Raw genomic sequence first — 144,179 nt, forward strand, 5'->3', positions numbered from 1 at the left:
GATCCACTAACCCCTTTTTTATTTATAATTGTGGTTAAGGGTTTTGCAGGTTTTTTGACCAAAGCAATTGAAGTCGGCCTATTGTAGGGGTACAAAATTCATCATAATTTGTCGGTCACATGACTTCAATCCGCTGTTGGTACCATTGTGATTTGCGATGACACCTACCATAATACACGGGGTCCTAAAGCAATTTGTGAAGCCCCGATACTTCAAAATGGATGACGTATCGTATCCCCTGCGTATCCTGCACTGAAGATTAAATTTTATTTTTCTAAAAATTAATTATCTAATACTTCCTGATACGTATCAGGAGAGTATCCGATAATTATCCTACACTTATACCTGCCCCAATACTTTCCCATTAATGTTAACTAAAATAACTTAACTATTGAGTATAGTGCTTCTTGCTTCTTTTTTGGATGGATATAATATAGCACTAACAATGTTCCTTTTGATATATAGTATAGCACTTATGGTGCTCTTTTTGGGATATATTGTGTATGTAATTGACTAATCGTCACTTTCTTAATCGTCAATATTATTTATATTTATGTTGATGTGCTACGAGCCTATGACTAGTTTCTTTTGTTTGTTAATATATTTGCATATTAAAAAAATGGTTATAATTATATTGTACATTTAATTATATAATTTTTTTTATTAACGTATCTCAGCCGTATCGTATCTTGATTTTTGAAATTTTTCTGTATCGGTGTAGTATCGTATCTTGTATCCGGGCTTCCCAACTTAGGGGTTTTGAAATGGTATCTGATATGAAGGTGAATTTTTCAGAGAGTAATTTTATTAGCTTGAATGTGTCCGAGAGTTACAACCAGGAATTATCTACCTTTTTGTGCTTCAACATTGATTATTTCCTTTGAAGTTAATAGAGAAAGTGAGTACTTGAATGATTTTGCCTTTCAAAGTGCATGAAAAGTGAAAATTGGGAAGAAATCATTTGGCCATTGATGCTCATATTGTTAGAGCCAAGGTGGTTGAGATAAAACATATTGATATTTTGATGATGAAAAATTAAAAGAATAATTTATCTACTAATTGTGTGGTTTAAGTGCGCAGGTAAATCAAAGAAGAAGTCAGAAGTATATTAATGATTATCTTGTTAAAGTATATTGAAGTAACAATAAATTAGGAATGATAATCTAAGTATTGTTTGGGTGTTAACCAAGGTCCTGGGTTCGAATCCAGCCTTGGGGATGCAGCAGCGTTAAAACTTTTAGGGAGAGTCTGCCGCCCATTTGCATCCCACAATGCTCGAGGGATTAGTCTCCGCAGTTGCGCGCGGAGGATACCCGGTTTACACCCAAAAAGTATTGTTTGGGTGAATAATTTCACATGATTATTATGAACTAATGAACAGTTAAATCAAGTCTATAGATAGTGTGTCTTAATATATGAACGAGATCTTAAGAGCTAGTTTTGATTCTTTCTCTTCAATGCAGTGTGGTGACAAAGGAAAGCCAAAAAAAACGGAATTGACAAACCAGATCCATTAATTTATCCACTAATTTAACGATGTGTTTTATTTATTTCTTTTGTTTAGTTAATTTGAATCATGCGATAAACTAAATTTAACAATTTTAATTTAGTGCAAGTCTTTTGACTTATATTTGGTATCAATAGATCCTAATATAAGTAAAAATATGACTTAATTGAGTCAGTTCTTGAAAACATTATTAAGTCAAATGTGAAAGAAATTATCTAGACATAAATCACTTAAAAAATATGAACTAGGAAACTTTATGTTAATCATATCATAACTTATATTATTTGGTAACAAGAAAGAAGTTTAAGAAACTAGTAAGAAATCGCTATGTATGTTTTGGTCAAAGACCACCAAAGCAAGACCTTTCCCGAATAATGAGAACTTTCATTTGAAATAGAAAAAATTTTAAGAGCGAAGAAGATTCCCCAAACTTAGATGGAGTTTTTGATATGCCAATTTTTTGTGTTAACCCCCTATTTTTTAGGGAAAAGAGTCTTTAGTAATTTGGCAATTTAGTAAGTTAAATTAGCCATCAAATCTGTTTTTTATTGTTCAATTTAATCATAAAATAAAATTAATAAGAAAAGAGACGCTTTGATATATTCAGATACTATATTGATAGCGTATCACAAAGTCACACACTAAAATGATTGTTTGTTCATTAATTTTTTGATAGTACATAATATTTATTATTTTCAAAAAAAAAAAAATTGGACCACATTCAACAAATAATAAGTATAAAAAATAAGTATTAAACAATAAGCAGGAGATGTTAAACAACATGTGGTTGATATTTGATGATTGTAGTCTCTCCATAAGGGAATTTTTCTTCATGGAAGTATGATACGAATAGGGTCTACTCATTTAGTTAGAGGTACACAGTTATATCGTCTTCTTCGAGATGGAGAGAGGGCGACATGAGAAAGAGATCCATAATATGACATCAAGTTTTGATGGATATTTTCTTGCTTTCAGTTTTACTCTTCGTTAGATGGAGTTCAGTTTTTTAAAACATGGCTAAATCTATAGGTTGAAATATATTTGAGATTTTTTTCTTTATATGAAAATATTTGAGATTTTAAATTTTTTAAAGAATAACATGGTAAATAATCATATATTACATTTCAACCACACTTATTTTCTTTTTAGAAATATTGTCAAAAAAAAATAATTTATATCTTCCTTAATCTAAAAAATAAGTCATCCCATTCTCTAAAACCCTCAATCCAAATATACCCTTGAAATATTTTATTTATAAGAGATTGATAAAAAGCGAAATTGACTCTCATATGTCGTGAATGGCATCCGAATTCCCTACTCTGATAGAATCACGTATTTACACGTAGTAGACAATTTCATACATTAATTTAAGATTGAGTGTCTAGTATTACATGTTTTACAAAATTATTTTTTAACATTGTCATTATTTAGATTCGACAGTCAAAAATCAACAATTATGTGATGCAATTACCGTAGAGAAACTATTTATGCGGTGAATGATAGAAGCTGCCAAGAACTCAAACCTTTTAACACATTGACACCATGACCTACTTAATTAATCAAATGTTTATTCACACGACCCATACCTCTTTTGCAATTTATTTATTAGTCTCTTTCCATTCACAACATATCAATATCAACACCACACCTAATCTCTATCACTCATTGGTTTGAGGCTTCTGTCACACAATCTGTCCATTCCAATTGACCGACCCTAAAAAGACACAGACAAATCTCTCAACATCTAAGCCATTGTGTCCTTCATATGTGGGGACTAAGATATAGACATGAGGAAAAAAAACTCCAAAGGTTTGTTGTATTTTGCCTTTTTAGTTTTATTGCAATTTATTATTGCAATGTATGTTATCACCTAATTTTTCTTTGTTTTTTTCTTTTCTATGGATACCATCGTACCAAGAGTTATCACGGGTATATATTATCCAACTTTAACAATAATATTGATCAAGTAACACTAAGCTTGTAAAATAGGAATATTTTAACATATTGGTCAAGTAAAACTAAGCATGTAAAATAGGAATATTTTAACTGTTTTTGGAGGATTTTATAAGGTGTTTATGCCGTTCGAATTTTATAATCCGAACAATATAAGGCAGGCGAGAAACTCAATAGGGTGAGAAAAGAGTGTGCGTTTCGGGATAGTGTTTTTATGTGTTTTGGGCGGAGTACACTTTGTTTTGTTTGTCAAATGGTGGTTATAGTACTCCTTGTACTTTATCTATCTCATGCATATCGTTCAAAAAGAAGGATTGTGGTTCGATCCTTGTAAAACACACTCTTGGAAGAGTGACTAAGAGTTCAAAATTGCGACCTCGGACATAAATTTCAGAGCTAATCCAAAAGACCAAAAGTTGTGAATATACTCTACGACATCATAAGGAGGGAAAAAAAACCTTGAAAACGCCGCACCCTTAGGAGCGTGTTATTATTCGCGTGGTTTTATCTCAACTCAAACATTGTGATACACAATTAACACCTAAAAAAGTCATTACATTATATGATTCGAATAGTAAATCGGACTACATATATAAAAGAATTAACAAATGAATAACTTCATATGTAACTCGTAGTAACTGAAGAAGCAACAATTAAACCCCCAATACATTTGTAAATGGAAAACAGAAAACAAAAAAAAAACAAAAAAAAAAAATATTTCCTTTAATTCTTTTAGATATACATATAATAATTATGAGCCTCAAATTTACAGTTACCACTGGAGCATTCAACAAAACTAGCAGATAGCAACAACGATGTCGCTACCACAAGAGGTTTCATGTCCACAAATATGCTCCATGAAACCTCTTGAAATGTTTTCCAAAAAACTGAAATCCAAAAAACTAACTGTATATTATATAGTTATAGCTGAGTATGTTCTCCTCTATACACTATATATGGCTTTTTAAGGGGTTTTGCTTCCATACCACAAGTGATTTGAGAAATTCCATAACCTGCAGATACAATATTAAGGTAAATATGACAATTTATGAACAAAAGTAGTAGCAACATGCACAACAAGATCAAATTATCTATTATAATCAACAATACTCGATATAAAATGGTTACAGAAATTTGTTGGTCTGTATAAAACAAATAAGGGTTTTGGTCTCATAAATTTTTGATCATGTTTGTCACAAAATTCTCAAATTACTTTCTTTGCAATCGGAAATCAATGTTTTAATTGCTAATAAAGATGGGGCAGATATATACGATTTATTTTAGGGCTTGATTGCAAAATTTCAGAAAATCATATGCTAACATCTCAAAATAGACAAGGGTGCCACATAGAATTGCCATATTACATTCTGATGGATGTCATGTCATGTAACAATAAGGACCCAGGGTCTTAAATAGAGGTCCGCAGCCACGATCCGGACAGCAATATAACGGTTTTTTATGTTACCGAAAATGCAATGCCTTTGCAGTTGTGGCACATTAGGCAATTTGACTGTGATTCCCTCAATATCAAAGATAGTGCCGCAACTGCAACCGTTACCACGACCGCTATTTAAAACCCTGTAAGGACCATATATGGTACCAAACCCAAATTTCATCCATTTTACCTAGATGAAAAATATATTCAACCCAAAATATAATGTATAAACTCAGTTGTAAATTGGGAAATACCTCAGATGGATCACGAAGAGAGTAACTTGCGTTGCTTTCCTTTGGTGCTGAAGACACTAAAATCCCATAACCTTTATTTCCTTCTCTCAAAACCTGTTACATTTCATCTCATATCGGTAAGTTTAAAATACAAGCAAACAAGTGGAAGCCACAACATCCTCACTGCAAGCTAGATATTACCTTAAATGCATCTTCGTCCGTGCGATCATCGCCGATATATATAGGAAGCACATCATCGCAATTATTAAGTCCTAAAAACAATATTTTCTGATGTTATTACTGGACAGAACAAAGAACTCTGGTCTTTAAGAAAAAAAGGAACCATATATTAAAGAAACAGCAAAAGAACTCACCAAGTGACTCGAGTAAAAAAGTGACCGCTTTTCCCTTATCCCAGTTAATCACAGGTCGGACCTCTAAAACCTACAAAAGAGGAAACAAACTTTAAATGCACTGCAACAGTTAATCCTCATAACAAAGCGAGTAAAAAAGTTGGCTCTTAAAATAGTACCTTGCGACCATGAGTTAACCGCAAACGTGGAAAGCCCTTGAGAACATCATTAACTCGATGCCCCACCAAATCCCAGCTCTGTATAATAAATCATAAAAGAAAAATGTGAACACAACTTATATATGTCGATGAAAAGGGTAATAATCAATGTAGCAGAAAATTTATTGAATTAAATATACGAACAGAAGCCTATACCTTCTCATCGACATTGCGGTAATGTACAGATACACAAAATTTATTGTTCTCAATTTTTGCTCCTTTGATATCTCTTGTACACTCAATGAGAGAGTTAAGTACCTGCACAAACATGAGTAAATCAGGATATAACATCACAATAAAGAAAGAAAACTGAACAATGATTCATGGTTGTATTTCTCAAATATCCACCTCATTAATCATTGGCAGGAATTCAGCAGCAGGTTGGAATAAATTAACCTTCTTCCCCTGTAATTTTAAGGATCATAAGAGAGACAGTAATTTATTAAGATACTCAAAGAGATATTCATAATAGGATGAGAGGTAGAAACTTTGACCACAGTACCTGCTTGTCTGTAGACTTAATGACGCAATTAGGGTGATTATGTGATACAGATTGAGATTGTCTAACAGGACCAATGATGTCCATTCCGTGGCTACCAGCGTAATAGAGTTCTGTTAGTCCTACAAATTCATGCACCTGAACCAATAGGGAAGTTAGTTAGAATCAAAACCAACAACGAGCGAGGAAGCTTGTTGTTTGCAGGTAGTGAGAAATTGCATTTTAATAGCAGTTGTGTTATTTGAACAACTAAAATTTGACAGCTTTGGTGATAACAATCAAAGTGATTAAGGCAGTTGAACTATGTGGTTAAGTACGTTCAATAGATGGTTAATGGATGTAACAGTTGTTAACAACTCATTAACCACCAACGTAACTTCATAATTTGAATGTGATTAAATACTATTTTAAGGTGTTCGATTCTACATGTAGTTGAACGCCTGAAAGTTATAGTTAACCACATCACAATTCGTGGTAAACAAACTGCGTTAACCACTTAAAAAAATTGTCGCAAATAAACTTTAACCACATCAAATTAGATACCTTGTCGCGACTTCTTCCACTAATTATTGCTGTTGGGAAGTACTCTGCCACCTTTTTAACAGCAGCACGCATCTGCAGAGCTTACCAGATCAGAATCAGAGTAGGAAGAATAGAAATTAGACGGCAAAATGGAGGAGAATATCACACATACATTGTCCGACATGAAAGCACAGTCAGGATTATCCACAATTGGTGAAAGAGTTCCATCGTAGTCCAAAAATAATGCAATTCTTTTGCCTTTTGCGAAGTTTGTTATTTGATCAAAAGATGCAAGTGCTGATGGATATTTTAGCTGCAAAATTAACAAAAATGAAAAAGGAAATAACATAAATAACACCATCATAAAAACTGCAGAACTCGGATACTAATTGAAATAAGGGAGTACGTAGTACCAGCCAGTTAAAGTAAGGATCAGATTCAGACGATGCAAAACCATGATTAACATCCTTTGTCATATTCTTCGGTGGAGGTGAAGATGATTTCATGGCATCCAACCAACCACAAGAAAAAACATCTTCAAGAATTCCGGTCTTCTTCCTTGGGATATTCAACAGCATACCGTGTGAAAAGGTTGCACCAGTATGGGAATAAGGCAACAAATTGGAATGCAGCCTTGAATTTGTTATCGGAGCACTGTCCGTGAGAACAGGAGTATGATTTGAATTCATGTCCATAGGATCCAGGTTTTGTAAGCCAACTCAGACGCAATAACAATTTAATAAGAAACTAATATTTTTATCAGATTTTCACTTCACCCTACTCTCTTGTCGATAAAAAACCACCTCTTCAATGTTTTCTTGTCACTACTCTTGGGGTAGCAGTCCATCAACCGTTGAGCTCCTGAAAATATTGACAATATAATTGATTTTAGATTAAAGCAGTGTTGCCAGTCGTGAATCACAGAAAATAGCAGTTTGTTCAAATTCTGATACGCTACAGTGCTATAGCATTGTAATACCCTCTATATGACAACACTTTATACTAAATAGCGTGTCGGAGAACAATAACGATTGGTTCAAACTCCGCTACTAAATAGCTGCTATTTGACAACATTAGATTGAAGTCACTGCGTATCAAGCAACAGAATAATTGAAACAAATCCAAATCAAGTTTGAGTTCACCATTTCATCTTCTTAACAACTAAGAAAACGAAAAATGAGTCGCAGACATGAATCAGCAAGCATATGACTTTTTAAAATAAATGTTTTTGAGTTCTAAATGGAAATGGAAAAACAGCTTGCATGTCTGATGGACGCGAGAACAAACAGTGCAACGAAAATGACTTGGTCAACGTAAATGCAATAAAATCAAAGATGCTATAAATATTACACTGTTAAACACATGAAGCAACCTGAAGCGAAATCAGGGAGCATGGAGGGAGAAGTAAGGGAGACAGCACTAAGAACTTCCGAAATCAAATGCATAACAAAGTATGAATTTTTATTAGCCATTTATAAAACAATAAAGCAAAATAAATTTTAAAAAATAAAAATGAAAGGATGTGCAATAGGATTCTTCCCATTAATGATTGGTCTAAAAATTCGATTTGCTACAATCCAAATAAAGAGTCTTATCCTACTTGGAGTGACCTAAAGATATGAAACATACAAAGTACAAGTTGGCGTTAATTGACAACTAAGCATTATTGAGGCTGGCTTGTGTTATAATTGAGCAATTTACTAGTCGCGGAATCACATAAATTCAGGTACTGAAAGTTGGTGTTAAAATGAAAATCCAATTTACCAAAACATAAAATACACTTCAAAGCTTGAATACTAAAAGATTCGGACGGATTTTTATTCGAAAGAAACAAACTATTCATACATACATACATACATACATACATACATACAAATTAAAAAGTTGCAATGAATTCACTATTACAAAGATATCATAATAACCTTAATCATTAACAAACTCACTCAGTGAATCAGATATATAGCCTGATACAGAATAAATATTTTGTTTTGAACAAAGATACAAAATAAATATTAAAACACGTCAAACTAGACAAAGAATCACGAATAAAAACAAACGACAGAGGTAACAGCTGCAATTAGTTATCGAAAACAATTAAGCAAATGTTAATTTCATGCATAATGTAAAGTAGTACTACCCCACCAAGTGGACACAGAATAGAAAAACAGTACCATATACAACCATACAAAAAGGGCCTACAAAGCATGGAAGTTAATAATAGATATGGACCCTTAACAAATTAAATAAAGATTCTTTAATGAAATAGACAAAATGACAATAGAATAACAATAAAACATTGATATATGAAATAAAAAAGTTGTCTGTCTAAACTTTGAATAGCATCAATCCTTCAAAATTCAATTATAGAGTATCTGAAAAAAACACTCACAAAGAACAATTGCAAACTGGTAAATCGAACAATCAATGATGCAGACTTCATAATTTGACTTTATACTCATTTTTCTTTCTATCATATACTTGCATTAAAATGACTCAAAAAAGTTTACATTATGTGATTGAGACAACTAACATAACAGTTAGACTCAAAAAAATCAAAGTGTGAAAACAAATAACATCACAATCAGCTTAATCAAAAACAGTTCCTATGCAGAAACAAATCAGAATCAAGAAGAATTCACCAATTTCAGAAAAACAGAAAAAACTGAATTAACCAATCACAGAACCATTAGTCAAAGTATATAATTGTATACAATATAAAAAAAAGGGAAAAAATATCAAAAAAATTCAATCAAATTAATTTTTTTTTTATAATCAAACATAGATTCTAACCTTTCTGTAACCAAAAAAAAAAGATTCCAACCTTTCTTAAAAACCTTTTAATATGAAATTGACTAATCATTAAAAAAGCAAAGATAACACGAAACATTCATAAGTCAAAAGTCAAAACAATCACCGACCTTTTAATGTTGAAGAAATTAACCAATCAACACCAAACACTTCATTACAAAAACACCAAATATAAAAACAACATTATAAACATTATTCAAAAAAAAACATTATAAACATGAATCAAAATAACATAATCTTCTCATAAGAAACAAAACAATACAAAAGGGTATGAAATAACACGTTGCAATTTCAAAACCAACATGAATCCAACATAAAATTAACATGAATCCAACATTAAATTACATAACCTTTTCATAAGAAACAAAACAAAAGGGTTTTAAACATACCCTTTTGAATTAAGAGAAAAAGGGTAAATAAAAAGAGAGAGAAAGAACAAAATTTTACCTAAAAAATGAGCTCAAACCAAGGAAAGAAGGAAATGAGATTGGTCATAAATCTTGACAATGCAGATTCTGTTCGGTTAATCTAATAAAAGGGTCACCGAAAAATGTAACTTTTTTTAATTTGGTTGAGAAAAAATAGAAAAGCTAGAAAAGACAAAAATGCGTTTTAGGGGTGAAATTATTAGCAGCCAAACAAGCGCAGAGAGAGAAACGGTGCGGCGAGAGAAGAGGAAAAGAAAGAAAGAAATGTGGGAATTAGGGAAATGGGTATTTATAGGGTTTTTGGAAGTTGTAAAACGTGCTTTACAAGGAAACCTTCATCGGTTGTTGAATTGGGAAACACTACCAATGAAAATTTATTACTCCTTCAAAAAAAAAATTATTACTATAATATTATCAATTTGATGCATATTCTCATTCAAGCGCGTCCAGTATACTCTCCATTTCTATTATAAGTTCATAACAAAATATTGATGGGAACAAAATAATCGATTGATTGAGTTTAAATGATTGGAGTAATGATATTTGAACAACCATTTGCTAACAACTTTTATGACAACCTCCTCTCTCTCTTTTCACTGGTCAAAAACAATGTAGAGAGAAAAATGAAGAGAGAGTAAGAATATAATGTGAGTATGAGAGAGAAAGTCGTCTAAAAGTTGTTAAAAAAATGTTGTACAAATATCATTTCTCAAATGATTAATGAACGACTAAGGTTGTTTAGATAAAAGAAAGGAAAAAATGTGTTTTTTGTTTCTTAAAAAGATAAATTTAAAGCTTTCAAAATTAAAAATACACAATTTCCAAGATTTAATTTTTACTTTTTGTTTCTTATCTTGTGCTCTTTGGACACAAGTTAGTGTCCTTTCGTTCCAATTTAAGTGAGTCTTTTGCTCATTTCACACTTATTAATAAAAGGGTCTTGTTAACCGGTGCCCTTGGGGCATTGGTTAAGGAACCCAAAAAAAGAAAGTTTAAAATTAAAAGTAATACTTTTTAAACATTTAATGAGTTGATTGCACAAGTTTCAACGCGATGTTACTATATTTGTTTCCTTAACCAGTGCCCCAGGGGCACCGGTTAACATTTCCCTTAAGAAAAATATATTAGTATAAGAGAGAGAGAAATGCAAAGTATGATATATTGAATTGTGAGTGGTAAAAATAATATTATTTAGACTTATAATTGAAAATAAAGTAATTAATATTTCATTGAAAAGTGAAATGAGTCAGTTATTTTAGGACAATATTTTTTTACAAAGGTTCATTTCTTAAGGGACGGAGGAAATATTTCCCTAAAAAAAATTACTCTTTCTCACCTATATATAATGTAAGTATATAATCAAGAGTCAGATTAAGGTAGTGTTTGGCCTGACTTAATTTTAACTTCTCTTCTTCTTTAAAGAAGAAGCTGGGCCAAACACATTTCATTGTAAGCTTCTAATAAAAAGAAGTGACTTAATATTAAAGAAGAAAAACGTAAAAAGGAGAAGTCTGCAAATTGAACTTTGGACAAACTTATGCGGCTTGCCATTTCCCACTCCTGTTTCGATTCCTGCTGGCAACATTTTTTTCTTCTTCTTTTGCTATTTGTTTGATATTCAAAGCTTCTTTATATTTTTTTAGACTCGTAAAAGTTGTTACAGATATTTTTTTTTGACAGTTTCAATTCGTCAACTTTATTTTTATAAGATAGGCAACATAATTATCAATTTGTTTTTTTTCTAATTGAGGAGTTGTAGTGATTACGACATCTCAAATAATAAATATTTTAATTTAAATCTATAATTTTGGCATGATATTTGTTTATATATCATAAAAGAATTTATTATCTGAAATAAAAATTTAATGCATGGATATAAATTATCATAAATATAATGTTTCTATCACAAATCAATTTCTTGAAATTTTTTTTAATATATCATTTTGTAAAAAAAAAATAAAATAGGAGTACATAATTTTAGTTTAAAAAACTAAAGTTTCCAAACAACTTTTACTTCATTTTTAAAGTTCTTATTATTACCTTTGATTTTAAAGTTGCTTCTAACCATAAAAAAAGCTGGGCCAAACACACTCTAATTCTAATGTTTTTTAAAGGATGATGCATAAGTTATAATGTCATAACTCATCATAACTAACACATATGTTCCCCAACATACAGATACAATTCATTGCCAAAATAGTTCTTCTTATCTTTAAAAGGTGGTGTTTAAAATAATTCCCAAAATAAATGTACTATGAGGAAAGTTAGCAACACTTATTTTTTAACACTCTTTGTAGCATTCATTCTTTTATTGGATGAAATCAATATACATCCCACCATTTTGTGTGAGTTCAATTTTCAAAGTGTAGATCCACAATTTAAACTAATAAAAGAATGAATATTAGAGAGGATGTTAAAAAGAGAGTGCTAATAGAATCCCTAAATTTGATCAATTACACAACCACTAAAAAAGTCTTCAAGGGTATGAAACCCATAACCCAGCGCCAAAACAAATTGCATCAGTTGTCTTTCATTGATCAAGGTTGGCGTTCAACCCAAACAAAAATGCACGCATAGGTCACCAATTAAAAACAAAATATATGTATAGCCACACCATTCCATAAACCATATATGAAAATAACATATACTCTCTCCGTTTCAAAATGAGTGTCGCTTTAGCAAAAATAATTTGTTTCAGAGAAATGTTAACTTGTGCCCTTGGGGCATAAGTTAAGGAACCAAAAGTAGAAGTATTTTCTTGAAAATTGTGCATTCAATGTCTTGAAAGTTTCAAAAGCTATCTTTTCAACATATAATTTATTACTTAATTCTATTTTAAGTTCCTTAACTTGTGCCCTTAGGGCACAAGTTAACATGACCATTTGTTTCAAAATAAATGTCATTCTCACTTTTCAATGTACTATTAATTACTTTTTTTCAATAGTACCCTTAATTATTATTATCCACGCAACTTTCAAAGTATCATTTTGTACTTTAATTTATAATGATGACAAATGCATCAATAACCAGCGAGACTATTTTAGTAAAAGTATCATATTGTTGGACAACATTATTCTATTCCTTAATCTGTGTGCAATTGGCTAAAGCGACACTCATTTTGAAACGGGTGGAGTATATTACATCCTTAAAAACATATGGACATTGAAAACACTAATCCAAGATACATTTGAATTTCCCAACCCACGTCAATACCCTAACTATCCAATTCAATACACCACATACCCTAATTTATTTGATGATTCTAGAATAACATCATTTATCTTGTGGGGATTTGTCCACCCTCTAACATAGTTCACCTTAGAACTATGATATCCACCTTAGAATATAGTCCACATATCAATGCATTTTACCAAACTTTTTATAGCACTCTAATTTTTGGTTTTAACTGAATGGTTTCCTTAATACTTCATGTGATCCTTTTACTTGTTGCATTTGCAGGGGAAAATTGGTCATATTTACTTGCCGTTTTTAATAGAATTTTAGAGATTTTTTTTGAACAAGCCAAAATGTAGAATTTTAGAGATTAAATTTTGTGAAATTTAATTTTGAATGATTTAATAGAGTTTTAGAGATTAAGTTTTGTGAAATGGAGGAAATGATATGTTGTCTCTGCTATATAATAATGTAACGGTGTAACGGTGGTTAACTCACGCTGGGTTTCAAGCGTGAGTTAATAATTTTAGAAGTTTTGGGTGTGAATGAAAAAAACCAAAGGGAGAGTGTAAAATTCCTATAGCATGGAGACTAGTGACAAAGGATTCAACGAAATTTATATCTATGGATTGGGAATCAAAGTCCCCAATACTTTCATCTACCCAAGCATAATCGTACAAGTTCCTTCCCTTGATTGGTTTGAACAACTCAACACATGGACTAAACCCTAAGTCATACACATGGATTAAACCCTTTGAGGAGCTGATGTTAGGGGTTTCGGCATTTTGAGGGTGTTGGTGGTTTTTCTTTGAGGATTTTTGATATTTTTATTTTCTCTTTTTGATATTTTTATTTTCTCTTTTCACATTTATATATATAATATATTTTGCCATTAAAAAAAATACACATTTACAAACGAAGACGATGGAATCTTTTTTCAATCCTAAAAAATACAAGTCTACTATTTGAAAAAAATTCACCAAAAACAAAAATTTATCGTATTCATATTCATGTATCTGAATTATATCACACCTACCCTACATATCTTAAGCTTGATAGATGGATGCAAGTCTAAGTAAGGGTGTTCACGATACGATTTAGTTCAGTTTTAAGGATAAAAGTCATTCAAATCATAAGATAAAAAACATATGGTTTGAGTTAGATCGTCTGATGCGATTTTTTTGAGAAAATACAATTTTTTGTTTTTAACATTAAAATTAAGTTAAAAAGCTAAAACATGACATATATTCAATAATGTTTCAGACAATGTTTTAAATTTCATCAAACATTAAAATTTTATTTTCATCTAACAATGTTCCTAACAACATGAACCAAATTAAAAACTTAGGCAAAAAAGTAATCATATTATGTAAGAAATGCATAATACTAAAATTTTATCATCCTCAAAAAGTTCAAGTAACAGATCAATATATTTTTGAAATATAAAGCAAAAAACAAAGTTAACAAGAAAAATATGTCATTTAATAAAGCTTTTTGATTGAGTTTTTGTAAATGTTGGTCTAAATGTCATATGTTTATATTGCAATTTGATTTGATTTGGTTCGGTTGATAAAATAAAAATCGTAAATCGAACCAAACCACGTTGTTGTGTAAGAAGATAATTTGAATACATCCGAATAAATATGATTTTTTATGATTTCCGTTTAAATTAATTTGATTTGTAGTTTTGTTTATTGAGTTGGTTCATTTTTGAATAATTTTAAGGCGAATGTTAACCAGTGTCATCGGTGCATTTATTGATGATACCAAGCCAAAGAGAAAAGTCAATAAATAGGAATATATGAAAATTGTATTAATCTGAGATATTAGAAGTATATGTTTCTGTACATATAGAGAGGAATAACATCTTCTCTTTATATAGCCTAACTATAGAGCAACGGTAACAAGACAGACCAGCTAATGACTATAACTAAACTAATTATATATTAAACTAGTTTGACCAAGTAACAATCAATTACATCAATTAGAATTAATTATACATTTGGTCAAGTAATATCAGTAGGTAATACTCCCCCACAAGCTGGATTGTGAATGTCATGAAGGCGAAGCTTGGATATGAAAGTAAGAAATGAGGGACTACGTAAAGGTTTTGTAATCAATTAGAATTAATTATACATTTGGTCAAGTAATATCAGTAGGTAATAGCATTGGTTAAGCAGTTAAAAGAGGTAAGATTTTATTAAAAAGTGTTGTGATAATTAATTAGTTAAAATAACAGTTTATATTTTCAAGACAATTTTTTCCCTCAACAAAAAAATTTCAAAACAATTTTTCTACTTTTGAATTCCTTAATCAGTGCCTTTCGAGCACCGGTTAACAAGACCCTAATTTCAATTAATTAAAATCCAATCTAAATATTGAGATGGTAAGTCAAGTAAGAAGTACCCAAAACCAAGATTTGATTTGGTTTCATAGATTCCCGAAACCTTTTTCTTTGACTAAACAACTAAACTAAGCAACGTAAAACATGAACTAAAAAAAGGTTTCATTTCCTTAGTGGGTCCCATGTAGGATCTGGAGACACGTATGAAACAGAAAGCGCGTGACCACGTGTAAATGAAACGGTTGGACGTGGCCACGTTTAGGAGTGGGACCCATAGCTTACGTGGGGACAACGTGTGAGAGAGTGTTGGTGCTTTCATAGAACGAGTGGTAGTCATCAGTGACGGTGTGTGTTGTCTTGAATGGCCAGTAAGATGGTCCCACGTCAAATGTGGGGTCCACTTTGGAGGAAACAATGTTGATGTGTTGAAGTGGCATGGGTCATGGAGCTTCATGCAAATATCAATGTTTTTAGCCCCCATCAAACATGACACGTGTATTTCAAAATAATATATTTGTCACATTAACTTATAAAATAAAAATATTTCATTTAAAAATATATTAATTAATGATTTGGTCCCTTAAGTTATTTGTTGGTTACATTTTGGTCCCATAAGTTATTAACGTTACAATTTGGTCCCTTAAGTTATTTGTTGGTTACATTTTGGTCCCATAAGTTATTAACGTTACAATTTGGTCCATTAACTTACTTTTTGGTTTCGTTTTGGTCCCTCAACTTATTTTTTGGTTTCATTTTGATCCCTTAACTCTAATAACATAAAGGACCAGAGTGGTTGACGGAGGAAGAGTTAAGGTATCAAAACGAAACCAAAAAATAAGTTAAGGGACCAAATTGTAACGTTAATAACTTATGAGACCAAAATGTAACCAACAAATAACTTAAGGGACCAAATTGTAACGTTAATAACTTATGGGACCAAAATGTAACCAACAAATAACTTAAGAGATCAAATCATTAATTAAGCCAATATTAAATTAGTCCACCTTAATTGCCATCAAAAGGAAATGAACTTGAGACTTTGAGGAGGAGCACATTTTCATGTCCCAAACTTATACCACCAGACCAGTTCAAGTGGGTTAAAATAAAATATTTCGTGTATTCTAAAAATATAAAATATATATTTCATGAACCATACGCTTAGCTCAGTTGATAAAATATTATATATAGAAAGGAATAATTTGAACTCTATACATCTCACTCATTCATTTTTAAAAAATAAATATTTTATCCACAAATCTACTTGACCCATAAATATTAAAGATGGATTTAGTTACACCAAATAAAATTGTCGAAAAATAGTCTTAAAACTTGGTTTTTATGTTATTTTTTATTAATAAAAATGATGAGTTTTTTTTCTTTCTTATATTAGAGATAAGTTTGTTAAGGGTTGATTCTGATCATGCGATCAATGTATTATGGGACAATTTTTACAAACTTATTTCTAATATGGTATATATCATCCTTAATTTTACTTGTGGAACTATTTTTGTACAATTTTTTTTGTCAAGATTTTTATACAATTTTATTTGGTGGAAATCCATCCATAATATCTAATTGAGTTTATTTGGAAATATACTCCTAATTTTATATAAGGTAGTATAGGTTTGCAATTTTCAACGCCCTCAAATTAGGCCTTGTCAATGGTCACACTTTACAGTTCACAATGACTGGTTTAGAGCAGGCATTCACAATGACTGGTTTAGAGCAGGCACACAAGATACTCGAAGCAAAATGGTTTTAGTAAGTCATTGAACTCTAGAAGAAACCCCAAAGAGAGCCCTTCTAGAAGCCACCTACCTTTCAAATTCAATGGCAACAAATAAAGGGAGTTGACTGAATTTAGATTAAGGCTCTGTTTGGTAAAAATAGCGGATAGCTGATAAGCTAGCTGATAGCTTTTAGCTGATAAGCTAGCTGATAGCTTTTAGCTGATAAGCTAGCTGATGACTGATGACTGATAAGCTAGTTGAAGTGTTTGGTAAAATTAGCGGTTGAACTAGCTGATAAATGTAAAATTACATAAAAGGACATTATTAATTCATATAAAATTTATACTAAGATATTTGATAATTTAAATATTTTAAATTTAATAAATGTTTGTATTTTATTAAATTATTGTTTTTCGGTAAAAATTTATTTTCAATTTATTTCGATTCATTTTCCAGTTATTATACATTAATAAAAAAAACTAAAGTTTACGAATTTATTTTAAGAATAAAATAAAAAATAATCAATTCATAAGATTAAAAAAATTGTTAAAAAAACGAAGGATAAAAAAAAACATATGTTACCAAAAAATGGAAACTGAATCATGGGTTTTAGATAAATTCGTAAGCTCCTGGAAACGAAGGATAAAACCCTTCAGTTCATTTTAATCTTATGAATAAAGTGAATCATGGGTTTTATTCAATTCATACGAAGGATAAAACGAAGGATAAAACAATTTAGATAAAACATACGTAAACATACGTTACCAAAAAATGAAAAATGGAAATTCATACTCTAATTCCTTCGTTTTTATCCTTAATAAAACCCTTGTTAAAAAAAACGAAGGATAAAGTGGAAACTGAAGGGTTTTATTCATGTTAAAAAAAAATGGAAATTGAATACGTTACCAAAAAATAAAAACTTGGATAAAGTGTAAATTCATATAAAATTTACACGTTACCAAAAAAAAACATACCCAGCAGCAAGCTATACATACATGGGTTTTAGATAAAGTGGTAAGGGTAAAAATGGAAAAAAAAATGAGAAGCTAAAAGCTATAAGCTCAAACGCTACTTGAAGTAGCTTCTGAAAAATAGCTTATAAGCTCCTGAAATAAGCTATAAGCTCGTTGCAAAAAAGCGTTACCAAACAGAGCTTTTTTTGTCAAACGAGCTTATAAGCTAAAAGCTAAAAGCTATAAGCTCATTTTAATGGCTTACCAAACAGACCCTTAGTACTTTTTTTTGCATGAAACTTACTTTGTCAATGCCAAAACAATGGGAGTGGCTGACCGTTCCAAATCTTAAAGCGCAAGGAAAAGGTTTTTTTGTTTTGGTCAAGAGGAAAAGGTTTTACTTCTAGGACTTGTCATAATTTATTTTTAAATTAATATTTTGACAGATTTTATTGTTTCTTTTAATAAAAAAATTATATTAAAACTCTAACTAAACACACGGTGTGCTGTGCAGGAAAAAAAACACTTGAAATTTGGCTCTAGAATGCGTTTAACTTCAAATGAAGGCCACAAAATTAAACAGCATGATTAAACTGTTCAGTTGATAAAACACAAGAAATTTGCAGCCAACTTAAAATAGCGCTTTAAATGCTTTCAAAGAACACACACTCAAAATAAATAAATAAATAAATAAATAAAAGGTAATAGTAGTTATTTTGGTCATTGTATATGTAACACGTAGTCACAATAATTCTCAATATATCGAAATTTCAAAATAGTCTTTGATTGTGTACAATATTAGTCAAAAAAAGTTTTTTACGTTAAAATGTTTCGTTAATATTTGTCAAATTAGTTCCTCAATATACTTACTTATTATCATATTAGTCCTTATAAATACTTAATTATTGTCTTATTAATCCCTGTATGAATAGAGTTAATGTCAGCATTGAACATGCAGTGGCGGAGGTACCGGGGGCCATGGTCCCCCCCCCCACATTTTCAATAATTTTTTTTTATACACTACATTTATAGTATTTTAAAATGTTTCAACAAGGATAATTAGGTTATGCCCCCCCCCCCCCCCCCCCCCCCCCCAATTAATCTAATTAAAATGTATATTTTTTCTATCAAAAAATGTTACCATGTTACTAGATTAATTGCCAACTAATATCATTAATTTTATGCTTCATATTATTTTAAATTATCTCATATTTCGTAAAATATATCGATGCAGTCATTTCGACAACACATTTTAAATAAAATTAACCACAATGATATATCTCATTTATTTTTATTGTGTTAACGCTCCAGTTCTCATGGTAAATGGGTCATGGTAATATAGTGTCCGATCAGGAGGTAAGTAACTGGACAAGATTTATTCCACTCAAGAATCAAAACTCAGGTCCTCCTGAACAATTTATCCTTTGGTGGAACTCGTTAACCACTTGAGCTTTTTTTTTTTTTTTTGACAAAACCACTTGAGCTTATTTGCTTGGTTAGTTGATTGTCTTTTTTGTGTGTCCATAGAAATACACTTTTCATTTCCAAGTTCTCCTTTTGAAATAAATTTCAAAGTTACATACAAAATATATGTTTAAATATGTTTTTGGTTTTTACAAAATTATGAGCTTTTAAGTTTATTCCCTGTTAAATTTTAAGTATAAGTTTAATCCTCCGTCATATTGCATTCTATAAGAATAGTCAAACGAATTATATTAACTCCTCAAAATAGTCCATATAAATGCAAATAAGGACTTAAATTGAACAAAATTTTTTTAGGGACTAAACTTGAAAATGAATAATTTTGTAGGGACTAACAACATATTTAACTCTAGAACATATGCACTACTATTTTATTTTTATTTTTTTGTATGTAAGATATATTTACTGATTAATGTATTCGGTCCCCCTGACTTTAAATTCCTGGCTCCGCCCATGCCATTGTGACTAACGAAGTGCAAAACAATGAACTATTTTAAAATATTGATACATTAAAGAATTATTGTGACTACTCACTACACATTAAGGGACCAAAATAACTATTATCTAAAAATAATTTCTGCATAGTCTCCACATTCCACAACCGCTAACACACATCTTAGAATTATTTTTTGAGGACTTTACACCTCATCAAATTATCTTTATCTTTATCTTTATCTTCCATGACCTATCTCTTTAGGCAAAAACACATAAAGAAACTTTGAGAGGATTTTTTTGCTCTAAAACAAACATTACTTCAGCATCATTTTCAAGTTTTCCGGTTGTATTATGCTTACCGAAAGGCTTAATGATGTCTTTCATCCCTGCAATTAGGGGCCATTTAAAATTTGGTCCCTGTAATCATTAATCCTGGCAAACTGCCCCTGCAAAGTTTAATCATTTAAAATTTCGTCCTTTGACCAACTTAATCACTGCCACGTCATCAAATTAACAAAATGGCATGCGAATTGACCAAAATACCCCTGGCTTATTTTTTTTTTTTGTTTTTTTTTTCCTTCAAAAAAAAAATTCATTTTTTTCCCGAATTTTTTTTACGATTTTTTCCCGAAAATTTTTCAGTTTTAATTTTAACAGTTTTTTTCCGAATTTTTTTTTGAATTTTAATTATTTTTTCAGATTTTTTTAATTTAAAAAAGAATTTTCAAAATTTTGTAAAAAAAAAATTTTGAAGGAAAAAAAAAATTAGCCCAGGGGTATTTTGGTCAATTCCCATGCCATTTTGTTAATTTGATGACGTGGCAGTGATTAAGTTGGTCAAAGGACGAAATTTTAAATGATTAAACTTTGCAGGGGCAATTTGCCAGGATTAACGATTACAGGGACCAAATTTTAAATGGCCCCTAATTGCAGGGGTGAAACACACCATTAACCCTTACCGAAATGGATGTTTTGAGCCTTTTTATTTTTGCATTATTCCCAGATAACTTTACTCTTTTTTCCGGTTCGTTTTATAGAATGCTACATATCACAATATGTTAACCCCATGTAAAGTTGTTGACAGATCAGAATCAATGCAAAGAAATTTAATAATCATCAAATCTAATAGAAGCAAAACTGCAAAATATATGATAGACCAAAGTTGGATGGTGGTATTTGAGTTTTATTTTATTTAACTTGCATCTTCAATTTTATTTAACTTGCTTTGACAAACCTATGGCGCGTTTCTCATATTGCTTTCTCTATCGGAATTCAAAATGCATATCCTTTTCGGTGTTTAATCTTTACTGGAAAACACAATCCTTTCGTGCAGATTTGTTGTTCGGAAAAGTCATAACCTAATATGTTTTTCGGTTCAGATCTTTAGGCACGGCACCGGAAAGATTTACCACAAGATTTGATTCTTTAGACCGATTACGAAACTAATCTCCACTCAAATTTTTGATTCGAGATCGGGAGTCAACTCTTTGGCTCAAATTGGTTTTTGGGCATTTGTTTTATGCTCTTTCGGTGGATTGTAGGTCGAGAGGTTGTGGAAGATCCTTATTCATTCTGTTAGAAGCTTTTCGAATGTGGGAGTTTTATTTTGAGGGGTGTTCGGGTGGTTGTGGATACTGTGTTTACAATGTTTGTTTTTGTTAAGGTGTCCGTCTTAGGTGGTGATGTATTTTGGTGGGTTTATCCTTAGGGGCTTTGTTTGGTGGTCATGTTGCACCGTATATATGCGGCACCATTTGTATCTTGTTCGTCCATACCTCGCATCTTACGGGGATGGCGTTTAATAATATTTGTTGATTAAAAAAAAAAATGCTTAGATAGTAGCTTCAAACTCATACCCATGGGATTCCTCATTCCAGCATAATGAATTTTGCTAAGACTTGCATAGTTGCTTTGAATGTTATATTGAACGATGATGATTGGATTTATAATTTCACATCGTCAATTATTGGTTATCCAAATTTAAAACCCCAACAAAAATGTCATCTCTATTTGTTCATGAAAAATGTTATCATCATTCAATACAGTACAATATTCGAAGCAACTATCCAAAGAATTGTTACAAGACCTACAAATATAGATTCTCTCCTTGTTTCTTCTTTCCTTATTTTACCAACAAAAATGTCATCTCTATTGTTCAAGAAAAGAAATATAGAGAGATTATAGTACAAATCATCTTTCCAATATAGATTCAACCTTCCCTCCATCTCCAACCTCAGATGCACAAATCATAAACAATTGCAGTGTCACAAACAGCTTTACAGTTGATGCAACTTCGACAATTGGTCTCCAGATAGAAGAGGAGCACAAGATGGAGGGAATAGTAATGGCACAATTTGACGAAAGTAGGGTTTCCAGTTTAGTGATTTGGACATATGTGCATGTATCAGAAATTTGCATCCCTGTTGTTAGTCTAAAATTTAAAGTCTGAACACATCACAAACATCATATATTTAACTTTCATATGCAATGTTTACTACTAAATAATGGTTACACACATGCAACCTACCTTAACTTAGATTAAAACCATGGCACGAAGCCCATTTTTTTCATTCATCAAAGTTCCAAACATTAAGCAAAAGACAAAGCCATTAGATGAAATATGAAAGCCTAACATATAAAAGTACTCAAATCTTAGACTAAGATCCGGCTAGCAACAAACTAAAACAGCGGATGGAATGCGGTGGAAAGCAATAAATACACAGATAAATATTGCTTCCTTAATCTCACTGGGATACTTCCTAAGTACTCTCGGCTTCATCAAGCATTTGCACAACTTGTGCAACACCTTGTTCGATTTCCTTCCGGATGACTCCATCAGGCATATCAAAGGTCCTCCTTTTGAAGGACAGTGATCTTCCAGCAGGTTGGGGATCTACGACATCAAGCATTGCTTCCAGCTCATCCACCATTGATTTCTTTGCAGATCTAACCATCAGATCAACTCCCTACACAACAGGAAATGAACAAACCTGTTAGATAAACCGATGAATGGTAATATTCTGTTTGTTTAGCACCCAATATTGAACAATATTCTAATATTTCATCGGCTATTATTCAATTCCTATATTTCCTTTTTTGGCTACCACACTATGATAATGCAGCAAAATTCTGAATGTCACGTGGTTTACATTCAAATTTCAAACCGATTGGTCTTGCAACAACAAAGTCTTTTTGGTTATATAATTAATACACTAGTACTCAAGAAATCGAACTCTGTGGTGACTAATGTCATCAGAATCAAGTATAAATTTCTAGAAATAAAGAATGTTCACTCCTAATTCTTGAAGCAAATGCAGACATATGTAGCTGGAAAGCAGTAACAAGGTCGATTTTGCAACTGTTAAACAACACAGTAAAGATGAATCTTCAAACTTGTTCATATGATACAAGCTCTCATTTCAAACTTGCTCATATGATACAAGCTCTCATCAAGGTCGCCACAAAAATTGCACTACAGTTTTACTATTTAATTAAATTCACATGATCACATTTCATCTCATGTAAAACAATTCAAAAGTTTGGAGAAATGGGAGGTACTACCTCAATGGCATCAACAGTGAGGAGCAAGACAATAATTTTCTCAGAAAACCTCTGGTGTTCCACTCCATCACTAGCTATGCGGCGTCTGAAGGAAAAATTATTGAACTGAGCTCTTATTTCCTTTAACTTGGATTTTGCAATAGCCAGCTCTCTAAGGGCACGAAGAGCCTTTGACCTACGGATCAAATACGCTCTAAAGGTTGTCTGAATCAAATACGCAGCATCTTGAGGAGATAATTCCTTCTTTTTGCCTCTCTGATTTTGAACTGCTCCAAACCTCTTTGCAAATGCCTTCATCATCAAGCAAGTTAGTTAGATAAAAATAAAAACAGAAGAGCTCAGCTTGCTTAAATGTTTAAATTTGTAAATAAAGCAGCATTATTTGTATTTGTAATCCTCTATAGATATACAACGACAACAACTTTAAAAATTTATCTCACTATGTGAGGTCAGCTACATGAATCAAACGATGTTATAATGTTCTAACATAAATCATGTTGATAGCCAAACCATTGGCATCTAAATCTTAATAGTTTCGTCTATAGTTTTTCTTTGATTCCAAATTTGAATTGTAAGGATCTACAGTCAACTAAAAGTATACATTCATGATAACAGTGACATAAATCATATCCCATGTAGAACTGTAACACGGCCGAATTTGGGGAGAAATGAGCCCAAAAGGAAAAGTAATGCACACAATGACACATATTAAAATGTGCAGAACTATACATTTGCATGTTATTTTCAATTCTCATAGAACATATGCAAGTTCATAGAATTGAATATTTGAATTATAATTCTTCAAAAAAAAAAAATGCAAAAATTATGCACACAAAAGAATACAATTAAACAGATGCAAGTTAGTGTACTTCAAAGTAATCCACCTTTCAAAACCTTATATACCTACTCATTCTGACTTATTAAAGATTTAATTAAATTATGAGTCACAAGTTGGTAACAAACATTGTTGATTTATCCACATCAAGTCACAACAAAAAACATTTTATGCCTATTTTGCCATACCACCAGGGATAGGAGACAAATATTTAACTCCAAATTCAATTCATCATATTTTACAACTAAGTAATTACTATTAACTATTTTCTTTTATCCTATCTTTTTTTGTTTCCAACTTCCAAGATCATAAATCCTCATAATTAACAAATGGAAGAGTAACCTGAATATAGCCATATCATTAGTGAGACAATTCACAAAAGCACAAAACCCTGTCCTAGCTAGGGTTTTAAAAATCTTGATCCTAATATATGAAACACCAACACATTGCATGATACTAGCATTGACAACAACGGTAATAATTTGAAAACAGCTGTTATTTGGACATAAAAAAAACCACCGTATAAGACACCAATTTATTTATGTTGAAACGTCATTTATCTTTTGAAAAATGGAAATGATTCATTCTAACTTGTAATTTTATGTTTGGTTCCACTTTTGGAGGAGCCAAAATTGATTTTAGAAGAGTAGAATTGATTTTGACATGTTTGGTTGTTGTTGAGTAGAATTGATTTTGCCTCAAAAATTGATTCTAAGTTTCTAACTGAAGCTAACATTTGCATCTAATCACTTTTACATGAATATAGCAAATCGCAAATCATTTTACCTTTGACTCACTTTTAGACGTTTGGTTCTATGACAAGATTTGGTCTTGAGTAAATTGATTCCGACTAAAAGTGAGTTGAAGGTAAAATGCTTTGTGTTTGAATATATTCATGTAAAAGTGAGTTTAACTACAAATTTGTGTGTAAAAATTGAATAAATTTTTACTTAAAAACTACAAGTTGAATAAATTCTAAAGGCAAAATCAATTCTACTTAAAAACTACAAGTTGAATAAATTCTAAAGGCAAAATTAATTTAATTTTTTAAAATAAATAAAGTAAATTTGATTCAACAAGTACAAGATGAAAAAGATCACATTTAAAAAAGTAGCGAACCTGTCTTAAAACAACAACTTTATGATCATCATCAGGTTCTTCAATCTCCACAATACGCAATCTTCTTTCTTTCTTCTTCTCCTTCACACTCTCTTTCTCTTTCTCTTTCACCTTCTCTTTTTCATTCACATTCTTTTTCTTCTTCTTTTCATCATCACTTCCACTTTCAACAGCAAATGTATACTTCCTATCATTCCCACTATCTTCCCCCTTTCCTTTAATCTCAGCCGTCCATTTCACATTCTTCAATACAGCACTTTTCTTCTTCTCTTTCTTCTTCTCTTCTTCAACCAATTCAGCTATCCATTTATACTTTCTATCAAACCCATTCTTCTCTCCATCTTTAATCTCAGCTGTCCACGTGTACTTCCGACCACCGCCGCCGCCGTCATTCTTCTTCTTCTTCTTCTCGTTCTTCTTCCCCTTTCCTCCGCCGACGAAGATCTGCTCGAAACGTGACTCTAACTCGGTGACTCGGTCACTCAGGGTTTGTAAACCGAGTTGTTGTTGCTTCACAGCTCGCGTGTGATTCACGCGCAGTAGATCTACGTGGAAAGGAGATGGAAGAAGACATAGATCGAGATCGAGATCGAAGGGTGGAGATTGTTCGAGGAAGGAAGGGAATAATGGAAGGGTTTCGGTAATGAAGAAATGTGAAGAGGAAGATGAAGAGAACAAGGGTAATGGCTCTTCTTCGATGATTTCGTATCTTCTGAATCGGGACATGGTTGAGTGAGTGAGTGAGTGAAATCGGTGTTAAGGAGTTTTTGGAAGAAAAGCACTTATCAGTGTAGTTGTGATTTGATTTGGTTTTGAAATGAAATTGATAATGATGGTGATGTTGAAAGGGAATGGTGTGGTGGGGTTTAAGGTGTGATGGAGATGGAGAAGACGACAAAGTGTTGAATGGAACGAGGAGGAATGCAAGAAAGAAATTTTCGTGAGGGTATAGTTGGAAATTTAACACTTTTTAGATTCATTGAATAACTAATGTATTTGGTCTATAAATGTGACTAAATACATTAATTATTCTATGAACCTAAAAAATTATTTTTTGCTTATAAATGTGACCGGAGAGTGTACTAGAGTAACATTAATCAACTTGAATGATTGAAGTATAAGTATTTAATATGTAATGATTGAAGTATTTAATATGTATTGATTATTCAAAATACATGTTCAATTTTTACAATGTGCACTATTCACTTGACCTACTTTGATCATACTTTTTTACTAATGTATAAATACAAATATTAGAATGTAAAATGTTGTTTGATTTGTCTAGACAAATATTTTCAAAATATTAAATTTTTATAATTTTTTACTTTAGATAATTAAAGATATTAACGATCAAAATTGCGCATTGGCGTATGTGAAGTGGTTAACTTGGACATGTCTTTTTGAAACGGATGGAGTATTTATTATAGGGAATATAGAACAAAGTGTTGGTGTTTAAGTATGTGGTAAGACCAAGAAACTAGCTTATAATTTAATAGCAGATAATTATCAATAATTTTCAAGTTTGTCTAATAAAAAAAGTCTCGTTTGGTAACGGATTTCTCACCACAAGCTTATAACTTATTTTACTCCATCCGTTCTATTTATAAGAAAAAATTAACTTTTTAGATATATTGAATAATTTATGTATCTAGTCAAGAATCTGAACCACATACATAAATTATTTAATTTATCTAAAAAGTCAATTGTTTCTTGTAAATAAGATTGGATAAAGTATTAGTTTTTAGCTTATTTTTCAGACGCTATTTCAAATAGCGTTTGAGCTTATAACTTATCAATATTTCTTCCACTTCTACCCTTATTATTTTTATCAAAACCCACTTTTACCCTTTTGTTGTTTCCCATGTTGAGTTTAAAAGTTACTCCATCAATAATGTTTGTACTAGAAAATGGTTCTAAAACAAGGACAAAATTGAAAAAGTGTAATTTTTTTTTATCATGATTTAACGTAATCAATCCACTTTTTTAACAGGTGTTTTTTTTCTATTTCTTACATTCAAGACCTGAGTAAGCTGATAACAAATTAATATATTTAATTTTTAATATTACTTCAAAATTCTAAAGATCAATAACGTAAAGAACTAAATTAATTACATCGAGTCTCCGTGAACTTAACACATCTGGTATGCTTAAAATATGCAAGGTTCAGAGGTCAAACCCCGGACGGCGGACACCAAAAAAAATTAATTGCGTCAAAGAATGTTTGTGACGACTGGATAGGGGTTAGGTAGGAAGCTTTGTAAACTTTAGGCGCCGCATATTGAATTGACAAAAGTGGGGTTAGTTGTTTGGATTAAATTACGAGGATTCTCCAAAATATAATGCTTTAGTTATTAGACACGATTCTGCTTTGGCTCGTGCGATGGACTTTTGTGTTTGTGTGGTGCTTCCCATGTGAGCTTTTATCATTTTTTCATATAAAGTTTTTCTCTTTTTTGATCAATCTAATATCTATACCCCCACTTTATTATCGAGTAGGCATGCATTATTTGACTCAATTTTTCAATTGCTGAAATTGCATAATCAATGGGTTGTAAAACACTTGTCAACAACAAAAAGTTAAGGGGTTTTTTTAGTGACAAATCTTAATTGTCATGTTAATTTTTTTTTCTTCACATTTGAATATGTTGAACTTTGAGATTCCTCTAATCCTATGTGTTGGTATTCCTAAACTTCAATTAGTCAACATGTAGGATAACTTTTTTAACAATTTGTCGATCAAAGTCTCGTAATTATGTCTCGTTATGGATCCTTGATTTAAAAAACAATTAATCAACCATGTTATTATTGTTTTAAATTTTGCTCATTTCATTTTAAAATTGCTCTTTTAACACCTCGAAAATACATTATAAAAGTATTGATTCATTTTTCCCTAAAAAAAAAAACAATGATTCATATTTTAACAAAAAGGAATGAGTAAATTACATTGACCTCTCTTGAGTTTTGCCCAAATGTCACTCAAACCTCCTCTATTTTGCAAAGTGACACTCACCTCCCTTATTTTCTTTTACATGCATTCAAGGTTAACACTATTAGACCATGTGATAAAAACAAAACAAGAAATTGTGATTATGCTCCTCCATACTCGACCATCTAGGCCTTTTTTGCTCACTTTCATTGAGTTTCCCCTTCCATCACTTTTACTAAAAACGTAAATGATAATGTTGGGAACATATGCAGATAAGAGTCTGTTTGTTATAGTTTTTTTTAAGAAAAAATCACTTTTTTTAAATAAATAATCACTTTTAAGAGTTTTGCATCTGTTTGTTACAGATTTTTTAAAAAAATCAGAATTTAAAAAAAAATCTAAAAACAGCTTCAAATGAGAAGCTTCTCAAAAAATAGATTTTTTTAGAGGAGAGAGAAAATATGATTTAAAAGATTAAGGTCCCGTTTGTTACGGATTAAAATAAAAATGATTTTGACATAAAATAATTTAGAGATTATATTTTAGAGATTTTATGAAAAATCAAAATCTATTTTGCGGTTGTTTACCGTAATAAAAATCATTTTTTTTAAACAAATAATCTAGTTTGTATGGATACAACTATATAAAAGTGATTTTTTGTTACAAAATTAGCTCAATCTTTTAAACAATATTTTCTCTCTCCTCTAAAAAAATCTATTTTTTGAGAAGCTGCTCTTAACAGCTTCTCATTTGAAGCTGTTTTTAGATTTTTTTTTAGATTTTGATTTTTTTAAAAAGCTGTAACAAACGGATGCAAAACTCTTAAAAGTGATTATTTTTTTAAAATAAGTAATTTTTTCTTAAAAAAGCTATAACAAACGGGCTCTAAATTAATTTTGTAACAAAAAATCCCTTTTATATAGTTGTATCCATACAAACTAGATTATTTGTTTAAAAAAAGTGATTTTTGTTACGGTAAACAAACGCAAAATACAAAATCTCTAAAATATAATCTCTAAATTATTTTATGTTAAAATCACTTTTATTTTAATTTGTAACAAACAGACTCATTATCCTAATTATTATTTGGGGTTTTGAAAAAAGTTTATTCAAATTCCAAACACATGTTCAACCTCAATGTTACATGTACTCCCTCTGTTTCAAAATATAAGCAAAATTCACTTTTCATGTTCATTCATTTAATGATGTATGTGACCCATATTATGAACCACATACATCATTAAATGGATGAACATGAAAAGTGAATTTTGCTTATATTTTGAAACGGAAGGAGTATGTTGTTAGATATCTTCTATTGATTTAGGAACCATTGGTCTGTTCTTTTCTAAGAGAGATAAAGTCAACCAAATTTAATTGAGCGATAAACCAAAAGAAATGTATGTTGGATATACTTTAGAAGGCATGTGTTTGGCTGTTTTTGGAAGAATAACCGCAAGTTACAATTGCTGCTTTTTTATGCCATGGACTTGCTTATGAATTGGAATATTCTTAGTTAGAATAATGTAAAGTTTTTTCCCAGGCCATGAGTTATTATTCAAGTATAAAAAACTAGTCAAACAACCATGTACGAGTAACCTTGATTGTGAGATTTCACAGAAATCTAACGTCGTTAACCTTCGAAGAAGATATGTGTCACTTTCAAAATAAAATAAGGGAGGTCAATGTCGCCTTGCAAAATAAAGAGGTTGTGAGTGACATTTTGGTAAAACTTAGGGGAAGTTAGTGTAATTTACTCAAAAGCAATTGATTTAGTGAAACGATAATGTCATTAATTTACATACGATAATGTCATAAAAAAAAGCGAACGAAATCAAAATGATTCAATTATTTACAACCAAAATACAAAAAAAAAAAAACAAGTAAACCTGAAACTAAAGTCTCCTCAAGTGTTGTTTATTCCTTCGGAATATCAGATATGTGGTGGTCGAATGTATATCATCTTGTATCCTCCTTAAGAGATCCTGGAAGTATTCCACTGAGTCACCATTATGCAGCCCCTCATCCTCCATGTTGTAGAGGGTCCGTATGCTAGGAAGATCTTTGGCATGATCCTCCTCGATAATGACCTCATCACGCGGCCTAGGATGTGGTACCTGAACAATCTCTACAGATGGGATCAATTGCATATGAGACACATTGTAGAACCATGTTATATACCTTGGTACACACTGCCACAAATCCGTTACTACCAGACCTCGTTGATCTTGTGGTATGATGTGAATCACGAAGTACCGGAAGGCTTGTAGCATATGGGCTGAACGAAGGACATGAGGCATAGATGATGAATGTCTGGGAATGTATTGTACATGTGTTAGCCAATATATTTTACTAGCTGTAATAAATGTGGTCAAAGTATAGTTGACCTAGATTTAAAGAAGATTCGAACAGAGTGTTGTGTTGAAAGCAAATATGGGTTCGAAGATGCTAGAAGACTTCGATAAAGCAGTTTTCGAAGGTGGTTATCAACAGTTATTCTTTAAGTCAGTTTTTATTTTAAGTTTGTTTTCAAATAAGTAAAAATGTCGACTTGTGGCAGTTGTAGTTTGAATTTCAAAGAAGTGTAGTTATTTCTAGACTTAGTATAAATAGTAGTTTTTCATAGGAAAAACAGGTCACAATTCCGTCATACAAACTTATACTCAAAGTATCCGTATGGAAGCGAGAAACGAGTCACAAGTTGCAATGTATGAATCTGTGTACCAACCTTTGTTTAATCAATGCAATTTACCCTTTGTTCTTTAAGTGTTCTTGCACTTTACTTTATTAAGTTCGATTGAGTTCAAGTGGATTGAATTCGATTGTTTTTATCATATTTCTTATATTTTTGACATCAAAAACGCAGAATTTCTAACAACAAGAACAAACACAATATGTCCTAAGATTTACTGGTTGATCTTGCAAGTTACCATTTGTAAACCAGCGGTTGTTTACGAAAATCCAACGTAAACAAATTGGCACGCCCAGTGGGACCGTTTGTGTTTTTGTTTATAATTTTTGTTAGAGTTTCTTTTAATTCTGGTTTGTTTTGTTGTGTATGCAATTAAGAAACAAGAAATTGCTTCTTAATATGACACGCGCTAACAACCAAAAGAAAACAAATCCAACATCTTCAAATGAAGATGTGGATCAAGTGACGGTTGAAGATGATGTTTCATCCCCAGGGAATGTTAGAACATCCCAGGCTATTCCAACTAGTAATACAGTCATTCAAACATCGTCTCAGGTCATGCCTTCGATGGCCACAGTAATTTCTCAAGCCATGCCTTCGATGGTTACCCAAACTTCACATGATTATCCAAATAATACTTCTATTCAAGGAGTTTGGGATCATAGATCAATGCCATATGGTATGCCATCATCATTAATGCAAGGCTTACAAACTAGTGGTAATATGTTTTCAGAGAATTTAAATGTTTCATTACCACAACTTTTTGGTCCTGGGGTATCTACAACATATAGAAGTCCCCAACAAAATTTAACCAACGCTTCTATGGCTGCTATTAGGCAAACTATGGAAGAAACTAATCATGATATGATTAATATGATGACCCAACAAATTGGTACTGTCATAAATCCTTTAATTCGAGACACCAACACTAGTTATCAACGGTTGTCTGATCAAATGGAAAGAATTGCCAATTTCTTTGGCGCTCCACCAATCCAAAATACCCAATTGCCTCAAAATCGAAATGTGAGGGCAATTGAAATAATTGCTGATGAACCAATGGTTCGAAATCATGAAAATATTGTCCAACCACAAGTAGTACGACCACAAGTTCAGGCAGAACCTGAAAGGCAACCCATTTTGGTTAATAGAAACCAGGATGCCGATCAAGTGGTTTTACAAGCCCGTCGGAACAATTTCGATGGTCAGAATAATATAGCGGGTATTGTCGAGGCCTTGTTAGCCCAAAGTGGTTTTAATATGGGTTTACGTCGACCAAATTTTGTGTCTCCTTTGTCTGAGTATGTTTTAGATGCTGAATTGCCTAGAAATTGGAAAATTCCAAAGTTTACCAAATTTGCTGGAGAAACTGATGAATCTACTGTCGAACACATTGCTAGGTTTCTCATGGAAGCAGGAAATATTGCAGAAAATGAAAATTTGAGAATGAAATATTTCCCAAGTTCTTTGACAAAAAATGCTTTTACTTGGTTTACAACTTTACCTCCTCATTCAATTTATAGTTGGAACCAATTAGAAAAAGCTTTTCATGAACAATTTTACATGGGTCAATCTAAGATTAGTTTGAAAGAATTGGTCAGTGTTCGACGTAAAAGTCATGAGTCAATAGATGATTATCTCAATAGGTTTCGTCTCCTTAAGGCTAGATGTTTTACTTCTGTTCCAGAATATGAATTAGTCGAAATGGCTGCTGGTGGCCTCGATTATTCTGTTCGAAAGAAATTAGATACCCAGTACTTAAGAGACATGGCCCAATTGGCAGACAGAGTTCGACAAGTTGAAAGACTTAAAGCTGAAAAAACTAGAACTCATAACAAATTTTCTAAAAAAGAAAAAATTGCCTATATAGAAACAGGAGATAGTGAAACCGAATTCGATTGGGGTTTAGATATCGTTGAAGACAATGATATAAACCTGGCAGAATTAAAAGACGGACCTCCATATGCTTGTAAAATGTTGAGGCCATCCAATGGAAAAAATCCTGAAGATCCCAAGAGTGACAAATATCCTTCTAAAACTTATACTTTTGATATTACTAAAAGTGAAGAAATTTTTGATCTATTAGTTAATGATGGCATAATATTGGTGCCACCTAATATGAAGTTACCTCCTTTGGAACAAAGGAAGAAAAGAGGATTTTGTAAATTCCATGGTTTTTTAGGTCATAACCTATCTCGATGTACTCGTTTCAGGGATTCTGTACAAAAAGCTCTTGATGAAGGGAGGCTAAAATTCGGAGAAAAACCAAAACAACAAGTGGATGGAGATCCCATGAAAAAGGCAGAGTCCATGTTTGCTGATATTTCTATCAATATGGTGGAAATTTCAGATAATATTGATGTAGAAATGGTTACTGAGGACCATCGAATTGAAGAGCCAGTGGTTACTGATGATCAATTGGCCAAGGAAATGGAGAAAGCATATCCAAAGGCTGAAGAAGATTTGGTTGATTTTTTAAACCGATGTAAAATATCTAACACCCATGCTATGCTTTGTCCTCGATGTAGTGCAGTGTTCGATAAAGAAGCTGCGAAATCAGTTGAAGGATATCAACCTCAAACAAAACGTAAAGGAGGGTGGTTCGAGAACCGTTCTAAGTTTGGCTTTAACAAAAGAGGTGTTCCTTACAAGATGAAAACTTCAGAGAAGTATCAAATGAAGAACCATAAGAAGACGTTCGTTCCTTCATCGAAGTCTCCTATTGATACTTGGGTTTTCTCTGGAGGCAAGAAAACTGGTCATTCTGCGCCTCCAGCACCACCAACAAAATGGGTAAAAAGAGCTGTCAAAGTTCCAGACCAACCAGAGAGTTCTAATCCTAACAAGTATGCTTACAAAAATAACTATAAAGGTAAGAATCCTATGACTAGAACTCAATGGCGCCGTTTTCAACGCCAGAAAAAGGAAGGAGTTTTAAAAGATGTCACTAATGGTGACAAAAGTAAGGGAAAACAACCAATAGTTTTCGAAATGGTTAAAAAACCAGCTACTGAAAGAATTTTCCCTCCATTATCTTCTGCTTTAAACATCCCTAAAGGGGATGATGATATTCTAACTTCTACTTTTTCAGATTCTGAACCAAGTCTTGACATTATATGTGTGGTTTCTGTACTACCAATTGAATATGCACATGATGTATCTTCGAAGGCCAATCATGATGATGAATGTGATTTCACTGAGGAAATGGCTCGTCATAGACCTCTATGTTATTATGTTATGAATAATGGCTGCATCGAAGATCAACATGCAGTGTTCGAGAAACCTGATGATAGCATGAAGCTTCATTTAAAGCCTTTGTTTATTCAAGCTAAATTAAATGGTGTTGGAATTAACAAAGTGTTGGTAGATGGTGGTGCTACTGTTAATCTCTTACCACAATCTTTTCTAAGGAAACTTGGTATTTCTGAATGTGATTTGAAACCACATAATGTAGTGCTCACTAATTATGAGGGATCTACTGGACAATCTCTTGGTGCTATCGAACTAGAATTGGTAGTAGGAAGCATAACCAGAGCAACTGTGTTTTTGGTAGTTCCTTCTAAAGCCAATTTCAATGCATTATTAGGAAGGGAATGGATCCATGCTGTAGGTGCAGTTCCTTCTACAATGCATCAAAGGATTGTGATTTGGAGGAAAGATGGTTTGGTAGAGAATATTGAGGCTGATCAGAGTTATTATTTTAAAGCTGAAGTTGATAATCAAGATATCAACAAAAAGAACTTTGACAAACAGCTTCAATTTATTGCACCATTCATGGAAAATGATGCATCAAGTTCTATGACTAAAGAAGAAAAATTCTTTGTAAAACTTGCACCAGAATGGGGTTTTCGTTGGAAAACTGCATTCGACGATGACTTCGTAGTGGTGAACAACGAAGATTGCCATGAGAAGATACCTGTAAAGGAAAAAGATTTGCTGAAGACAAGAAGTACTTCGTACAAGAGGGTCACTGATGACCAAGGATGTTCAGCAAATGGAATCTCACCAACTAGGTGGGATATCAATAAGTGATCAATGGTTGAGCCCAGCATATGGGAAAAGATTACGGCTTATGTAGCCGAGAAAAACTTCGATTTGGCTGAAACAGCCAAAGAAGAAGAGGTCTTCGATGCTTCAGTGGAAAATAATTCTGATGACCTCATTGATGATAAAAAATTAGATTGTATTTATGATGATGAACCTTTGGGTTTTGAAGAAGATCCAATGGGATCTACAATAAAAATGAAGGCCCAAGATCCTCTTGAAGAAGTGGATATAGGAGATGGTTCTGTAAAAAGACCAACATACATAAGTTCAAAGATTCCTAAGAGCTTCAAAGATCGAATTGTGGCGCTTTTGAAAAATTACAAGGATTGCTTTGCTTGGGATTATCATGAGATGCCTGGTTTGAGTAGAAAGGTAGTAGAGTTGCAATTGCCAATCAGGACAGACAAGAAACCAGTGAAGCAAATTCCAAGAAGGTTTGCACCAGAGATTCTACCAAAAATAAAAGAAGAAATCGAAAGACTCCTCAAATGTGGCTTCATCAGGCCTGCAAGGTATGTTGATTGGTTAGCTAATGTAGTTCCTGTTAAAAAGAAAAATGGTAGTATAAGAGTTTGTATTGATTTTAGAGATTTAAATCTCGCTACTCCCAAAGATGAATATCCTATGCCAGTAGCAGAAATGTTGGTAGATTCTGCAGCAGGTTTCGAATATTTGAGTATGCTTGATGGTTATTCAGGTTATAATCAAATATTTATTGCTGAAGAAGATGTTTCTAAAACAGCATTTCGATGCCCAGGGGCATTAGGATGTTATGAGTGGATAGTAATGCCATTTGGTCTTAAAAATGCTGGTGCTATATATCAAAGAGCAATGAATTCAATGTTTCATGATTTTATTGAAGATTTTATGCAAATTTACATTGATGATATTGTTGTGAAATCATCTTCTGAAAACAAACACTTAGAACATTTACGGTTATCATTCGAAAGGATGAGACAATATGGATTAAAAATGAATCCATTAAAATGTGCGTTTGGTGTTTGTGCAGGTGATTTTTTAGGATTTGTTGTCCATAAAAAGGGCATCGAAATCAATCAAAATAAGACTAAAGCTATAATGGAGGCTAAAGCACCCTCTACCAAAAAAGAGTTGCAGTCTTTATTAGGCAAAATAAATTTCCTCAGAAGATTTATCTCTAATCTCAGTGGCAGAGCGCAAGCATTCTCGTCATTACTTCGATTAAAGAAAGAGGAAACTTTTAGATGGGAGCCTGAACATCAAAAGGCATTTGAAGACATAAAGTCATATTTATCTAATCCTCCTATTCTTTCACCTTTGTTGAAAAACAAAAAGATGAAGTTATATATAGCATCATCTGAAAGAACTATAGGGAGTATGTTAGCACAGGAGGATGAAAATGGTATAGAAATAGCCATTTATTATCTTAGTAGAGTTTTAAGTGATGTTGAAACAAGATATCATCCTAGTGAGAAACTATGTCTTTGTTTATATTTCTCATGTATGAAACTTAAACATTATATAAAGCCTTTTGATGTTTATGTTTATTCCCATTTCGATATTATTAAGCACATGTTATCTAAACCTATTCTGCATAGTAGAGTTGGTAAATGGGCTTTGGCACTCACAGAATATTCTTTAACTTATCAATCTTTGAAAACTGTGAAAGGCCAAATAGTGGCTGATTTTATTGCTGATCATTCCATTGAAGAACCTGTGACTGGGAGCATCGAAACATTTCCATGGACATTGTATTTCGATGGGTCTAGTCATAAAAATGGTTCTGGAATAGGTATAGTTATTGTTTCACCAACAAATGAGGTAACCAAATATAAATTTCGAATTAGCCAATATTGTTCGAATAATGAGGCAGAATATGAAGCCTTAATAAATGGTTTAGAGATTTTGCTCGGACTGGGGGCAAAATGTTTAATTATTAGAGGTGATTCTGAATTAGTAATAAAGCAAATAACAAAAGAATATAAATGCCTCAAAGAAACTTTGATAATGTATTACACTATAGTTAATGCATTACTTAAACATTTTGTTCAAATTGAAGTTCAACATGTTCCTAGAGCAGAAAATCAAGAAGCTAATGATTTAGCTCAATTGGCTTCTGGGTACAAACTTTCGAAGGAACAAGAGCAAGAGGTTATTGAAATTAAAACAAAGCGTAATTCGATGGACATTGTGCCTAACAAATTGTTAAGACCAAAACTTGGGGGCATGGAAACATCTCAAGGATACCTTCAGAGTGCAAAATTTTCTGAAATTTTGGTCATTAACAATTTGGATGATGATGATTGGCGAAAACCCATAGTCAATTTTTTGGAAAATCCAGATGGCACAACTTGTAGAAAAGTCAAATATAGAGCCTTGAGTTATGTGATAATAGGCAATGAATTATTTAAAAAGACTCCAGAAGGAGTTTTACTTAAATGCCTTAGTGAAGCAGAAGCATATTTGGCTGTATCGAATACTCATAGTGGTGCTTGTGGTACACATCAAGCAGGCCATAAAATAAAATGGCTTTTGTTTCGACAAGGTGTTTATTGGCCAACCATATTAAAAGATTGCATAAACTTTGCTAAAGGTTGTAAAGAATGTCAAGAACATGCTGGAATTCAAAAAGTACCAGCTAGTGAATTACATTCAATAGTAAAACCTTGGCCATTCAGAGGATGGGCCTTAGATGTAATTGGGGAAATCAAACCTAAGTCATCCAAAGGCTACAAATATATTTTGGTTGGAATAGATTATTTCACTAAATGGATAGAAGCTGTTCCACTAAAAGATGTTACTCAAGATGAAGTTATAAACTTCATTCAAAAATTTATTGTTTATAGATTTGGCATACCAGAAACTATTACTACAGATCAAGGATCTGTATTCACTGGTCGAAAGATGGTAAAATTTGCTGAAGAAATGGGATATAAATTGTTGACTTCAACACCATATTATGCTCAGGCAAATGGTCAGGTAGAAGCAGCAAATAAGAATTTGATTACTATAATCAAAAGAAAAGCTAGCCAAAAGAAAAAACCCAAAGAATGGCATGAGTTTCTTTATGAAGCTTTATGGGCAGTTCGAACTTCTCCTAAAGAATCTATAAATACTACTCCTTTTCGATTAACATATGGCCATGATGCTGTATTGCCAACAGAAATCTTACTTCAATCTACTCGAATTCAAAGACAAATCGAAATTCCAACAAATCAATATTTGGATATGATGTTGGATGAATTAGTAGATATTGATGAAGAAAGATTGATGGCTTTAGAAGTGCTTACAAAGCAAAAAGAAAGAATAGCAAAAGCCTATAACAAAAGAGTTAAATCGAAATTATTCCTGCAAGGAGACTTAGTTTGGAAAGTTATTTTGCCTATGGATAAAAAGGATCGATGTTTAGGAAAATGGTCTCCTAGTTGGGAAGGACCATGGAAAATTCTAAGAGTTTTTTCGAATAATGCGTATGAGATCGAGGAACTACAAGAAGATCAGAGAATTCTACGCATAAACGGTAAATATTTGAAAAAATATAAACCGATGTTACAAGAAATTAAAATTACACAAGAGTAATTTGATTCGAAATAAAAACTTGGCATTAATTTAAAAATGCCAACTGATGGGCAGGTTACATTGAAATGCTTAAAATGGAAAAACCATTACAAAAGAAAACACAAAGTACTTAAAGTCTAGAAAGCATTTAGAAATGGTTTTCACCATTCAGTTACAATCCCAAAACGATCGAGAAACCAGCGAATTTCTGTATCGAGACGACACCTGAAGCAAGCATTGACCAAGTAGTAGTCATGATCTGGCCCAGGTAGAAGTGAATACCAGCCTCCAATTCTCCCATCTCCTGCACAGTTGTGGTAGTTGTTGCAAAAACGACGCCTAGTAAGCCAAATAGGCATGGGCCTATTCCACCAAGGACAGCGAAATCGATAAGTTGAAGTTCCTCCCAAAATGTCGCTTCGAAATTCTGCCAATCGATGTGTCCATGCAAGATCTTTGAAGTCTTCGAGGATGTTTTCTGGCATAGGCATGGAGAGCGCATTGATGAGAAGAAGGTAGTACCTTGCACTCAGAGAGCCAGTGGCATTGATAGCAGTAGTAAGGAGGCGTTTCATTTCTTCAATGTTTGGATTAGCATCCAACATGTGTTGAGTGCTTCGAAGAATACAGAACATGGCGTTGCCATGATTCCAGAGTCTAAGTTTAAAAGCAAACTTAGAATGAGCCACCATAGCATTGTTGTACCATTCATTGGGGTCGTAGAGGAAGTAGATGACATCATTTCCAAAAGCCCTAGAAACTTCAGAATCTTCACTGACGCGCCAATGCCTGCTATTGGTATGGCGAAAGGCGAAAAGATCTTTCCTGCTTTGAGCAGCAATCTTTGCAGCAATCTTGACTAAAAGATCATCACTCAGATTATCAATGGTGGTCATGATGATTTAAGAAAGAAAAGCTTTGAGTAAGAAAGATTTTTCAGACGAAGACGAAACAAAGAAAAGAGTGATTTTTATAAAAGGGAAAATCATATTTATAATGGAGGGAAGTTGAAAGAAGTGGCTCAATCAAACGGTTCTTCTTGCTTTGAAGATGATGACACGTGGGAACAGTTATTCCGATGGCCAATGGTTACTTAACTTCGTAATCTGAGGGAAGTTTTAAAGGTTTTATTTTAAAAAGGATTAATTTGTGTTAAAAAGTTATTTATTTGTTTTATTTCTTTTCAACTTCCTAGGCAAGTTTAACTTGTTGGGTTAAACAAAAAGTTACTTTTTTGTTTCCTCATCATTAAAATGTCTTGGAAATTGTTCCAATCTTATTTGGATTTAAATAAAATTTAAATTCGATACAAGAAAATAAGAAAGGAATTTCGATGATTGAAAAGAAATTGTCGTTCGAAATAGAAAATGGTCCACAAATTGTTATAAAAACATTATAGACCAAGATATTCGATAAGGCTGAAATAAAATAAAAGTCTTAGAGAATAAAATGGAAACAGAACTAAATCTCAAATGATGAGATGAGTTTCTCAATGTGGCTTTTGTATTCAGCCAATTGGGTATCGAGAGCATGGTTGTCATTTGCAAGTTGAGCAATGGTAGACTCTAGTTCCTTGGAGAGCTTGAATTTGTTAACAGCTTCATTGGCTTCTCGATTTCTGGCTTCATCCTTAGCCAAAATTTCAGCTTTCTGAGCTTCCAGTTCTTTAATCTTGGCATCGATGTCAACCACTTGCTGCTTCGCATTGTTTCTTTCTTGTTGAAGAATTCTAAATTTCTCTTGGAAGGATGACAGTTCGATCACAATTTGATCATGATGCGCTTTCTTCTCTGCCATTTGAGCTTGACCAGTTTTCCTCTTCTGGAAATTTTGATTAGCACTCTCCAACATTGGTTCAAGATAATTAAACAGGTTTCGAAACTTCCAACCAGTTGGGAGAGCACCAAGTTTTTCAAATAAACTCTTGATTTCAGCAAGAGCTCCAGCATCTTTTTCAATCAACTCTAGCAAGTCGGCTTCGATGATCTTCTTTTGAAATTCTGCTAGCAGGTTGTTCTTTGAAGTCTCAGAGGGATTTCCCTTGGATGAATCAGAAGTTTGGCCAGTGCTAGTTGAGAAAAGAGTAATACTCTTAGCTATCAAGGCAAAGGCATTGAAAGGATCATCTTTGGCCAATCGATCGATTTCTTCCAGATCGATCATAGGGGCATCTTGTTGAGCAATCATCTCTGCATCACCAGGAGCATCTTGTTGAGTAGTTATGTTTGTATCTTCAGTAGCAAAGTTCGATACATTATCTCCAAGGGTGGGTGCAGAATGAGATTGGTCATTGTTAAGTGATTCATCATTTACCAAGTCATCAGTGGGTGTTTCTGCCTGTTGTTGTTGAGGAGGATCCACTTTAAGACCTTCTGGACTGCTAGCATCATCATGCTCATCCTCTTTGTCTTCAGCAATTGGTGAAGTGGTCTTCGAAGAAGGAAGAACTTGCCCATGTTGTGATGGATTAGTTTGTTCTTGTTCGATACCCTAAAAAGAATAAGATAGATGCTTAAAAAACAAGACATTTAGAGATATTTCGTATAAAATATGGTTTCGATAAAATACCTTCGAACCATTATCACCAACATGTGAATGAGCACTAGAATGAGAAGTCTTTCGACGACGTTTGAATGGTTTAGATGGTGAGATGGGGGGAGAACTTTCAGAAGCTTCCACTTCGACTTCCTTTTCTTGGACAAGTGATATTTGTTCTTGTTTTCTTTTCCTTCTTCCTTCAGTATGGACTTTGGGAAGTGTTACTTTGGAAGCTTCGATCTGTTCTTTAGTTATCTCCACCTCACTATCATCATCAGAGAGATCGACAGTTGCTTGTTCTTTCTTGCTCTTCGATCTAGAATGTCCTTTTGATGAAGTTGTTTTCACTTTGGGTTCCTTTGATTTAGGAGGTTCCTTCGATGCAGCCTCAGATTTCTTCGATTCAACTTCTTTAGTTTGGGAAGCTTTCTTTTTCTTCTTGTCAGATTTGCTTTTCGAAGTGTTCTGGGTGCTGGCATCATCGAGCTTTGCTTCTCCTGGAGTTAAAGGCAAAGCTGAAATATGTGATTATACAGATAAGTACTATTTCTTTTAACAATAGTATTAATGTGTTTTAGCGAAAGAAAAAATCATACCCATGATACTGGGAGTTTCGATTCGAACTTGGGATAATTCATAGCCAAGTTCACCATTATATTGGTATAAATTGCATTTAGCATAGGTTACTAAATTATTTTGTGGGAATTTGAAATTATAAAGTAACCATTTTGGGTATGGTGGCCTGAAGGCCAAAGCAAGATTACAAGATGGAAGTCTTGCTAGTCTCATTTTCTTTTCTAAAACATAAAGATATTTATTGGGTGTTCCAGGGGGAAAAATTGTTTCTGAAATTTTCTCTCGAACTTTATCTCTCAGAGTTTGAGCAGCATAATATACTGTCCTCTTTGGATGTAAAGGGTCATATGTTGTTTGATAATATCTTTGAAATTGCTGAATTTCTTTAATGTGCGTACCTCTAGTCTTCTTGTCTTTGTTCTGCAAAGTGTGAAAAGTACTGGTCAGTTGAGGCAGCAATTCATCGGGATTCCCTCGATTGGATTGGCGTATGTAATAATTTCGCCACCATCGAAAGAATGCTTCAGAGCATGCAAATGATGTTGAGAAATATGTAGGCTCGAACACAGTTGTTCTCTTGGCTTGAATTATGGATTTCCACACAGGTTCGATCAGAGGAATTTTCCATTCACTTATACTTTTGAACAAGGAGCTGGGTTTTGATTGAACCATACCAAACTGTCTAGCTACATGGTTAGGTTGATAACCATATACTCCATAAGGGCTACCAGGTGTAAGTCTGCTAGATAGATAGGTAGGGGTCAAATAAGCTTCCCATATAGCATTGATTTCTGTTTTATTGGCTTTTTTCGAAGTAGTAGGAAAGTCCTCTTTGAACCAGTTAGGTCCATATTTCCTAGTGGTAAATGGTGCCATCATAGGGGTGAAAATGGAACAATCAAGCAGGGTTGTATAAGCATTTTCAAAAAGTTGTTGTGAAGACTTGTTCCCATCGGGGTGAAACATAGCTAAGCCTATACCTTCAGTGGTCTTGTCTGAGTATGCTGATGTGTAAGAGGAAGGTAGGATCGAAGCAAGTTTTGATCCAAAAGTGGCTAAAAGCCATAGTTGAAACAACCATATGGGTCCTGATACAACTAAATTTCCACCAGTTTGGGGATAATCTCTAAGATTATTAGTTGTTTGGTTAAGGGTTTCATATAAAGAACCTAGAATCAGTTTGCTTAAACAGATATCTGTTCCTTCATGCAATTGACTAGCTAGACACATGAATTTCTTAGGGACTTGTACTGACCTTGAGCAAAAAACATGCATAGATAACCAGTAGGTCAAAAAAAGCTACATGTTCATCTGCAGATACTTCAGCACATTCGGTATCATGGTTGTTAGCTATAAATAAACCATAGGCAGGGCTATCGAAATTTACTGAGTATTGAGAAGTGGTAACATCTGGATTAAAGGTGTATCCAGTTGGTTTTAAGCTAGTAAGGCCAGCCACATCTAAAAGGGTAGGAGTGAGCATTCCACATTTCAAGTGAAGGCTGTTGTTCGATGGGTTCCAAAAATGTAAAGCAGCAAATATCAATTCATTATGGTATTTTGGACCATATCGAGATATTTGGATGAGATCAAAAATCCCTTTCTCTTTCCAAAATTGGCCCTTTTGTTTTTGAACTTTGTCTAACCAAGCAATGTATTCTGGATAAGTTTTCGGTTCAGTCCTAATTTTGGATTTTACAAAACTTAGGTCAAAAGGACCTTTTGTGAAAATTAAAGGAGGTTGAGTTTCAATGCATGGGAAAAGAGAGTTAATCTCTGGAGTTTCAGGTTCTAGAGAAATGGGGCCTAAAAATGCATATGGAGTATCAGTACAAGGGATGATTACCTGGGTTTTCCAGATAGCTTTTTCAGCTTCATTGATCTCTGGTTCGTTCATAAAAGCAGGAGCAGCATTAGCGATTTCTTTAGTAAAATCAATGGGTTCTTCGCGATACACATGAGAGGTTCCTGCTGCGTTCGTCATTGTTTAAGTGTTTTTGTGAGAATTTGATGAATAGTTCGTGTTTAAAGATAGGAGTTGCAGAAAGTTCAAAGTTTTTTTTCTTCGAGAGAACTTTTTTGGCGGAGAAGAGGAACAGTGAAAGTGAAAATGAAATGGTGAAAAGTGAAAAGAGTAAAGGTGAGTTTGCTTCTTTATGGACCTTTGATCATGACACATGTCAAGATCTTATTTTAACAGTTTTACCATTAAAGTGTTGTCTTTTCCAATGATAGAGAACGTGGCCCACTAACTAAGATTGTGGGGTCAGTATTTAAAGGAAATTTGAATTAGTTTTGAATTAAATACTGACATCATTCATTTCGATGGAGAATGTTAGTTTTTTTTTCAAAAACGTCTTTTTCTCCTTCGGTGAAATCGAAAATGGCGTTTCTGGGGGGCAATTTGTTAGCCAATATATTTTACTAGCTGTAATAAATGTGGTCAAAGTATAGTTGACCTAGATTTAAAGAAGATTCGAACAGAGTGTTGTGTTGAAAGCAAATATGGGTTCGAAGATGCTAGAAGACTTCGATAAAGCAGTTTTCGAAGGTGGTTATCAACAGTTATTCTTTAAGTCAGTTTTTATTTTAAGTTTGTTTTCAAATAAGTAAAACTGTCGACTTGTGGCAGTTGTAGTTTGAATTTCAAAGAAGTGTAGTTATTTCTAGACTTAGTATAAATAGTAGTTTTTCATAGGGAAAACAGGTCACAATTCCGTCATACAAACTTATACTCAAAGTATCCGTATGGAAGCGAGAAACGAGTCACAAGTTGCAATGTATGAATCTGTGTACCAACCTTTGTTTAATCAATGCAATTTACCCTTTGTTCTTTAAGTGTTCTTGCACTTTACTTTATTAAGTTCGATTGAGTTCAAGTGGATTGAATTCGATTGTTTTTATCATATTTCTTATATTTTTGACATCAAAAACGCAGAATTTCTAACAACAAGAACAAACACAATATGTCCTAAGATTTACTGGTTGATCTTGCAAGTTACCATTTGTAAACCAGCGGTTGTTTACGAAAATCCAACGTAAACAACATGGCCATACCGCCTCTTCACCTGCTTTTTCAAGTGTCGGTACTTCATCTCTTTGCTAGCCACAATCTAACTGGAGTACCGTAATATATCTGCAAAAGGCAACACATGTCGAAGATCACCACAAGCGTGGAATATGTTGTTCTCCATCGTCAAAAGATCAAGGATGCCTCAGTAGTGAGTCGGTGAAATATGACCCTTCTTCGGGAAAAAATGTGTAACATGTGGAAAGTTTGCGGCATACTCTGGATTATGGTCCCATGTAAATAAAAATCTGAAGTGCTCCACAACCCATGCCTAAAAATGAAAACAAATACATTTATATTAACATATTATAATAATAGAATATATGACGACTTAATATAGCAAGTGCATCAAACCGTTTTCAAACAATTTGCTTTGACAGGGCAACCATTACGCATATTTTTTGGCTAAGCTCGAACGCTCTTCAAGATTAGGTGTGATTCTTTGGCAGACCCCTCATCGAAGTTGAAGTCAGTGTTGAAGCTTGATGCCCCATGCTGAGTCATATTATTAGGGTTTTTTTATTTTCTCCTTTTTGTCCTGTCATTCTACCAAAAAAAACAAATCGTTTTCAAGTAATGAAGTGATAAGTAAGAGGCAAAAACGAGAAATTTGAGAGGCCATAATAGCACATGCTTCAAAACTTTGGCCTTAATTTATTCGACCCATTAACCTGAACAAACCATTATTCGACCCATTAACCCAAACAAACCAAACCCAAACCGAATAAAAAATCGAGTATCGAGAAAGTGGTGAAAAATAAGAAGAGGGTTCATTCGAATTCTAATTTCTAAAGTAGAAGCGATTCTATTTCACGCAACGGAGGAGTGAGAAATCACAATCTCCACCAACGCAAACGAAAACACTCCAAAACCCTTCAACTCCGTTAGGTAAACTTCACCGTCAAATTTCACTCTCTTCGTTGATTTTTCTTCTCCTTAATGCTTAGTTCTTATGAATTTTGTGGAAATTTTGTAGAAATTGTAATTTTTGTTGCTTATTTTCGAAATTTAGGGTTTATTAACCGATTTTGTTGCGTTTTTTGTTGAATGTTGATGTGAAACAGTGATGGAGGGTGCTTTTGCAAGCGCTTCAGCGATTACAGACCAAAGACAGAAGATAGAGCAGTATAAACAAATTCTTTCTGCTGTCATTTCATCAAATGACATTCTTCAAGCAAGGAAATTCATAGATCACAGTTAATAATTCTCTTTTTACTCAACCTAGGGTTTATTCTTTTAATTTTTAATTTTTTAGTTAAATATTTTTTTTTATTTTAATATTTTTTTTTAGTTTAGTTTTTTATTAGGGTTTAAATATGATTTTAGTCCTTGCAATTGTAATGTTTTTTGGTTTTAGTCTCTGCAAATTTAAAAACAGTTGCTTTTATTGGGCCACATAGCGTGACTTCATTGCGTCATGTTTGACGTCATAGACTAAGAACACGTTTGACGTTATAGACTAAGAACAACAAATTTTGAATTTGCAAGGATTAGGACTAAACCTGACATCGGCTTATTGGGCCACGTGGCATGGTTACCGGTAATATATGAGGTGACTTTATTCGGAAAAGACTAATCATATTTATGGTGTGACTTTATTCGGAAAAGACTAATCATATTTAAACCTATTTTCCTAAGTTCTTATTAATATACGAGGTTGTTGAAAGTTTGAATTTTGTGTTTCAGTGTTATCCGATGATGTTCCTTTAGTAGTGTCGCGTCAGCTTCTACAAAGTTTTGCTGAAGAGTTGGGAAGGTTGGCACCTGAGACACAGAAAGAGATTGCTCATTACATACTTGCTCAGATTCAGCCTCGAGTTGTGTCGTTTGAAGAACAGGTTTAAATTTTGTCTATTCTTGCGGCTAAATGATCGTAATGTTTTGTTTTGGTAAATAGTAGAAGTTAACTTGAATGCTGCTTTCTTAAGCATGGTAGGAAATATATAACAACGAGAGAGAGAGAAAAAAAAAAACTAAGATGAAACACAATTCAACATTAGGCATAGATATGATATGATATAGGCATAGGGATATAGCAGAATTTGAAAACTATGGGTCATGCGGTATGACACAGCCATAACTATAATACGACAAATAAATTAGATATAATATTAAAACTTACATCTTAAGAAAGCATGAAATTTTGTGGACATGATAAACCATTCCCATTTATTTTGTAGTTAAAGAATGGAAGGGACAACATTGTAAAAGCCACTAACTGTTCGAAGTGTCAGAAGTTTGTTAAAAGAATGCATGTCTGGCTCCAATATGGGTTATTTGTTAGCATGCACATGGATACAATTTTGAAGCGCATGTGCTTTCTTACGTCTCAATTTGATAATAATTAATTGAGCAATTATTTTAACTTCATAGGTATTTATTACTTATTTGGGGGATTAAATTTTCCTATACAAATAATATGCTGGCTTTGTAGTCAATAGCTGCCTCTGTAGCAGTGTAGTACATCAGCCCTCGGGGCACGTGAAACTCTGTTGCATTGCGTTTGATTAGTAGCTGTAGCGTCCGCTACTACAATTAAGCTCATGTGAAAACCCGAATATCACCTTAACTTATTGCTTTCTGTTCAGTTTTTTTTAGAATTTTTGGTCATTTCACCCAAAAAGTTATTCTCTTTATTTTGGATTTGAATATTGGTAACGATAAACTTTGATTATTAGTTGGGACACGTGAAACTCTGTTGCATTGCGTTTGAGTAGTAGCTGTAGCGTCCTCTACTACAATTAAGCTCATGTGAAAACCCGAATATCACCTTAACTTATTGCTTTCTGTTCAATTTTTTTTAGAATTTTTGGTCATTTCACCCAAAAAGTTATTCTCTTTATTTTGGATTTGAATATTGGTAACGATAAACTTTGATTATTAGTTATGACTTGTGAATATACATTTAATTTTGCGTGTACTATTTATGAGCTTTTATATGTGTATGATACTATGTTATAAATTTCTTGTACTGCATCTCTAAAGTCTAAGCTTTGACGTCAGTGTTATACCTTTACCCACCATATAACGGTAGCGTTGTTGGTGTCGGCTGCAATCTGCCATTGAATACGTAGTATTTCCGACACTATTATTATGGTATTTGATAGGACTGTATAAATTGTAGAAAGGTGGAAGTGTGAAAGAATTCACAATTGCAAATTTTGTTTTGTATTCCGAGACTTCATCTAAGTATTTTTGTTACTATGTCAAGCATTAGGGTTTTCTATGCGTAGAGATGTTGATTGAAAAAGTATTCAGATCTCTCATCACATTATGTATCTTTGTTTAAATCAACTATGGCATTCATGTCTAAGTATGCATTTTTCCATGCTGATTGTCACTTGTTGTTTTGTTATAGGTTTTGGTTATTAGAGAGAAATTGGCTGAGCTTTATGAATCTGAGGAGCAATGGTCAAAAGCTGCCCAGATGCTCAGTGGTATTGACCTAGATTCAGGAATGAGGTCTCAGAATTTCCAACCATATTTACCTGTTTGCCTAAATCATTATAAATCTGCCAAAATTTGAAAATGTCTCTTTCTTATTCTTAATTTTATTTTGATTTTTTTATCAGGGTAATTGATGATACATTCAGGTTATCAAAGTGTGTTCAAATTGCTTGTTTATACCTTGAGGTATTTAATTTATTTTGTGCAAGGAAATCCATATTTGATTGATGTCGGTTCTTAGACCATATTGGGAGATATAACTTGCCACAATGTCTATATTGAATCACGTATGCTGGTTCTACATCTTTAATATGAATATAATTTTATATCTGAAATGGTAACTTTTCACATGTCACGTACAAAATCATTGGTTTTAATTTCAGAATCATAAAGGTTATTTGAAATAATTTTTTTCGTATTTGCCAGGATGACGATGCTGTCAATGCTGAAGCTTTCATTAATAAAGCGTCATTCTTGGTTAGCAATAGCCAGCATGAAGTATTGAATTTGAAGTACAAGGTTTGAAAATGATAGCTTCTGAAGGGTGACTGAAGTTAAATATGCATTACCTGTTTATCCTTGTATTCTATTTTTTTTCAGGTTTGCTATGCTAGGATCTTAGATCTGAAGAGGAAGTTCTTGGAAGCTGCCTTGCGATATTACGACATATCTCAAATTGAGAAAAGGCAAATAGGGGATGAGTATGTATCCTCCTGCATGTTACTTTTTCCCTCTTAAGTTTTCATGACCATTTTAGAACATCTACTCTGTAAGATCATATCTCTGTTTTTTCCCTGTGGTGACAAGAGTCTCTTTGGTTTGCCAATATAATTCCTCGACCTAAATTTTATTTTGAAGTAAAAATTGTTTTAGATTCCAGAACTGAGCTGGATACTATCATTGAATTCTGAATCCTTGCTGTTTTTAAGAAGACAAGATGTCAAATTACAAACTGTTAGAACAAAGCACATTTAGAACAGAATTTATAGGATAGTATTAATTCCTCTGCAGAATTATCTTAAAACACAGGATGCAACTTTATATAGCAATCACATAACAGTAACCAAATAATAATGTCCTCTCCCAGCTTTTCCCTTGTCTCTCCCTTTTTATTTGTAACATAAACACACCATAACTGACAATAATATAATGTAACTGCTACCATAACTGCTACAGTTATTTATTATCCTCTCCTCTTGTATTTTGTCTGATACGATGTCTTAACAGAAACACTAAATGACGCTTGATAGACTGCTAAGTGTAACTGATATTGGTGTTAGAATCAGTGTTACCGAATATCGGCCATGACGGGTATCTGTCCGCAATGATATATATTGGCCGATTTTGCAGGTTTATCCACCATAATCAAATATGACGGTGTCACGAAGCGGATTATGTAATGGGTTGGGCGAGAGGGATGAGGCTTTGGCCTCTTGAATAAAAAGAAGATAAATCTTAAGATTTTTCTACTCATTTTTGAGTTTCATTTGCCTTATATACTGCCCTGGCCAAAATAACTAAAATGCCATCCCTTTTTCTAGTACAAAATGGCCACTATAATAGTCTCATGCTGCTTTGGATTTATTACAATGAATCTAATTCCAAAACTAAAGAATTAATTTGGTCAGAGTCCAAACCAGTATTTTTATAATTTATTTGATGTCCATTGGATTTGGATCCTCATGTTGAAATTCAATATAAGGGGATTATTATGGCGATCTCTCCATTAAAATTTATTGGATCCCGCAACTTAAAAAAATATACAAGGGGATTTTTATGGTAAGATCACCAACTTAACCCTCTTGTGTTGAATTCCAAAATGATCGGATACAAATCCCTGTCCACTGAGAGGCAATACCTACATATTGTGATTCACAATCTATGTTTCAAATGTGGTATCTCAACTTTTAGAGTAGCATAAAATGTGAGTGAGGGCGTAATGACTGTAATATTTATGCATGCGATGAACATTTGCCTTCAATTGGGTTGGGCATTGGGCAGGAATGAACTCATATCATTTATTCACAAGATTTGTGCATCTATTGAAGGCAGTATATGTTTAGCCAAACATGCATAGAATTGCAATTTTAAGTTGAACGAGTCAATAATACAAGATTATTTTCCACAGACATGCTTGAAATTGCACAGGTTCAGGGCTTTTTGAAAAATCTGAAATGGATATAGTAAATGATAAGCTATGGCATGCACACAATATAAACTCATAATTGTCGCATTAGACTTCATAGAAAGCATCTAACATCCCAACTTGTACCTATCTGCTAAGGAGGTGAACAATGTTGTATTGAGTCTCAACCTCATTGCCCAGAATGACCAAGTTTGTAAAAAAACCTAGTTCTACTAAGCTAAATCCAACTCAAATGAAAGGAATCTCATATCCCCCTCTGTAGTAATTTTGAACCTTGTAATTTGCCAATCTGTACATCGACTTCTAACATGTTATGTTCTTTTTATGGGTTTGTTAGTTTGCCCAGAAATGATGAATTGTGATGGTGTATTTTTATAATCTGGTCTGGCAGAGTTACTTATAAAATATCTGTTTTTTCTTTTGAATTGATGAGGGCTGAATCCCATAAAATATCTAAAATTTGAACTCATACATTTAATTGTGTTTAGGTACTATGCTAGATGTTTTTTTAACATATGTTTATATTGACTAAACTCTTATGAATTGTGAGTTACATAGACTCCTGAGTTTGACTACCTTGATTATATTTTAAAATGCTGTGGTTGTGAGTCACATATGCACTTTATATTACAGGGAAATTAATGAGGAAGCGCTTGGGCAAGCTTTATCTGCTGCCGTTACGTGCACAATATTGGCAGGTGCAGGGCCTCAACGTTCCCGTGTTCTTGCCACACTGTACAAGGTAAAGATTCAATCATCAAATAATTTTCAAATGTGAAATCATCAAATCTTGTCTCATTAATTTTTGTGGACTTGGTTGGATTAGGATGAGCGTTGCTCAAAGTTGAAGATCTATCCCATACTGCAGAAGGTTTCTCTCCCCACCTTTCCTTTTCCTCTTTGTCTGCCTCATTTGAATTTCCACACTGGTCATATAATGTGATTCCGTATATATCAGGTGTATTTGGAAAGAATTCTTCGAAAGCCTGAAATTGATGCTTTTGCAGAAGAATTGAAACCACATCAGGTTATTAAAGTTTGTGTTGTATCTTCATATTTTTGGTTGCCATGATGGGTATGTTTCAGCTTTTTCTTTTCCACAGAAAGCCCTTCTTCCAGACAATTTCACTGTGCTGGACCGAGCTATGATTGAGCATAATCTTCTGAGTGCAAGCAAACTTTATACTAATATTAGGTATGAGAAATTGAATTATCAGTTTATTGTTTCCGAACGGTTGATTATTTAATATTTGCACTGTTTGGTTATTTTATGCTCCTAATCTGTGTGTTTGCCTCTCTTGTAGCTTTGATGAGTTAGGCACACTGTTGGGAATCCCACCTCCCAAGGTACATAATTTCATGTCCAAAGTCATACTTATTTTTCAGTGAAGAGAAGTACATCTTATAGAAAGAACAAATCTGTCAATTGAATTCAGCATTTCATATTTCTATTATATATTCCTTATTTGTTTGTGAGGGAGTATTCCCTATTTGTTTTTGAGGGAGTATTCCCTATTTGTTGTGAAGCTTTATTTAAATTAATCATAATATTTAAATAAGAATTTTTTTTGAATGGTGTGGCATAGTGATAATAGCTTTTATATAAATTACTAAACATGAACGTTCCTGAGGAGGGAAATCCTGCTGGCAATGATTTTCTTATGTTCATTCAATGTCCGTCCTACAGCTTGTAAGATTTGATTTGTTTTGATTTTTTCTCCCACAATTATTATACTTTCAGGCTGAGAAGATAGCATCAAGAATGATTTATGAGGATAGGATGAAGGGATCTATTGACCAGGTATAAATGTTAAATAACCATTACAGTCTCTTAGTTCATAAAAGTACTCTGATGAGACTCCTGGGGGACTAGGAAGTGATGGTCAAATTTTTAATGATTTATTTCAGGTTGAAGCTATCATACATTTTGATGACGACACTGAAGAGTTGCAAAGATGGGACCAGCAGGTAATTTTTTCATATACATCCAGTATCTCTGAAAGCTCCACTCTTAAGTGGGTTAAATAAAATAATATGGGTTTCAACTTCTGTTTCTTTTTCTTTTTTGACTCAACGATGTCTGTTAATATTTGTGTTATTTAAAATCAGTTTTTATACTACGACATAACTATATACTTTTAAAAGGTATAAATAGCCAGCCAAAACTTTAAAATTGTGCAGTGCTAATTCTTTTCAATTGAATGTTTTCTTGATCAATGAATATCTCAAAAATGGAGTTGTTTTTTTTTTGAAGTTTCTGATACAATCAATTCATATGGGAGCGTAAAAAAAAACTAAACATGTTAAAATTATTGCGCAAGTGTTATGTTATATTCTGCGACCCTTGTTTATGGGCACCCGTGCACGCGAGGATTGTATCATCTTTGATCATGAGTGTTGTGTTGGTTCTAAATCCATCTTCAATCTCCTAAAACTTAATGATGGTTTTCTCTTGCAGATTGTTAGTGTTGTGTTGGTTCTAAATCTATCTTCAATCTCCTCAAACTTAATGATGGTTTTCTCTTGCAGATTGTTGGTCTATGTCAAGCTCTAAATGATGTTTTGGATAGCATGGGCAAGAAGGGCATTCCTGTTCCTGTTTGACTTGGATTATTGCCGATTTCTTTGTCTATACATTCTTCCTGAATCATCCTTCTTTTGGATGATTTTTTTGTGAACTTCACTATACATACATATAACATTGATTTTGTCAGAGATTATTAGATTCTAGCGGTTTATCCAATGGTTGCACTTTGTCCGTTTAATTCTGAAGTTCATCGCGATTGTGGATATAAATTCCATTATGTTTTACCTCGTGTGGACAAATGACTGTCTAATGAAAGAATATGAAGGATACGAAATTAAATAGCTCATATTATGCCCACACAAAGGCCTTCCATATATTATCCCTCCGGTCACTATTATAAGCAAAACTTTACTTTTTAGATACATTGAATAATTAACGTATCTAGTATATAATAAAGACTATATATATATATATATATATCTAAAAAGTGAAGTTTTGCTTATAATAGTGACCGGATGAAGTGTATATATATATATATATATATATATATATATATATATATATATAAACCAAATATATACTTTAGGACAAATTTAATACTCCCTCCGTCCCAAATTATAAGCAAAAAAAACTCATTTTCTTTGTCCTAAATTATAAGTAAAAAAGACTAACTTTTATCATATTTAATTATGTTTTTTCAAAAATTTATCTTTTTCAAAGGAAAATTAAATGCAAAGTGGATTCAATTTGCTCTCTTTTTCATTTTCTCTATAATCAATTACCAATGAAAATTGTTTTTACATCTTCCTATAAAACTTATTTCAAAGATAACACAAAAAACTATGTTACAAACTACTATGTTTTAGTTTTCTTAATAAGTGTGATTTTTTGTTTTTTGCTTATAATATGGGACGAAGGGAGTATGATGAGATTTCATAACTAATATTAAAAAAATGAAACAATATGTTTCAGTATTTAGATATCTAATTAAATAAAGCAAAGCAGATTGACTGTGCTATTAAGCACCTTGAATAAGCATCGGAGGGAGTATGATGAGATTTCATAACTAATATTAGAAAAATGAAACAATATGTTTCATTATTTAGATATCTAATTAAATAAAGCAAAGCAAATTGACTGTGCTAGTAAGCACCTTGAATAAGCGTGTAAAAGAAGCATTTTTTTTGTTTTGTTTTATATATTTTAAAAGATGGTATACATATTTAAATAAATATTGTCAAATACTTAACTTCAACTAACTACACAGCTCTTTCGATCCGTTATGCGGAACACACCTCTATATATACCTAGGCTATGAACAGTTAAAGTGAAAATAAGTAAGAAAAAAGCGTTCTAACGACTTCGATTCTGATTCTGATGCCTTCGATTCCGATGCTGATGAAGCGAATCCGAAAAGGTTTAAGGTTCTCACCGGCGGAGTAGATCCTGCTTTTGACGGTGTGGTTGACGGTGCACATGAAGGTCACATGAATTTGGAGCAGAACGATCCGATCCATGAGGAAATCAATGAAGCTCCGATCAACCAAATTCAAGAAGAGCAGATCACTCCGGTTGCTCCTATAGCGATTCCTGCTCAAGAAGTAGAGTCCGAAGATGAGGAGGTTGCTATTCCTACGATTCACGCTGATGAAGATGAAGTTGAAGAGTCTGAAGGAGAGGATTGGTATGACAATGCGGAAGCTGGGTCGAAATTGCAAAAGGAGGTAAACATAGAGGGCTAGAAAGTAGTTATTTTTTAGGGGACCAAAATTGCAACTTTTGGATACTTAGGGGGCCAAAACTGTAATTAAGTCTAAAAATTTATGTTTTCCTTTCTGTCCTCATCCTAGCACAGGAGGAGAGAAAAAAAATGTATAAGATATTAAAGAGTTCAATCCATTCAAAGTTTTTTTTTTTTTTTAGGGAGTCCATTCAAAGTTAAAATCAATATATTTTAATATTTTAAACATTGCCATAACAATGGAAGTATATTGGGGTAAATGCTTGAATATTAGACTGATAAATTTAGTGTGTTTGTGCCCAAAAAAATTAGTGTGTATTTGGTTCTCTATTGACGAAAAATAAATTTGAATAAATTGATTTTAGACAAAAATATATGTTGAATGTAAAATAACTTATGTTTAAATACATTCATTTAAAAATGATTTGAACAATAAGCTCCTGTGTAAAAAATTAAGTTTATATTCAAAAACTACAAATCATAATATCAATTTGATAAGCAAAATCAATTACAATCGACATCATTCAAACTTATAAAAACCAATTTTGCTTATCCTATTGTTTAACCTATCCCACAATATCAATTTACATTGACATGACATCGATCCTTGAAGTTTAGCAGGCTTAACACCAAATGAAAAACACGACATTAAGAAACTTAGAAAAAAAAACTTAGCCGACCCCACTTAGTGGGATAAGGCTTGGTTGTTGTTGTTGTAAGAAACTTAAAAAAAAAAAAAAAATTTAAAAGAACATTAAAATCTATATTCAAAATAAGTGACTCCTTGTTTAGAAAGCATAAAGAGAATATGTTACAACATTATCAACCACCAATTCAAACCATGTAACATTGTACTCATTCCAAAACATGATCATATAAAATTCAAACAAAAAATTAAAAGAAACAGAAAGAAAAACAGAGTAAAAAAGTATATGCATACTTCCTAGCATACAAAAAAAACGTAATAGAAATGAGACAAAAGAAAAATACTTTTTTTTAGGGAAAAAAAATGTAAATAAATATTTATATAGGAAAAATGTAAGACAGTTATATTGTAAAAATAATGTTAGCAAAAGAAACTCAAAGGAGGTACTAAATGTAAAGAAATATTTATATAGGACAAATTGCTCATGCTTTTTCTAAAAATATGAAGTATATCATAATTTATACATTTTTTTACACAACTCATCATTTGTTTATGTGATCAGATTTTGTGTGAGTTTAACAAGAAAATTTAAAAATACTCCTTTTGATGGGGAAGACACAGAAGTCATGCAATGTCGCATTATTTTTTGCTCATTCATAGTGGCGGAGCCAGAAAAAAAACTTAGGGTGGGCCATAAATAGTGACGGAGCTTAATTTTTTGTGGGCGTCAATTTATTTAGTGTATGAAAATATATGTTTTCTTATTCGTACAGTTCATCATTGGTTAGTTCAAATGACTGTAAACTTGCTATTTGTTGAATATAGTTCAAATCAATATTTTTAAATCTGAACCGATTACCAACTCGAACAAATCATTGATCGAACAACTAGGTCATTGATTGAACCTCATGCTTGAATTAAATGACTCGACTTCTATAAACGACTGAGTAAAAAAAATTAAAATAAAACTCATGACATATAGTAATGTAAAAAAGATCATTACATAAGAAAATATACTTAGTAAAAAAGATCATTACATAAGAAAATATACTTATAATCAAGTACAATAATGAAATATATTTTTATTTAATAAAGAATATAATATTCTTGTACTTAAAAAGTACAATGTTTATACGATCAAATATTTTTATGATATAATATTATTTAACGATATTTTAACGTTTAAATTATATGTTATGTGTTGTAAAAGAGATTTGAAGTCTTCTCTTGTATAAAATAAAATAAAGTAAAGAGATAATTGTACCAAAAATAAGTATGAAGAAGGAAGGATTGTTTTAAATTACACAAAAGAGTTGTGTTTTATTAACCAAAGATAATTTCAATTATGAATATTAATGCTTATGCGTGCAGGATCACTGATAGAGAATGATAAATAAATAAAAGAAAAAAAAAAGGCTTAGGTAGGGTAGGTGTTGAAGTTAGAAAAAGGCTTAGGTAGGGTAGGTGTTGAAGTGGGTGTTGAACCATGCACATTATGTTTTGTTTGCCAAAAACACTCCCAACCGCTACAACACACTGCATAACATTTATATACGCACATATTAATATATATACTAAATAAGAAATATTACTTTTGGGGTGGGCCATGGCCCACCTTGGCCCTTGAGGTGCTCCGCCTCTGCATTCATACGATCATTAACATTTTAACAATAAAAATAATTATTGAAAAAATAAAATAAAAATTATATAGTTTGCATGCTATATTTGTTAGACATAGATTAATCATTTCTACGTTAAATGACTTGTCATCTAGTTATAACATAAATTATTTATCCTGAGTTATACATGACCTTTTTATATTAAAAAAAATACATAATACAACTATCAATTAAATATAACGACTTTGGTTTAAATATAAGCAAAAATTTACACATATAACGAAACGGTTAGTTTAAGTGTTTAAATAGTTTCGGTTAAGAACCAATTGTTTAAGATAATTCGTGTTCAAATTAAAACTCATAAAAAAGAAATGTGGAGTAGGTTTGTGTACTAAAAAAAAAACACAATCATTCACTTTAAAATTTGATCTAAACTGCATAATATTTGGATCCGACCGTCATTGATTCTGTTGTAAAAGAAAAGAACTAAGAAAATATTGGTTCTCATTAATCTCTAAAACGAGTATTGATTTAGGAGAATTGCTTTAGGAGGTGATAATTGATTTTTATAAAAGGTATAAATAGCCAGCCAAAACTATATACTTTTAAAAGGTATAAATATCCAGCCAAAACTTTAAAATTGTGCGGCGCAAATTCTTTTCAATTGAATGTTTCCTTGATCAATGAATATCTCAAAAATGGAGTTGTTTTTTGAATTTAAGTTTCTAATATAATCAATTCATATGAGAGCATAAAAAAAGTAAACATGTAAAAATGATTATTGCACAAGTGTTATGTTACATTCTGTGACCCTTGTTTCTGGGCACCCGTGCACTCGAGGATCGTGTCGTCTTTGATCATGAGTATTGTGTTGGTTCAAAATTCATCTTGAATCTTCTAAAACTTAATGATGGGTTGCTCTTGCAGATTGTTGGTCTATGTCAAGCTCTCACACTTTGGTTGGTAGGGTAGAAATAGGGAATAGAGAGTTAAGGAAGAGAGAAGTTGAAGAGAGATTGTGAACTTCTCCTGTTTGGTTTTCCAATGAAATAGAGGAGAGAGGGTGGCATTTAGCCTACACAATGCACAAATTGTGCACTATCCACAAGTTAAAGAAAGTTATTTTTGAACCATTAGATTAAAAGGAACATTGATCTTTATTATAGTCTACCCACACCATATCTTTTTTACTTTGTTGTCTTCAACCTCTATTTCCAGGGTAGCACTTGGGTGACATTGTGGTTGGTGACATTGTGACATTGGCCAACCACAATGTCACAAGTGTCTTTATTCTTTCTCTTTCACAATATTTTTTTGTTTCTTTGTACACGTGTGACATTGTGGTTGGCCAATGTCACCAATGTCACCAACCACAATGTCACCCAAGTATTATCCCTATTTCCATCTCCCTCTTTTCACCACCACCACCAGCAGTCGCAAGTGAGCAAGACACGTTGTCTACTTTCTTTCTCTAGCTTGATAGCAATCTCTTCACTTTTTCCCACAAAATTACCAAAGTCATGACAAACATTCCTTCTTACATCTGAACCCAGTCTATTTACATTTCCATGTGTTAGGGTTTTCACTTTTCAATTTCCCTCACCCAAACTCAACTCAATTCAAATTCAACTCATGTTACCTAATTTATTCTTGATTATTGATTACTGATTCTCTCTCTTCCATTCGATTCGATTTTTTTAATTATTTTTATCTATGGAATGGAGCAATTGAAGCCGGAAACACCGGCGACAGTTCCGACGTTAGTTCCGGTGACCGTTATGGCACCCGCGGCGGAGACGAAGCAAGTCGGAGTTGTTACGAAGGCTGTTTCCGATGTGAACATGACGGAGAGACGGCGGTTGTTGTTCGGCGCCGAAAGTAGTTCTGGCTGTCATCGCCAAGATCAGTGATGTTATGAAGAAAACACTATTAAAAAAATTTGTTCTGATTAAACTAGATTCCAGGTTTGAGATGAAATCTACTATGGTGAAGATGTTGACGGCGGTGAAGATGTTTACGATGGTTGTTTTGTCGGAGAGAGTTAATGGTTGCAAACTTGCAATCTTAGTGTTGCATTTACGATTATGTTTGTCAAAAATGAATTGAAGCATGTCATTTTCTGTTTAAGGCCTAGTCCATATGCTATTGTCGTAATGAAAGATCTGTTGCAGAGGGAGGGTGTTATTTCTTCTTTGGATGATGCTTACTTTTGGAAGATGAAGTTTGTTCACGCTGAATTTAATTATAAATCCAACTTAATGGAGGTTGAAGACAACATGATAAAGAATGAAAAAATATAATACAGCTGGATCATGATAAAATTGGTATTCTTCCTTGATCTAATGGTGTATAAAAAATTTGTGCATTGAAAAAGTAACTTTGTACATGTACACAAATTTGTGTATTGTGCATGTTAAATGCCACCAGAAGAGAGATTAAAATGCTATGGGTCCCACACAAAATTCTTTCTCTTCAAAATTGAGAAGAAATAGGAGGAGAGAAGGGATTCTTTGTAGTATTCCTATTATACCCCTCATTCTTTTTTAATTCAATTAATTTTGTATCCCTTTATTAAACTGTTTTTTTCGACAACTTTGTTTCATTTCTTAAAAAAAAAAACTTTATTTCATATGTTGATTTTTTGCACAAAAATGTAGAGTGTGTGGTATTTTGCTCGTGTACGTGGTGCATTTTTTTACGAAATATTATTTTTTTTTGGGAAAATGCGACACTTTTTTTTGGTAAAGAAATACTTAAATTTATATATAAAAAGGATAAACAGTCCATTTTGAATAAGTAGTTAAATTACTTAACTGAATTCAAACAAAAGAATTAAATTAGTTTGAATGGAAATTTTATTTTAACATAAGGTATTATAGTACTTCTAAATATAAACAACCCTTCTCTCTTCTCTATTTCTCTCATTTCTCTCTTGTACCAAACAATCTATCAAATCTACCTTATTTCTCACCTCTTTCTCTCTTTTCAAACTCCCTCTTACCTATTTCTCTCTTCACAACTTTTCTTCTACACCAAACACACCCTCAATGATGTTTTGGATAGCATGGGCAAGAAGGGCAATTCTGTTCCTGTTTGACTTAGATTATTGCCAATTTCTTTGTCCAAACATTCTTCCTAAATCATCCTTCTTTTGGTTGATTTTTTTTGTGAACTTCACTATGCATACATACAACAATGATTTTGTCATATTTCTTCAAAAAAAAACAATGATTTTGTCATATATTAATAGATTCTAGGTTCGGTTTATCCAATGGTTGCACTTTGTTTAATTATGAAGAAAAAAACGTTGGTTCAAGATTTTCTATTTGATTTAACTATTTTTTTGTAAAAATTTGGAGATTGATGCCATGTTAGACAAAATGGGGTTGTATTCCTTTGAAGATTAAACTAAGCTTTAGTGTATTAAAATGACGTCAAATTTTTTAAACCAAATTATGGTTTAATTTTTTCTTTTTAATTTTCTTAGTTATGAGTATCTACATGGAGAAGGAGAGGGAAATTGAATAAATGTTAGATTGGTGGGTTCCATAGACTAAAATCTGAAATGGTTGAATAAAGCCACATCGAAGGTAGACGAGAAGAGAGGAAAAAAAAGAACAAAGGAAAGAGATGAAAGCAATCTAGTGTGGCTATTACATTTGAAAAAACAACGAAAAAGAAGAGAAAGTTAACTTTACTGAATTTGAAAAACAACGAAAAAGAATACTAAGTAAGAAAGTAGAAAGAGTATTATTAAATCTCGACCGTAGGCAAATCCACGTCATCGATCCGTGGCTTGATTATTTCATATATAACATTACTTATGATTCTTCTCCATTTGCGGTTAAGACGGTGACTTGATTGATGTCTGTTGAATATAAACGAGATATTTATTTATGATATTTTAATCAAATTGATACTAATTACATCACTATTTTAACCGTAAAATTGAAAAGCACCACTAACATCTATTACCAAGAGATGATGTTTTTTTTTTTTTGGTTACACCAAGAGATGATGTTTATCGTCATTAAAATTTTAAAAAAATGGAAGTACTATTCAATGGTGGACCACTTGTCAAGATCGTTCATATTAAAATTTCTAAGTTTTTTTTCTTCTCGTAAACTTAACACAATTGATAGGGACATTGCATAATATATACATGAATCGAAATTCGAACCCATGACACCCCATTTATTCATCTTAAAATTAAATTTTTAACTATTAGACTATTTAACCAAAAATAATAAATAAATAAAAATTATAACTTTTGTCATTAAACCTTCAAGGTTTCAAAGCACCAACGGATTGCCACGTCTTCATTTTATAAGGAAATTGAATTGAAAACTCGAGGGGAAATTATTCGTGGGTTTTCAAAGAAATTCAATTCTCACCATTAATCATTTTCCTATAAATAATAGTTAGGGTTTTGAATCACATCACAAGTAAAAAAAAAAAAAAAAGAGTCTCAAGTCAAAAATGTCTTCTCCACTCCCTACCGATCCAAAAAAACCTAAGTCACCGGCACCTTTTGTCGACTACAGTGACGGTGAAGAAGACACTTTTTCCGATTCCAATGAGATCCTCGTTTCTGACGCGGCTCTTTCCGTTGAACCGGCTCCAATCTCCAAGGAAGAACCTCCGATCGCTGGATTCAATCTCGAAAGCTTGAAGGCAACCTGGAAAGCAGCTTTAGCTGCTAGAAAAAAGGTTTTTAATATTGACGATGGAGAAGAGGTTCCGGTTGTGTCCGTACACGGAGACAAGGAGCGTGCCGTTGGAGATAGGATTAAGATAGCAGGAAACCTTATCGAGGCTGCTGGATACTCTCTCTTTCACAGCGATGTTTATCGAATCTCGAAAGCTGGAACAAGTCTCCGTGGTGCGGGAGACGAGATCTCCAAGGCTGGACGGAGGATTCGAGTTGCTTATACTGTTGTAAGTAAAATTGATGCTGCAAAAGTAATAATTACTGCTGGAAATAACGTTATTCTTGCTGGAAATGAGATAATTTCTGCCGTAAAAGATCAAAATGTTCCGGCGGAGAAAGAGGAGGTGGGATATGGAAGAGAGGAAGCGGAGTTCTTCGGAAAAGTTGCTTCATGCGTAATCTGGTACGCTGGAGAGAAGATCTTTGCAAATGTAAAAGACATTTGTGCCGCTGAAGCTGATCTCGATGGAAGAAAAGTAGTTGTCGCCGCAAACCGAATTATCAATTCAGGAAAGGAGTTGGTTGCCGGTGGAAATATGTTGGTTGAAGCTGCAGAAAAGGTCTTTGGAGATCCTCCGGCGGAGGAGGATGACGGAAGCTATCCGGAGGGCTATCCCATTGAGACTGCTCGGCAAGCTGATCCTGTGCTTTGGGAGCGTTATGCGGATTACTAAATTTCCACTCCTGTTGGTCTCAAACATTGTGTCCTTTAAATTTCTCTACTACCGTATTTTTTTTTTTTTTTTATCATTTAGAGTACGAGTAGCGAATTCAACACCCATGGTGGATTTGGATTCAAGAACTCTATTAAGCTTTTTTGTTTTTCCACACAAAATGTAAAAAAAAAATAAAAAAAATTCACAAAATCCAATGTATTATATTCCACAATTTCGCTTTGTTTTTATTTATCCTCCTAATTTATTCTTTTTTTATTTTTATTTAGTGCATATGAAATTAATTGGATAAAAATAAATTTAATCACGTGCAATAATGTGCCATAAAAATTTTCATCATCATTTTGAGGTTCATTCGAATTCTAATTTCTAAAGTAGAATTCTATTTCACGCAATGGAGGACTGAGAAATCACAACCTTCGTCAACACAAACGAAAAACACTCCAAAACCCTTCAACTCTGTTAGGTAAACTTCTCTGTCAAATTTCTTATTAATTTTGTAGAAATTGTAATTTTCGTTGCTTATTTTTGAAATTTAGGGTTTATTAACCGATTTTGTTGCGTTTTTTGTTGAATGTTGATGTGAAACAGTGATGGAGGGTGCTTTTGCAAGCACTTCAGCGATTACCGACCAAAGGCAAAAGATAGAGCAGTATAAACAAATTCTTTATGCTGTCATTTCATCAAATGACATTCTTCAAGGTAGGAAATTCATAGATCACAGTTGATAATTCTCTTTTTCCTCAACCTAGGGTTTATTCATTTTAGTTTTTTAGTTAAATTGACTTTATTCGGAAAAGACTAATCATATTTAAACCTATTTTCCTTAGTTTTTATTAATATATGAGGCTGTTGAAAGTTTGAATTTTGTGTTTCAGTGTTATCCGATGATGTTCCTTTAGTAGTGTCGCGTCAGCTTCTATAGAGTTTTGCTGAAGAGTTGGGAAGATTGGCACCTGAGACACAGAAAGAGATTGCTCATTACATACTTGCTCAGATTCAGCCTCGAGTTGTGTCGTTTGAAGAACAGGTTTAAATTTTGTGTGTTCTGTTTTGCGGCTAAATGATTGTAATGTTTTGTTTCGGTAAATAGTAGAAGTTAACTTGAATGCTGCTTTCTTGAGATGAAACACAATTCAACATTAGGCATAGATATGATATGATTTCGACATAGGGATATAGCAGAATTTGAAAACTATGGGCCAATATGACACAGCCATAACTATAATACGACAAATAAATTAGGTATAATATTATAAAACTTACATCTTAAGAAAGCATGAAATTTTGTGAACATGATAAATTGGTCCCATTTATTTTGTATTTAAAAAATGGAAGTGACAAAATTGTAAAAGCCACTAACTGTTCTAAGTGTTAGAAGTTTGTTAAAAGAATGCATGTCCGGCTCCGATATGGGTTGTTGGTTAGCATGCACATGGATACAATTTTGCAGCGCGTGTGCTTTCTTACGTCTCAGTTTGATAATAGTTAATTGAGCAATTATTTTAACTTCGTAGGTATTTATTACTTATTTGGTGGATTAAATTCTCCTATACAAATAATATGCTGGCTTTGTAGTCGATAGCTGCCTCTATAGCAGTGTTGCACATCAGCTCTCAGGGGACATGTGAAACTCTGTTGCATTGCGTTTGAGTAGTAGCTGTAGCGTCCGCTACTACATTTAAGCTCATGTGAAAACCTGAATATCACCTTAACTTATTGCTTTCTGTTCAGTTATTTTTAGAATTTTTGGTCATTTCACCCAAAAAGTTATTCTCTTTATTTTGGATTTGAATATTGGTAACGATAAACTTTGATTATTAGTTAAGACTTATGAATATACATTTAATTTTGCGTGTACTATTTATGAGCTTTTATATGTGTATGATAGTATGTTATAAATTTCTGGTACCACATCTCTAAAGTCTAAGCTTTGACGTCAGTGTTATACCTTTACCCACCATATAACGGTAGCGTGTTGGTGTCGGCTGCAATCCGCCTTTGAATACATAGTATTTCCGACACTATTATTATGGTATTTGATAGGACTGTATAAATTGTAGAAAGGTGGAAGTGTGAAAGAATTCACAATTGCAAATTTTGTTTTGTATTCCGAGACTTCATCTAAAAAGTATTTTTGTTACTATGTCAAGCATGAGGGTTTTCTATGCGTAGAGATGTTGATTGAAAAAGTATTCAGATCTCTCATCACATTATGTATCTTTCTTTAAATCAATTATTGAATTCATGTCTAAGTATGCATTTTTTCATGCTGATTGTCACTTGTTGTTTTGTTGTAGATTTTGGTTATTAGAGAGAAATTGGCTGAGCTTTATGAATCTGAGGAGCAATGGTCAAAAGCTGCTCAGATGCTCAGTGGTATCGACCTAGATTCAGGAATGAGGTCTCAGAATTTCTAACCATATTTACCAGTTTGCCTAAATTATTATAAATCTGGCAAAATTTGAAAATGTCTCTTTCTCATTCTTAATTTTATTTTGATTTTTTTATCAGGGTAATTGATGATACATTCAGGTTATCAAAGTGTGTTCAAATTGCTTGTTTATGCCTTGAGGTATTTACTTTATTTTGTGCAAGGAAATCCATATTTGATTGATGTCGGTTCTTAGACCATATTGGGAGATATAACTTGCCACAATGTCTAAATTGAATCACGTATGCTGGTTCCACATCTTTAGTATGAATATTATTTAATATCTGAAATGGTAACTTTTCACATACTCTAGGTCACATACAAAATCATTGGTTTTAATTTCAGAATCATAAAGGTTATTTGAATTTTTTTTCTTCTTCGTATTTGCCAGGATGACGATGCTGTCAATGCTGAAGCTTTCATTAATAAAGCGTCATTCTTGGTTAGCAATAGCCAGCATGAAGTATTGAATTTGAAGTACAAGGTTTGAAAATGATAGCTTCTGAAGGGTGACTGAAGTTAAATATGCATAAATGAACCTTATCTTACCTGTTTATCCTTGTATTCTATTTTTTTTTTCAGGTTTGCTATGCTAGGATCTTAGATCTGAAGAGGAAGTTCTTGGAGGCTGCCTTGCGATATTACGACATATCTCAAATTGAGAAAAGGCAAATAGGGGATGAGTAAGATCATATCCTCTTGCATGTTGCTTTTTCCCTCTTAAGTTTTCATGACCATTTTAGAACTTATACTCTGTAAGATCATATCTCTGTTTTTTCCCTGTGGTGACAAGAGTCTCTTTGGTTTGCCAATATAATTTCTCTACCTAAATTATATTTTGAAGTAAAAATTGTTGTAGATTCTAGAACTGAGCTGGATTCTATCATTGAATTCCGAATCCTTGCTGTTTTTAAGAAGACAAGATTCAAATTGCAAACTGTTAGAACTGGTATTTATATTTGAATAAAGCACAATAATAACAGAATTTATAGGATAATTATTAATTCCCTTGCAGAATTATCTTAAAATTCAGGATGCAACTTTATGTAGTAATCACACACCATTAACCGACCAATTAATAATTTCCTCCCCCAGCTTTTCCCTTGTCTTTCCCTTTTTTATTTCTAACATAAACACACCATAACTGACAATAATATAATGTACCTGCTACAATAACTGCTACTGTTATTTCTTATCCTCCCGTCTTGTATTTTTTCTGATACGATGTCTTAACAGAAACACTAAATGACGCTTGATAGACTGCTAAATACTTGTGTACCTGATAGTGGTGTTAGAATCAGTGTTACCGAATATTGGCCACGACGCTCCGCAATGATATATTGGCCGATATTGCGGGTTTTTCCACCATAATCAAATATGATGGCGTCACGAAGCGGATTATGTTATGGTTTGGGCGAGAGGGATGAGGCTTCATCCTCTGGAATAAAAAGAAGATAAATTTTAAGATTTTTCTACTCATTTTTGGGTTTCATTTGCCTTAAATGCTGCCCTAGCCAACATCACTAAAATGCCATCCCTTTTTCTAGTTATCACAAAAAAATGGCCACAAAAAAAAGGTTGCTTTTAGTCTTTGACGTCAGTTTATTGGGCAACGCTTTATTGCTTCACGTTTGACGTCATAGACTATGAACAATAATTTTTAAATTTGCAGGGACTGAACCTGACATCAGATTATTGGGCCACATGGCGTGGCTACCAATAATATATGGCGTGACTTTATTCGGAAAAGACTAATCATATTTAAACCTATTTTCCTAAGTTTTTATTAATATACGAGGCTGTTGAAAGTTTGAATTTTGTGTTTCAGTGTTATCGGATGATGTTCCTTAGTGTATTCTGTTTTGCGGGACCCCTTCCCGGACCCTGCATATGCGGGAGCTCTAGTGCACTGGGTTGCCCCTTAGTGTTATCGGATGATGTTCCTTTAGTAGTGTCGCGTCAGCTTCTACAGAGTTTTGCTGAAGAGTTGGGAAGGTTGGCACGCAGAAAGAGATTGCTCATTACATACTTGCTCAGATTCAGCCTCGAGTTGTGTTGTTTGAAGAACAGGTTTAAATTTCGTGTATTCTGTTTTGCGGCTAAATGATTGTAATGTTTTGTTTTGGTAAATAGGAGAAGTTAACTTGAATGCTGCTTTCTTAAGCATGGTAGGAAATATATAACAACGAGAGGAAAAAAAAAAAAAAACTAAGATGAAACACAATTTAACATTAGGCATAGATATGATATGATATAGAGTAAAGACATATGGGATATAGCAGAATTTGAAAACTATGGGCCATGCGATATGTATGACACAGCCATAACTACAATACGATAAATAAATTAGTATATAATATTAAAATTTGCATCTTAAGATACCATGAAGTGTTGTGAACATGATAAACCTTTTCCGTTTATTTTGTTGTTAAAAAATGGAAGTGACAAAATTGTAAAAGCCACTAAATGTTCAAAGTGTCCGAAGTTTGTTAAAAGAATGCATGTCCGGCTCCGATATGGGTTATTGGTTAGCATGCACATGGATACAATTTTGAAGCGCTTGTGCTTTTTTACCTCTCAGTTTGATAATAATTAATTGAGCAATTATTTTAACTTCTTTATAGGTCTTTATTATTTATTTGGGGGATTAAATTCTCCTTTACAAATAATATGCTGGCTTTGTAGTCAATAGCTGCCTCTATAGCAGTGTTGCACATGAAACTCTGTTGCATTGCGTTTTGAGTAGTAGCTGTAGTGTCCGCTACTACAATTAAGCTCATGTGAAAACCCGAATATCACCTTATCTTATTGCTGTCTGTTCAGATCTTTTTGGAATTTTTGGGCATTTCACCTAAAAAGTTATTCTCTTTATTTTGGATTTGAATATTGGTATTGATAAACTTTGATTATTAGTTATGATTTATGAATATGCATTTAATTTTGTGTGTTCTATTTATGAGCTTTTATATGTGTATGATACTACTATGTTATAAATTTCTTGTACCGTGTCTCTAAAGTCTAAGCTTTGACGTCACTGATATACCTTTACCCACCATACAACGGTAGCGTTGTTGGTGTCGGCTGCAATCCGCCATGGAATACATAGTATTTCTGACTCTATTTTTATGGTATTTGATAGGACTGTATAAATTGTAGAAAGGTGGTAGTGTGAAAGAATTCAGAATTGCAAATTCTGTTTTGTATTCCGAGCGTAGAGATGTTGATTGAAAAAGTATTCAGATCTCTCATTACATTATGTATCTTTGTTTAAATCAATCATGCATTCATGTCTAAGTTTGCATTTTTCCATGCTAACTGTCACTTGTTGTTTTACTATAGGTTTTGGTTATTAGAGAGAAATTGTCTGAGCTTTATGAATCTGAGGAGTACTGGTCAAAAGCTGTCCAGATGCTCAGTGGTATTGACCTAGATTCAGGAATGAGGTCTCAGAATTTCCAACCATATTTACCTGTTTGCCTAAATTATTATAAATCTGCCAAAATTTGAAAATGTCTCTTTCTCATTCTTAATTTTATTTTGATTTTTTTATCAGGGTAATTGATGATACATTCAGGTTATCAAAGTGTGTTCAAATTGCTTGTTTATACCTTGAGGTATTACTTTATTTTGTGCAAGGAACTCCATATTTGATGATTGATGTCGGTTCTTAGACCATATTGGGATATATAACTTGCCACAATGTCTAAATTGAATCACGTATGCTGGTTCCACATCTTTAATATGAATATAATTTTATATCTGAAATGGTAACTTTTCACATGTCACGTACAAAATCATTGGTTTTAATTTCAGAATCATAAAGGTTATTTGAATTTTTTTTTTTCGTATTTGCCAGGATGACGATGCTGTCAATGCTGAAGCTTTCATTAATAAAGCGTCATTCTTGGTTAGCAATAGCCAGCATGAAGTATTGAATTTGAAGTACAAGGTTTGAAAATGATAGCTTCTGAAGGGTGACTGAAGTTAAATATGCATAAATGAACCTTATCTTACCTGTTTATCCTTGTATTCTATTTTTTTTTTCAGGTTTGCTATGCTAGGATCTTAGATCTGAAGAGGAAGTTCTTGGAGGCTGCCTTGCGATATTACGACATATCTCAAATTGAGAAAAGGCAAATAGGGGATGAGTAAGATCATATCCTCTTGCATGTTGCTTTTTCCCTCTTAAGTTTTCATGACCATTTTAGAACTTATACTCTGTAAGATCATATCTCTGTTTTTTCCCTGTGGTGACAAGAGTCTCTTTGGTTTGCCAATATAATTTCTCTACCTAAATTATATTTTGAAGTAAAAATTGTTGTAGATTCTAGAACTGAGCTGGATTCTATCATTGAATTCCGAATCCTTGCTGTTTTTAAGAAGACAAGATTCAAATTGCAAACTGTTAGAACTGGTATTTATATTTGAATAAAGCACAATAATAACAGAATTTATAGGATAATTATTAATTCCCTTGCAGAATTATCTTAAAATTCAGGATGCAACTTTATGTAGTAATCACACACCATTAACCGACCAATTAATAATTTCCTCCCCCAGCTTTTCCCTTGTCTTTCCCTTTTTTATTTCTAACATAAACACACCATAACTGACAATAATATAATGTACCTGCTACAATAACTGCTACTGTTATTTCTTATCCTCCCGTCTTGTATTTTTTCTGATACGATGTCTTAACAGAAACACTAAATGACGCTTGATAGACTGCTAAATACTTGTGTACCTGATAGTGGTGTTAGAATCAGTGTTACCGAATATTGGCCACGACGCTCCGCAATGATATATTGGCCGATATTGCGGGTTTTTCCACCATAATCAAATATGATGGCGTCACGAAGCGGATTATGTTATGGTTTGGGCGAGAGGGATGAGGCTTCATCCTCTGGAATAAAAAGAAGATAAATTTTAAGATTTTTCTACTCATTTTTGGGTTTCATTTGCCTTAAATGCTGCCCTAGCCAACATCACTAAAATGCCATCCCTTTTTCTAGTTATCACAAAAAAATGGCCACAAAAAAAAGGTTGCTTTTAGTCTTTGACGTCAGTTTATTGGGCAACGCTTTATTGCTTCACGTTTGACGTCATAGACTATGAACAATAATTTTTAAATTTGCAGGGACTGAACCTGACATCAGATTATTGGGCCACATGGCGTGGCTACCAATAATATATGGCGTGACTTTATTCGGAAAAGACTAATCATATTTAAACCTATTTTCCTAAGTTTTTATTAATATACGAGGCTGTTGAAAGTTTGAATTTTGTGTTTCAGTGTTATCGGATGATGTTCCTTAGTGTATTCTGTTTTGCGGGACCCCTTCCCGGACCCTGCATATGCGGGAGCTCTAGTGCACTGGGTTGCCCCTTAGTGTTATCGGATGATGTTCCTTTAGTAGTGTCGCGTCAGCTTCTACAGAGTTTTGCTGAAGAGTTGGGAAGGTTGGCACGCAGAAAGAGATTGCTCATTACATACTTGCTCAGATTCAGCCTCGAGTTGTGTTGTTTGAAGAACAGGTTTAAATTTCGTGTATTCTGTTTTGCGGCTAAATGATTGTAATGTTTTGTTTTGGTAAATAGGAGAAGTTAACTTGAATGCTGCTTTCTTAAGCATGGTAGGAAATATATAACAACGAGAGGAAAAAAAAAAAAAAACTAAGATGAAACACAATTTAACATTAGGCATAGATATGATATGATATAGAGTAAAGACATATGGGATATAGCAGAATTTGAAAACTATGGGCCATGCGATATGTATGACACAGCCATAACTACAATACGATAAATAAATTAGTATATAATATTAAAATTTGCATCTTAAGATACCATGAAGTGTTGTGAACATGATAAACCTTTTCCGTTTATTTTGTTGTTAAAAAATGGAAGTGACAAAATTGTAAAAGCCACTAAATGTTCAAAGTGTCCGAAGTTTGTTAAAAGAATGCATGTCCGGCTCCGATATGGGTTATTGGTTAGCATGCACATGGATACAATTTTGAAGCGCTTGTGCTTTTTTACCTCTCAGTTTGATAATAATTAATTGAGCAATTATTTTAACTTCTTTATAGGTCTTTATTATTTATTTGGGGGATTAAATTCTCCTTTACAAATAATATGCTGGCTTTGTAGTCAATAGCTGCCTCTATAGCAGTGTTGCACATGAAACTCTGTTGCATTGCGTTTTGAGTAGTAGCTGTAGTGTCCGCTACTACAATTAAGCTCATGTGAAAACCCGAATATCACCTTATCTTATTGCTGTCTGTTCAGATCTTTTTGGAATTTTTGGGCATTTCACCTAAAAAGTTATTCTCTTTATTTTGGATTTGAATATTGGTATTGATAAACTTTGATTATTAGTTATGATTTATGAATATGCATTTAATTTTGTGTGTTCTATTTATGAGCTTTTATATGTGTATGATACTACTATGTTATAAATTTCTTGTACCGTGTCTCTAAAGTCTAAGCTTTGACGTCACTGATATACCTTTACCCACCATACAACGGTAGCGTTGTTGGTGTCGGCTGCAATCCGCCATGGAATACATAGTATTTCTGACTCTATTTTTATGGTATTTGATAGGACTGTATAAATTGTAGAAAGGTGGTAGTGTGAAAGAATTCAGAATTGCAAATTCTGTTTTGTATTCCGAGCGTAGAGATGTTGATTGAAAAAGTATTCAGATCTCTCATTACATTATGTATCTTTGTTTAAATCAATCATGCATTCATGTCTAAGTTTGCATTTTTCCATGCTAATTGTCACTTGTTGTTTTACTATAGGTTTTGGTTATTAGAGAGAAATTGTCTGAGCTTTATGAATCTGAGGAGTACTGGTCAAAAGCTGTCCAGATGCTCAGTGGTATTGACCTAGATTCAGGAATGAGGTCTCAGAATTTCCAACCATATTTACCTGTTTGCCTAAATTATTATAAATCTGCCAAAATTTGAAAATGTCTCTTTCTCATTCTTAATTTTATTTTGATTTTTTTATCAGGGTAATTGATGATACATTCAGGTTATCAAAGTGTGTTCAAATTGCTTGTTTATACCTTGAGGTATTACTTTATTTTGTGCAAGGAACTCCATATTTGATGATTGATGTCGGTTCTTAGACCATATTGGGATATATAACTTGCCACAATGTCTAAATTGAATCACGTATGCTGGTTCCACATCTTTAATATGAATATAATTTTATATCTGAAATGGTAACTTTTCACATGTCACGTACAAAATCATTGGTTTTAATTTCAGAATCATAAAGGTTATTTGAATTTTTTTTTTTCGTATTTGCCAGGATGACGATGCTGTCAATGCTGAAGCTTTCATTAATAAAGCGTCATTCTTGGTTAGCAATAGCCAGCATGAAGTATTGAATTTGAAGTACAAGGTTTGAAAATGATAGCTTCTGAAGGGTGACTGAAGTTAAATATGCATAAATGAACCTTATCTTACCTGTTTATCCTTGTATTCTATTTTTTTTTCAGGTTTGCTATGCTAGGATCTTAGATCTGAAGAGGAAGTTCTTGGAAGCTGCCTTGCGATATTACGACATATCTCAAATTGAGAAAAGGCAAATAGGGGATGAGTATGTATCCTCCTGCATGTTACTTTTTCCCTCTTAAGATTTTTCTACTCATTTGAGTTTCATTTGCCTTATATACTGCCCTGGCCAAAATAACTAAAATGCCATCCCTTTTTCTAGTTATTACAAAATGGCCACTAGTAGAGAATTTGACTTCTATCCTTCCTCTTACTTGAATTGACCAACATATTCTCTCTTAATTATTTTTTTGGTCTTGAATTAAGATGATTCTCATTAATTATCTCTTTCCATATAGTTATAATCGGGTTGTTACATTTTACCCCCTTAAAAGAATTTAGTCCTCAAGATTCATACTTCACTTGACAACACTGGTTAGAATTCAACAACATTTTATTGTAAACGTTAGTGCTTGTGTTTTCAATATGTAGTTTTGGTCAACTTCAACACATTTGTTTAGTTTGTGCATTAGATACAAGAATTTTGCTGTTTTTTTCAGCCTTGGTAATTACTCACTAGATTTCTCATGATAATAGTCTCATGCTGCTTTGGATTTATTACAATGAATCTAATTCCAAAACTAAATAATTGATTTGGTCCGAGTCAAAGCCAGTAATTTTATAATTTATTCGATGTCCATTGGATTTGGATCCTCATGTTGAAATTCAATATGAGGGGGTTATTATGGCGATCTCTCCATTAAAATTTATTGAATCCCACAACTTAAAAAAATATACAACGGGATTTTTATGGTTAGATCACGAACATAACTCTCTTGTGTTGAATTCCAAAATGATAGGATACAAATCCCTGTCCACTGTGAGGCAATACCTACATATTGTGATTCACAATCTATGTTTCAAATGTGGTTTCTCAGCTTTTAAAGTCGCATAAAATGTGAGTGAGGGCGTAATGACTGTAATATTTTTTCATGCGATGAACATTTGCCTTCAATTGGGTTGTAAAAAAACCTAGTTCTACTAAGCTAAATCCAGCTCAAATGAAAGGAATCTCATATCCCCCTCTGTAGTAATTTTGAACCTTGTGATTTGCCAATGTGTACATCGACTTCTAACATGTTATGTTGTTTTTGTGGGCTGAGATGTGAACTTCTTGATTTATGGGTTTGTTAGTTTGTCCATAAATTATGAATTGTGATGGTGCATTTTTATAATCTGGTCTGGCAGAGTTACTTATAAAATATCTGTTTTTTCTTTTGAATTGAAGAGGGCTGAAGCCCATAAAATATCTAAAATTTGAACTCATACATTTAATTGTGTTTAGGTACTATGCTAGATTTTTTTTAACATATGTTTATATTGACTAAACTCTTGCGAATCGTGAGTTACAAATTATATTTTGAATGCTGTGGTTGTTAGTCAGTTGTCACATATGCACTTTATACTACAGGGAAATTAATGAGGAAGCGCTTGGGCAAGCTTTATCTGCTGCCGTTACGTGCACAATATTGGCAGGTGCAGGGCCTCAACGTTCTCGTGTTCTTGCCACTGTACAAGGTAAAGATTCAATCATCAAATAATTTTCAAATGTGAAATCATCAAATCTTGTCGCATTAATTTTTGTGGACTTGGTTGGATTAGGATGAGCGTTGTTCAAAGTTGAAGATCTATCCCATACTGCAGAAGGTTTCTCTCCCCACCTTTCCTTTTCCTCTTTGTCTGCTTCATTTGACTTTCCACACTGGTCAATATAATGTGATTCCTTATATATCAGGTGTATTTGGAAAGAATTCTTCGAAAGCCTGAAATTGATGCTTTTGCGGAAGAATTGAAACCACATCAGGTTATTAAAGTTTTGTGTTGTATCTTCATATCTTTGGTTGCCATGATGGGTATGTTTCAGCTTTTTCTTTTCCACAGAAAGCCCTTCTTCCAGACAATTTCACTGTGCTGGACCGAGCTATGATTGAGCATAATCTTCTGAGTGCAAGCAAACTTTATACAAATATCAGGTATGAGGAATTGAATTATCAGTTTATTGTTTCTGAACGGTTGATTATTTAATATTTACACTGTTTGGTTATTTTATGCTCCTAATCTGTGTGTTTGCCTCTCTTGTAGCTTTGATGAGTTAGGCACACTGTTGGGAATCCCACCTCCCAAGGTACATAATTTCATGTCCAAAGTCATACTTATTTTTCAGTGAAGAGCAGTACGTCTTATAGAAAGAACAAATCTGTCAATTGAATTCAGCATTTCATATTTCTATTATATATTCCTTATTTGTTTTTGAGGGAGTATTCCCTATTTGTTTTTGAGGGAGTATTGCCTATTTGTTGTGAAGCTTTATTTAAATTAATCATCATATTTAAATAAGAAAAAAAATTGAATGGTGTGGCATAGTGATAATAGCTTTTATATAAATTACTAAACATGAACGTTCCTGAGGGGAAATCCTGCTGGCAATGATTTTCTTATGTTCATTCAATGTCCTACAGCTTGTAAGATTTGATTTGTTTTGATTTTTTCTCCCACAATTATTATACTTTCAGGCTGAGAAGATAGCATCAAGAATGATTTATGAGGATAGGATGAAGGGATATATTGACCAGGTATAAATGTTAAATAACCATTGCAGCCTCTTAGTTCATAAAAGTACTCTGATGAGACTCCTGTTGGGGACTAGGAAGTGATGGTCAAATTTTTAATGATTTATTTCAGGTTGAAGCTATCATATATTTTGATGATGACACTGAAGAGTTGCAAAGATGGGACCAGCAGGTAATTTTTTCATATACATCCAATATCATACATTTAAGTAAAAATTGTTGTAGATTCTAGAACTGGGCTGGATGCTATCATTGAATTTCGAATCCTGGCTGTTTTTAAGAAGACAAGATGTCAAATTGCTAATTGTTAGAACTTGTATTTATATTTGAATAAAGCACGATAGGAACAGAATTTATAGGATAATTATTAATTCCTCTGCAGAATTATCTTAAAACACAGGGTGCAACTTTATATATCAATCACACACCATAATATAAAGGAAAGCCTAGAGAGACAAGGATAATAAAGTTACAAGGTTATGCCGTTCCATGAAATTGAGAGACATGGTCTCTCCTTCCCAGTAACCAATTAAAAATTTCCTCCCCTAACTGACAATAATATAATGTAACTGATACAGTTATTTCTTATCATCTCTTATATTTTGTCTGATAAAATGCCTTAACATAAACACTCAATTACGCTTGATAAACTGCTAAATACTTGTGTACCTGATATTGGTGTTAGAATCAGTGTTACCGAATATCGGCCATGACGGTTATCTGTGGTGGTTTTTGGGCTCGCCGCACTGATATATATTGTCAGATATTGCGGGTTTATCCACCATAATCTGCTATGACAGCGTCATTTAGCGGATTATGTAATGGTTTGGGTGAGAGGGGATGAGGGCTGAGGCTTCAGCCTCTTGAATAAGAAGAGAAATTTTAAGATTTTTCTACTCATTTTTTAGTTTCATTTGCCTTATATACTCCCCTGGCCAAAATAACTAAAATGCCACCCCTTTTTCTAGTTATTACAAAATTGCCACTAGTAGAGAATTTGAATTCTATCCTTCCTCTTACTTGAATCGACCAACAGATTCTCTCTTAATAATTTTTTTTTCTAGAGTTAAGATAATTCTAATTAATTATCTTTTTCCATTAATAGTTATAATTGGGTTGTCATTCTATCCCCTTAAAAGATTTCGTCCTCCAAATTCATACTTCACTTGACAACAATGGTTAGAATTCAAGAACATTTTAATATTGTAAAAGTTAGTGTTTTCAATTTGTAGTTTTGGTCAACTTCAACTCATTTGTTTATTTTGTGCATTAGATATAAGAATTTTGTTGTTTTTTTCAATCTTGGTAATTGGTCACTAGATTTCTCATGATAATAGTCGCATGCTGCTTTTGATTTATTACAATGAATCTAATTCCAAAATTAAAGAATTAATTTGGTCCGATTCCAAGCCAGTAATTTTAATATTTATTCCATGTCCATTGGATTTGGATCCTCTGGTTGAAATTCAATATGAGGTGGTTATATTGGCGATTTCACCATTAAAATTTATTGGATCCCGCAACTTAAAAAAATACACAAGCGGATTTTTATGGTAAGATCACCAGCATAACCATCTTGTGTTGAATTCCAAAATGATAGGATACAAATCCCTGTCCTGTTCACTGTGAGCAAATACCTATATACTGAGATTCACATTTTATGCTCCAAATGTGGTATCTTGACTTTTAGAGTAGCAAAAATTTATTTACTTTTACTGATGAGCATAATCACTTGTCGAACTGTTTGTGTCGTACTAAAGAAACAACTTAAGATATGTGTGGTTGGTGGTGTTGGCTTGGGACCTTGAGTGTGCTGCTTCTCAAGTTCTCAGGTTCGATTATTCCCGTTTCCCGATGCCAATTTGGATGTACTAGTTTAGTTTCTTCAGGAAAAGAAACTCATGATCTAGTGTTAATATCAAAAGAGATCTAGAAAACTGAAATATTATTGGATGTTTCTGGATCTTATTTAGTGAAAAACCACATGAACTGGATTCAGGTTCATTTTTCAAAACCGAATTGATCGGCCAATGTCATGCCCCTATCTCTGAGTTATTTTTAGTTTATGAAAACAGATTTAAATAATAGTTTATTGAAACAAATTATAGCTTATATGAACATAATTTGACTATTTTTTTATTTTAGAAATGAGTTTATTTATTAGCATAGTACTTTGTCAAAGTGTTTATGTGATACTAAGTTTCTGTTTGGGAGGGCGTTTTGGAGGGTTAAGTCTATATTTTGAAATATAACTGATATTTTTTAAAAAATTGAAATTACAATATGATACATGATCATATAATACTTCAATCAAACTTAATTCATTTAAAAAATATTTTATAGTGTCTGTAATTTGAAAAAGAACAATAAGCCCTCCCCTCCCTTGCCCTCATAAACACTACATCCAAACATACCCTAAAGGAATAGCTTATGACATGTCTAAGAATGGTTTTTAGTTTATAAAAACAGTTTTGAAGTAGAGTTTATGAAAACAACTTTGAACTATAGTTTATGAAAACAACTTATAGCTTATATGAAAATAATTCTCCTATATTTTTTTTCTTTGATCGTAGAAATAGCTTATATATAGTATAAGTGCTTAAATGATAAACATGTATCATATAGGTCTTTAATTGAACTGTTAATGCAAACAGACTCATTTCCTACTCACTTTTACTTGCAATATAATTAAGATTCCTTTGATCTTGGGACTTGGATTCAGGCACTGATGTAGCAGGAGAGGTAGTAGAGATTGGACCACAAGTTAAGGATTTTAAAGCTGGCGAAGTTATTGCTAAACTCACACATCAAGTACTTATCTCTTTCTTTCACTTCCTTAGGTTACTGTTTTCCATTATCTGTTTTAATTCAAGTGTAAATTACAACACAATTTCATAAATGAGAACAACTTTCTTTGACTCGTTTTTTCTTATAGATAGGAACGGAGGGAGTAGTCATGTTGAGTAATCTCCATACAATGTCTATGCTAACAGAACGGAAATATCACTAGAAATAGAATCTAGGGTAGACACAGAAAAAAAATATGAAACCAAAATAAATTCTTCTTTGGGTCCATTTTGCGCATCTGGGAACCAAATTGAAATGCAATCATCTTGGAACAATTTGCAACTAGCCAAACAATATTTCAATTTCTATTACAAGCTTCTCCTAGATTTTAAAGCTTAAGCACGCCTGTGTTTCTCCAACAAATTTTTGGGCCACTTATCAACAAATCTAAAAGGATAAGCAGATTTTAAAGCTTGCACGTGTTTCAAATTTTAAGACTTTCTGCTTATGCTTTCAGATTTAAAAAACAAAGACTTGACTCAGGCATTCACAAATATGCAGTGTAATCGCATAAACTTTTCAATCCACCACCCATTCTTTACACTCCCATGGTCCCTAAATTATGGAGATATGAAAATTTCTTAAGGTTTTAGACAAGAAAATAGAAATAAAAGAGTTTTTAAATTTGAAGTTCTAGCTTGTATCAATTTGGTCCCCGACTTTTTCTTACGTGTACTAAAATTTGTGTCAGAATGTAACTTAAAGTGACACATCACTACAAAAAAAAAAAATCACCACTTAACACATGAAATTAACGGAGGGACTAATTTGACAATATTTTGATAAGTCAGGGACTATGTTTATGCAAGTTTCTGATTCGAGCGACCAAATTGGGTACTTATAGATAAATACAATTATAGATAGATTACTACTTTTGGCCAATTGGTAAATCAATCAACAACATGGAGTGGAGCTGTGGAGGTAAAAATTATCTTTTGAACCAATCATTCCAATTTGTTGTCTGTCTAACATCCTTATTTGACCCTACCAGACATGGGGATACAAGCATACACAGTGGTTGTCAAGGTTTTAAGAATTAGATGGAAATGGTAGAAGATATCAACCTTGTTTTGATTAGCCTTACCTAGAAAGGTATGATTTGATTAACCTTGCCTCCTTGTTTGGAGATGTAGTTTGTGCGGCTAGACCACATGATTGATCACGAGATATCAACCTTCCTCTGCCTCTAACCTTACCTTCTATTAATTACACAGTAATACTTCTTCATTGCCCCTCATGGTTGTGAAAGTTCAGATTTCAAGCTTAAACATCAAATAACCTTCTCTTTAGTAAAGGTGTATTATTAATCTGTTTATCTGAAATCTAAGTGTGATATATGAAGATGCCACATGATTTATACTGTTAATTTATATAGCTGTGTTACAGTTTTGATTATATGCTCTTTGCCCCAACATGTGGTACATATGTACCGGTAACATTGAAGGTTTCCCAATCCACTACTCTATGACTGATCCTATCTCCAATCCAACTTTTTTTTTTTTTATTTCATATGCATTTATATATTAATTACGCTGGTTATATTTGATATCCAATTTTGTGTTATGTGAATGACAGTATGGAGGTGGACTAGCTGAGTTTGCCGTGGCTAGCGAGAGCTTGACAGCTACCAGACCACCGGAAGTCTCAGCTGCTGAAGGTGCGAGTTTACCCATTGCCGGTCTCACAGCTCGTGACGCCCTCACAGAAATTGGAGGAATTAAGCTTGATGGGACTGGCGAGCAGAAGAATGTTTTGGTAACTGCTGCTTCAGGTGGTGTAGGTTCATTTGCTGTTCAACTTGCCAAACCAGGGAACAACCACGTGACAGCCACTTGTGGTGCTCGTAACATTGACTTCGTTAAAAGCTTAGGTGCTGACGAGGTTCTTGACTACAAAACTCCAGAGGGAACATCATTGAAGAGTCCATCTGGTAAAAAATACGATGCAGTAATATATTGCACCACTGGAATACCATGGTCAACTTTTGATCCTAATTTGAATGAAAAAGGGGTTGTAGTGGATTTAACAGCTGGCCCAAGTTCAATGTTGACTTTTGCACTGAAGAAACTTACTTTTTCGAAGAAGCGGTTGGTGCCATTCGTTGTAACTGTTAAGCGTGAGGGCTTGGAACATCTCGCTCAACTAGTGAAGGATGGAAAACTGAAGACAATTATTGACTCCAAGTTTCCTTTGAGCAAAGCTGAAGATGCTTGGGCTAAGAGCATTGATGGCCATGCTACTGGAAAAATCATTGTTGAGCCATAGGCTTAGTTTGCTTGGTGATATTGTATTTATAATTTCTATTTCACTACACAACTTTTACGTGTGTTCATGTGGAAATGAATAATTTGGAATACACCATATGCTGTAAGATATTAAATTCATATATGTCCTGATTCTCTCTTGCTGGTTTGTACAATTGAATGTGATATAGACTGCCTCTCTTGTTTGATGAGTGATTTAGAAATGATTTCATGAGGTCAATTATGCAGCTGATCCTATATGGTAATGAAATGTTTAGTTATTGTTGATGATCTTGATTCAGTATTCTCTATTTATATAAAGTGATTTCTTGAGTTAAGACTTCTTAATCCTCTCAAAATATTACTTTAAGGTGCTCTTCTAGCCCTGTTTAAGGAGCATAAACATTAATAACATAAGAGGCGTCTTGTTCACTTTTTTTTTTTTTTTTGTACTTGCACGTTTCGAAATTTTTATTTTTTATGACACTTGGACAATCTAACATGTTATCTCACACAACACAATTTTTAATTGGGGAGGGACTATTCTCTGACCTCATTGCATACTTTTTTACCAACTTTTTTGTTTTAGCCCATTGAAAATCATAGCATTTCTTGCTTTCCACAAAACCCAAATGGTGGTATGCCAAATTAGCCGAAGGCCTTTCTTCACCTTCTTATTTATACCCCCTTCACTCCAACACTTCCAATGGATAAACAAATTTGGAGGGGATAAAAACAAGCAATCTAACCACAACATCAATTTTAACCACACAAGTGCCGCCATATCGCAATGTAAGAAAAGGTGAATAGCCGATTCCTCCTTCCTATTACACATCACACACAACAAAGATGCATCCGGGGGTAGCACCTTTCTAAAGGCAAGATTACCTTTAGTCGGGATACGATTAAGCAACAACCTTTGAAGGCGCCGGACTATCCCACATATTATCAAACACCCCCTTTTCAACCTCTCCCCACAAATCTTCTTTCAACACTTTTTTTTTTTGAATGGCAAAATATAATATATATAAAAAGGGATTAAATCCCAAATATTACACCAAAAAGAAAATAAAAATACACCCATTGAAAAATCAACAACAATCAATTTTCCAATATCACCAACTAAGATCGGAAAGCAGCCGATGACGATATATTGCAATCTTCTTTCAACACTAACTCTTCCAACTTCAAGTAAGCCGATTTCACCGAATAAATTCCATTGTCTTCTAAATTCCATCTCCACACATCATCCTCATTTGACAAATTCACTCCCTCCAAATCCTCCATAAGACTTAAAAGCAACTCTTCCTCCCATACGAAAATCCTTCTCCAACTAAAATTACATTACAATCCTTCCTCCATAACCACCCCTATGTCCCCAACCATAGCCTCTCTTTGATTTGAAATCGAAAAAAGTCTAGGATATTTTGAAGCGAAGCTCCTACCTCCACACCAATTAACCCTCCAAAAACTTGTCTTCACACCATTCCCCACTCTACACTTCATCTCACTATTGAACCATCCTTGGCCACCAAAGTCTTCCAATCTCACAATATCTTTCCACCAAATCGAGGCGTAACGCTGCCAAGGTAAATTACCCCCCGCCATCAAGCTCTTCTTACAAGGGCCATATTTACTCTCTAAAACTTCCTTCCAAATAGCCTTTTCCCCATCAAGTAACCTCCATCTCCATCTAGCCAAAAGACTCACATCCATCACAAGAATATCCTTAATCCATATACCTCCATTTTCCTTTTGTTGACACACCGATTTCCACTTGACCCAACTAACTTTCCTCCCCGCTCCTACTCCACCCCAAAGAAATTCTCTTTGAATTCTCACAATCCTCTTCCACACTTGCACCGACATCTTCAAAAAAGTCAAATAGAAAATTGGGATAGAATTAAGCACCGCATTTAAAAGGACAATTCTTCCTCCAAAACAAACTTTCCACCATTGGTTCCCAAGTCGACATACTCTTTGGATTAGCACCCACCGGTAACCCCAAATACTTGAAAGGGAGACTACCTTCACTACAATTCAAAAAATCACAAGCCATACATAAACTCTCTGGGGACATTAACCCCTGTAAGGGAACTTTTAAAAAAACTAATCTTCAATCCCGAAGCCATTTCAAAACCTCTTAAAAGCGCCTTCATTGTCCATAGATTTTCTACCATTGCTTTCCCAATACAAAGAGTATCATCAACATATTGTAGATGAGACATCGTCAAACCATTGTCACTAATTTTAAAACCTTCAAACAAATGAAAATCCACCGCATTCCTCATCAAACCACTAAAGCCCTCCGCAACCAACAAGAATAAAAAAGGTGCTAACGGATCACCTTGTTTAATTCCCCGTTGAATGCTAATCTCTTCCGTTGGACATCCGTTAACAAGAATGGACATACTTCCACCAAACACACATGCCTTCATCCAAGCCACCCACTTCTCACACATCCCCACCCTAACCATCATGTACTCCAAAAAACCCCAATCCACATAATCATAAGCCTTTTCGAAATCAACTTTGAAAATAAGACAATCTCTCTTTACTTTCTTTGAATAGTCCACCAATTCATTCACCACCAAAACACCATCCACCAAATTCCTACCCTTTAGGAATGCCGATTGAGATGATGAAATAACCGAGCCCAAAACTCCCGCCAACCTTCTAGCCAACACCTTTGCTAGAGGTTTATAAAGACTCCCAAGCAAAAAAATTGGTCGATAATCCTTTAATTCCAAAGGGGATGAAATCTTAGGGATAAGAGCCACAAAATACGCCAATAAACTCTTTGGTAACACCTCATTAGCATGAAATTGATCAAACATGATTCTCACCTCTCCCTTAATCAAATACCAAAACTCCTTAACAAATGCGAAATTAAATTCATCCGGTCCCGAGCTTTTATTCCCATCACTTTCTCGAACCACCGCTTCAATTTCCAATAAAGAAAAAGGCGCCACTAAACAGTTATTCTCCTCTACATACAATCTTTCAAACCTCACCCCTCCATTTTCGGCCACTCCCATCCATTAGTCGTGACATGATTCGAAAAATACTCAACCACATTTCTTCTCACATCTGAGGGTGACACCACCCACCCTTCGTTCACCCTTAAAGCCTTGATTACATTCATACTAGCTCTCAACTTAAGACATTTATGGAAAAACTTGGAATTAGTATCTCCCTCCTTCAACCATCTCGATCTTGAACGTTGAACAATCGACACATCCTTGGCCTTTAAGAGCTGCCACAATTCATGAAATTTAGACTTCGGAATGCACACTTCCACCTCAATTAACAACCCCTCCTCCCCTTTTTCATCAAGCCCCTTAATATCTTCCACCAATTTCTCCACCCTTTCCTCCATACCTCTATACTCCTCCTTATTCCACGCCTTAAGAGTATTCTTTAACATCTTTAATTTTTCCACAACATCTTGATCATATTTCTTCTAAAACTTGCATAATCTTTTCTAAAAAGACTCACTACTGGGGTGTCCTATTTTTTGCCAATTTTTTTGAAATGTGCGTCCTATTTTTTTCCCAGGAAGCATAATCTTTCGAAAATAAATGGTTTAGAACTCTTATTGCTACATTTACATAACTCTTTTGTTTTAGTCTTGACAGGTTGAGAAAGCAACCAAGGAGTCTTAATCATTAATTTAAAATGTGCATAAAGTTACATTAATTTTTCTTCTTAAACATTTATCCGATAAAAAAAAAAAAGAAAAAGAAAAAAGAAGAGAATCCTAATTCATAAATAATAATGATAAAGTACATTCATTTCATCAATACGTTAAAAAGTGTTATTATCCAAACAAACAAAAAGATGATAAAATCAAATTCTAAATGTAAAGGATAAATAGAAACCAAACACAGCCTAACTCACATTACAAACTTGAAAACTAACGGTTCCTTCTTTTTCGTCATTCTTATTCTTTTGTCTTTCTCCTCGAAGGTTCGATTTCTCTCTCTCTCTCTCTCTCTCTCTCTCTCTCTCTTAATCGGTTTTGCATCGCATAGCTTATTCAAATCAATTTCCCTTTCATTATCCAATTTCATCATCGGTAATCCTTTTCAATCCCCTATACTTTTCTCAATTTTTTAGGGTTTCGATTCAAATCCAATCATTATCCAATTTTTAGGGTTTCTCTCTTACTCTTTCAATCTCTCACACCATACACGTTCTGTCTCTGTCTCTGTCTCTTTTTCAGATCACAAAGTAAAAAACAAAGAGTCTCAAGTCAAAAATGTCTTCTCCACTCCCTACCGATCCAAAAAAACCTAAGTTACCGGCACCTTTGATCGACTACAGTGACGGTGAAGAAACCACTTTTTCCGATGAGTTCCCTGATGCGGCTGAAGAGGTTCCGGTTGTGTCCGAAGGCAAAAGAGAGAAGATCAAGGTAGCAGGAGACCTTATTGGGGCTGCTGGATACCATCTCTGGGATTGCTGCGATAGTGATCGAATCTTAAACGCTGGAAAGAGGATCCAGAATGCGGGAGATGAAATCTCTAATGCTGGACGGAATATCTTTGTTGCTATAACTGTTGGAAGCAAAATCGATTATGCAAAAGTAATCATTAACGCTGGAAAGAAGGTGCTTCTTGCTGCAAAGGAGATAATTGCTGACGGAGGGGACCAAAATGTTCCGGAGGGGAAAGAGGATGTGAGAGATGGAAGAGAGGAGACGGAGGCTTATGGAAAACTTGCCTCCAACATAATCATGTCTGCTGCACATAAGATATTTTCTGCGGCAAAGGATATCGGTGTTGCCGAAATATATCACAATGGGAGACAAATAGCGGTCTGTGGAAACCAAATCCTCGCTTCAGGAAAGGAGTTGGTTTCCGGTGGAAAAATGTTGGTTGAAGATGCAGAAAAGGACTTTGGAGATCCTCCGGTGGAGAAGGAAGAACCTCAGATCGCTGGATTCAATATCGTCGCCACGGCAAACACAATTTTGGCTGCTGCAGAAAGGATCTTCGCTGCTGCAAACGAAGACGATGGAGAAACTATAGTCGCATCTGGAAAAGATATCTACCTCGCCGGCAACCAGGTCAATAACCATGGAAAAACTATACTCGCTGCTGCTGGACAAAACATCTCTCCCTACCTCTACGGACCCGAGATCATAGGGCCTCTAATCGCTCAAGAAGAAACTCAGATTGCTGATGCTGTAAGCAAAATTATCGAAGCAGCAAATAAAATCATTTCCGGAGGGATTATCGTTTCTAAGAAGTTTGATGGGATCGCTGGACTGCATGACGTTTATAAGAAGGTAAAGGATACCGCCGGATACAATATCAGTGGTGCTGGAGAAACTATTTTGTCCCAAGGAAAAGAGATTTTGACGGCTGGAAATGAAGATGGAATGAAGTTTATCGATGCTGGAAATCAGATCTTTCTTGCGGGCAACCAAATCTGTCATGCGGGAAGGGAGATCATCTATGTTTGTGCTCGTGCTCGGGGAGAAGTAAGCCCAGAATTGGTTCACGACGACCTTCCGATTGTTTTTCATCCGGATGGTGATGGAGATCCCGAACTTTTTATGGAGTTTATGGACCTTTAGATTTCCACTCTAGTTTCTTTTCCAAATTGATGTTGATCTTGAACTATGGATCCTTTAAATTTCTACTACCGCATTTTTTCTTTTTTAATGATTTAGAGTACGAGTAGCGAATTCAACACCAGTGGTGGATTTGGATTCAAGAACTCTATTAAGCTTTTTTGTGTTATCATTTAGAGTACGAGTAGTGAATTCAACACCCATGGTGGATTTGGATTCAAAAACTCTATTAAGTTTCTTTGTTTTTCCACACAAAATGTAAAAAAAAAAAAACAAATACACAAAATCCAATGTATTATATTCCGCAATTTCGCTTTGTTATTATTTATCCTCTCCTAATTTATTTATTCTTTTTTATTTTTCAATGGATTTAGTGCATATGAATTAATTGTATAAAAATAAATTTAATCAAATGCAATAATGTGCCATAAAAATTTTCATTATCATTTTGAGGTTCATTCGAATTCTAATTTCTAAAGTAGAATTCTATTTCATGCAACGGAAGACTGAGAAATCACAACCTTCGTCAACACAAACGAAAAACACTCCAAAACCCTTCAACTCTGTTAGGTAAACTTCTCTGTCAAATTTCTTATGAATTTTGTAGAAGTTTTGTAGAAATTGTAATTTTCGTTGCTTATTTTTGAAATTTAGGGTTTATTAACCGATTTTGTTGCTTTTTTTGTTGAATGTTGATGTGAAACAGTGATGGAGGGTGCTTTTGCAAGCGCTGCAGCGATCACCGACCAAAGGCAAAAGATAGAGCAGTATAAACAAATTCTTTCTGCTGTCATTTCATCAAATGACATTCTTCAAGGTAGGAAATTCATAGATCACAGTTGATAATTCTCTTTTTCCTCAACCTATAGGGTTTATTCATTTAATTTTTTAATTTATTTTTAGTTAAATTGACTTTATTCGGAAAAGACTAATCATATTTAAACCTATTTTCCTTAGTTTTTATTAATATATGAGATTGTTGAAAGTTTGAATTTTGTGTTTCAGTGTTATCGGATGATGTTCCTTTAGTAGTGTCGCGTCAGCTTCTACAGAGTTTTGCTGAAGAGTTGGGAAGGTTGGCACCTGAGACACAGAAAGAGATTGCTCATTACATACTTGCACAGATTCAGCCTCGAGTTGTGTCGTTTGAAGAACAGGTTTAAATTTTGTGTATTCTGTTTTGCGGCTAAATGACTGTAATGTTTTGTTGCGGTAAATAGTAGAAGTTAACTTGAATGCTGCTTTCTTAAGATGAAACACAATTCAACATTAGGCATAGATATGATATGATATAGACATAGGGATATAGCAGAATATGAAAACTATGGGCCATGCGGTATGTGTGACACAGCCATAACTATAATACGACAAATAAATTAGATATAATATTAAAACTTACATCTTAAGAAAGCATGGAATTTTGTGAACATGATAAACCATTCCCATTTATTTTGTAGGTAAAATGGAAGTGACAAAATTGTAAAAGCCACTAACTGTTCTAAGTGTCAGAAGTTTGTTAAAAGAATGCATGTCCGGCTCCGACATGGGTTATTGGTTAGCATATGCACATGGATACAATTTTGCAGCGCGTGTGCTTTCTTACGTCTCAGTTTGATAATAGTTAATTGAGCAATTATTTTAACTTCGTAGGTATTTATGACTTATTTGGGGGATTAAATTCTCCTATACAAATAATATGCTGGCTTTGTAGTCGATAGCTGCCTCTATAGCAGTGTTGCACATCAGCCCTCAGGGGACATGTGAAACTCTGTTGCATTGCGTTTGAGTAGTAGCTGTAGCGTCCGCTATTACAATTAAGCTCATGTGAAAACCTGAATATCACCTTAACTTATTGCTTTTTGTTCAGTTATTTTTAGAATTTTTGGTCATTTCACCCAAAAAGTTATTCTCTTTATTTTGGATTTGAATATTGGTAACAATAAACTTTGATTATTAGTTATGAATATACATTTAATTTTGCGTGTACTATTTATGAGCTTTTATATGTGTATGATAGTATGTTATAAATTTCTTGTACCGCTTTTCTAAAGTCTAAGCTTTGACGTCAGTGTTATACCTCTACCCACCATATAACGGTAGCGTATTGGTGTCGGCTGCAATCTGCCTTTGAATACATAGTATTTCCGACACTATTATTATGGTATTTGATAGGACTGTATAAATTGTAGAAAGGTGGAAGTGTGAAAGAATTCACAATTGCAAATTTTGTTTTGTATTCCGAGACTTAATCTAAAAAGTATTTTTGTTACTATGTCAAGCATGGGGGTTTTCTATGCGTAGAGATGTTGATTGAAAAAGTATTTAGATCTCTCATCACATTATGTATCTCTCTTTTTTTTTTGAACAATCATTATGTATCTTTCTTTAAATCAATTATTGAATTCATGTCTAAGTATGCATTTTTTCATGCTGATTGTCACTTGTTGTTTTGTTATAGGTTTTGGTTATTAGAGAGAAATTGGCTGAGCTTTATGAATCTGAGGAGCAATGGTCAAAAGCTGCCCAGATGCTCAGTGGTATTGACCTAGATTCAGGAATGAGGTCTCAGAATTTCCAACCATATTTACCTGTTTGCCTAAATTATTATAAATCTGCCAAAATTTGAAAATGTCTCTTTCTCATTCTTAATTTTATTTTGATTTTTTTATCAGGGTAATTGATGATACATTCAGGTTATCAAAGTGTGTTCAAATTGCTTGTTTATACCTTGAGGTATTTACTTTATTTTGTGCAAGGAAATCCATATTTGATTGATGTCGGTTCTTAGACCATATTGGGAGATATAACTTGCCACAATGTCTAAATTGAATCACGTATGCTGGTTCCACATCTTTAATATGAATATAATTTTATATCTGAAATGGTAACTTTTCACATGTCACGTACAAAATCATTGGTTTTAATTTCAGAATCATAAAGGTTATTTGAAATAATTTTGTTTGCATTTGCCAGGTGACGATGCTGTCAATGCTGAAGCTTTCATTAATAAAGCATCATTCTTGGTTAGCAATAGCTAAAATGAAGTATTGAATTTGAAGTACAAGGTTTGAAAATGATAGCTTCTGAAGGGTGACTGAAGTTTAATATGGATAAATGAACCTTATCTTACCTGTTTATCCTTGTATTCTATTTTTTTTCAGGTTTGCTATGCTAGGATCTTAGATCTGAAGAGGAAGTTCTTGGAAGCTGCCTTGCGATATTACGACATATCTCAAATTGAGAAAAGGCAAATTGAGAAAAGGCAAATAGGGGGTGAGCTGCAGCCAAGGGGGTATTGCAGGGAATTTTTGTTCATCTTTCTGTCTTATTTTTGGCATCCTTTTCTGAGCTTATGTTCCTTTTATAGGTTGATGCTGGAGCAGATTTGATTGTCACCCAGTTATTTTTTGACACTGATATATTCCTCAAGTTTGTGAATGCTTGTCGCCAAATTGGGATAACTTGTCCTAGTGTGCCTGGAATTTTGCCCATTAACAATTACGATGGCTTTATCAAAATGACTGGTTTTTGTAAAACAAAGGTAAGCAAAAAAAATATTATATAGATCTTCCAGCATTAAGTTTTCTAAATATTCTATTATCTCAGGGATCATGGGTGCCCCAAAGAAGGCATGAAAAGTCACGTAATAGTTAAAGATTTGTTATATGTTTTCTTTTTACTCATGTATTTTGTTAGTCAATGTAATGGATTGTAATTACTGATTGTAATATATTGTTTCATTTTTTAACGAATCTAGATACCTGCTGAGATAATGGCTGATTTAGTGCCTATCAAGGACAATGAAGAAGCTGTCAAGGCTTATGGAATACACCTGGGAACTGAAATGTGCAAAAAGATTATGGCTCATGGAATTAAGACACTGCATCTTTACACGATAAATGTGGAGCAATCTGCACTGGCGATTCTAATGGTTTTCTCGTAATTCATGCAACTTCTAGCTTGTGTTATTGCATATTGTCAATTGTCCATTTGTCACTAACCAATTGTTATTTAAGATTGAACTGTTTATTAAAGCACATGACTGGTTTTATATCTAAAATGCCCCCTTCCCGCAATGCAAGAGCCCTCCGGGCTTGAAGTGTGGCAATGCCCACATACACTTACCCTGTGCAGAAATGCAATTTTTTATAGCGTGGATGAAACAAGAATCAAACTCCATCCCTCATAGTTATAGAGATTCTAATCTAATGTTATATCCCAAATGCTCGAGCTAATGGGTGTGAAAGCATTTGAATAACTGTATATCTAACATTTTTTTTCTTCATATTATTTTGGCTAGACTTTACTTAAGTTGATATTGATTTTATTGCATGCAGAGCCTGGGCTTAATTGAAGAATCCAAAATTTCACGATCCTTACCTTGGAGACGCCCGACAAATGTTTTCCATGTGAAAGAAGATGTTCGCCCAATCTTTTGGTATACTACTGTTGCAGTTATTGTTTTGTTACCAAATATAAGAGGCATGTTTGCATTTGTTTGAAGCATTTCTCACATTTCTATCCAACAATTGTAGGGCAAATAGTCCAAAAAGCTACATATAAAGGACCATAGGATGGGATCCATACCCACATGGGCGTTGGAGTGATTCCGGTAACCCGTCATATGGCGCATTGACTGACTGTCAGGTGCAGATGGCACTTCGTGATTTTAATATGTTGATGGTTGCACATTTATTTTCTTCCACTGTTGATATAAATTTCTTTACAATGTGCAGTTCATGCGACCACGTGCAAAGGACAAGAAGCTTATTGAAGAATGGGCAGTTCCCTTGAAAAGCGTTGAAGATATTTAAGAGGTAGAATTACTGTAGTTGGAATGTTGCTATGTGGCATTGTTACCAACAGTTCAAGATCAACTAATTTTTGTTTCATTGTTACATATCAGAGATTCAGATTGTTTTGCCTGGGAAAGTTGAGAACCAATCCTTGGTCAGAACTTGATGGTCTTCAGCCAGAGACAAAGATCATAAATGACCACCTGGAGAAGATTAATACAAAGTGCTTCCTCACCATCAATAGCCAGCCCAAAGTCAGATTCTCCTATTGTAGGTGGGTGGAAAAATGTTCTGTGTCCATGCATGATTTTTTCTGAATAACATTATGACAATTCCTGATGATAATGTCTAGTGAAATATTGAGGGTATTGAAGTTATCCGTATTATTGAATTTGGTAACATGAGCTTGACTAACTTTTTTTCTTGTTGTTTTGACATATTTACTAGGCTGGGGTGGACCTGGTGGTTATGTTTACCAGAAGGTGTACTTAGAGTTCTTCTGAAGGAAAAGCTGGACGCACTTATTGAGAAATCCAAGGATAGACCATTCCTAACTTATATGGCTGAGAGTGATAGGCCAAACCGATGTCAATGCTGTGACATGGGGGGTCTTCCCAGCTAAGGAAATAATACAACCAAGCATTGTAGATCCCGTCAGCTTTAACGTGTGGAAGGATGAGGCTTTTGAAATTTGGTCAAGAGGATGGGCGAGCTTATACCCTGAGGCTGATGCATCCAGGAAATTGGTTGAAGAGGTTAGTTTTTAGACCGACAAATCCTTTAAAGCTTGAACATAACTTTCTTATAAATAATATAGGATCTTTTTGATTCCCTGTTTTTCAGTTTTTTAAAAATTAAAATGTGAAAAACGTGTTTGGTCAACTTGTTTTTGTAAAACTGTTTCTTATTTTATTGGTTTTAAAACAAAAAAATCAAACCATATGATACTTGTTTTAGAAAACTAAAACAACCAATTTTTTAAAAATTCAACCGTACACTGAATCGGCTAAGACCTTTGCGTCATGGTTCACCTTCTTTAAACTGTTCGAACTGTGATGAGACCATGATCCAACTGTTCAAATAACTGAACCATAGAGAGTTCCAGTTCAGGTTAATCAAATGAACCATTTGGTTCTATTTTTGAAACATTGAATCAATCAACCCCATATATTTCATGTCAGCATTGTTTTTATGTTTTTGCCTGTAGAGGCTTCAGAGTTTTGATAATTCTTTGTGATTATGTCGCAGGTGGGCAGCAGCTACTTCTTGGTCAGCTTGGTCGACAATTGTCATAAGCTGTTTTTATAAGTTCTCTCAAACAGTTTCACAAAATTTGTCAGTAGGTAAGCTAAAATAAGCCAATCCAAACAGACCCTAAATGGGGTTGCAGATGCGCACAGTTGCCGCATTCGAGACTTCTAAAACCTTTATATTAAGGTTGAAGTTGTGGTTATTTAGAAATATATTGGTAATGATGGGTCTGAATGAATGCATTATTCATTCCATATATGCTACTCCCTCCGGTCCTAAATACAAGCAAATTTCACTTTTTAGGTTCATTCAATTAATGATGTATGTGGACCACATACATCATTAATTGAATGAACCTAAAAAGTGAAATTTGCTTGTATTTAGGACCGGAGGGAGTATATTAGTCTCATATTGTTTGTTAGAGTTAAAAAAAAATGATCTAGGTATTGTATTTGACTGATTAGAAACTTTGGATGAAGATCAGGTGTTTATTATCGAAGTTTGTATTTTGAATTTGATTAGTGTTGGAATTTTAGGAGTCTAATTTTTACGAAAAAAATTATTTTCATTGTGCTGTCGTACTGTTGTATTTTGAATTCAATTTGGCAAAGTTGGAAATTGAAGAGTCTAATTTTTCATTGTGCCGTCTTAGTTTGTGTTTTGAATTCGATGTGTTAAACTCTTAATATGAATAGTTCAATTTTCATCTAAAGTTTGCGCACTGCAATGTTGGAGTTTGTGTTTTGAATTTGATTTTCTGAAATCAGGATGTGAGGAGTCTAATCTTCATTTAAAATTTGCTTGCTGAACTGTTTGAGTTTGTGTTTTGTATTCAATTGCTGAAGTATGAATGTGACGAGTTCAATTTTCATCTAAAATTTGTTCAGTGTGTTTTGACTCAGTATGATCAGATTGTTATTTGAATTTTAACATATGTAGCTCGGGCACTTCAGGTTGAAGGTGTGTCTTAGTACCCAACAAGACACTGACGCTTGTGGTTACATACAATTACTTGTATTTTTTTTTCAAATTATTATTGGTGTCTACGTGCTTGTGTCCTGTTCCGTGTTAAGTGTCATTGTTTCATAGATTTTAACTCGACCAACATAATCAAAATCTTAATTTGTGCTTGTTAATTGCTATATCTCTTACTTTATTTTCGTGTATGTGTTGTGAATTGTGATACATTCATATATGTCATGGACTATAACTACATCCATTTTGCAAGCATTTCAGTGCCTAATCATGGTGTCGTTGAGTCTATTGTTTGCTAACCAAAAGTCTTATGCACCACATGTATCTTTAATTAACCACCAATTTTCTTAATTGACCAGCTTAGCTATCAGGAATTCAGAATTAGAGATTTCTTTCAATTTTGTTCTTGTCTAATAAGTAATAACTAGTAGTAAAAGTTAAGTGGCGAAAAACAACGGCATGAATTCTGCCATACCTCATTACGGTCATTAGGAATTTGTTTATACAAAAATTCTGCCATAGATTTCTCATGCAAAATTTCACAGAACTTTTAAATATTCTGTCTTTTTCAGCAATTGTTCTCTTGCAAGAATTTCTTGTTCTTTTAAATTCAAACAAAACTATTGTTTAGCAAATTTGGATATTGCATTTGAGATAAGTGATAAATCTCAGCATAAGTGCAGGGTGTTTGGGCCTGCTTCACGTGCCGAGCTCCTTAGGGACTGGTATTTCAACAAACTAGAAATTGAGCTAGGCAATCTTGGCCAAGTTTCTGAAGATGAGAATATAGACTGGCTAGAACCATCTTTGTTTCCATATGATCCGAAAATGCTACAAGATGATGGATTTGATAGTTTATTATGCAATTCACTTATTGCAGATTGATCCATCTGTTCAGATGCAATCTATGGTCTCTTGACTATTTTTATGATAACTGTTTATAAAAAAAAAACACTTTTTTTATCTTTCGAATATTTGAATTTGGGAAGCACTTCATACTGGATCACTGTTGTTAAATAGCACAGCTATAGCGCTATTGCATAGCAGAATTTGAACAATTTGCTGATGTTTTTCAGTATGCTATTAGTACAAAATATTGTCAAATAGCAGCTTTAGTACAAAATATTTGCTATAGCACTGTTATGCACAAACTTTGAACAGAACGCTATTTTCCGGGATCAGCAATTGACAACACTGTACTGGATTAAGTGCTGGACATCACTATAGTTAATATAGTCTCATCTCCTTGCAAGGTCTTACAATTGTAAACCCCACACAAAAAACAAAAACATAAGTTTCTACTTATTTTTGTGTACATTTCTGAGAGGTAAAACTTTTTTTTTTTTTTGTTTGTTTTTTTTTTTTTTTTTAATCATTTGATAAGTTCTGGGTCATAATGAATCTATTTAATAGCATTATTTTTTGTTAATATTTTTCGAAATGTAAGCTTTTTAAAATGATAAACATTCCATTGTTTTGAATTATGGGAAACAAATTTAATAACAACTGTTTTGAAGCAAAAAAATATACCGTGTTTAGTAATGTACAGTATACCGTGTCTGTGGAGAGGTTCTTGGTTGAGTGTCAAGCCTTCAAGATATTGTTATATTGGAAAGAGATAATTTAACCATGAGTCTTACTGATTTCAGTTGTTGTAGATATTTGATAACTAAGGTCTTGTTGCTGCAGAGATTAGTAAAATCATTATCAACCGATGAAGCTGTTTGGGAGGCTGTTATGAATAATGAAGTTGTTCAGCAACTCAGGGGGTCAATATCTGCAGCTTGGTGTTTAAGTTTTCGTTTTCTTTAATATTTGGATTTTATGTCGATAGCTTTGTTAAGGTGTGGTTCGCACTCACACTCTGTGAATTAGTGGTGAGGGAACGTTTGATGAAATTGTTTTGTTTTACATTATTCAATTTTCGATATTTTTGCATGAATCGGTGGAAATGGTGGAAAACATAGATATGAAATTTTGTCATGGTGTTATTCGCGGAAGGCTTTTTTGAGTATTAGATTTATGGTTCAATTTCATTTGTAGTTTAGCATTGTTGATACTATAGAATCATGACCTACTGGCTGATGCGCAGAAACTAATCTGGACATGTAATTTGCAGATCAAAAGCATGATCTTCAGAGTCTAGATGAGAATGCTGATGATGACCCTGACAATACAACAAATGTTTTGATTTGGCTATTAAGTACTGCCAGAGCCAAACTCATCGAAGTAATCGAGAAAATTACCAAGATTGTGATAAAAAATTTTCAACATTCATTTTAAAAGACAATTGCACATACAAGAGATTCTCGACCCTTTATTGAGAAGCTGAGAGCTTCTTTCATGCTTTCGATCATGGTCTTGTTGATTGTGGTGGTGCTTCGTATCCAAAGTTAGGCGCAACATAATTTGACTACATTACAACACATTTTTTTGGACCTTTGGGTTAGAGAGAGGAGTGTTATGAACACTATTTTACACATGCAGAACTTTCTAAATGTGATCTTATGCTACTGGTACTTTTGTTTATTCTTATATCAGAAATCTGAGTAAATTATCATATAGTTCTTGAATGCTACATTTTATTTTTTTGAACTTAATTGAAATGGCTTTATTTGCTTGCAGTCAAAATCAATTTGGTTTTCATTCCTCAAAACCAATGCGATAAATAATTTAGAGAAATTAGTCGCACGTAATTTGTTCTCTTGTATTGGAGGTTAGAGATTTTCAAAGGTTCTCTTGTAGATAAATCATATAACAAATGCCTACAATTCAAGCACCATAAACATTGAAGCAAATGAAATATTATCAGACATTGTTCAATGATTTTAGTTCAACATAAAGAAAGTTAACTATTCCTACATATCAATTAACATAAGTTCGTTTTACTACCTAGTTTGTACTTCCAATCATCATGATATCTCTAGTCAGATGTAATCACAAAACATCCCTATTCACATAAGCCACGTAGGTATCTGTACTATACCCGTATAATGGCGATGAATCATGTGCTTAGCTTGAGTCTTTTATAGTCCAATGGATTCAAGATCAATGGCATCAATATCAGGAGTTACAACAGCCTTTGCGTCAACTGTAACCATCCCAACAACACTAGTTTTTCTTTGCAGTGTTAATTGCTACAACATCTTGATCAAGTATAGTTTTGGTACCTGGAGACACCTGTATGAGAAACAAAACTAATTTGTTATCAACTTCAATAATCAAAGTTAAAAATGGTATAATAACCAAAATATGGGATAACTTCTTTGGGATCTTCAATTCATTGTTGCATATTTTACAATTAGATTGAATCACAATTAAACTAACTTGGTACTTCATTCAGTAAATATATGGTAAATGGGGTGGAACTTACATCATACAGGGTTTCTCCTATTTTTAATTTGACTGCTCCACTCTTATACACCTGCATTTTGCCCATATATCCACCCGGAAGCTCCAACAAGTTACTCGCCTTTTTTGCCTTTGCCGATACTCTTGAGGTACCAATTTTCTCCTTCCCTTTACTGTTCACTGGTTCCTTGACAAAAGGCAGAACAGTAGGAAGCTTAAAGAAAATCAACTGTGGTTGCTCACTTTTGTCCTGAAGAAAAATTTCCTATGTATTATTATATCGAAATTGTCACGACCCAAAAACAATCATCGTGACCGGCGCACGAACTAGATCATTCTAGCTCGGCAAGCCTATTAATCAAACTTGACAACTAAAATAAATAAATAAAAATTTCAATTTGAATTTCATTTCAAAGAAATGTTCACTGAAATTTCGACAGAGTTTCCTCTGTATTTTCAACATTTCCAAGATGTAAATCCTGTTTAAAAAAAAAAAACTGTTCTATCAGCCAGAATCTCCAAATAACATCTTTATTTTCATACTAATTGTACAATTCAAAATAAAACATCCTATCAGATAAATACTTCTGATTCAAAAGAACTATCATATACTTCATATATATATATAAAGTTTGACATTAATCTATAATCATTTCCTATGTTATCAAGATGCGTCAATATTAACGTTAATCAATTCCATAATCTAAACTAATGGCAATATCTATATAATAGAAGGGAACCTCATGAATTCCATTAACAATGGCAAGGATAAAGTGAGTCCTTCCTCCCCATAGCATCAGAGGAAACAATGCTCCGCTCGGCACTAATCCTAAAATTCATTTCAGCAACAATAAACAAATCATATAACAAATCAAATATAATCATAATCACCACAATCATATCAATCACAATCATATGTCCAATATGTCGTATTCTGATATAACCTATACTTTGACATACTTATCTGAGTATGTCTCTGATCCTTTTCCGATAATAACTAATTTCGGCTAACTAAGCCCTAGTTCCATAACTAACATTCCTCATTTCCAACTATTGATAAAATACCCATGAAACATTGCTCCATAGCTAATTCATTCTAAACATAACTTTTATGTTAACATGTGTATGCTATGTTAGTATTCATGTTGGAGGGTCCTTAGAATTTTTCCTTGGTTCCATAAGTATATATATATATATACATCAATTGCGTTGTTTTTTTTGAACAAGCATCAATTGCGTTGTTAATTTCCCTCCAACATTTATACTAACATCACATACTAACATCAATTAATTATGCACAATTAACATTACTATCCAACCACTTATTCTTAGAATTATCACTTATAAATAATATAAGAGATCCTCTAGGTTATCAAACGTAGAAAAACCTCGATAACCTAAACTAACCGACTTGTGAACATATATTCTGTTTTACTATCAAGTCTTAGACATAGAAAAGGAAACAAGTGAATAAACTTAACCATGAGAATTTACTCAGCATAAACAACTAATACAAGATTATTTCTTTTAGGTCATCCAAAGGACTTTTGCATTATATTGTAGATTGTACTTTGTTCAATTTATAGTGTTAAAGTTATAGTAAGTACTTTAGTATAGCATCATCGTTTCATACCTTTTCTAAACATCGACAAGGTCTTAATCTTGATTTAGAATCTTTCCATTCATGAAAATCAACTTATTATTACATGGACATCAAGGCTCTTTCACACCTTATTTTGAACAGGCTTTATCCACATGATTGAACAATTAAGGAAAAATGCATTATAATAAAGAATATAGGGCCAGAGACATTTTCCACCCAAGTTTTGGATCCATGATTTATCTTTGGTTTCTCTTTGTAGAAAAACTTTCTCCACTCTCCAAAATCTTTCTTTTGCTAATACAAAGTTTTATTGACAATAGAGTCTCTGTGGTTAACCAAAGTCAATATAGACATTAACGTTCATAGAACATTTACACATTATCCACCAACGAAGTCCTAACATTAAATGAGATTTTAAACCACATTCTTGCAGGATATGAATCAACTTATTACCAACCAGACCAACCTATGTTGGCCTTCAACATGATTTCATATATACACATTTTTTCTAGTTAAACTCATGTACATTTTGTTTGTACCCAAAAAGAATTACGTATATTTAAATATTTTGATGGTTCACATATATTAAAGTTTACGTATACATTTGTACTAGCTAGTATAAGTTCACTTGGACATTTTTTTTATGGTTAAATTAAAGATTCACATAGTTAAATTCACGTACTATTGTATTTCAGTTCAGGTAACAACTTAATTTTGGACATTTAAGTTCTTGTGCATATAAAATATGAGTAATGTAAAGCTATAAATTAACACACACAGCATGAATTGAACTTGCCTAGTATCTGTAGATTTCATGAACTGAATTTGCAAACAGAGAAAAAGATCACTTGTATATAGTTAATGAATGATATTAAATAGAAGGTATACGAAGCAGGGGTTATTGGGAATCATTGTTAACTAATTTGTGTCAAAGGGGTGTAACTAGGATGTTGCATGGTGTAGTTATAAAAATCCAACAAATTTACTTTCCAGAGCACTAGCCGAAATTGTGCAGACATACACTAAAATTTATCAATTTATCCTTCCTCAAATTTCAACACTACCATAAACATAACTAACATCATAAGAGCTATTTTTAGAGTATACTAGCAAGGGGAATTAACCTAATGTTATAACATCACTAATTATGTCCTAATGTATAAAAATCATATATTGTCATTCTAAAGGTATAATTAAACTACCCAAAGGGAAGTTTTTACTAACTAAAGGAACTCACAATCTTGTGGAGGTTCCTCTTGAACACTTTGTGGCAAAACTTCCAACTCCAAGCCACTAGTTATGTGCCTTCTCCTTCCAATAGCTCCTATAACATCAAACATGTTAAAAACATCATTCCCATAACATTTAAAACACTCTAAAAACATGAATTGGAACATTTACTCCAAGAGCAATTTTTCCCAAAATATATAATGAGGGGCGGTTTCACCAAAGATAAAGGAAGGGAGTAGTTTTGAAATGTGATACTTGCTTAACACTCTACTAGAAACCCATTAAAGCATGACCCATGATGATTTGAGTGACAAAAATTGAGAGGGTTATGGTGTGATTTTGGAGGCCGATTTTTGTGTAGAGAGAAGGAGGAGAGAAATTTTGATTCTAGTGAGAGGAAGTGTGTGGAAGAATAGAGAAAAATGTGGATTTTGCCACTTAAAAAAATCTTGAGTGGCAAGATTACCATTTTGCCCTTTGTCTTTAAAAAAAAACTTATGGAGGGATATTACAGAAATTTCAGCTGCATGGTGATAGTAGGATTAGTTTAATATTATGTCATTGTGATTATTAACCAAGAGCCCAAGTTCTTCTGCTGAATTAAGATTATCACCATCATATTTCACATTAGTAGCAGCCTCCCCAAATTCTATCTTATCAAGAATTGCTACCATATAAAAAAGCAACACATAACTGTTAGTGGCAAAACCAAATATTATATGGAACTGGCTATTGCTAATAATATCCTTAGAGAAAAGTGTTAGAAACAATCACTCAAACACACTTTTTCCGACATTCTCTATTCTATTTGGTGAAACTCAAGTATGTCCCACCATTTTGGGAATGGGTGCAACATAAAGTGGCGGGACTTGCATGAAATTCATCCAATAAGTGATAGTTTGACGGAAAGAGCGTGTTAGATTGTGCAATGCTGGCACTTTATATATTCTTAAAGGCTTTATTTGTTTAGTTCATCAAACCTGGATCTCCAGAATTGGGCTTCCTTAGAGGAAGAGTAGTAGGATAGTTTGTGTCAGGATCCTGTAGTTAAATCAAAGGTTCATATGCTTATATGGATGGAGAAAGATACAGATAGGAAGTGAATGTGTGAGTGATAAGAATTTCTCACCCATGGTTCCGTGTAGTCTTCGTCATCAGTGGCATCATCCATAACATCTATCACAGAAGTATAACTCTGATAGTCCATAGCAGTTGAAGGATGTGTTGAACCATATTTATTTTATCATCAGCAGAAAATTTGGATTCTGAGCCACTGCTTTCACCGTTACCACTGCCAAATGATCTCAGTGAAAGTGATGAATCTCTAGGAAATGCATCTCGCGCACTGGCTGCAAGTTTTAAACACCAAAAGGAAAAAGTGTTTTAGAATGTGATGATAATTTATCATTGTGAGCAGAGCAGGCCACATAAAATCAAGTAGTCATGGAATCTAAGATATTCTCATGCTAGTCAAAGTAATTTTTTCCATGATCAAATGATTTTGGTTAATGTCTAAATACAAAAATGAAACTTCTTTGTAAAGAACATGCATTTGAAAGTAAGCAATTTTCTCTTATTCCAAAATATTATCTTTCCTTCCCAACATCTCAACTATGAAATAGAGTGATTATATGTCTTTTAATATATAAAGTGGTGAAAGCAGATGACAAATAATGTTTTGCAAATCTAAGGAGAATTTACATTGTTTTCCAAATTTAGGCTGGCGTCTTCCAACCCTCTCCTGCAATATATAGATAAAACAAATGGTGTTAATATAAAGAAAGAAAAAACATCATTAGCATATCTTTATAAACAGAATAATTGCCACTTTTAGATATATTTTAGTAGCTTTGATATATAATACTATGATAGCATTTGGTAGGACAGGTTAGAATTAGAATTGCAACAGAACATGTCACGTGGTATGTCTGATACATTACAAAAATAGAATATAATAACAAGATATGGAGTTAAAATAAGTGATTTGCACACTGTACAAATATATTCAGGGAAAAAAAAAAACCCTATGCAATGTAGCTTCTAAAAAATCACGGTGTAAGAGCTTCAAACTCATTATGGTCGTTGTCCACTATTCAACCAAACACAGCATTAAGTGAAATCGAAATTGCGAATACATTTTTACGGGATATTCACTAAACCTATTGTAGCGAGTTATATGATATTCACTAAACTAATAGTTTTTAACATGTGAACTTACATTACTGATGCTAAAAATTTCTAACCTGAGAAGTTAGTGAGATAATGAAAAACCAAACACCTACTATAACATTTTCTATTAACAATGTGAATAAATGCCTCTTTCAAAACCTATCATGTTTTTGCTACTGATTAAATTTTCGGACTAAAATTGCTTAAAAGAAAATGCTAACTAAAATTACTTCCAAAATTGTTTAAAAGAAACAGCCACAACAAATAGGTAAAAATAATTAGTGCTAGATTATTTTCAGTCAGTCAATAACTTTTTATACCAACAGCAGCCAATTTTTACCATATCAAAAAAATCTCCTAAATTAACCAAAAGTAAAACTAAAATAAATAAAAAAATGCAGCATAACAAACACCCAAGAAACATAAATTTATATTCAAAAAATTGGCGTCCACAATAAAATAATATATGCCTTTATTAAAATTTTAAAATTACATATTTATGTTAAGTATTCATTCATACAAAGATCTCCGAATTTTATTCAACACTTTTCGAAATGATATATTTTAGTTCATTTCAAGCGAAACACGAATTCAGATGTAAATAACTTAAATTAATTATAAATTAACATCAATTTATCTAAGAACATTTAATTAACAACAAAAAATAGTAGTAATAATTAGATTCTTACCAATAAGCTACGTACACGAGTTTCAGAACTCTTCTGTTCGTCTTCAACATCAGTTTCACTGTAACAAACAAAAATCACTTTTCAACAATAAAAAACCGATTATTTCAAAACTCGAAGTGATATTTATGTTTTTTTGACTTACATTTTCGTTGTTTGAGACTTGGGTTTTCCCTTTGGAATAAACTTCAGCTGTGAAGAAAATAATAACACAAAAGAAAAGCACTTTTCAGAGAAAGTAACTTTTCAGAGAAAGTAATTTAGTAATTTAGAGAAAGTAATTTAGTAATTTGGGATTTTGAGTTTGTTTGTTTGGTACCTTTCGTGAACAGGGGCGGATCCAGACTTTAGGTACATGTGGAGCTAAAATTTTAAATAAATAATAATACAAACAATTTTTTTTAATCGACAAATATTATTACCTCATTGTTTGATACAATACACTACGATGAAAATCATCTCATATTCATTTGTTGAAAATGAGATAAAATGACATCATTGCTAATTGTTACTAGAGCATCTCTTAACCACTGATTATTCATTTTATTATATAGGTTACTCTTCACAACTTTTATAGTTGAAAAAACATGTTCAACACTTGTAGTTGCTACCGTGCGTGTGTGCTATATGTGTTTTATCTACTAAAAATAAAAAAAATAGGGAAAAGCATGTGGAGCTATAGTCCCATATAGCTCCAACATGCATCCGCCCCTGTTCGTGAATTAACTAAGAGAAATTCCGAGTTTTGAGATTCGAAATCGCGACTCGAACTCGCGACCTGGAAAATGAAATTGAAGGCGTTTACCAACTGGCTTATAATAATATGCAAAGTTGTCTAGGATTTCGAGTTAAATGTATATAAAGGTTAAATGTGTTGAAAATACGATTTTTGTTATGATTTGATTTTGTGTGTGTTTGATTATGCTTTGACAATAATTAATGGAGCAAATAGGCAATTACCCCCTGAAATTGCACAACGTTAATCAATTTACCCCCTCCGTCAAATTTTTCTGTTAGTCAATATAATGTTTTGCAAATATCCCCCTGAAGTTTTGCACTTATGTGCAAAATGCCCCCGAACTTGAAAATTTGTATTTTTTTTTCTTAATTGGATGAAGGAGCATGATTCCCAAAACTTTGGTAAGCTCCTGCTGGCAGCTTGTTATTTGTGAATGATGAAACACATTGCACATACAGTTAGAGAATGGGGGGGATAAATCCCAAGCAGCTAGCTGAGATCATAGTAATGAAGAAATGGGATCTGAAGGTATAGTTAATGATGGACCTGCAATTTATTTTTATATCACCTATTGGTCTTAATTGTACAATGGTTCAAGTTGCACTTGTCCTGTCTTGCTTGTTATGGACTCCAAACTATAAGGATACATTGTGCTGCACATCTCTTGATGTTTATATTTTATTTATTCATCTTGCAAATCTTTAACATTCCATCTTTGGAGCATGATTCCCAAATCCTTGGTAAGCTCCTGCTACCAGCTTGTTATTTGTGAATGATGAAACACATTGTACATGCAGTTAGATTAGATAATTGGGGAATACAGCCCAAGCAGCTAGTTGAGATCACAGTAAATTGAATCAAGTATAAGAAGAAAAAAAATATAAATTTTCAAGTTCAAGGGGCATTTTGCACATAAGTGCAAAACTTCAGGGGGGTATTTGCAAAACATTATGTTGACTAACAGAAAAATTTGACGGAGGGGGTAAATTGATTAACGTTGTGCAATTTTAGGGGGGTAATTGAAGTTTTGTTAATTTTAGGGGGGTAATTGACGAAACTTACAATTTCAGGGGGTAATTGCCTATTTACTCATAATTAATGTTGATGTTACATAATTTTTTTTTTGAAGGATTTGATGTTACATGATTGATTATGATTAATCTGAGTTGTGATTTGTGGATGGATACATTTATATAAAGGCGAATTGAATTATAAATTTGTGTGTTATAATCAATTTTAAAATTAAAAGCTACAAATATAATTCAAAAAAATTGCGATTAAGGCCCCCTATCTTTGAAAACTACAAAACCGCCCCTTATGTTTCGTTTTCGTTGCTGTTTTGGCCCCATGGTCATTTTTTACCTGGTCCACCCTGACATGGCACCCACATAACTTATGTGGGGGGCCAAAATCGCAACTTTTGCAAACATAGGGGGCCAAAAGTGCTATTAAGCCTATTTTTTATTTTTTTAATTCATTTTCTTTTTTTTTCCATTTTTTTGTTTTGAAAAAATTAAAAAAAGAGGGAAAATTAATAAAAATCGAAAATAATGAAAAAAATACAGAAAAATTTAAAAAAATTGGAAAAATTAATAAGAATGAAAACAAAAATCTGAAATAAAAAATTTCGCATGACATATATATACATACCACATCATTAAATCATTTTAATAATAAAAAAAAAATTAAAAACTGAAAATCTTTTAAAAATAACAAAAAATCAGACTATTTTTTTAAAAAATAAAAGATTGATTTTTTTAAAAAAATTTTAAAAATAACAAAAAATTAGATTATTTTTTTCTTTCGAAAAATAAAAGAAAAAAACAGAAAATACATTTAGATTTTTTTTCAAAATTTAAAAAAATAGAAAAAGTTCGGATTTTTTCAAAATTTAGAAGATATTTAAAAATACTGGAATTTAATTTTCAAAATAAAAGAAGTTTAGATTTTTTTGCAAAATAAAAAACTGGAAAATATTTAAAATTTTAAAAATCTGGATATATATTTTTTAAAATCCAGTTACAATATGAAAATTAAATTTTGAAAATCATATAATCTGAAGAAAAAAATTGATTTTAGTTTAATTAAAAATTTAGGGAAAAAAATCTGAGAAGCTTGAATTACATAGGAATATTTTTGTAAAAAGAATTATTAATGCGTGTAAAATTTTAAAAAGTGTCTTATTTAAGAGACATTAAAATTTAAAAAGTGAGTACCTCAAGTTGCTCTTCCAATCTCTTTTGAACTAAAATTGATTGAATTACATAGGAATATTTTTGTAAAAAGAATTATTAATGCGTGTAAAATTTTAAAAGTGTCTTATTTAAGAGACATTAAAATTTAAAAAATGAGTACCTCAAGTTGCTCTTCCAATCTCTTTTGAACTAACATTGATTTTTTTTCTTCAAATTATATGAATTTCAAAATTTAATTTTCATATTGTAATTGAATTTTAAAAAAATATATATCCAGATTTTTAAAATTTTAAATATTTTCCAGTTTTTTATTTTGCAAAAAAAATCTAAACTTTTTTATTTTGAAAATTAAATTCCAGTATTTTTAAATATCTTCTAAATTTCGAAAAAAACCGAATTTTTTCTAATTTTTTAAATTTTGAAAAAAAATCTGAATGTCTTTTCTGTTATTTTTAAAATTTTTTAAAAAAAATCAATCTTTTATTTTTTTTAAAAAAATAGTCTGATTTTTTGTTATTTTTAAAAGATTTTCAGTTTTTAATGTTTTTTTTATTATTAAAATGATTTAATGATGTGGTATTATATACACACATGTCATGCGAATTTTTTTTTTCCAGATTTTTGTTTTCATTCATATTAATTTTTCCAATTTTTTAAAATTTTTTATGTATTTTTTTTCATTATTTTCGATTTTTATTAATTTTCCCTCTTTTTTTTTAATTTTGTTCAAAACAAAAAAATGGAAAAAAAAGAAAATGAATTAAAAAAATAAAAAATAGGCTTAATAGCACTTTTGACCCTCTATGTTTGCAAACGTTGCGATTTTGGCCCCCACATAAGCTATGTGGGTGCCATGTCAGCGTGGACCAGGTCAAAAATGACCATGGGGCCAAAACTGCAATGAAAACGAAACATAAGGGGCGGTTTTGTAGTTTTCGAAGATAATGGGCCTTAATCGTAATTTTTGTAAACATAGGGGGCTAAAAGTGCTATTAAACCTTTTTTTTTTTTCCATGTGGGTCATTTATATTTTACTGAATTTCTGAGTAAAAGATAGGGATTTTATTGAAAGTTTAAAGTTTTGATTTTTGTTAGATATAGAGGTATATATCCATGGAAGAAGCTGAAAAGGGTTTGTTGTTTACTTGTCCAACTTCAGAAACCATTGTGGCCCATGATGATAATGTTGTTGTTGTTGTTGGTGAAACCCTAGATGGGTCTGTGGAATGTGGGGGTCAGGGTCATGATGAAGTGATTTATTCTGTTAAGGTGTTGGGGCCGTAGCGCGCCCGGTTACTTCACTATTTGCTGAAATGTTGGAAACTATTGATTCAATATTGTACATGCCGATTGGGCGGAATGATAACATTGATGATATTGAGGAAATGTCAAATTTTGAGAATGATAAATTTGACGTGAAGTCTAATATTGTTGATATCGTGGAAGCGATAGATTTGATATTGAACATGCCGATTGGAAACGATAAAGTTGATGGCAAAAGCGGTATTGTAGATGAAGTTGTTTGTGGAACTGAAGTTGAAAAGTGCAATGCAAAGGAGCAAATAATAGCTGACAAGGTTGCGAGTGGTGTTTCTGCTTTGAATGCTGAACAATCGGATGTACATGAGGGGATGCTAATAGATGTTGAAGATCAACAAGGAACAGAAAGAAGTAAAACAATGGAACAGACCACAAAGGTTAAAGGTAAGATATCTGCTGATTTTATTGGTGTTTTTTTTTTTCCCTGCTTAACTAGTGGTTGAAACTATAATTGTCGTAAATGAGAGTGTTGTTTAGTTTCTAGCTTTGTTGCACTGATACTTCTGATTGAAGACGTGTCCAAGTGTCCAACACCGACTCTTGTGATTACATTGAATTTTGTCATTTTCTCAAAATTTTATAGGCGTCGACATGTCGGTGTCGTGTCAGGTGTTTGTGTCTGTGTCCACGCTTCACAGGTTTCTAGATAGTGATGCTTGTAGTTCTGTTGGTGCAGGTTTGTCGGCAGCTATTGGTAGTGAGGAAATTTTTGATGTTAATGCAATTGTAGAAAAAGACACTCAAATTACTGAGCAATGGAGCCATGTGCCGTTGCATGATGGAAAGGAAAAACTCGGCGAGGAGTCAAATATGAGGCAAAAGGTTGTAGAGAAAGAATGTGTTTTGGAACAGGTTGGTTCAGATGGTGGTCAGGAAATTGAAGAAGAATTTAATGAAGCTGGGAAGAGAAAACTAACATATGGAAAAGCTGTAAAAGATGCACTGGTGAAGCCTGGTAGTTCAGAAATAGTACATCAGGCACGGTATTCGCTGCCAGCAGTAAAAAAAGAAGGCGAGTTTTCTTTCTCTGATATGGTTTGGGGCAAAGTGAGAACCTACCCATGGTGGCCTGGACAGATATTTGATCCCTCAGATGCATCTGAGTGGGCAATGAAGCATTATAAAAAAGATTGCTATTTCGTTGCTTATTTTGGTGACAAATCATTTGCATGGAATGAAGCATCTCAGCTAAAGGATTTTAGGGCACATTTCTCCACAATGGAAAAGCAGAGGAGCCGTTTAGAATCATTCCAGAATGCTATAGACTGTGCTTTGGATGAAGTCTCAAGACGAGTCGAATATGGGCTAGCATGTTCTTGTATACCTAAAGACATCTATGACACGAGCAAAAGCCAGACTGTAGACAACACTGGGATTCGACAAGAAATAAGCATCACACGTGGGGTGGATGAATCTCAAAATGTTGACTCATTTTCACTGATGAAACTTATAGAATATGTGAAAACACTATCTGAGTTGCCTACCGGTGGCTTTGATCGATTAGAGCTTGAGATTGCTAAGGCTCAGCTGCTTGCATTTAATCGGTTTAAGAGTTTCTCTTGCTTGCCAGAAATACAACGTTGTGGAGGCGTTGACAAGGACAATTTATTTTTTGTTGACGATGAACAAGATTTGTGTGAGGTTATTGAGCATGCAACTCCTGTAGTTAATACTGAGGATCAAGCTGGTCTTAGAAATTTAAAAAATCAAAGCAGCACCCGTCAAAAGCGTAAATGTAATTTCAAGGATACTATGCATCCGGCAAAGAAAGAAAAAAGGATGTCAGACCCAATGAATGGGACTCCAGATTCTCGAGACGGTGATTGTTGGACTCCAGATCATCTGGTTTCACCTGAACATTCCAAGAGAAGGGGCGCCATCGATCACTGTGATGATGACTTTGAAATGCATTGGTGACCGTATTCATAGGGCTGCTAGCCAACTCATTCCGAAGACAGGTGGTGTCGTTGATGTTTTTCCTGAGAATGAATTGGATGTTTTTCCTAAAACTGTTGAGTATGACGAGAGCACGACAGAATATTCGTCTCTACATGATATGCTATCTTCACTTCAGTGTGTTGCACAAAAACCCCTTGGAGAATATACTTTTCTGAATGGCATAATCACCTTCTTCTCTGATTTCAAAAATTCTGTAATTGTGGCTGCTGATTGGAAAGAAATTTCATGCACGGATAAAGTTGTCGCCAAGAGGATGAAGAAACTACCCATGGCTGGAACTGGATCTGATACATTTGAATTTGAAGATATGAGTGACTCGTATTGGACCGACCGAGTCATTGACAATGGCAATGAAAAGAAACCAGTCCAACATCCATTGCAGAAAAACCAGAACAAAGATGAACTACTTGTCGCTGCTAAGTCACCAGAGCCAGCCCAAGTTATCTGTAGGCCCTATTCCTGTGAAAAAAAATCTGAAAACAATCATGCTGAGGCTTCTGAAAAACCTCCTGGTTATATAGATGAGAATGCTCCTGCTGAGCTTGTTATGAACTTTGCTGAGTTCAATTCTGTTCCCTCAGAAACAAACCTTAACCATATGTTTTAGGCGTTTTGGACGACTAAAGGAATCAGAAACAGAAGTTGACAAAGTAAGCAAACGGGCAAGAGTGGTGTTTAAGAAGTGTGTAGATGCAGAGGTAGCTCTCAGTAGTGCTAAAAAGTTCAACATATTTGGCTCAGTACTCGTAGATTACCAGCTTAATTACACTCCAAGTGCAGTGTTCAAAGCTTTTAGCAAAAAACATGATTAAAATCCAATTATCATGGGAAGGCTGCTTTAAAATGACCTTGTTTCTGAAGTAAGTAATGGTGTATCCAACTTTAGTTTCATATTCTGTTCTGTACTTGACCAAATGAGAACATTGGTTACAGTTCTCAACAAAATGAGTATTTATACTCCTAGGATTGTGCTGAGTTAGGAAAATTGGCTAAACAATTTCTATAACATAGTTGGTTAGTCCAGCTATTAGTCTATTACTTTTATTATACTAATCTTAGACATGATGGTCCATGAAATATTCATATCATTTTTTTAAGAAAAGGTAATCTCTGCGATAAACATTATCTGTTTATTGTGAAAATTATCTGACATGAAATTGGTTGCTGCTTAATTATCTGAAACAAATAAACATAGTTATCTACTATTGTAAGCATATTGTTCCAAGTGAAAAGAAGCAGCATTTTAGAGCATATTTGATTGAAGAAAATAAAAAAATCAAATAATTCTACATTCTAGAGAAATAGCATCAAACAATCTTCAAGGTCTTTCATCAAACAATGTAGGCCTGATTTAAGACAAGAAACCACGTTGCAAATTACATGGTTTATCCAAATAATTCTACATGTTTAACAGTAATTTTATTTTGAATGATCACACCATAACTAAATTCCCAAAGTTATGTACCAAAAACAAAACTAAAAGTTGTGAGTTAGAGATGTAATCATAAAAATCGTTCTTAATTGTTGTCCTTGCAAATATCCACCTTTTCAGTTCTTGTCCCTGTAATTTTTATTTATGATTCTTAATGCATCTGATTTGTTCCTCATCACAGAATGTTTCCCTTTTCTCAAACAACTCGACCTCAGCTACCACTCTGGTTGCAAAAATGACACTAGTTATATCCGCGTGGTGGATGCTCTTTCACTTGCACTTTTCAAACTCCGCAAAGTTAATCTTTCCGGCTTTCCCATAAACAACCACTCACTTTTTCATTTGTTGAACAATTGTAAGCTTCTCGAAGAGGTGATCATGCTTTGGTGTGATCAAATAACCAACGTAGGGATTGCTTCCGCTCTCCGTGAGAGACCAACATTGAGGTCTTTGTTGTTTTCCATTACTCCTTTCAATATGGAATACTGTGAAGAGTATGCTACTTCTGCCAAGGACACTACACTATCCTGAGTCTTGACCATGTGTTAGCCTGTATTTTTTAAGGCTGTTATTAAATGCAGTCAAGGAGAGTTGACCTTATCATCGAAGAAATGGAAAAGTTAACTCTAAGGTTTTTCATCGAAGTTGGGCTTGCTGGGAGCACGTGTTCCGGTTCAACGAGCAAAACCTATCGAGGGACGATTATTTTGGATAAGGACATCTCCAAGGCGCGTTCGAAATTCAAACTTAATGGATAAGATTTGTTAGTTTTCTATAGTTATAGGTTTGAATTCAAATTTAGGTAGTTATTTCTATTTGTATAAATAGTAGTTTTTCTGATGAAAAAGTGGTCACAATTCAATCATACAAAACTTACACTCAAATTATCTGTATGGAAGCGAGAAACGAGTTACAAGTTGCAATGTATGAATCTGTGTACCAATTTACATTCAATCAATGCAATTTAAGTTCTTTGTCTTAAATATCTTCGCATTTTACTTGTTCATGTGGAACAATTTCTTTGTTTTTTACTTAACAAACTTCGATTGAATTCAACTGGGTTGAGTTCGATTGCTTTTATTTTCTTTGTTTTATTTAACTCTTTACGCACATCACGTTTCTTGAAATAACACAAAAAGCACAAATATGCTCCTAAGATTTACTGGTTGATCTTGCAAGTAACTATTTTTAAACCAGCGATTGTTTACCAAAAATCAGTGTAAACAAATTGGCAAGGCCAGTGGGACCTTTTTGTGCCTTTGTGAATAATTTCATAGTGAAATTTGTGTGATTTATACTGTTGGTTTGTGTTGTGTATGCTCTTAAGGAGTAGAAAACAACTTCCTGAAATGGTACGTCCTCCTCCCAGTCCAAACACAGCGGCATCGAATGCCGCGTCAGGAACAACAACCAACCCTCCCACATCCTCTGGTGGTACGCAAGCAATTTCGAGTAGTACCATGACGACAACATTAGAAACTGTCGAATCAACGATGGCCATGCCAACATCTCAGGCCATTCCAGCGGTTACGACATCCGCTCAAACAACTCAGGCCATTTCGACAAGATCAACTGTCCCTGGCCAAACTACACAGGCCATTCCAGCATTTTTTAATCTCGGTACAAGCCGTCGAAATATGCCATACGCTATGCCGACTTCTTTAATGCAAGGCCTACATACGAATCCGTCTTCGTTTTCAGAAAGTTTAAATGTGCCGATGCCCCAATTGTTTACTCCTGGGGTGAGCGTTCCGTTTGCAACCCCCCAACAAACCTTAACAATGCATCCATGATGGCATTAAGGCAACAAATGGATGAGGCCAACCATGATATGGCTAATTTGGTAACGCAACAAATGGGTGCAGTGATTAATCCTTTAATTCGAGATACTAACAATAGTTACCAAGCATTGTACGCTCAAATGGAGGGAATTGCCGACTTTTTTGGTGCCCCTGCGGCGCGAAGCACGCTGTTGACTCGAAATTTAAATGGTAGGTCAATAAAACCCCCTGCAGTTAGTCAAAATGCCCAGGTGCCTGAAAATCAAATGCAACCGCCGGGGGCACAGGCACAGATTCTAGAAGAGCATGAAAGGGCACCAATATTGGTGAATAGGCACCAAGATGCGGACCAAGTGGTCATGCAAGCCCGTCAAAACAATTATGAGGGCCATACTAACATAACTAATGTTGTCGAAGCATTGTTAGCCCAAAATGGTTTTAATGTGGGTTTACATAGGCCCAATTTTGTGTCAGCATTGTCTGAATATGTCTTAGAGACGGATTTACCAAGGAATTGGAAAGTCCCCAAATTCACTAAGTTTGCTGGGGAAACCAACGAGTCAACAGTCGAACATATTGCTCGATATCTCATGGAGGCTGGCGAAATGGCAAATAATGAGAACCTAAAATTAAAATATTTTCCAAGTTCTTTGACGAAAAATGCTTTTACTTGGTTCACTACGTTGCCTCCTCATTCCATTTATAGTTGGAACCAATTAGAAAAGGCCTTTCATGAACAATTTTACATGGGTCAGTCTAAAATTAGTTTGAAAGAATTGACCAACGTTCGTCGAAGGACGCATGAATCAATCGACGATTACTTGAATCGATTCCGCTTTCTCAAGGCCAAATGTTTTACTTCAGTGCCAGAACATGAATTGGTCGAAATGGCCGTCGGTGGTCTCGATTATTCTGTTCGAAAGAAATTGGATACCCAATATCTTAGAGATATGGCACAATTAGCAGATCGAGTTTGACAGGTCAAAAGGCTTAAGGCTGAAAAAGCCCGAACGAACAAGTTCCCTAAAAAGGAAAAAGTCGCCTATGTAGATGCAGGTGACAGTGGTCCTGAATTTGATTGGGGATCCGATGTTGTCGAAGAAAATGAGATTAACTTGGCAGAATTAAAAGATGGCCCACCTTATACATGCAATTTGTTAAGGCCATTGAATGGAAAAAATCCTGAAGTGCCTAAAAACGACAAATACCCGTCTAAAACATATACTTTTGATGTTTCTAAATGTGAGGAGATTTTTGATCTCTTAGTTTCTGATGGCATAATTTTGGTGCCAAAAAATATGAAATTTCCCCCTTTAGAACAAAGGAAAAAACGGGGATTTTGTAAATTTCATGGGTTCTTAGGCCATAACTTATCTCGTTGTACTCGTTTCAGGGACTTTGTGCAAAAGGCTCTCAATGAGGGAAGGCTGAAGTTTGGAGATAAGAACAAACAGCCGATGCAAATTGATGCAGATCCTTTGAAGAAGGCTGACTCGATGTATGCTAATGTGGTTGCCATAAACATGGTAGATATCTCAGAAGAGGTTGGCACTGAATCCCCTTCCTTGACCCCAGTCTCGATTGAAAATACAAAAACCGACGAGGAGATGGTTGCTGAAGACCATCCATTTGAAAATGCAATGGTTACTGAAGACCAGTTTGCTGAGAAAATGAAAGTGGCGTATCCTAAGGCTGAGGAAGATTTGATAGATTTTCTCAACAAATGCAAGATTTCCAACGCACATGCCATGCTCTGCCCAAGATGTAGCGCGGTTTTCGATAAAGAAGCCGCAAAATCCGTCGAAGGATTTCGACCTCAGGTCAAACGTAAAGATAGATGGGTTGATAACTGGCCAAAATTTGGTTTCAACAAACAAGGTGTCCCTTATAAGATGAAACCTTCAGGAAAAAATCCAGGCAAAAGTCACATGAGGACTTTCAATCCTCCTTCGAAGGCTCCAACAGATACTTGGGTCTTTTCTGGAGACAAAAAATCTGGTTACTCCGCCCCACCAACAAAATGGGTGAAAAGAGTGGCCACAACATCTCATCAGCAAGAGACATCGAATTCCAATAAGTATGCCTACAACAACAATTGCAAGGGTAAGAACCCCATGACAAAGACACAATGGCGAAGGTATCAACGCCAGAAAAAGGCAAACGTGTTAAAAGACATCACAAATGTTGAGAAAAAGGAGGAAAAACAGGAAACTGTTTTCGAAATGGTCAAAAGACCAGCCACTGAAAGAATATTCCCCCCTCTATCAACTTTGAATGAAAACCTTCCAAAGGAGGATGAGGAAATGACTTCAAATTTCTCTGAATCCGACCCAAGTCTCGACATAGTATGCAATGTTGTGTCGGTACTGCCAGTTGAATATGATGTACCTTCTGAAGTAAATGAAGTGGAAAGTGATTTCACTGAAGAAATGGCTATTCATAAGCCATTATGTTATTATGTGATGAACAATGGTTGTGTCGAAGATCACCATGCAGTTTTCGAGAGGCCTGACATCTCGATGATGCATCACCTTAAACCTTTATTTATCCACGCCAAGATAAATGGTGTGGGGGTGAATAAAGTATTGGTGGATGGAGGTGCCACAGTGAATTTGATACCCCAATCCTTCTTAGGAAAAATTGGTCTTGTTGATTCTGATTTGAAACCACATAACCATGATAGTCCCATCTAAGGCTAACTACAACGTGTTGTTAGGTACGGAATGGATCCATGGAGTGGGGGCAGTGCATTCTACTGTGTATCAAAGGATTATTATCTGGAGAGAAGATGGTCTGGTAGAAAATGTAGAGGCTGATCACCAAGAAGAACTTCGACAAACAACTTGCAAACATTTCTCCAGTCCTTTCTTTGGGTCCTAAGTATGTAGTTTCTGAAGATGAAGTGTGCACTATGAAACTGCATCCAGATGGTCTTGTATGGGAAAGAGAACTTATTGATCATGATTACATAATGGTGAATCATAGAGAAGCTCCCATAGAAGAGGAAGATGTACTCAGAACAAGAACTTCAGCATATAGGAAGGTTACTGATGACCTCATCGATGGAGTATGCAGTCTCACCAATGAGGTGAGATATCGAAAAGGGATCCATGGTTAAGCCCAGTTTTTGGGACAAAATTACGGCATACGTGGCCGAAACTCAATTAAAAATGGCTAAAGAGGTCGAAGTTTCACAAAATGAGGTGATCGAAACTCCGTTGGAAGATGCTACTGATGACCTCCTCGATGATTAAAAACTAGATAGTATATATGACGACGAACCTTTGGGTTTCGAAGAATATCCTATGGGTTCTACTATTAAGATGAAGGCGCAAGATCCTCTTGAAGAAGTAGATTTGGGAGATGGCTCCGTTAAAAGACCAACTTATGTGAGCACCAAGATTCCCAAAGAATTCAAAGATCGAATCGTGGAACTTCTAAAAGAATACAAAGATTGTTTTGCTTGGGATTACAATGAAATGCCTGGGTTAGATCGAAAAGTGGTAGAGTTGAAATTACCAATTCGACTAGATAAAAAACCAGTGAAGCAGATTCCCAGGAGATTTACGCCACAAATCTTACCAAAGATTAAAGAAGAGATCGAAAGACTCTTGAAATGCGGTTTCATCAGACCGGCCAGGTATGTAGATTGGTTAGCAAATGTAGTGCCTGTTAAAAATAAAAATGGGACGATAAGAGTCTGCATTGACTTTAGAGATCTAAATCTCGCTACTCCCAAAGATGAATATCCCATGCCTGTAGTAGAAATGCTAGTAGATTCAACAGTAGGTTTCGAATATTTAAGTATGCTTGATGGTTATTCAGGCTACAATCAAATTTTTACTGCTGTAGAGGATATTTCTAAAACAGCGTTTCGATGCCCGGGGACATTAGGCTGTTATAAATGGCTAGTGATACCATTTGGCCTAAAAAATGCTGGTGCTACATACCAAAGAGCAATGAATTCGATGTTTCATGACTTCATCGAAGACTTTATGCAAGTCTACATCGATGACATTGTGGTAAAATCTTCATCAGAAGATAGGCATTTAGATTACTTACGCCTGTCATTCAAAAGAATGCGGCAATATGGATTAAAGATGAATCCATTAAAATGCGCATTTGATGTTTGTGCAGGTTATTTTTTAGGTTTTGTTGTCCACAAGAAAGGAATTGAAATAAATAAAAACAAAACCAAAGCAATAATGGAGACTAAAGCCCCTTCAACCAAGAAAGAGTTGCAGTCTTTATTGGGAAAAATCAACTTTCTTCGAAGGTTTATATCAAACCTAAGCGGTAGAACACAAGCATTTGCATCACTGCTTCGTCTGAAGAAAGAGGATGTGTTCAAATGGGAACCAGAGCACCAGAAGGCTTTCGATGAGATCAAGTCTTATTTGATGAACCCTCCTATTTCGTCACCTCTTTTAAAAGATAGAAAGATGAAATTGTATATAGCAACATCTGAAAGTACTATGGGAAGTATGCTGTCACAAGAGGATGAAAATGGTGTAGAAAGAGCCATTTATTATCTTAGTAGGGTTTTGAACCCGAGTGAAAAATTATGTCTTTGTTTGTATTTCTCATGTACAAAACTTAAGCATTATATAAAGCCTTTTGATGTTTGTGTTTATTCTCATTTCGATATAATTAAACATATGTTGTCAAAACCTATTTTGCATAGTAGAGTGGGAAAATGGGTTTTAACACTTACGGAATATTCATTGACTTATCAATCTTTGAAATCCGTTAAAGGCCAAATTGTGGCTGATTTTATTGCCGATCATTTGGTGGAAGAACCGTTGCCTGGGAGCATCAAAAATCAGTGTTGGAAATTGTATTCCGATGGGTCTAGTCATAAAAATGGCGTTGGAATCGGAATTGTGATTGTTTCGCCAGACAACACTAAAACTACCCATAAATTTCGAATTAACCAATTTTGTTCAAACAATGAGGCTGAATACGAGGCCTTAATTACCGGTTTAGAGATCTTACTCGAACTGGGGGCAACAAACATAGAAATCAGAGGAGATTCAGAATTAGTGTTGAGACAATTGACCAAAGAATACAAATGCGTCAAAGAAGGTTTAATTTTATACCTCACCATAGCAAATGCGTTACTCAAACGTTTTGTCTATGTCAAAATAAAACATATTCCCCGAATGGATAACCAAGAAGCAAATGACCTTGCTCAAGCAGCTTCTTGATATAAGGTTTCGAAAAATCAAGAGCAGGAGCCAATCGAGATCAGGAATAAGCGTAATTCGAAAGAATCTCTCCCCAGAAAATTGTCAACACCAAAACTTGGGGGCATGGAGGCATCTCATAGACAAATACAAGGCACACATTTAGTCGAAATTTTGGTTGTTAACAATTTATCTGATGATGATTGGCAAAAGCCCATTGTTAATTATTTGGAAAATCCTGATGGTACAACTTGTCGAAAAATAAAATATAAAGCTTTGAGCTACGTGATTGTGGGAAACGATTTGTTCAAAAAGACTCCAGAAGGAGTTTTACTTAAATGTCTTGGAGAAACTGAGGCATATTTAGTTGTTTCCAATACTCACAGTGGAGCATGTGGTACGCATCAAGCAGGCCATAAGATGAAATGACTTTTATTTCGACAAGGAGTATATTGGCCAACCATGCTAAAAGATTGCATAGAGTTTGCCAAAGGTTGCCAAGGGTGCCAAGAACATACTGGAATCCAACGTGTACCAGCAAGTGAACTACATTCGATAGTCAAACCTTGGCCATTTAGAGGCTGGGCTTTAGATGTAATTGGGGAAGTAAAACCTAAATCATCGAAAGGCCACAAATATATCTTAGTTGGGATAGATTACTTTACCAAATGGATAGAGGCAATCCCACTAAAGGAAGTTACACAGGATGAAGTGATAAGTTTCATCCAAAAACATATTATATACAGGTTTGGCATTCCTGAAACTATCACCACGGACCAAGGATCTGCGTTTACTGGTCGAAAGATATTGAAATTTGCTGAGAAAACAGGTTTCAAACTATTAACTTCGACACCATATTATGCCTAGGCAAATGGTCAAGTCGAGGCAGCAAATAAAAATATTATTTCTATAGTTAAAAGGAAATCCAAGGGCAAACCCCAAAATTGGCTTGAATTTCTTGGTGAAGCTTTGTGGGCATGTCGAACTTCTCGTAAAAAATCGACGAATACTACACCCTATAGGCTTACATTTGGCCATGACGCTGTCTTGCCAGTCGAAATTTTGCTTCAATCAACTAGAGTCCAAAGACAATTTGAGATTCCGACGAATCATTATTGGGATATGATTCTAGATGAGTTAGTGGATCTAGACGAAGAAAGATTGATGTCACTAGAATTTCTTACAAAGCAAAAAGAAAGGATAGCGAAAGCTTATAATAAAAAAGTCAAGTCGAAACTTTTTGCTCAAGGAGACTTGGTATGGAAAGTTATTTTGCCAATGGACAAGAAAAGTCGAGTGTTCGGGAAATGATCTCCTAATTGGGAAGGACCATGGGAAATTCGAAATTTTTTTTCGAATAATGCGAATGAAATTAAAGAATTAAATGACGACCAAAGAGTTATGCGCATAAACGGAAAATATTTGAAGAAATATAAATCGATGTTGCAAGAAATCAAAATTGCACAAGAGTAATTCAAAAATAAAAACGAAATATGGCATTAAAAGGTAGTGCCAACTAACGGGCAAGTTACACCATAAGTCCCAAAATGGATAAACTAACCATTACAAAAAGAGTGCAATTAAAATAAAACGAAGTTAAAACGATTAAAGCTATAAGTATTTTCAGCGTGACGGTCAAAGCCAAAGGCGTCCATCATCCACTTAATTTCTGTATCGAGGCAGCAGCGGATGCAATAGCCCTGATAAGAAAAACCTTCGTCACTATCAGGTAGAAATCCTCGATAACCTCCCATCCACCCGTCTCCAAACAGTTGTGTCGGTTGTAGCAACAAAGTGGCCATACCATTCCAAGGGGAAGCCGTCGGTGATACTCGCTGCAATGATATCGATAGGGAGTACCGAAGCCCAGAATGTCATGGCGGTATTGAAAAATCTTTCTGGTCATCAGAAGACTTTCAAAATCCTTGAACATCTGCAGGTAGTCAGGAAAAGGATAGCTGGTGGCTCTAATTAAGACGTCAAAATATTTGGCGCTGTTTGAACCAGTGGCCAAGGCATTCTTGAGCAACTTCTTTATCATATATAGCTTTGGTTGAGGATGAAGTAATTGTTGGGTACATCGGACAATGCAGAAAGTGGGATGGCCAGCATGCCATAAATGCCACGAGAACCTCAAAGTATCATAAGTGAGGTCAAGTTCAATAAGCAACTTGACGCAACGAACATTGAGAACTTTTAGAACTCCATGGGTTTAGCAGAGAGAACAATGTCGTTTGTTAGTTCTCATGAAGTTGCAAAAAGAAGGTGCATCATCAACATCAACCCTCTTAGCTATGTTGATGAGAAGGTCATCACCCAGAAAATCCATTTTTTGAAAGAAAGTAAACTTAGAAGAAAGTTGAAGAAAGTTACAAAGAAATGGAAATGGGGAGAAGATGATGGAACTTTCAAGAGAAGTTTTCGTATTTATAATGAAGGTAGAAGTTTGAGGGAGTTACTTTTTTACGGTTTTGAAACCGGTTTAGATGCACACACGTGGCTTTGATAACTGCAGATTGCCTTGGAAAAAGAGGGAATTTGTAAAGTTTATTTATTCACTTTTATTTATTTGCCTCTAATGTCATCATTGACAAGAAAGATTTGACGTTTTCCTAGGCTAGTTTAACTTGTTTAGTTAAACAAGAGAAACTTTTTAGTTTCTCATCATTACGTTTTCTTGAAACTTGTTCCTAAATAGTATTCTTGTTATATTTTTAAAGAAAAATAAATTTGGCAAATAAAATTTCTAAGAGATAAAAAGTGTTAATGCCATTTAGATGGTAGGGATGCCATCATAAAATACAAAATAAAGATAAAAAAGGAACAAAGTGTTTCAAAAGGAAAGATTATTACAAAAACGTTTGTACTAAATGACAAATTCAGACAAAAGTTTGTCGAGTTGGCTCTTGAAATCTGAAAGCTTTCCATCGAGAGCATTGCGATTTTCAGTGAGAGTTTGTATTTGCTGTCGAGATTGTTGTGATTCCCTGGCTTTTTGAAGGACAACATGAGCCTCTTGTTTCATAAGTTTCTCTTTGTCTAAGAGGTTGGTCTTTTGGTTTTCCAATGCTTGGATTTCCGCCTTGTGTTTTGCAATAGCAGCATTGATTTCTCCAACCTTCTGTTGAATAATTGGAGTTTCTTGTCAAAAAGCTTCAAATTTAACATTGAAGGCGGAAATATTTGCCAAAAGTTGAAGCTTCCCAAATGGCATTGACCTCCGCCTCATCTTCGACAGAAGTTGCTGGAAATTCTTTTCTAAACCAAGCTGGTCCTCGAGGTCTGATAGTGAATGGAGCCATAGCAGGAGTAAAAGTATCACACTCTAGAAGGGTATTAAAAGCAATAAAAAATAAGTCTTGAGAAGTCCTATTGCCATATTGGAGCATGGCCAGACCTATACCTTCAATAGAGCTATCTTCATATGCTTTCTTAAGACGAGTAGGAAGTGTAACAACCAGTTTGGTCCTAAAAGTGGCCAAAAGCCACAATTGAAATAGCCAAATAGGACCAGGAATAATCAGGCTTCTTCGAGATGAATACTCTTTAATGTTGGTCACTGCTTAGTTCAGGTTTTTATACAAAGATCCTAAAATAAGCTTGCCTAAGCAAATATCTTTGCCTTCATGTAGTTGAATGGCTAAGGTTATTAATTTTTTGGGGATTTGGACAGACCTCGAGCAGAAAATGAATTTGGATAACCAACAGGTTAAAATGGCAATGTGCTCTTTATCAGAGACTTCAGCAGTTGAAGTATCATAATGGTCTATAATGAAGTTGCCATAAGCAGGCCTGGTGAAGTCGAATGAGAATTCTGATTGATGATTTTCAGGATCGAAGGTTTGGCCGGTGGGTTTGTGGCCAGTAATGCCTGCGACATCTAGTAAAGTAAGCGTAAGCATTTCACATTTTAAGTGTAGACTATTTGTCGAAGGATTCCAAAAATGTAAGGCAACAATTATCAGTTCATTATGATACTTAGGTCCTTGCCTAGAAAGCTGAATAAGGTCACAGATTCCTATATCTTTCCAAAATTGACCTTTTTTCTTTTCTAATTTATCTAACCAGCCAATGTAGGGTTCACTTTCATTAATCTTCGGCTCCGTTCTGAACTTAGACTTCACGAAACTCAGGTCGTATGGACCCTTAGTTAAAATCAAAGGGAGTTGTTCTTCAGAACATGGAAAAACAGCACTAAGACCTTTTGGGGTTTCTTTGTTTAAGGGGAGTGGCCCTAATAATGCATGTGTTGATTTAGGGCAAGAGATAATTACCTGGGATTTCCAGATTTTCTCTTCAGCTTCTTTGATGTCTGGTTCTTCAGTGAATACAGGAGCACCAACAGAAAACTCCTTGGAAAAATTGATAGGTTCATCGCGTTTTGAAGTTCCAGAAGAAGCACCTTGTGCATTTGTCATGGTATGATTGTTTGATGATTGGAAACAACGAATAGAATGGTGTAATTTTTTCTCGGAAAAGATGAAGTTTTGAAAAAGGGTTTTTTCTCGGTCTCTTTTTGAAGAAGAAGAATGAACAGTAAAAAGGGAAAGCTTGGAAAGTGAGAAGGTAAAGGTAAAACCTTTATGTTTTATAGCCTTTTGATTTAGACATGTGTCAACATCATGTATTGACAGTTTTTACAAAGTGGTAGTTCCCAATGACTGGAACGTGGCCCACTAACTATGGTGGGGACACCAAAATATTCATTTTGAATTGTTTCTCTGAACGGATGATGTCATTTGAGTTCAAAACGTCGATTAAATTGACGCAAAGACATCGGGGTCAGAAACATCTTTCTCTCCCTATCAATGTGATGAGTCGACAATGACGTTTCTGGGGGGCAATTTGTTAGCCTGTACTTTTTAAGGCTGTTATTAAATGCAGTCAAGGAGAGTTGACCTTATCATCGAAGAAATGGAAAAGTTAACTCTAAGGTTTTTCATCGAAGTTGGGCTTGCTGGGAGCACGTGTTCCGGTTCAACGAGCAAAACCTATCGAGGGCCGATTATTTTGGATAAGGACATCTCCAAGGCGCGTTCGAAATTCAAACTTAATGGATAAGATTTGTTAGTTTTCTATAGTTATAGGTTTGAATTCAAATTTAGGTAGTTATTTCTATTTGTATAAATAGTAGTTTTTCTGATGAAAAAGTGGTCACAATTCAATCATACAAAACTTACACTCAAATTATCCGTATGGAAGCGAGAAACGAGTTACAAGTTGCAATGTATGAATTTGTGTACCAATTTACATTCAATCAATGCAATTTAAGTTCTTTGTCTTAAATATCTTCGCATTTTACTTGTTCACGTTGAACAATTTCTTTGTTTTTTACTTAACAAACTTCGATTGAATTCAAATGGGTTGAGTTCGATTGCTTTTATTTTCTTTGTTTTATTTAACTCTTTATGCACATTACGTTTCTTGAAATAACACAAAAAGCAGAAATATGCTCCTAAGATTTACTGGTTGATCTTGCAAGTAACTATTTTTAAACTAGCGATTGTTTACCAAAAATCAGTGTAAACACCATGTCAACGAAAATATTATAATGAATAGTAGTACTTTTAAAATGTGTGGTGTGACTCAAAAATTTTAAACATCCAGAACAAAGTATTATAACCTACGTGTGTGTTGGGAAACTCTTATATGAGTAACTATGTATTTGGAGAAGCAAATCATCTTTTGATTAATCAAAGACAATTTTTCAATCCAATATTGCATTTTGTCTAAATTACACTATCATTGGGGCCGAACCTAATGTGGCTGTTTCCGTTCATTTTCCCAACGATTGTGTAATTTGAAATTTATCTAAGCTGAAGGTTTAAGACGATTGAATTGATGAATGACAAAAAAGTGAATATCTTGGAGGGAAAACAATGTAAAAGGGACTATTTAAGAGAGTTTGATAGCTTTATGGAGGAATTCAATTCTTGTGTTAATTGAAACTGATAGATAGCTTGGTATAATTTTGACGTTCAGCTTGGTGTTGTACTGTGTGGATAAATTGTTGAAGAAGTGAAAGATACTTTGGATTGTTGTGAATAAGTTTCATCATTCATTTCCTTCAAAAAAAAAAAGTTTCATCATTCATTATGAAAAATTTTAGACTTTTGAAAAGTTGCTAAACATGTTGCAAGTAATTTTTAGAGGAGGTTTTGATTAATGAGTATTGTTTGTGAAAAAAAGTAAATTTTAAAGGAAGTTTCAATTTGTTATCGAAAGATGTTCCTCAAATCGAAAAGAATGTTAGAGCATTTCGTAACTTGATTCGACTGTTTCTTTGAAAAGTATTTGAAAAATGAAATTGCTCTTTGGGCATTGAATCTTTGATGAAGGAACTTATAAAATAACATTTCAAAAGAAATACCACTTTCATTTCACATGATTTTCAGACTTAATTTGTGAGATTTTGAGACGGTGTATGACATTCAACCATTTCGATTATCAACGTACTAAAAACCAAATCGATAGATCTAACCAAGTTTACTTGACATTAGACAATCATATTTGATACTTGGTTTGGATAGACCATATTGTATTCATGGGGTTATAGAAAAACTCTCATTTCAACACATTTATTTATTTGGTGAAATCTAAGTCCCACTGTTTTTATATGAAATCTATACGATTTCACTGAATTGAGTGTTAGAGATAATAAGGAGAGTATTCTAACACTCTCCTAGAGTCCCCTGTATTCATTCATATCAAGAAGAAACTCGTCAAATCAGATCAGAAAACCTGGACAAGATTAACAATTAACCCAGATACCAAATTTCCAATGTTACGTGTCATTGTCTTTCTGATAAAATGTTATATGTTTGAATACTTAAACTGCCCAATGTTTGTCAAACCATGACAAAGATTCACTTGGTACTTCGCATCTATAGACAGTATAGGATTGATATCAAAACATTTCTAATACATTATTTTTAACATCCACCATCTTATTGAGAGAAATTCAAACGAAACTCATTATAACTCGAATCCCCACATAAATTTAGCGACACTCTACCAATTTAACCATGAAAGAAAGTGTTCAATAAATTGTATTGAAAGAAAGTGTTCAATAAATTGTATTTAAAAGTGTGTTCCTACCAATATCATTCCCTTATCGCTTATAGGCAGACTAAGCAAACTAGCAAGGCTCCAGTATTTTATTTACCACAATCTAATATTGCATTGTTCCATTAGAAAACTTAAGATATTTCCCCAACAACCATACAACAGAACTGTTGGTTTTAATTAAAAAAGGAGCAGCAAACGTAGCAAATTTCTACAATTCAAATTTGGTATCCACACCCAAGCCCACCCTCCGTCCTCCCAACCCCTTCGCGCCATATCCTCCACCGAACACTCCTTATTCACCGCTAAATTAAAGAGCCGAGGAAATTGATGGCATAAAGGCCTGTCCCCGACCCATTTATCTAGCCAGAATAAAGTAGTATGTCCGTCACCAACTACACGACGAATGTTATCTTCAACCCAGTTACCCACTCCCTCATCAACCCCACTACGTATAAAACACAAGTTTCTCCACCACGCAGACCCACATCTCCCACCCTCCTGCAACCGCCCCCCTACCTCACTATAACGGGCCTTTAAGACTCTATACCAAAGGTCGTCCTTATCTATCAGCATCCTCCAACACCATTTCCCTAACAAAGATAAATTAAAAGCACCCATCCTCCTCACCCCCAACCCTCCATCCTCCTTTGGGACACAAATAGAATCCCATTTTATCCATGCAATTTTTCTATTATCCTCACCACCCCCCCAAAAAAAAAATTTAAAAATAGATTCTATAGAAGAGATTATACCTGTGGGAGCCTTGAAGAAGGAAAGAAAGTAAACCGGAAGCGAAGACAGGACAGATTTCAGTAATACCAGGCGACCTCCATAAGACAAAAATTTATTATTCCACAAGGACAGGCGAGCCATAATACTATCAACCACCGGTTTCCAAAAACTCAATCTTCGAGAATCCCCACCAATAGGAAGCCCCAAATAAACAAAAGGAATGGAACCCTTCCTACACTGCAATACTGATGCCGCCTCCGCTAACCAAGTATCAGATATGTTAACACCTGTCAGCATACTCTTATTAAAATTCACCTTTAACCCTGATATCTCCTCAAATAATAATAACACCGCCCGCATAGATCTGACATTCAACCAACACTTTTTGCCTATTATGAGAGTATCATCTGCAAATTGTAAATGGGTTAATCTAACCTCACCCATGCTTCCCACTTCGTAGCCATGGAACAAATCCGCCGTCACCAGAGATTTCATCAAAACATTAAACCCCTCTGCAGCCAGCAAAAAAAGAAACGGAGAAAGAGGGTCCCCTTGACGAAGGCCCCTATCTAAGTGAAACTCCTTAGTCGGACTACCATTTACAAGAACTGAAGCCATCGCAGTACCCACACATTCTGCTATCCATTTTCGCCAAAGAGTCGGGAAATTCATCTGCGCCATCACTGTATCTAAATAAAGTAAGTCCACCGAATCATAGGCCTTTTCAAAATCAACTTTGAATAGTAAAACTTCTTTATTCAAACGTTTTGCTTCATCAACCACCTCATTGGCAATCAGAATACCATCTAAAATTTGCTTTCCTTTGACAAAAGCTGATTGTGAGTCTGAAATAACACTGCCCATAACACTTCGAAGTCGATTAGCTAAAACCTTCGCAAGCACCTTATACATACAACCCACCAGAGAAATAGGCCGAAAATCATTGAGCCTTTGCGGGCTATTGATCTTTGGAATCAAAGCTATAAATGTAGAATTAACACCTTTCGTTAATTTTCCGTTACGATGAAATTCCACCATAAACCGCATGAAATCATCCTTTACCAAATCCCAAAACTCTTTTAAAAAACCAAAATTGATGCCATCCGGACCAGGACTTTTGAAACTATCACAATCCCACACAGCTTGTTTCACTTCTTCCATTGAAAATGGCCTAGTTAAATTACCCCCCTCGCCAAAAGATAATTTACGAAATGGGATGCTGCCCACACTTGGCCGATCAGCTCCTATGGATTTAAAATGACTAGAAAAATGATTAAAGACTGCCATACGGATATTCTGAACACCTTCAACACCAACTCCATCAACATTCACCAAATTAATAGTGTTGCGGCGGCGACGATTAGACATAACACCATGGAAAAATTTGGAGTTTGCGTCACCTTCCTGTAACCAATTCAATCTAGCCTTCTGCCAGTTAATACTATTTGATGTCCGAGCCATGGAATGCAAATTAGCCGACAAATCATGAAGCTCCTCCACCTCTACATCACTAAGAGGTGTCACCTCTCCTTTTGAATCAAAATAAGAGATGCGATCTTTTACCTTCAACATCTTTCCTTCCAAGTTTTGAGAATGTTGTCTATGCCACTCTTTTAAACTATGTTTAATCATTTTAAGCTTTTGGTGCAGCACATAAACGCTCCACCCTTGCACTTGAAAGGAAGTCCATTGCTCACGAACAAAATTCGCATAACCCGGATAATCTGACCAACATTTTAGCATCCTCAACGGACGGGGTCCCCAATTTGCTTCATCAATATGTAACATCAGAGGAACATGGTCGGAGAGACCCCGCTGATAAGCCACCTGAATACTATTAGGCCACACCGCACACCACTTTTCAGACAACAAGAACCTATCTAGTCTACTCATCGATACACCGTCACCTCGATACCACGTAAACAACCGACCCATATTGGCAAGTCAATCAAAGAACTATCATCAATGAATTTATTAAAAATGTCTGCATCTGCCTGTCTGAACACCGTACTCCTTCCTTTTCTTTCGTCGATGTCACGAATCGAATTAAAGTCTCCACATAAACACAAACAGAAATCAGTCTTGCTAGTAATGAAAGTGACCAGCCGCTCCCACAAATTCTTTTTAGCCTCCGTTTAACAAGGCGCATACACATTAATAATAACAATAACCTCTCCTGTAGCAATGACCCTGCCAGTAATAACAAGGACATGCCCAAAACTCATGGTAGACCAGACATCCAAAAGAGAACTATCCCACACCGTAATTAAGCCACCAGATGCCCCAAGAGATGGTTGATAAGAATATCTACAAGGAGTAAGTCCCCAAATAGATTTAATCAAGAAGTCGTCGACAAAACTCAACTTCGATTCCTGAATACATAACACAACATGATTCTTCTCTTGAACTAACCGTCGAACCTCCACCCTCTTCTCACCGCCTCCTAACCCCCTCACATTATATGAAATAACCTTCATTGAACCCACACACCTCCCCCATCTTCCTCCACACCTACACCCTCAACACCCGTCCCCTTCATTCAAAGAACCTCCTGCTCCCTCACCAGTAACATCAGAACCCCCTGCTGCCCGCCACTCCCTTCTCCCCGCCCTCGTTAGTAAGTTAAAACTATTATTAGGATCACCCTTTAAAACTCACACCAATCACCTTTCCTATTTCTTTAACGTCTTTCGCCACCCCTTGTGGTTTGTCATGAGCCAAAATCCAATTTTTCCAGTCGTTATTAACACTAGAAGAAGAATTTTTAGATGAGTCTGTAGTAGAAACCATTGCTGCCATGCTCTTAGAAGTCTGGGAAGCCTTGCTTGTCTTCCGTGTACGATCTCGTTTTCTCAACACTTTCAATATTTATTTACGGTCAGCTGCAGGCATCCTTGCAATTTTCTTCATAAAACCCATCGAATGCTTATAACTACCTGCTGTTCTCTTTTTTAATGGCTGCTTCGATACCACAGGCTGTGCAAGTACAGAAACAGAAGGCTGAACAGCACCATCAAATGACCCAGCCGTGAAAACATTTCCACCTTCCTGAACTGGTACTTGCGCCAACCAGTCAAGACTCCATGGACCATTGTTATTTGTCTATTGAGAAGAATCTGTTGGCTTTATCTTTGAACCTTGCTGCATTGTTGCATTGTTTGTATCCACCGGACATAAGATTGGTTCCAAGACTGAAGTAAGAATAGGCTGCACATTTTTACTGCTATCTTTCTTAGACACCGCTGGGCTCTCTACCACTACATCTTGATTCCCCTTCTTCTTACTTTCATGATGACTCCATTCTTTTTGCAAATCGTTGTTATACCCTAATTTTGGACCTAAAAATACTTGTTCAATTCTTCTTTTCTTGCATTATAAGTCATCTGATATGTCTCTGATCAATTGCATCTTTCTCTGCATTTTATTTCAATGTTATTTGCAAAATTTACATGCAAGGGTATTTTAGTCATTTCCTATGTCAAATGTCTCTCAGTCTTTCAAAATTTTGTTTGAGTCTTTTCAAGTAGTTTGAATAAGTCTTTGTTTCATTCTATGTCGAAACCCTTGCCAAAAATTGCATTTGAAGTCATTTTGAGTCAGTTTTGCCCCTAGGGGCATTTTGGTCTTTTCATGTGTTAAAACCCTGTTTAAATCCTAAAAAATTGTCTCTGAGTCTTTTAATTTTGCTTGTATGAGTCTTTGATTCAATTTCTGTTAAAAATCCATTTTTCAATTGCATCTGAGTCATTTTCAGCCCCAGGGGCAATTTGGTCATTTCACACGAAATTTCGGCAGAGAGGTACTTTAAAGTACCTCATTTAGGCCATTGGTTCATTTTAGTCCGTTTTGTCAATTTTAATCGTTTCACTTTACGTTTAGTCAAGTTACCATTTTTTATTCCAATTTTATCTTTAGTTTTTTTTTCTAAGTCCAAGGTGTCCAAAATTGCATTCAAGTCCCTTTAATTTTCTTTTTAGGCCTTTTAATTTTGTTATTTTGCAATTTAGTCCTCTTTTGTCCAAATCATCTATTATGTACACGTGTCAGAGTCTTAGTGGTCCACAGAAGTTTGTTACAAGGGTATGCCACGTATCAAAACCCCATTGGTCCAGTCCATACATGTGTCAGCTATAAAAGCCAACTCACCAGTCAAAGTCAGCAACCACCATTCATTTTCTGTACACATCATCAAAAAACAGAAATTCCATTCTCTCTCCACCACAAAAAGATCAAAACGCAGAAAAACTCAAGAACATGATGAACGAATTCATCATCTTCAAACCCTAATTCATCAAATTTCCCCAGAAATCATCACAATTCGTCACTAACATTCATCATCAACATGAATCATCATTGAACCGCAATCAAAAATTCCAGAGAAACAAACACCATTAGAGTTAGTTACGTATTGTAACAAACCCTAATTTGTCCAATTTTTCCGTCAAAATCCATGAGTCAAAACCCTAAGTTCAATCTAATCGATCAGAATCAGTAGCAGCTCTCAGATACATCATCATCATCGAGCAAGAATCACGCGAACGTTGCAATTCGAGTGCGAGTTCGTTACGGAGCGTGACAAACTCAAGCACCGATCACAGGAGGCGCGTGCGTGAGTCAGAGAAGAAGAGGAATCAAAGCGAAGGCGAACCGGTTCATCATACTCGTTGAAAACGAAGAACACGAAGAGAGAGAAGAGGAAGAACCTCCAAAGGTTGAACTCAGATACTTACCAGAAGCCAGGACGAGGCAACAACTTGCTCTATCGTCTTCCTTCGTCATAACCTCCAAATATTCATCAGGTAAACCTCTTTCTCTCTTCTGTTCTTATTTTGTTTTTGTTCGAATCTGTTTCTTTAGATCTAGTAGGATCCAAGGCTCGTCTGAGAATTCTAAGGTCGGATTCGTCATCGCCACAAAAAAAAGGATTTCAGAAAACATGAAAATATTTCGAATCGGAGAAGTTTGAGTCACCGGCGCCGGAAACCGTCGTCGGTAACCGTCGCCGGAGTTCCTTCTCTCATCGGAGAAGATGACCGGCCTTAGAACAAAGAGGAAGAAGGAGAGTTGCAGACTCTCTCTCTCTAGATGGACTTAGAGAGAGAAGTTGGAATGGGAAATGTGAGTTGGACCGGTTCTGTGGATTTTATACTCTCCCTGAACCGGTTTAACCCACACCAAGCCCTAACCCGGTCCATTTCCTCCCTGGAGCCCATTCTGCCTGGCCTGTGCATATGCTGCTCTTTGCGCCCCCCATCCCTGCGTGTTTCTTGCTATTTCTGCTATTCGTACCCCCTGTTGTGTTAGATTTTCATGATAAGAGTCCTAAAATTTTTTTTACGTGTCCTTAATCATTTTTCTTGACTTTTTTTGTGACATTGTTATGTGGTGAATCTTGGTAAAAAATATGTGTAGCACTCTTTCTATTTGTTTACCATTTTTTTTTTTGTTAGGATTAGTAATTTTCTTGCACTTTTTAGCCTAAAAGATCCTTTAAAGAATTCCTAAAAAATTCCTATGTGTTCTTAATCATTTTCTTGATATTTTTGTAATATTGTTATATGTTGAATCTTGGTTAAAAAGTATGTGATATTTTCTTGTCAATTGTTTACTATTTTGTTAAAAACTTGTGAAAATTTTATATGTTTTTGTGTCTAAAAATTCCTTAAAAATTCCAAAAATTTTTCATACACATTTCTTGATAACTTTGTGGTGTTCTTGTGATAATTTTGCATAATAAAAATTGGTAAAAGATAATGTGGCTAATTTTCCTATTATTTTGTGATATTTTGTGCTAAAATTGAGTGAAACTTTGCTTGATTTCAATCCCAATTGCTTGATGAGCACTTGTGACCTATACCACTTGGTCTCGTAGGGTTTTAGTTGCTGTTTGTGTTTAATATTGTTGCATAATGGTGAATTTTAGTTGGTTACTTAGCTTACAAGTTAGTTGAGTAGTTAATAATGCAAATATGCTTAAAATTTATTTTAAAATGCCAAGTAAATCATGTTGCCTTAATTCCCATTCCAAGACTTGATTCTAAACCTTTAAAAATGTATTGGAATGTGTGAATTATAGGTCATATGGTTCTTGCATTCTATGAACAAATTTTAGCCATGTTTGCACTCATTTTCTATCCTTTATGTTCTAGTGTTTCTCTTGCTTTATTTCTTTTGATATTGTCATGTGCTACTAACTCCTTTCATTTCATGTTTCATCATTTCATAAGCATTTCCATTTCATCCCATATTCATCTCTATTTCTTTCTTGCAATTTAATTTGTACCAAAGTTAGAATGTAAACATTTAGGAGTTTTGTAATATTTTCCTTTATGCACTTTTAATTTTCTTGGCAAAGAGGCCATAGAATGTATCTAGGGTATGATGTAAAGGACAATGGACTCTAATGATGTACACCGACACAAGCACCGACACATGCACACACGCCACTTTAGATATAGCTAGAATATGCATGTTTAGATGTATGTTTAGGATTGTATGCTTAGATGAATGTTTAGGCTTTATACTTAGAGAAAAAAATCAACTTTCTAAAAAAATATGAACAAACTTCACCCAAATCTTTTTTACAACAAACCTTGGGGTCAAAACCCCATTGATTTTCCTTTTCATTTTCTTAATCAAATTTCAATAAACTTTAATCATACTTTGACTTATTTTTGCAAATGACTAATTCAACCTCACAATTTCCCAATCTCATGCCCTTGAGGCCTCTTTCCATTCTTCAAAATCCAATTTTCAAACTTAAAATCAACCAACAAAAACAAAAACATTTTTGAGAGAGAACTACGGTGGATTTGATCCCTTAAACAGGTACGTAGGCAAGGAACAAAATTCCTTCAATTCGACTAAAATAAAAATCCAAAAACATTCTTCTCCCTCCAATTCTTCACTTAGAAAACTCTTAGGATTAATAACATTTTCAAAATAGCATTTAAAAATAAAGCGCGCGCGTAGAAATTAAAGACGGTTCCTATAGAATACTATAGTCGTTATGGGTGCCTAACACCTTCCCGTAGCGAAAACAACTCCCGGACCTCGATTCTCAAGGGTTTTGCTTACTTTTTCCCTTCCCAAGAAAAAATAAGATATCACCGGTTAAAAAGGTTCAAACGTAATCAATGTTTGACACCCGAAAACCAAGATAAAACAGCTGGCGACTTCACTGGGGAGATTCGAGAGTTACGCCTAGTCTTTATTTCCACGCTTGCGCTCTTTCTTACTTATTTCTTTTACTTGCTTTCCTATGTGAATAAATGTTTAATTTCTTGCAAACGTGTGGGGTGAGAATATCAAAAGTCCTGCACCCGGGCTGAGTGAACTTAGGATTTAGGAGGGATATAATCGACAATTCATTCCGGGGGTTGCCTCGTGTTTTGGATTATGCGATCAATCCCACATAGCTGAGGCATTTTGGAGGTGATGTTGTCGGCGCGTGTTGTCGCGTTTAGGCACTTTACTTCTGATTGTTCTATGACGCTATGAACCGTAGATAACCAAACCCATCCATGGCCATTTTCTAGGATGTAGTGCGGAGGCTAAACCGAGTGTTGTCTCGAATTTTAGTCGTCACGCGATACTACACTCAAGTTAGACCTTCCACGGATAATCATGGAGCGAGTGTCGTCTCGTGACACCGTGATATACGTCGGAGAGGTTGCAACTTGGGAACTTTTTAGAACCCGGTTACTATTTCCTAAAACCCTAGTTTCACCGGACACCGTGTCCACCCATGACTCCTCGACTTTGAACTTCAACCCACCATGTTTTCTCCGAACTTGAACATAATCATGCATTCATGCATACATGCATACATGCATAAACTTTTTCCATGCATTGTTATCGAAGGGCTTAGACAAGTGGAATTTGTAAACATTGTAGGAATGAAGATGACTAAGTCCTACAAGTTCAAGGAAGTGGATTTGGCTAGTTTGAGAGATTTGACACTCAAGATTGAGGATCCGACTGGTTTCCGACGTCGCTACGGGGCCTTACTCCCTATTCTCCATACTAATGTGGATGAGAAGCTTGTGCACACTCTAGTGCAATTCTATGATCCGAAGTATCGGTGCTTCACTTTCCCAGACTTTCAGTTGGTGCCTACTCTAGAGGCTTATTCCTCCTTGATGGGATTATCTATTGCTAAGGGGATACCTTTTTTAGGACCTGAAAATCCTCCTACTCCATTGGTTATTGCTAAGGATCTCTATCTCAAGACCACCGATGTCTCCAAGAATCTTGTCACTAAGGCACGCATCCGAGGGTTCACTTCAGAGTATCTTCTTGGGAAAGCCAACCTCAATACCACTTGTCAGGACACTCTTGAGGCTATTCTTGCACTTCTCATCTATGGGCTTATTCTCTTTCCGAATCTTGATGGCTTCGTAGACATGAATGCTATTATGATCTTCCACTCCAAGAATCCGGTTCCTACTTTGCTAGCTGACACATACCATGCTATTCATGATCGATCCGGCAAGGGTCGTGGATACATTCTTTGTTGTGTGCCTCTCCTCTATAGGTGGTTTATTTCACACCTTCCGGAGTCTTTCCACGCCAATCCGGAGAATTGGTCTATTTCACAGAGGATTATGGCTCTCACACCTAATGAAGTGGTTTGGCTCACTCCCGCTTCTAGGGTTAAGGAAATTATCTTTGGTGGTGGAAAGTTTCTTAATGTACCTCTTCTTGGTACCCGGGGTGGAATCAACTATAACCCGGAGCTTGCTTTGCGACAATATGGTTTTCCGATGAAAGATAAGCCCATCAATCTTGCTACAGCTCCTTACTTCTTTCACTACTCCAGTGCTCCCACGGGAATTAGAGAAGATTTCATGGAAGCTTGGACTAAGCTTCGGAAGAAAGAGGTGAAGCATATGGGTGTAAGGTCCGGTATTGCTCACGAGGCCTATACGCAGTGGGTGATAAACCAAGCTGAGGAGATTGGTATGCCTTACCCCTCTATGAGATATGTGTCTGCAACTGTTCCTACCATGCCTTTGCCTCTACTCCCACCTACCCAGGAGATGTATCAGGAGCATCTAGCTATGGAGAGTCGGGAGAAGCATCAGTGGAGAGTTAGATACTATGAGGCTGAGAACTTGATCATGACTTTGGATGGAAAAGGTGAGCAGCAGACCCATGAGGTCTTGACACTGAAGAAAGAGCTAGCTAAGGCTAAGAGAGAGATTGAGGAGAAAGATAGATTGCTTATGAGAGACTCCAAGAGGGCTAGAGGTGCCCGTGACTTCTATGCACGATACTGCGACTATGAGTCTGAGTCTGAGGATGATGCCTCCACTTCCTATGCTTAAGGACCTCCATTTCCTGTTGTTATTTCCATTTGTTCATGTTGGATTTGTCTTGTAAAACTATATGTTAGTTGTTTGATTCCCGTTTATGTTAATTGTTGTTTAGTAATGTTTACAAGTTTATAATTTGTCTAAAACCCTTCGGTAACACAAAAAGAGTCTTTTTGCATGTGCATTAACACATTCCATGCATCATATGCATCCATTGGTCACAAGAAGCTTCTCTCGTGCTCATTGACTACTGGTTTTGTCCGCCGCAGTCTGAAAAGTGGCTCGTGTTCGCAAAGTCTACCAACCAGATAGAATTCATCAGACAAGATTTCACAAGAGAAGGATTATGGCTAACTTTGAAGAAGAAAATGCTCAGCTCCGTGCCGAATTGGCTGCTATGAAAGAAGACTTGGCTAAGGCTCATGACGCTATGTCCGCTATGATGGCTGCACAGGAACAACCAGCCACTTCTGTTCCAGTTACTGCTGAGGTGATTCCCTCTATCCCACTGTCTACTGTGGCTACCGATGCTCGGTTTGTTATGCCCAACGGCCGTCCTTATGGACTCCCACCTTTCTATTCTCCTAATACTGCTGCTGGTGTCTCTGGTTTTGCTGGTCAAGGACAGATTCCTGTATCCACTGCTATGCCTCAAGTAACCACTGTTGTTACCGACCCTATTGTACACACTGTGCAACAGGTGATTGATGTTGACACTCCGCGCGGACAAGATCCCGCAATGGAAGCTATGAAGAGACAGTTGAAGGAGTTGGCTGGAGAACTCCGTGAGGTCAAGGCTAGCCGAGGAAACAATGGTGCTCCTGCTAAAGCTCGTGATCTATGCTTGGTATCCCGATTTGAGGTTCCTAAGAAATTCAAAGAGCCAGAATTTGACAAATACAATGGGACTTCTTGCCCACACAACCATGTCATCCGGTATGTCCGAAAGATGGCTAATTACGCAGATAATGATGCACTGATGATCCATTGCTTCCAGAGTAGCTTGACAGATGATGCAGCAGATTGGTACACTAGTTTGAGCAAAGATAACATCCATACTTTTGAGGAACTCGCTGCTGCTTTTGAAGGTCAATATGAGTTCAATACCCGTCTGAAGCCAAATAGGGACTCTCTTAAAGCCCTATCTCAGAAATCAGATGAAACCCTCCGTGAATATGCTCAAAGATGGAGAGGGGCAGCTGCCCGTGTTTCTCCTCGACTAGATGAGGAAGAATTAACACAGACATTCCTGAAGACCCTGAAGAAAGAATATAAGGAGAGGATGATAATCTCCGCTCCAAACAACTTCTCTGATATGGTCACAATGGGAACTCGTCTAGAGGAGGCCGTCCGAGACGGTATTATTGTCCTTGAGAAAGGTGAATCTTCAAACAATGCGCCAAAGAAGTATGGTAATGGTCACCATAAGAGGAAAGAATCTGACGTAGGGATGGTATCTGGTAACTGTTTTATCTTGGTTTTCGGGTGTCAAACATTGATTACGTTTGAACCTTTTAAACCGGTGATATCTTATTTTTTCTTGGGAAGGGAAAAAGTAAGCAAAACCCTTGAGAATCGAGGTCCGGGAGTTGTTTTCGCTACGGGAAGGTGTTAGGCACCCATAACGACTATAGTAACCTATAGGAACCGTCTTTAATTTCTACGCGCGCGCTTTATTTTTAAATGCTATTTTGAAATGCTTATTAAACCTAAGGATGTTCTAAGTGAAGAATTGGAGGGAGAAGAATGTTTTTGGATTTTTATTTTATTTGAATTGAAGGAATTTTGTTCCTTGCCTACGTACCCATTTAAGGGATCAAATCCACCGTAGTTCTCTCTCAAAAATGTTTTTGTTTTTGTTGGTTGATTTTAAGTTTGAAAATGGAGTTTGAAGAATAGAAAGGGGCCTCAAGGGCTTGAGATTGGGAAATTGTGAGGTTGAATTAGTCATTTGCAAAATGTGGTCTAAACATGATTAATGTTCATTGAAATTTGATTAAGAAAATGAAAAAGGAAAATTTACAATGGGATTTTGATCCCAAGGTTTATTATGAAAAAGAGTTTGAATGATGTTGTTCATATTTTTTGGAAAATTGGTTTTTCTATGTCTAAAGCCTAAACATTCATCTAAACATACAATCCTAAACATACATCTAAACATGCATATTCTAGCTATATACCTAAAGTGAAGTGTGTGCATGTGTCGGTGCTTGTGTCGGTGTAAATTATTTGAGTCCATTGTCCTTATTACATCATTGACCTAGATACATTCTATGGTCTTGCAAGAAATTTGAAATGGCATGAAAAGAATATTACAAAATTTCCTAAGCTTTACATTCTAACTTTGCATGAAAATTAAAGTGCAAGAAATAAAGAGGAAATGGAGGATAGGATGCTTAAGAAACATGAAACAAAAGGGTTAGTGGCACATGACAATATCAAGAAGTAAAGGCAAGTAAAGATTACTATAACAAAAGTAAGAAAAATTGACATAAAAAGCAAGCAAAAACAATGTGAAATAGCCCTAAAACCTCATCACCAATGCAAGACTTGAGTATGACCTATAATCCTCACAATTCAACATACTTTCAAGGCATAAAAATCCAGGTTTTGAAATGAGAATCCAAGTGTCATTACAAACTTTGCATTTTTATGTGAATTTAGACCTATTTGCACCATTTATTCACAAAACAAAACTTGCCAAGCAAGCAACCAATCATCACATGCACATGTCCAGTAAAAAACACATTCAAACAGTAGTAAAAACCTCATAAAATCATCCGTCATGAACCACAAACATTTATCAAGGATTGGGATTGGAATCAAGCAAATTTTCATCAATTTTTAGCACAAAATATCACAAAATAGTAAGAAAATTAACCACATTATTTTTGTCAATTTTTAACATGCAACAATTATCACAATAATACCACAAAACTATCAAGAAACATGCATGAAAATTTTTGGAGTTTTTAGAGAATTTTTAGACACGAACACATGCAAAATTTCACAATTTTTAACAAAAAAATGGTAAACTTTTAACAAGAAAACACTACATATTTTTTAATCAAGATTTAACACATAACAACACCAAAAAATGTCAAGAAAATAATCAAGAACACATAGAAAATTTCTAGGGATTTTTTTAGAAGAATTTTAGACAGACAGGGGTGTAAAAATCAATTTACAGTGTGGAAATAGCACAAAATTTACCAAAAACGAAAATAGCAAGTAAACAAGGCCCAAGCCCAGTCAGAAATGGAAAAACGGGTCATCAGGAGGCCTGGGGATCGTTAGATCGATCCAATTGGATCAGATCCAAGATCCAACCATCAAGAAGGCCTAGGGAGCATGGTAATACAATAGGCTAGCACACATAGGATAAAATGGCATGGCAAGTAGTATTAGAACAGAACCTCACGTACAGGGAAACAACACAATTCAAAGAAGCCTTTTCTTCTTACTCTCACATACTACTCTCCCTCTCACTTAAACACGTTTCTGGAAAATACAAGGGAGGAAGATGAATGTTCATCTTCAAGCTTGGTTCCGGCGCGGCGGTGACCGGCCCAAACGGGCGGCGCCACCGCGTCGGAAAATCAAACCACCTCCGATTTCGAAAATTTTTACAGTTTTCAAATCGTTTCCTCATTCTCTATTCAAATTCGAACTCACAATTTTCAGAAACAACACCAAACTTCCTAGATCTAATTTTCAGAATTCGAAAAAACAAAGAACAACACCTTCATACCTTCGTTTCCGATCGGATTTGGCTTGCGAATGCTGAGTTTGTGTTCTTGTCCTATCTGGACTCGTGCTCCTTCCTTCTCTAGTCACGTTCACAGCCTTTTCTTCGAACTTCGATTCACCTTCTTCTCAATTCTTGCTCTTTGAAATGATTCATTGTTGTTTGAAGTTACCTCGTTTGAAAAACGGTTCAAGTGTGATGAACTTACATTGGGATTTGTCTCGGTTTGTTGTTGGTGGAGGCTGGATTCGAATTTGTTGTTTATGATGAACAGTGATTCGAATTTGAGAGGGATGGTGGTGATTGTTGTTAATTTGCGGAAAGAAACGGTAAATTGTGAGGTCGTCGTTAGAGAAAATGGATTCGAAATTGAGGTGGATGTGGTTTGCAATGAAGGTTTCAAGCTCTTGGTTATGGAGGTTGAAGGTGGTTATGGAGGTTTTTGGTGGTTGAAGGTGGTTATGGAGGTTGAAGATGAAGTTAGTTAGAGGAGAGAGAAAGTGGGAGAGAAAATATTTAGAAAATGATTTTTTGGAAATTTTTGGAATTTTTGTATAAAAAAAATGATTAGTTCTTTATTTTGACCAAGGCTTTGACCTATTTATAGGTGATGTGGGAATGTATGGACCAATGATGCAATGCCATGTGTACTTGACTTGTAACAAACTCTTGACTTTGACTTTAACAAACTAAAAAAGGGATTAAAATGTAAATAACGAAAGTGCGCGGACTAAAATGAAAATTAAAACTAAAATTGAATTGAAAAAGTAAATTGAAAATTAACGTAAAGCGAGACGATTAAAAAACAACAAAGCAGATTAAAACGAATCAGAAATATTATGTGAAATGACCAAAACGCCCCTAGGGACTAAAACGACTAAAAACGACTCAAATGCAATTTTAAAATGATTTTTTAACAAGGGATTAAAGCAAGAGCTTATTCAAACAAATTAAAAGACTCAGAGACAAATTTTAGAATTTAAACAGGGTTTTGACACATGAAAAGACCAAAATGCCCCTAGGGGCAAAACTGACTCAAAAATGACTTCAAATGCAATTTTAAAATGGGTTTTGACATAGAATTGAAATGAAGACTTATTCAAACTATTTGAAAGGACTCAAACAAATTTTTAAAGATTGAAAGAGATTTTGACATAGGAAATGACTAAAATGCCCCTAGGGGCTAAACTGACTAGAAAATGACTCAACTGATATTTTTTTTGAAATGAATTTTGACATGAGATTGAAACAAGGACTTATACAAACCAATTTAAAAGACTCAAACAATTTTCAAAGATTAAAATGAGTTGAATGCAGGAAATGACTAAAATACCCTTTTACATGAATATTGCAAATAATATTGAAATAAAATGCAGAGAAGGATGCAATTGATCAGAGACATATCAAATGACTTGAAATGCAAGAAAAGAAGAATTGAGTTGGTATTTTTAGGTCCAAAATTAGGGTATAACAGTAACCCATTTGCAGCTGCTACACAATTGCCCTTGCCCTATCACTACATGCAGTACTCTCAACATCCTTTCTTTCCACCATTTTACCAGCAATATCCTCTGCCACCGGGTCAACCACCAATGCCCGTCAATGCCATTCCTCAGCAAGCACAACAACAGCCTCCTGCTCAACAGCAACGGCAGCAACAACAGGGTCCCCGACCCAAACCTTCTTTTCCACCAATACCAATGCGGTATGGTGAGCTGCTCCCCACTCTACTGGCCAAGGGACACTGTGTTACTAGACCAGGCAAGCCTCCGCCTAATCCATTGCCTCCCAGGTTCCGACAGGATCTGACATGTGAATTCCATCAGGGTGCTCAAGGCCACGATGTTGAAGGTTGCTTTGCTCTGAAATATATTGTGAAAGACCTGATAGAAAAGGGACGGTTGACTTTTGAGAATAGTGTTCCTCATGTCCTTGACAATCCGCTCCCAAACCATGCTGCTGTTAACATGATTGAGGCCTTTGAAAGGGTTCCCGTTCCTCAAGAGGGTCCCATGTTGGATGTCCGCAATGTCGTTACTCCCTTGGTGCCATTACATGTCAAACTTTGCCAGGCTTCTCTGTTCAAACATGATCATGCTTCTTGTCCGGAATGTCTTCAGAATCCTATGGGCTGTTGTGTTGTGCAAGATGATATCCAGGGTCTGATGGATGACAAATACTTGATCGTCAGTGATGTATGTGTGATTGTGCCAGTGTTCCATGATACTCCTGTTGAAACTGCATCTCAGGCAAAGAATGTTGAGCCTTTGGTGATCAGGCTACCTGGCCCGGTATCTTATACCTCTACCAAAGCAATTCCCTACAAGTACAATGCAACCATGGTCGAGAATGGAGTGGAAGTACCTCTGGTATCCCCAGCTACAGTTGATAATGTTGCTAGTGAAATTACAACTCTGAGAAGTGGAAAAATCCATCCACCCTTGTTTCAAAAGAAGGCGGTGACACCTATTGCCGCAATAACCCCACCAGTTGTTCCTCCTGTTGACAAGAACACCGGCCCAGCAGGCCAATCTATTGAAGAGTCCAATCTGGACGAAATCCTGAGGCTTATTAAGAAAAGTGACTATAAGATTGTTGACCAGCTGCTACAAACCCCATCAAAGATATCCATCCTGTCTCTGCTCATGTGCTCAGAGGCCCATAGGAAAGTGTTAATGAAGATACTGGAGCAAGCTTATGTTGACCACGAAGTCTCTGTGGAGCAATTCAATGGAATAGTGGGTAACATTACCGCTTGCAATAGCTTGGGATTCGGTGACGACGAACTCCCCGAAGCGGGGAAACACCACAACTTGGCTCTACATATCTCAGTACATTGTGGATCTGACATGATATCCAATGTGTTGGTAGACACTGGATCGTCTCTGAATGTAATGCCTGAATCCACACTAAGGCAATTAAGTCATCACGGAATTTCTCTGAGGGGTAGCAGTTATCTGGTTAAGGCTTTCGATGGATCCCGCAAAGATGTTCTTGGGGAAGTAGACTTGCCAATTACCATTGGTCCTGAGACATTCCGAATTACTTTCCAAGTCATGGACATCAATGCTTCTTATAGTTGTCTCCTCGGAAGACCGTGGATCCACGACGCTGTAGCAGTCACTTCTACTTTGCATCAGAAGCTCAAGTTCATGAGGAACGGTAAGATTGTCACCGTACATGGTGAAGAGACATTTCTAGTTAGCCAAGTATCATCTTTCTCTTGTGTTGAAGCAGGGTCCGCTGAAGGGACATCGTTTCAAGGCTTGACTGTCGAGGGTGCGGAACCCCGGAGGGCTGGTGCTAGCATGGCTTCACTGAAAGACGCTCAGAAGGCTGTTCAAGCAGGACAAGCTGCCGGCTGGGGCAAAGTAATTCAGATTCTGGAAAACAAGCGTAAAGAGGGCCTTGGATTCTCTCCAATATCTGCTGTTTCAAAGGGAACTTTCTACAGTGCTGGGTTCATCAACGCTATTACTGAAGATGCTGCTGAAGGAAGTCACGTGCCTACATTTGTTATACCAGGAGGCACTGTGAAAAATTGGGAGGCCATTGATGTTACTTTAGTCATGCATGCTTCCATGTAATGTGTTTTGTTGCTCATGTTTTTTGTTTTCAAAATAACAATCCTTTCGCTCTGCCCAAGGCGAAAGTGATATCATTGTAAGGCCGTGTTTGTTTCGGCATTGCCGTTTTCAATAAAAATTGTCGTTTTTCTCACGACTCTTTGTTTTTTTACTTTTTAGTGCCTTTTTCTTGGAAATAATGGTAATGCCAGAAAAAACCAAAACATCTGTATTTTTCTTATTAATTTCAAAAATCTGCATGAAAAACTTTTTCTAAAATCATCCCAACCATATTATGCAGATTGAACCATAATAAACCCGTTGAACACAGTGACCCTATGGTTCCTCCAAATTTTGAATTCCCTGTATATGAAGCTGAAGATGAAGATGATGATGAAGAGATACCGTATGAGATCACTCGACTGCTTGAGCAAGAAAGAAAAGCCATTCAGCCTCACCAGGAAGAAATTGAACTTATCAACCTGGGCACTGAAGAGAACAAGCGAGAGATCAAGATTGGTGCTGCACTTGAGCCAGAAGTGAAAAGGAAGATCATTCAGCTTCTCCATGATTATCCAGATGTCTTTGCATGGTCTTATGAAGATATGCCGGGTCTAGATCCCCAGATTGTGGAACATCGGATACCGACAAGACCTGAATGTCCTCCTGTCAAACAGAAATTGAGAAGGTCTCGTCCAGACATGGCTCTTAAGATCAAGGCTGAAGTACAAAAGCAAATTGATGCGGGTTTCCTCATGACAGCTGAATATCCTGAGTGGATTGCCAACATCGTACCAGTACCAAAGAAAGATGGGAAAGTTCGAATGTGTGTTGATTACAGAGACCTGAATAAAGCCAGTCCAAAAGATAACTTCCCATTGCCTCATATTGATGTGCTTGTTGACAGTACTGCTCAATCCAAAGTGTTCTCCTTTATGGATGGTTTCTCTGGTTATAATCAAATACGAATGTCTCCTGAAGATAGAGAAAAGACGTCCTTCATCACTCCGTGGGGAACGTTCTGTTACAAAGTGATGCCGTTCGGCTTGATAAACGCTGGTGCTACCTATCAAAGGGGTATGACCACTCTGTTTCATGATATGATTCACAAAGAGATTGAAGTATATGTTGATGATATGATTGTAAAGTCAAGTGATGAAGAGCAGCATGTTGTGTATTTGAAAAAGATGTTCGAAAGATTGAGAAAGTACAAGCTGCGATTGAATCCCAACAAGTGCACATTTGGTGTAAGATCTGGAAAGTTGCTAGGCTTCATTGTCAGCCAAAAAGGCATTGAAGTTGATCCTGACAAAGTCCGAGCCATCAGAGAGATGCCGGCCCCTCAAACTGAAAAGCAAGTCAGGGGTTTCCTCGGACGTTTGAATTACATTTCAAGATTCATATCTCACATGACTACTACCTGTGGACCAATTTTCAAATTGCTCAGAAAGAATCAGCCCGTTGTATGGAATGATGAATGCCAGGAAGCTTTTGATAGCATCAAAGAATACCTGTTGGAGCCACCTATCCTTGTCCCGCCAGTGGAAGGAAGGCCTTTGATTATGTATCTGTCAGTGTTAGATGACTCGGTGGGTTGTGTTCTCGGTCAACAAGATGAGACTGGTAAGAAAGAGCATGCTATCTACTATCTGAGCAAAAAGTTCACCGACTGTGAGACTCGGTATACAATGCTTGAAAAGACTTGTTGTGCTTTAGCTTGGGCTGCCAAACGCCTGCGTCATTATATGGTGAATCATACTACTTGGTTGATATCCCGAATGGATCTAATCAAGTACATCTTTGAAAAGCCTGCTGTTACTGGAAAGATTGCACGTTGGCAAATGTTGTTGTCTGAATATGATATTGTGTACAAAGCTCAGAAAGCAATCAAAGGAAGTGTCCTTGCTGAGCACCTTGCTTGTCAACCTCTTGATGATTACCAGCCGATTAAGTTTGATTTCCCTGATGAAGAGATTATGTATCTGAAAGCAAAAGACTGTGAAGAGCCACTGATCAATGAAGGGCCAGATCCCAATAGCAAGTGGGGATTGGTGTTTGACGGTGCTGTTAATGCTTACGGTAAAGGAGTCGGAGCCATCATTGTAACTCCACAAGGGCACCACATTCCTTTCACTGCTCGAATAACTTTTGAATGCACAAACAACATAGCTGAATATGAAGCATGCATCTTGGGCATTGAAGAAGCCCTTGATCTGAGAATCAAGCACCTTGACATCTATGGAGATTCTGCACTTGTCATTAATCTGATAAAGGGTGAATGGGAGACTCATCATGAAAAGCTGATCCCATACCGTGACTATGCCAGACGTCTATTGACATACTTTACCAAGGTTGAGCTGCACCATATCCCTCGGGATGAAAATCAGATGGCTGACGCTCTTGCTACTTTGTCTTCCATGTTTCGTGTTAATCACTGGAATGACGTGCCCGTAATCAAAGTGCAGCGTCTTGATAGACCCGCTCATGTGTTTACTATTGAAAATGTGCCAGATCGGGCTAACAAAGATGTGAATGACAAAAAGCCTTGGTATCACAACATCAAACAATTCTTGCAGAATCATGAATATCCACCTGGTGCTTCCAACAGGGATAAAAAGACTTTGAGAAGATGGGCTAGCAAATTCCTTCTGGACGGAGAAATCCTATACAAGAGGAACTATGACATGGTCTTGTTGAGATGTGTTGATAAGCAAGAAGCTGAGAAATTGATGCATGATGTACATGATGGTACTTTTGGGACCCATGCTTCGGGCCACACTATGTCAAGAAAGCTGTTAAGAGCCGGCTATTACTGGATAACTATGGAGCGTGACTGCCACAAACATGCTAAGAGATGCCACAAGTGTCAAATTTATGCTGACAAGATTCATGTGCCTCCACACGCTCTCAATGTTATATCTTCCCCATGGCCTTTCTCTATGTGGGGCATTGACATGATCGGAAGGATAGAACCAAAAGCTTCCAACGGACATCGTTTCATTCTAGTGGCAATTGACTACTTCACCAAGTGGGTTGAAGCTGCCTCCTATGCAAATGTGACCAAGCAAGTGGTAGTGAAGTTTATCAAGAATAACATCATCTGTCGATATGGTGTTCCCAACAAGATCATCACTGACAATGGTTCCAATCTGAACAATAGTATGATGCAAGCTTTATGCGAAGAATTCAAAATTGAACATCACAACTCTTCTCCTTATAGACCTCAGATGAATGGTGCAGTTGAGGCCGCTAACAAAAACATTAAGAAGATTGTTCAGAAGATGGTCACTACTTACAAAGACTGGCATGAAATGCTACCTTTTGCCTTGCATGGTTACCGTACTACAGTGCGCA

General features: G+C 34.6%; 8 protein-coding genes and 6 pseudogenes across 16 annotated transcripts; 10 read left to right on the forward strand and 4 right to left on the reverse strand.

The window, feature by feature from the left end:
- Positions 1-4,061: 4,061 nt before the first annotated feature.
- LOC146928853 (trehalose-phosphate phosphatase A-like) lies at positions 4,062-7,581 on the reverse strand. 2 transcript variants are annotated; one of them, XM_085701021.1, is made up of 11 exons: positions 7,134-7,581; positions 6,893-7,033; positions 6,742-6,813; positions 6,202-6,336; positions 6,048-6,104; positions 5,856-5,957; positions 5,661-5,738; positions 5,503-5,572; positions 5,330-5,400; positions 5,150-5,242; positions 4,062-4,473 (listed from the first exon to the last, which is right to left on the reverse strand). In XM_085701021.1, the coding sequence occupies exons 1-11, from the start codon at positions 7,413-7,415 to the stop codon at positions 4,411-4,413; spliced, it is 1,164 nt and encodes a 387-aa protein (XP_085557147.1). In that variant the 5' UTR covers positions 7,416-7,581; the 3' UTR covers positions 4,062-4,410. The 2 variants fall into 2 exon arrangements, with proteins under 2 accessions (XP_085557147.1, XP_085557148.1); XM_085701022.1 differs by having other exon boundaries at positions 4,062-5,038.
- A 15,026-nt stretch (positions 7,582-22,607) lies between these two features.
- Positions 22,608-26,432, reverse strand: BAG7 (BCL-2-associated athanogene 7). The gene is made up of 3 exons (XM_085701023.1): positions 25,590-26,432; positions 23,636-23,926; positions 22,608-23,040 (listed from the first exon to the last, which is right to left on the reverse strand). Exons 1-3 carry the CDS (start codon positions 26,313-26,315, stop codon positions 22,834-22,836), a joined length of 1,224 nt encoding a protein of 407 aa, XP_085557149.1. The 5' UTR covers positions 26,316-26,432; the 3' UTR covers positions 22,608-22,833.
- A 3,975-nt stretch (positions 26,433-30,407) lies between these two features.
- LOC146928855 (uncharacterized) lies at positions 30,408-43,883 on the reverse strand. The gene is made up of 4 exons (XM_085707144.1): positions 43,619-43,883; positions 41,354-41,820; positions 40,876-41,275; positions 30,408-30,640 (listed from the first exon to the last, which is right to left on the reverse strand). Exons 1-4 carry the CDS (start codon positions 43,881-43,883, stop codon positions 30,408-30,410), a joined length of 1,365 nt encoding a protein of 454 aa, XP_085563270.1.
- Positions 43,884-45,716: 1,833 nt separating this feature from the next.
- Positions 45,717-53,327, forward strand: LOC146928856 (COP9 signalosome complex subunit 4-like). Its single transcript, XM_085701024.1, has 15 exons — positions 45,717-45,857; positions 46,034-46,165; positions 46,656-46,807; positions 48,328-48,431; positions 48,542-48,602; positions 48,843-48,935; positions 49,017-49,117; positions 51,196-51,304; positions 51,389-51,433; positions 51,521-51,589; positions 51,666-51,757; positions 51,867-51,909; positions 52,304-52,363; positions 52,471-52,530; positions 53,092-53,327. The coding sequence occupies exons 2-15, from the start codon at positions 46,036-46,038 to the stop codon at positions 53,164-53,166; spliced, it is 1,194 nt and encodes a 397-aa protein (XP_085557150.1). The 5' UTR covers positions 45,717-45,857; positions 46,034-46,035; the 3' UTR covers positions 53,167-53,327.
- Positions 53,328-62,826: 9,499 nt separating this feature from the next.
- Positions 62,827-65,734, forward strand: LOC146928857 (COP9 signalosome complex subunit 4-like; annotated as a pseudogene). Its single transcript, XR_015005890.1, has 7 exons — positions 62,827-62,946; positions 63,072-63,203; positions 63,359-63,510; positions 64,781-64,884; positions 64,995-65,055; positions 65,306-65,398; positions 65,497-65,734. The product of XR_015005890.1 is annotated as a COP9 signalosome complex subunit 4-like (transcript).
- A 3,246-nt stretch (positions 65,735-68,980) lies between these two features.
- Positions 68,981-74,247, forward strand: LOC146928858 (COP9 signalosome complex subunit 4-like; annotated as a pseudogene). The gene is made up of 8 exons (XR_015007957.1): positions 68,981-69,062; positions 70,208-70,449; positions 71,719-71,822; positions 71,933-71,993; positions 72,236-72,328; positions 72,426-72,526; positions 73,892-73,998; positions 74,216-74,247. The product of XR_015007957.1 is annotated as a COP9 signalosome complex subunit 4-like (transcript).
- LOC146928859 (chloroplast envelope quinone oxidoreductase homolog) lies at positions 74,083-80,428 on the forward strand. 2 transcript variants are annotated; one of them, XM_085701025.1, is made up of 8 exons: positions 74,083-74,127; positions 74,216-74,284; positions 74,362-74,453; positions 74,563-74,605; positions 74,994-75,053; positions 75,163-75,222; positions 77,773-77,861; positions 79,473-80,428. In XM_085701025.1, exons 6-8 carry the CDS (start codon positions 75,210-75,212, stop codon positions 80,160-80,162), a joined length of 792 nt encoding a protein of 263 aa, XP_085557151.1. In that variant the 5' UTR covers positions 74,083-74,127; positions 74,216-74,284; positions 74,362-74,453; positions 74,563-74,605; positions 74,994-75,053; positions 75,163-75,209; the 3' UTR covers positions 80,163-80,428. The 2 variants fall into 2 exon arrangements, with proteins under 2 accessions (XP_085557151.1, XP_085557153.1); XM_085701027.1 differs by lacking the exon at positions 77,773-77,861 and having other exon boundaries at positions 79,473-80,316.
- Positions 80,429-84,001: 3,573 nt separating this feature from the next.
- Positions 84,002-86,029, forward strand: LOC146928860 (uncharacterized). 2 transcript variants are annotated; one of them, XM_085701029.1, is made up of 2 exons: positions 84,002-84,109; positions 84,366-86,029. In XM_085701029.1, exon 2 carries the CDS (start codon positions 84,402-84,404, stop codon positions 85,722-85,724), a length of 1,323 nt encoding a protein of 440 aa, XP_085557155.1. In that variant the 5' UTR covers positions 84,002-84,109; positions 84,366-84,401; the 3' UTR covers positions 85,725-86,029. The 2 variants fall into 2 exon arrangements, with proteins under 2 accessions (XP_085557155.1, XP_085557154.1); XM_085701028.1 differs by having other exon boundaries at positions 84,090-84,218.
- A 400-nt stretch (positions 86,030-86,429) lies between these two features.
- Positions 86,430-89,110, forward strand: LOC146928861 (COP9 signalosome complex subunit 4-like). The gene is made up of 6 exons (XM_085707146.1): positions 86,430-86,538; positions 86,727-86,878; positions 88,180-88,283; positions 88,394-88,454; positions 88,883-88,983; positions 89,089-89,110. The coding sequence occupies exons 1-6, from the start codon at positions 86,430-86,432 to the stop codon at positions 89,108-89,110; spliced, it is 549 nt and encodes a 182-aa protein (XP_085563272.1).
- Positions 88,887-95,305, forward strand: LOC146928862 (putative methylenetetrahydrofolate reductase (NADH); annotated as a pseudogene). The gene is made up of 10 exons (XR_015005891.1): positions 88,887-88,994; positions 89,089-89,262; positions 89,479-89,652; positions 90,059-90,159; positions 90,257-90,368; positions 90,458-90,538; positions 90,628-90,791; positions 90,965-91,272; positions 91,766-91,860; positions 94,863-95,305. The product of XR_015005891.1 is annotated as a putative methylenetetrahydrofolate reductase (NADH) (transcript).
- On the forward strand, positions 91,896-95,305 carry LOC146928863 (uncharacterized; annotated as a pseudogene).
- Positions 95,306-95,531: 226 nt separating this feature from the next.
- LOC146928864 (uncharacterized) lies at positions 95,532-103,911 on the reverse strand (annotated as a pseudogene). The gene is made up of 9 exons (XR_015007958.1): positions 103,884-103,911; positions 101,928-102,024; positions 101,786-101,843; positions 100,629-100,668; positions 100,057-100,276; positions 99,908-99,968; positions 99,503-99,594; positions 96,117-96,359; positions 95,532-95,923 (listed from the first exon to the last, which is right to left on the reverse strand). The product of XR_015007958.1 is annotated as an uncharacterized LOC146928864 (transcript).
- A 2,008-nt stretch (positions 103,912-105,919) lies between these two features.
- Positions 105,920-108,958, forward strand: LOC146928865 (PWWP domain-containing protein 5-like; annotated as a pseudogene). The gene is made up of 2 exons (XR_015005892.1): positions 105,920-106,420; positions 106,713-108,958. The product of XR_015005892.1 is annotated as a PWWP domain-containing protein 5-like (transcript).
- Positions 108,959-116,856: 7,898 nt separating this feature from the next.
- On the forward strand, positions 116,857-118,369 carry LOC146928866 (uncharacterized). The gene is made up of 3 exons (XM_085707147.1): positions 116,857-117,223; positions 117,362-117,651; positions 118,124-118,369. The coding sequence occupies exons 1-3, from the start codon at positions 116,857-116,859 to the stop codon at positions 118,367-118,369; spliced, it is 903 nt and encodes a 300-aa protein (XP_085563273.1).
- Positions 118,370-144,179: the final 25,810 nt, after the last annotated feature.

Source organism: Medicago sativa, chromosome 4 (genome assembly GCF_051527215.1).
Source record: "Medicago sativa cultivar Bolivia chromosome 4, Bolivia_mono, whole genome shotgun sequence".
NCBI lineage: Eukaryota > Viridiplantae > Streptophyta > Magnoliopsida > Fabales > Fabaceae > Medicago > Medicago sativa.

What these genes read in the sequence shown, in the direction of transcription:
- LOC146928861 (XM_085707146.1), top strand. Translation starts at nt 86,430, where the DNA reads ATGGAGGGTGCTTTTGCAAGCGCTGCAGCGATCACCGACCAAAGGCAA. An exon ending in ATCAAATGACATTCTTCAAG is followed by an intron (nt 86,539 to 86,726) that starts GTAGGAAATTCA and finishes TTTGTGTTTCAG; the next exon opens with TGTTATCGGATGATGTTCCT. An exon ending in GACCTAGATTCAGGAATGAG is followed by an intron (nt 88,284 to 88,393) that starts GTCTCAGAATTT and finishes TTTTTTTATCAG; the next exon opens with GGTAATTGATGATACATTCA.
- LOC146928860 (XM_085701029.1), top strand. Translation starts at nt 84,402, where the DNA reads ATGTCTTCTCCACTCCCTACCGATCCAAAAAAACCTAAGTTACCGGCA.
- LOC146928853 (XM_085701021.1), bottom strand. Translation starts at nt 7,415, where the DNA reads ATGGACATGAATTCAAATCATACTCCTGTTCTCACGGACAGTGCTCCG. An exon ending in ATCCTTACTTTAACTGGCTG is followed by an intron (nt 7,034 to 7,133) that starts GTACTACGTACT and finishes TTAATTTTGCAG; the next exon opens with CTAAAATATCCATCAGCACT. An exon ending in CGGACGAAGATGCATTTAAG is followed by an intron (nt 5,243 to 5,329) that starts GTAATATCTAGC and finishes GAAATGTAACAG; the next exon opens with GTTTTGAGAGAAGGAAATAA.
- LOC146928859 (XM_085701027.1), top strand. Translation starts at nt 74,404, where the DNA reads ATGATTGAGCATAATCTTCTGAGTGCAAGCAAACTTTATACAAATATC. An exon ending in TGGGAATCCCACCTCCCAAG is followed by an intron (nt 74,606 to 74,993) that starts GTACATAATTTC and finishes TTATACTTTCAG; the next exon opens with GCTGAGAAGATAGCATCAAG. An exon ending in TGCAAAGATGGGACCAGCAG is followed by an intron (nt 75,223 to 79,472) that starts GTAATTTTTTCA and finishes TGTGAATGACAG; the next exon opens with TATGGAGGTGGACTAGCTGA.
- BAG7 (XM_085701023.1), bottom strand. Translation starts at nt 26,315, where the DNA reads ATGTCCCGATTCAGAAGATACGAAATCATCGAAGAAGAGCCATTACCC. An exon ending in AAGTTGTTGTTTTAAGACAG is followed by an intron (nt 23,927 to 25,589) that starts GTTCGCTACTTT and finishes TTGATGATGAAG; the next exon opens with GCATTTGCAAAGAGGTTTGG. An exon ending in TCACTGTTGATGCCATTGAG is followed by an intron (nt 23,041 to 23,635) that starts GTAGTACCTCCC and finishes CCTGTTGTGTAG; the next exon opens with GGAGTTGATCTGATGGTTAG.
- LOC146928855 (XM_085707144.1), bottom strand. Translation starts at nt 43,883, where the DNA reads ATGACGAACGCAGCAGGAACCTCTCATGTGTATCGCGAAGAACCCATT. An exon ending in TCCTTTAATTTTCACAAAAG is followed by an intron (nt 41,821 to 43,618) that starts GTCCTTTTGACC and finishes CTTTAACTCCAG; the next exon opens with GAGAAGCAAAGCTCGATGAT. An exon ending in TTGGTGATAATGGTTCGAAG is followed by an intron (nt 41,276 to 41,353) that starts GTATTTTATCGA and finishes TATTCTTTTTAG; the next exon opens with GGTATCGAACAAGAACAAAC.
- LOC146928856 (XM_085701024.1), top strand. Translation starts at nt 46,036, where the DNA reads ATGGAGGGTGCTTTTGCAAGCGCTTCAGCGATTACAGACCAAAGACAG. An exon ending in AAAAGGCAAATAGGGGATGA is followed by an intron (nt 49,118 to 51,195) that starts GTATGTATCCTC and finishes TTTATATTACAG; the next exon opens with GGAAATTAATGAGGAAGCGC. An exon ending in TGGGAATCCCACCTCCCAAG is followed by an intron (nt 51,910 to 52,303) that starts GTACATAATTTC and finishes TTATACTTTCAG; the next exon opens with GCTGAGAAGATAGCATCAAG.
- LOC146928866 (XM_085707147.1), top strand. Translation starts at nt 116,857, where the DNA reads ATGCTAAAAGATTGCATAGAGTTTGCCAAAGGTTGCCAAGGGTGCCAA. An exon ending in GAAATTTGCTGAGAAAACAG is followed by an intron (nt 117,224 to 117,361) that starts GTTTCAAACTAT and finishes TTCTTGGTGAAG; the next exon opens with CTTTGTGGGCATGTCGAACT. An exon ending in TTTTTGCTCAAGGAGACTTG is followed by an intron (nt 117,652 to 118,123) that starts GTATGGAAAGTT and finishes CGTCACTATCAG; the next exon opens with GTAGAAATCCTCGATAACCT.